This window comes from Pyrgilauda ruficollis, unplaced genomic scaffold, assembly GCF_017590135.1.
Source record: "Pyrgilauda ruficollis isolate IOZ18807 unplaced genomic scaffold, ASM1759013v1 scaffold41, whole genome shotgun sequence".
In the NCBI taxonomy this organism is placed as follows: domain Eukaryota; kingdom Metazoa; phylum Chordata; class Aves; order Passeriformes; family Passeridae; genus Pyrgilauda; species Pyrgilauda ruficollis.
This window is the reverse complement of record NW_024525601.1, coordinates 8,128,803-8,247,209: the sequence shown is the minus strand read 5'-3', so window position 1 is coordinate 8,247,209 and position 118,407 is coordinate 8,128,803. Positions and strand designations below refer to the sequence as shown.

General features: G+C 39.8%; 1 protein-coding gene across 1 annotated transcript; it reads right to left on the bottom strand.

The window, feature by feature from the left end:
* Nucleotides 1-10,704: 10,704 nt before the first annotated feature.
* Nucleotides 10,705-116,643, bottom strand: LAMA3 (laminin subunit alpha 3). Its single transcript, XM_041477781.1, has 77 exons — nucleotides 116,291-116,643; nucleotides 110,312-110,464; nucleotides 99,732-99,849; nucleotides 98,996-99,114; nucleotides 97,264-97,434; nucleotides 96,125-96,222; nucleotides 94,182-94,297; nucleotides 91,131-91,249; nucleotides 87,303-87,393; nucleotides 86,191-86,322; nucleotides 85,145-85,207; nucleotides 84,053-84,094; nucleotides 83,781-83,918; nucleotides 82,807-82,941; nucleotides 80,191-80,325; nucleotides 79,758-79,804; nucleotides 78,746-78,845; nucleotides 77,525-77,577; nucleotides 76,982-77,087; nucleotides 75,939-76,038; nucleotides 75,334-75,490; nucleotides 73,352-73,490; nucleotides 71,474-71,616; nucleotides 70,187-70,287; nucleotides 69,896-70,049; nucleotides 68,404-68,564; nucleotides 66,363-66,471; nucleotides 64,828-64,925; nucleotides 62,437-62,602; nucleotides 61,878-62,004; nucleotides 60,928-61,067; nucleotides 60,433-60,548; nucleotides 59,703-59,914; nucleotides 58,712-58,916; nucleotides 57,960-58,104; nucleotides 57,025-57,165; nucleotides 55,500-55,664; nucleotides 52,480-52,581; nucleotides 51,439-51,522; nucleotides 50,288-50,518; nucleotides 46,454-46,567; nucleotides 42,566-42,675; nucleotides 40,636-40,716; nucleotides 39,192-39,298; nucleotides 36,496-36,546; nucleotides 35,969-36,120; nucleotides 35,345-35,455; nucleotides 35,135-35,246; nucleotides 34,421-34,588; nucleotides 33,090-33,286; nucleotides 32,215-32,331; nucleotides 31,546-31,697; nucleotides 30,108-30,249; nucleotides 29,410-29,509; nucleotides 28,914-29,030; nucleotides 28,654-28,833; nucleotides 26,768-26,910; nucleotides 25,550-25,723; nucleotides 24,245-24,396; nucleotides 23,988-24,150; nucleotides 23,373-23,506; nucleotides 22,737-22,884; nucleotides 21,759-21,878; nucleotides 20,770-20,894; nucleotides 20,298-20,418; nucleotides 19,028-19,168; nucleotides 18,163-18,293; nucleotides 17,186-17,320; nucleotides 14,907-15,051; nucleotides 14,463-14,614; nucleotides 13,876-14,065; nucleotides 13,442-13,582; nucleotides 12,481-12,640; nucleotides 12,221-12,348; nucleotides 12,009-12,102; nucleotides 11,542-11,661; nucleotides 10,705-11,366 (listed from the first exon to the last, which is right to left on the bottom strand). Exons 1-77 carry the CDS (start codon nucleotides 116,543-116,545, stop codon nucleotides 11,221-11,223), a joined length of 10,161 nt encoding a protein of 3,386 aa, XP_041333715.1. The 5' UTR covers nucleotides 116,546-116,643; the 3' UTR covers nucleotides 10,705-11,220.
* Between the last annotated feature and the right edge of the window lie 1,764 nt (nucleotides 116,644-118,407).

The window sequence follows — 118,407 nt, the reverse complement described above, 5'->3', positions numbered from 1 at the left end:
TCACTGGAATAGACCAAGCAGGACATGTTCATTGGAGCAGCTCTGTTGGCAGTGTACATACAAACCATACCTACAAAGATGGTGAGCTCCTTCCCTCACATTTACACCTACTTAGCTACTGATGCCTTTGTCCCAAATTATTTCACTTCCTTATGTTTTGGGAGTTTAATCATGTCTTCTGGAGCACAGTGCTCTGTTCTTTACAAAACTCTTCTCTGAGGCTTGCACACATAGAGGTGGCAACTGGCTTTTAAAAGAAACAGTATGATCTGCAGCATATATCAAAAGTCAGAAAAAAACCTAGAAACCATATTGAGAGACAGACGCTACCTCAGATATCAAAGTTTTTATTTCTGGATACTAGCTTTGCATCTGTGAAATGTGTTTTGGTCTGACAACTTTTGCTGCTCACTCAATAACTAGCTGTACCATTTAATTTAGAGAATTTAATTTGCAAGAAAAGCCACTGTGTCTATTTGTATAAACCTGAAGTGAAGGGTTCATCTTCTTTTAATGGTGTACTTAGGCAGTATGTTTATTTAGATACACTCAGGTTCCAGCATTATCTGGAGACAACAGCTAAATAAAGCCACATGCTTAAATAATCTTCATTCTAGTCTTTGCCCTAATTTGTTGTTCTACATTCATGAACATTAATTTAAGTGAATGGGATGCCAGTTGATATGAATGGAAAATTCTTCACATTTTGATGTGTAAAACTGTACAGCAGATATAAAAAGTATACTCTTGTCATTTGGTGAGATTATTTTCTGAAGGCAACATTTAAAGAGAATTTAAGAGACTGGGAGCTGTTGCTTGACCATCTAGACTTTGTGCTGACAGTTCTGTAATGAAATTAGCAACCCAGGAATGTGTAACCTCCTGGTACTTAATGAAATAAGCAGCATGCAGCTGAGTTCCTATTCACTACAATAAGAAGTGATTTCTCTTTTTGCTTACCATTAGGTTTTCCATTCTTCCACTTCTGGAAACTTGGGCCATTTATTTGGTATACATATTCTTTACAAATTAATTTGTAATATGTTCCTATTTGGGCACTTGTTAATCAAGGTACGTGAGTTGGAAAACACTCTTGACAGTTACAGATTCCTTGAAGTAGTGACTACCAGAATCAGTTTCCACTACAGGAAGTGGAAGCTCTGCAAGGAAAACACTGCATTGCAGATAAAGGGAGACATCAAAGTCAAGATTCTGAGTGTGTGTAATGGTAACCACAGGAGTAACTTACAAATCCTAACTTGCAACAAGATTTTTATTAAAGTAACAGCTTAATATCAAATTTAATAACCCTCCTTTTAAAAAGTGTATTTGGATTCTGAAAGCACTCTTGCCTTTCTGAAAGCACAGTGCCTTTTAAAACCATACATTGGGTGACTTATCTTGTACTGACTCACAGTTAATTGTTCTACAAACATGTTTTGTGAGGTTGAGAGCTACCTACAAGGCAAGTACCTTAAACTGAGTTGCCTAATTTTAGCCATTATGAGTTATGCATGGCAATAACCAGGATAATACAGTGTGAAAAGCTGTGCTTTTACTGCAGGCCATTTCTTCAGAGCTCATCTACCAGGCACAGTACAAGGAGAAACAATCTTCTATTTTTTCAGTACACTTCCCCATTTTTCAGTTCATCAGCATTTTTTTCTCAAATGCTGTTTTCTACTGCAATTCATCCAGCAAGCATTCCTCTGTTTTCCTTTCCATTCCTTTCATTTTGATAGCTCTTGCACTCACCTATTTTTAGAAGGGTTGTAAGTATACAAGCACACATAAATACGCCTTCTATCTCACATCTCTTTACTTTATGTGCCTTTCATTTGGGTTCAACCTACGTTTTCTTCTAAGATTCTCAAGCTTCAAATCATACAAAGCACAGAAAAAAGTAGTTCATCATATGGAGATGCCAGAAGCTAACCATGCTATGTCTGGGTGACTCAGTATTGAAAAGGATGAGTGACAAAAGCATTTATAATGTTACATTTTCCCTGTAATTGGAAGCAGGAGATAATTTCCTGTGGCTTGAACTTTTCTTCTCTGTGGCCTGCTGACAATACCACACAATGCTATTTTTATAGTGGGGTCATAAGGTGGGCTGAGTATTCCTGAGGACTAAAGTATAATCAAGTGCTGTATCCATCTTCAGGGGTTTCTTACTTGGAGCCCAGAGCTAGGTTGACTGCTGCCATGTGCTCTTACAGCATATGTTTGAGATGGTGTCTGGGTGTGTTTTTGTTTGGGGATAACTAACCCTCCTCCACCGATTACAGAAAGATAGCCTTGAGTAGACAACCAATTTTTGTCCACCTGAAGTTGTGAGATGAGTAACCACACTGCTCCACAAATGCTATGGGTCTTGCTCAAGTTAAGTGGATGTTATTACCAGTGCTACTGGCTGATTTCATATGCACCCAAGTCTGTCCAACCATTCTATTTCCTTAAAATCAAATAGGTCCATGTATTTTGTAACTTTCTGTGGGTTCCCAAATGAAAAATAATGAGTTCACCTATCCTTATTGTAAAAGCCTTAACATTTTTGTCTGGATTTGGTGGTGGAATGTGCTCCTGTAAGCACAGCTATGCATGAAATGCAGATGCACGTGACAGTGTCACAGTGCTTGCTGGTGCTAACCACGGTTGTTCATTGCTGTTACAGGGCATTCACAAAAAACCTCGTTGGTGTTGTCCACTGAAACACAGGAGATTCATGTTACCTATATAGAAGCAAACTTTTGTTTGCTCTCTACCTAGATCTCTAGGCCTTAATAAGGTTCTGAAACTGCAGTTTTGTTTTCAAATGACTACTTGATGCAAACACTTTCTGCAATTTGTTTGAACTCGTTATAGCTAGGAATGTCTACGTTTTATTTACACAGAAGTAAATCCATTGGAAACATAGCACATTATACCCAAGAATTCAAACATGCACGGGAATTCCCCAGCAGAGAGCATGATGTAGACTCTTACCTCAACAAAAGCCTCGATCAGGCAGCTGGGTCATACAATGAGCCACATGGAATAATCACTGTTGTCCAGATTTTGAAGCCACTCCATTGAATCTAATCCCTGCTTAAGGCACAGGGGTCTCTTTGATCACGCTCCAGCCCTTTCTTCTCCAACTTGAGCCTGCCCCAGCTGAAGCCCACCCTATTACCACACTCCATTTTAGCATACAGATAAATTAAAAGATATGATGCCAGAGCCTGAAATTTAGGAATTTGCAATGCAGTCTTTGGTTTTCAAAAAACTAGAAAATTGCTGTGCTTTTTAAATTACTCTAAACTGTGTCTCTTAGTTGCAGCACTGAGCAGCTTCTATTTTACCTGTTTAGAAAATTTGACTCTATCACAGGAGAAATGAGGACACCTCTTTGAGGCAACAAAATGCTATCTATGGTTTCATTGCCAGGGGACTCTACAACTGAAAAGACGGGCATAGGATAAATGTATTTACTTGGCAGGATAAGATGTTATAAAATGCCCTTCATGGCCCTGGAGTGGGGGCTACAGGGCAAAGGTAAACTTCTTCCTAGCTGCAAGAAGCAGGGAAGGCAGTATTTGCTGTGAGCAACTGCAGAGAGGCAAGAGTCAGCCACACAAAACCTCAGCAGTCAGAAGTGACTCTCTAGAGCACGGTTTCCTCAGATCTAAGAGGAAGAACTAGGAATGAAATCTGCTTATAGTCTCAGCAACCCTGGGATGTAAGCACGGATGTTTTGATTTGGGTCACCGCATCATGTCTTATGCAGAAAGCCGTTTCTACTGGAAATTGATAGATCAGAGGAAGTTCATCCTATTCAAAGTTATATTGAAGGGTTTAAGCTCAGCTGCATGACTGTCTTCACAAATAAAAAGGAGGCCAGCACTCAGTGCCTCTCAGAGATGCACACGTGAGAGGGCCCTGTGAGGGGAACAGAAGAATAGGCAGGAAGGGGTGTGCAAAGCTATCTTAAGACTAATTGCTGTTTGCAGCTGCAGATAGACACGTGCTTAATTATCTGCTATATGCATGCAAATTTGCATCACTAGAGTTGCTGTCACTAGAGTCCAGATGTTCTCTTCCATTATACTGAGTACAACAAACAAAAGAAAAAGGGTCAGAGAGCAAAATAAAAAGGGTCAGGAGTGGCAGCTTCGTGATGTTTTCCTTCCTGTCATATACTCGGCCTGGCTGACCATTTTTCTGAACTCCCTATCGGGACAGAGATTTGTAAGCTCACAGACTGAGCATCTGGTCAGGAGAGAGGGGAAGCCTGAGAAAAGCCTTTCCCCTCAGCACGGGGGAAGGAGTGCAGGCAGCGGTGCAGGCAGCCACTCAGCCCCTGGGCTGAGAAGAGGTTGGGACACCCTGGATGCCACACAGAAGCAGCCCAGGAGGGCAGTACTGAGTCTAGTGTTCAAGGGGTCAGGGCCTGTGTTCCTTGTCATAACCACATAAAGTGTCCACACTAAACCACAATAAAATTGACCAGTCAAATTAACAACAATTTCTAACAGCTTCTCTGCTGTAGACACTTCCCTTGGCAGGGGTAAGTACTCTCTGAGCAGTACCAAGACTTGCTTTTTCCTGCATTACTTTGCTTCTTCAACTATAAGATCTTTTTATCCGTCCTCCCAGCTTGTATTTCATTTTTAAGCTTTTTTTTTTGCACTGATAAAAAAAACGCTTATATTTTTTCACAGAAAGTTAACTGCAACATTCCTAGTTTTAACTCTTTGCAGCAAAGTCCTTTTTATAATGTTTCTGCATTGCATCCCCAAAATTTAAAAGACACAAAGCTAGACAAACACAACTAGATCCTCTTCTCCTATCTGCCCAAATCCAGGAACAACAGAGTAATGTTGATTTATCCTGATCAGGCACCTGGCCTTTATTCTGTTTGATGGCATGCAGTGTCTCTTTGAAAAATTTAACCTTTTCATTCCATTTTAATTAAATAACGGTAATGACCAGTAGTGGTTTTGTGGTGTCTGTTTCGAATTAAATTTGTGCTGAGCATGTATGTCATGTTGATTCGTTTTCATCTTTTATGATAAATGTGATATACATAGATTCAGGGATCAAATGTCCTCTTAAGTGGCTCTGCTTTGGGAACATTACCTTCCTTTAACATGCCAATATCAAGTTACAAGGATCTGACTAAATACAAGGATTAGCCAGAAATTTGGTACTACTCTTCTGCATGCAGGAATAATGAAATTGCTGGAAGAGTTTTCTTTTCTTTTGGCCTGGTAAAGGCATAGTGGGATGACTGCAGTTACTTTTGATTTTGAGCAGCATAGGAAACAGCTGAGCCACAGTGGGATCTTAGGCATCCAGGTGGAATGGCTCACAGCAGGCATCCTGAGACCTCCTCCCAGTGTTGCCTTCACCACTGACACTCCTCAGAGAGCACGGTTTATCTGCCTGGTGTCCTTGCTTCCACTCTTCTTGCTGATGGAAATACCGTTTGTGTTTGTGTAAAGTTTCCATTTATGTATATTTGCATTAGGTGGATTATCTTAGGTTTTATGGAGACTGTGTCCTGCCCTTTATTACATAACAAACAGATTTAATCTGCAGTAACAATTCTCTATAAACCTTGGCAATATTTTAGAATACATTTTTTATAAACAGTAGGTAAGATTTACTGCATGTTTTAATAAGGTGTATGAACCAAAGTCCTGTGAACTGGTTCAATCTTTCCACTAAGCCACTGAACTTTGGATTATGCCTATGTGTTTCCCTGGAGAATTGCTCAGAGTGTTTTTAGCTTCTTTACTGCTTAGGTTAATCGCCCTGGGGACATGTCACTACCTTTGATTTAAATGAGTGCAGAAAAGGGAAAGTTAGAACTTTATTACTGCTCTGACACCTTGTTCTCAGGTAAATTTTATTAGCTGAAGCCCTTGACCTCGCCACAGTAGTTAGTCAGTGTCTGGGCATATTACTGGTTGTCTAGGTTTGCAGTATCAGGACAGTAATTCTGAACAGAAAGTATTCAGGATCTAGAATTAAGATTCTAGGTGCTGTTACCTGACTATACAGCTCCTCTATTAAGTAATATCTCATGCTGATAGATTTTGGCTTATTATACTAATAATTAACCTTGTTAATTAAAACTGTGTCAGCAAGAGCTGGTTGGACACAAAATCATTTATTTCTCTATCCTTTAAAATGCTTTTCTTTTTTATGTCTTCAGGCATCAAAAAAAGATCTGAATAATTCTTTCTGGATGGAAATTCTAACAGTTCCTTTCCATATTGCCTTAGTTTTGGCCAGGACAGAGTTAATTTTCTGCAGTAGCTGAAGGAGCATGGCTGAAGGGGCATGGCAGGAGGTTATTCCATACCACCTCATGTCAGTGCCAGGAGCAGGGGTAAGGGACTCTGGCTTCTGTGGGTGAGGACAAGGCTTCTGGTTAAAAAAAACCATGGCACCATTGTCTGCCACAGTTCATTGTCTTGGGGGTGCCTGGTGAGCATCTTTGCGCATGAATCACCCTCTCTCTGTATTATTTGAATAATACTGTCATTATTCATATTGTTGCTATTACTGTTCATTTTCTTATCTCATTGCTGTTTCCAGTAAATTGTTCTTTTCTCAACCTGTGATCTTCACCTTTTGTGCCCTAATTCTCAATTTCCTCTGCCAGACCAGGAAGGGGCAGGGGAAATGAGGAGTGGGCAAGTGTCAGTGTGGTTTGGAAGAGTCTCAGTGGGTGCACTGAACTGTGAAGCACCATTCCTAAACCGTGATACATATTATTTTATAAATTACTGACACAACTGTAAATGTAATTATTCATTCTTACCAGTACATAGTCCTCCTGTGACAAAAATGTTAGACACAGGCTCCCACACAATGGAGAAATTTGTTGTTGCTCCCAATTTAAATATAACTGAACAGAGACAAAAGGCCATGATGCCAACTATCTTTCTTTTTATTCTGAGTGACAGTGCAACAGTGTTCCATCTTTCTCAAGGAGCGAGTGACACCTCAGCAAAGAAACTGTTTCTCATGGAACATTTCACATGTGCTTCACATTTGGAACAACCTGTAGGAAACATAGTAACTGAGGTGTAAAGTAAAGATAGGTGAACACATGTGCTTCACACAGGAACAACCTGTAGGAAACATAGTAACTGAGGTGTAAAGTAAAGATAGAAGTGTGTTTAAAAAAGATCTTATGCTATGAGCTACAAAGCAGGAGACACAGTACAGTATGACCAACAGGTCACAGTTTGGTTTTATTGCTACAGAGGATCCCCTAAACTGACAGAACATAAAAGCTCATTGGTTATTTCACTTACAATTCTTTATACTCAGAGGGTGCTTCGTTGCAGCTCAGGCAATGACCACCCTCTTGCAATTTTAAAATGTCTGGGCCAGCTGCATAAAGGATGTTTATGTTTCTGCCTTGCAGCCTTAATGTCTCCAGCGAAGCTATAATATTGTATTATAGCACCACAGCCTTTAACATCCCTTTTGCAGGGATGTCCATTTAATGTATTTTTAGAAAATGTAGACAGATTTACAGAAGGCTATGTCCTAAATTTCCTTACATCATTAGAGAAAGATGCAAGAGGTTTATGGTTTTTTTTTTTTTTTTTTTTTAATGAGGAAACCACAAAGAGAATGGTAAGAGGCAAAAAGCATGGGAAGAGTCCATTGCAAAACCATGACACATTTATAGTGTTTTCACTATGACTGCATTTTCAAGGCTATTTTATGAAGGACAGAAAGGAAGGAGAAAGGAAAAAATACCCCCCCCCCCCAAAAAAAAAAAAAAAACCTCAACCAACATATAAGAAAATACCTGCGGAGGACTTATGAAGAGGCAAAGAGGATAGAAAGCTAAAATGAATTGGCTCACAGGTGACTCAAAGAAGTGGTTACCAAACCACAGAAAGTTAGCTTGCACAATTCATGTTGCTGGTGACTGTGTAAAAGGTCAATGACTCTATGTTTTAAATGAAAGCTCCACAGAAACAAAGGCACAGACCCTTAGCTCAAGTACAGAAAGAATGTTGGAAGTTTTAGTTGGAAGCTTTTATTATTAGAAGCTTAAGTCACAGTCATTTATAAGCAGTGAAAAGGAAGTATCTTTTCCTTTTTTGTATATTAGTGTATATATACTTTTTTTTCTACAATGAATGTGTATTTCCTTCTACAGTGCCCTGTGATCTATTTCATTTTATTGTTCTCAGTGTTAGGCTTTCTGTCTTTCAGCTGCCAATAACCTGACTGTGGTTTGTAGTTATAATAAATGGAAACTCACAGACCTTGGTGTCATCCACCTCAGATAACATGATCCTATTAAATCTAATCCAAATTAACTGGATGAGAACCTTTTGCCCTTGATACTTATATGGACAAGAGAGAGATTTGATGCTAACAATACCAATGTGGTTTAGTATAGAGTGGAAATCTGCTCTCCTTCTATAATTGATTTGGGATTCAGAAGAACTCCAACATGCTGTTAGAGAGTGTGGCATTTTTTAGCCATGAGCTCTCATTGTACAGAACACAGTATTTGATTAGTGAAATGACTATAGAATAAAATGTTCCAGGGAAAGCCTCTCGTGAGTATTTTATTTTAACATGGGAATTGCCAGTTTTGGGGGCACACCTGAAATGCTACAGCCAAAAGAGGCAAATAATTCATGCAAGTTATTGTCAAATGGCAACAACGATGATGAAAGTCTTGGAACTACTACTTCTAATAATTTAAAAACTCCCATAAAAGTGTCCATGTGGATTTCTTCAATAATAACAATTCTTCATTGACTGAAACAGGATAACTTCTTCCCTTGGGTTAAGATCATCCACTGACTTGATGATCCTTGAGGGTTCCTTCCAACTCAAAATATTCTGTGAAAAAACTTTTTATTAAGTGTTCCTCAGCCTGATATAGATTTACCTATGTGAAAGTACAGAACCTGAAACTCTAGTTGGCTTTTATTCATTGTCCCAACAATGTATGACAGCCTGACTCTGTGGAAGCAATATAACTGAAAAAATTGTGGGGAAAAAAAAACCCCAAACAACCACAAAGAACCTTAAAACCAAAGAGACTTTTCTATTTTTTTGTTGTGCAAAAGTAGTATTGTATTGGAACTAATACTTCCTGATCGATATATCTTATATTTACTCAAGTCTATTTACATTTTTCATTTCTTTTTGTCAGCATTAAAACTACTTCTGATAAAACAAAATCAAATGGAAGGGAATTGGAATCCAGGACTGGCTCCAGTTTGTGATGCAAAAATCTTTGCCATGGCTTTTGTCTTTGTTTCACTGAGTGGGTTAAGAGAAGAATGAAAAGGTGCTTTTCTTGTGATTTGGGAAAATCTGCCTCACAGAGCCATCTGATGAGAACGAGATAGGGAAGGTTACTAGCGATTTGCATCATAAAATTTAATTGTTCTTCCTTTCTCCTTCTGGAAAGTATTAGTGTCAATTCAGGCCAGTAAATGGAGTATTTTCACAGTTTCGGTCAACTGAGTATGTGAGCAGTATTTGAGCTTTTCTAAGTAGGAAGGATTCAGTTGTTGCTATCACAAGAGATGATTCCTGAACCCATCACCTCCAGTCTGATGGGTGTTGCTGTCCCATATGGCAGGTTGCTGTACAGGAAAGTGTGTGTAATATAAGGAGGGTGCTCTGCCATTACATTTCAATCCTTCTCCCCCTGAGCCCCGGCATGCATCCCATGCCCACCAAAACTGGCTTTACATGTCAGAAACCTCTGCATGGACACAGATTTGCGAGTGAAAGAGTTGCCATAAAAGAGAAAGCAACACAAGATTTGGTGTGAACAGCTTTCTGACACTTTTGCTACCCTGCAAAGCCGCAAAGGGATTAATGACCAAAGCCATAAGGGCTATTGATCTGGCATCTGCTTCTATTAGTCCAGCTTGCCCCTCATTTCAAACACACCGAGGACAGGCTGCTGTACATTGAGAAGAAGGCAGTGGAATGTAAGAGCATTAGGAGTGAAGGAGAATTTGTCTGCATGCCTTCCTACATCGAGGACCAGCCTAAGAAAATGTTTTGGTTTGTTTTTTTTTTTTTTCTTTTCATTTTTTCATTTTATAAAAGAGGGTTAGCATCAGGGATTGGGGATAAAAAAAACCCCAAAATTATTTATTAATTTATAATTATTTATTATTTATAATTATCAAAATGCTGATTCTAAATGACAGTGGAAAAAGAAGCCATGTCAAGTCTATACAGTCCAGCCCTCTTCTCAGAAGAATAAAACAAACTGGGTTCCCTGCTCTTCACTGTGGGTCACAGTCAGGTACAAAACAAAGATTTGAATGTTGAAGAAAACAGTTTTCAGTCCTGTAGTTTGTGCTACACAATTGTAGCAGATGCAGCTGCTGTTCTTGATAAAACTTTTCTTCATTTCATTAGGAAAAAAATTGCCTATGGAAGAGACACTCTGTCTCTGAAGATTGCAAAAAAAATGACCCTCTTTTTGAGATTTTTAGATAATCAAATTGTGATGAGCAGAGATGCAGAGATGATGGATACCTGCTTATTCAGGCAAATCAACATCTTAAACCTGCAGAAATATTTGCACAAAGCAAGCAGGATTTAGCAGCTTCTAAAAAGAACATTAAAAACGTACAAGGTTAAAACAACCAAACAAGAAAATGAAAGGTTTTAGGAACATACTGCATTTATTTGGTCCCACAATTCCTAACTTTGTAACAAACCCCCAGAGTTTCACTCCTTAAAGTGCTTCAAACTCCATTTATATTATTATTATTACTTTTAACATCAATGTACATTTCTGTATAAGCAACAATCCAAAGAGATTTATATTTTTTATAAAATTCTTTATATTAATGGATCAAATTTGCTCTCAAGATGGCCAACGATAAGGAAAATTACCAAAATTAAGACACTGGAGTTGCTCAAGTCTCTGCTGTTGTGGATGAGAGCAGAATTTGGCCCAGTAGGGTATATGCAATTACATTTCTGCATATATCTCCAAAGGCACAACGGATTACCTTGGAAATCAATAACATTTAAAAGGGAGTTTGTCAAAGCAAATACATTTTGCTTGCTTTGGCACAGTCCACATCCAGAGGATGCATTTGCTCACCGGCTGTTCAGAAGAAGCAGCCTGATGCTGATCAGCAAAGGGGAATCCACACAGCTCTTCAGCAGAGCCAGCCTGGTGTGTGTACGACGACTGTAACAGCAGAGTTACTTCTCTGGGCATCCGTGCAAGTTCACTGCACCATGAACCTCTGAAATTCTCCTGGTGGAGACATGTTTGTCATTGATGGTAATACTCCGAAGACAGCCAAAAAACGGGTCTTCAACTGGAAGCCATGGGGTGTCCAAATTTGCTACAAAACCAAGGCGAAAAGACCAAGTTAATAAGAATTATTTTAAAGAACATCAATTAAAAAAAGCCATGGCAGGGCTTTCAAAAGAGGGGAAATCATATAGGAGAACATGAATGCATGGGACCTTTGTTTTGGAAATGAAAAATCATGAAAAAATAAGAAGCAATAATATTACCTGGAATTTTGCCGAAGTAGAGTGGCTGATAGACACGTCTAGGAGGAGAGGGTTGAAGTACAGTGGTATAGTTACTCTGCGTGCCCACCTCTAGCTGCACTGTGTTCTCCTTCTGAGACACTGCAAAAGAAGCAGGTAAATAAGAACTCTTTTTCAACCATATTACAGAATCAGCTAGATATGGCACTATTTTTAAATAGCCTGTTTCTTGAAATTTAAAGCACAAAAAACCCCCAGATTTTATTTTAATTCAGAGTCAGACTGACAAACCTAGGTCATCTGGAGCTTAACAGAGCCTACCAAAAAATCTTACGTAAAGCCTTTAATTAACACAAGATGCATTGTTCTAAAGAGTATTCTCAGACTAAACAGAAGTGAAATGATCAATAAAAATTTGGAGCTGCAGTGCTGTGCACTGTGCTCACCATGCCTTCAAAGCTTCAGAAGAAATGGTATGTACAATGTACCTGAAATGGTATGCCAAAGCCCATCAGACAGAGGTTTCTTAGGTGTGACTGATGCCTGGAATTCTCCAGCATCACTATTTCCAGCAGCAATCACCTGTAAAGATGTTACCTGTTAATTTACTGTGACAAAGAACAGGATCAACAGGGGGAGGTCAGAATTCCCCCTGCTGAACGAGGGCCATACAGCTGGAATGGACACAGTCTGTACCCACCTTCCCTCCCTTCATGTAAACAGTCAAGTAGTTGTCTTGCTTGCTTCCAGCATGGAGGAGTACACCTATGGAACTCCTTGGTCGAATGGTAAACACAATCTTGAAATCCAAACCCATCAGCAAATTACCTGTGGAGAATTAAGCAGTGGGGAGAGGGATGATCATAGGTGGAGATAATTGGAAAACCACATAAAAACAAGTAACCCATACACCAACATGCTTCAGACAATTCCATATACCATAATCTCCACACAGCTTACCAATGGTGATATATCCTCCTTCATTAAAGAAGTAAATCCCTGTGTCCATGGGAACATCTAGACATGGAAGTATGCCATTTTTTTGTTGAGGTGCATTCATGGCTTTTCCATTAATCTTAAAATTCCTTAGGCAACCCTTGAAACTCTTCATTGGCATATTCTGAAAGCATATTTCAAAACATGAATATTGAAGCATTATGGTTTTTTTTTTAGCAATAATACTAAACATTGATTCTTTTGGACTGTTGGACTATAGAAAGCCAACTGGCACCAATGGCACCTAAAACATCTTTGATGCAGTGAAAAGGTATTCCAAAATTCTAAACAAAGTTCTTGAAACCCAGTAAGAGTTGATTTTGTATTAATGTGACTCCTGCTTGTAAAACAGATACTTCCCAATGCCGAATCAAAAAGACAATGCAAGAGGAATTGTCAAATCCCAAACAGCCCTTCCCCTCCTAAATATGTTTATTTAAATCTGATTTTATAAAATACCCTGGATCATTAACTGTCCCCTTTTTTAAATAGCAATCACACATATTTCAGATTAAAATTCAGTTCTACATCCATAATTCCTTAATGAGAATGATTCTTTTGCTTTTCTACTGATTATTGCTTAGTCCACTGAGGTAAATGTTCTGCAGAAAGATGGTATTTCTGGAATTAAAAATGTGACTTTGGTCTTTGCTATTTTTAAGGAATAAAAATGAAAAGAGTACATGGTTGTCATCAGTGTCTCAGCAACATATTGAAAATACGGGTCCAGGTGAAGGCTGTGTGAACAGGTGAGGAAAAAGATCTGTAATGAACCACTGCAAACACCAGTCACAGATGGTGCTCACATGGTCCTTGGAAATCCTCCCCAGAGCTTTTCAGCATGGAAATCCTGCATATTAAAGACTTTCCTATATAATTAGTGCAGCATGGGGAGTGTGTGTGGGTGGATTTGTCAATTATTTACCTGTCTCTTCAGTGGTGGCAGCCCTCCCACGTAGACTGGTGGCTTAATGCTGATGGCAGAACTTGTTGCCAATTTTCTGTGCTGGGCCCTTAGACCATCAACAACAAGGCGGGCGTTCTTCCCATCTGTGCTGAAGACCACCTTTCCAGGAGGTAAGGAAAACAGAATAAAAAACCCAAAAGCCAATGAAAGCCACTGCAGATTTTCTTTGTCTTTAAATTAAACATCATGTTGTTAAAATATTTAAACTGAAAATAACATCCTGGGGCCATCAGTCTCAATAAGGTCTCTCAGAGACCTGTCAACCACATGAACTTTCAGGCATAGGAATTAATTTCCAATGACCAAAACTGAGTTCCTCTTCTCTTAAAAAAGCAATAAGCTATGCCTGCTGAATGCTAGTTATGCTATCACTGTGGTTCCATACTACTTACAGTGTGCCATTGCCCATCATTGTATTTAATACTGGTTTTGACTTTGATTTGTTTTTCTCCAGAGCCAAGTGAAAAGACAAAACGTCCTTTTGAAATGTGGAGAGCCACGTAAGAGTCCTCAGAGCTTTCCTCCATGAAAACTATTAATCCTCTCGATGATCGAGTCCGTACATCTACAGAGAAATGTAACCTGTAATGGAAAGTAAGCATATTCCAGTATAGGTCTGTTTTGTTGGTTTTTGTATCTTTTCTATTCTCCACTGAAACTCCATTTGGAAAATGCAGAGTAGCATTTGGGTGGAATCAGGGCATTATACACTGCATTTCTGAATGTGAATGAAACTTGACACATTCAGGCTTAGGAACTGGCATTAACATACACTGTAATTGTTCACCACATCCCATTCAATCGACTCAGTTCAGGTAAATGTTTGCACAGGAAAAAAAAAAAGCCTGAACTTTTAGAACCACCTTTTGTTATGGCCCAAGATATAAACAAGAAGGAAATCCTTACAATCAGCACGCTAAGTGTCAAGCATCTTCGACAATTCAAGTACTAGGAGGAGAACAGAGAATGTTTTTATTACCTGTCTGTAGATAATAATGGAGAAAACATGTAGGATATGAAACTGTTGGGTGTGCTTCCAAGGAGATATGCCTCACTGCTGTCATGTAATTGAGCTGGTATAGTGTGGTTTTGCACGTTAGCAGCTTTCAAATAATCAAGGTATTTTTCATTCTGTGCACATAAGATAGAATTGAAACATTTATTATATGTACACATAAATAGAAACATTTTAATCAACACGTTTAAGAGCTCCCAGCCATGGCAGTCAACATCCTTCCCTAAAAGGCAGAAAAGCTGTTGTCATTCTAGATAGGTGTGTGTTTAGCATGAAACTCCAACAAGGTGAGAACTTGTTTCAGATGTGAGATGGAAGAAAAGAAAGAACATCTGAATCTCAGTTCCAGAAATGATGGAAAGCCTGGGCATCAATATGGAGCAAAGATTACAGTAACAATAAGCATACCTTGAGCATCTTAAGCCTAAGAGGATTTTTAAATTCCTGCAGCAGCATTGGTTCAAGGTTTTCATATTCCTGGCAAGCTCCGAGAGATACACCAGTCTTCCCAGTATTAGCAACAAGATTTTGAACCTCGGGGAGCTGACCAGCCCTGTCATGATGAAAGCAGCAAGTGTTGTGACTCAGCATTCCTTTTCTTTAGTGTAATCAACAACAAACATATTGTAAAAATGTGTTCTGCATAAAATATATTTCCCAGTGACATGATAGTAAAGTATCAATTTTTATTTTTCAACAAAAAATGTATATTCAATGCTGTAAATCATCTTTTTCCTGGCTCTGCTCATTTCTTTCGAGGTATAGAAAAACTCTGATGTTCTGTTCTCATCTTTTCTAAACAAAGTAATTTTTGCTAAAAGCTATTAAAAAAACAAACATATATGGCCCTTGAAAAAATAGAAAAAAATGACAGCAGCCTTGATTAAGATTTCTGAATCACACTACGAAATTTTGATTGGTAATTATACATAACCAGTTTCAAATCAAGAAAATATAACATGATCAGGTACTGCTTCACTCTCTCCTTAAATAAGATGTTCTAATGAGGTTTTCAAGGGACAAAGCCTGTCACAATTTCACATGTACCTCTAGTAGTATAACCAAATTATCAGAAAGACTGTCAAAGCCAATTTAAATTCCTGTGTATAAAGAATAATATTAAATAAGACTACAATTTTCTAAGTTGTATCAAGCATCTGTAATCAGTAAATTACAAAAAACTTTACAACTACAAAAAAGCTACAAAGCTCCTTGCTTGTGGTTTTCTATGAGAAGAGTGGTAGATTTGTGAGTAGAACCTGGACTTTAATGCTGGTCATTCTCCATTCACTCCATCAGACCAGCTACAGTATTTTTTCATCATCTAGTTTGGCACAAAAACTTTACAAATTTGTTTTCTGATGGGAAATTTAATATATAGGTTACTTCTGATGCCTTTTACTGGTCTTAAAAAAATTGAGAGCCAGACAAGATCAAGGGATAAGGGGTTTTTACCTTGGTATTTTAATAAGGATCCTTATGGTCCACCACTTCACCAAGGTGGGACACACCGCAATGCACACACATGAATAAATGACATATACAAATCACAGACCTTACAAACTGGGATATCTAACAAGGATACCCCAGTGGGAGGCTTGGATGAAGAGTATGATATTCCCCCATCTGAGGAATTCCCCCCTGGACAGGCAGAATCTTAGTTGACAGGATGTGTTCTAGAGGGGTCCTTGGTTTCTCAAAACAGCATTGGGCTTTCCAGCCTCCTACTATGAGGCATTTAGGATGTTTGGTCTCCTGGTTTAACAGACTACTAGGGCTAAGCTGAGTAATCAGACTTAAGGAATTACAAGTATGCATGCTAGGAATACTAAGGATACATAAAAGGTATATAAAAGAAATGGAGAAAAAAATCATCTTGGCATCACTTGAACACCTTGTAGTGCTTTAAATGAAGACATAATTTCAGCAGCCTGGTCTAGTGGAAGTTGTCCCTGCCCATTGCAGGGGGATAAAACTAGAGGATCTTTAAAGGTGCCTTCCAGCCCTTCCCATTCTGTGGTGGTATGACATATGGATCAAAATACATTATTTTTGAAAACTCTACACATATATAAATGCTCACCAAAACTTAGCTAACACCAAGTCCCACTGGGACATGACTTATGGCTCATGGAATGCTTGTTTTCTAGAAACATATTTATGCATATTTTTTCTCCTAAATTTTGCCTTTAAAGGCAAATCCTCTAATAATTCTCTAATAATTAGACAAACACGTGAAAAGAAGAGACAGCCTAAATGAGGCAGATGATTTCTACACATATGGTCTCACTTGTTTGTGTAACTGTTTTGATTCTGTCAGTAGCTTTGCTCCTTTCACCACCTGGCTCTCTGGGGAGCTATAACTAGACAATTTAGCAAATCTTTTTGGATGCCTTGTTGGTACATATCCAATTTACTCTGCAGAGTTCATTCTTTGGCTAACAGACTTCTAAACAGGTATGATTGAGACTAAAATTCCTTTACATCTGAACAGCAGATTCAATTATAACTGGATCCCATGTATAATATACCTGAATGAAAGAGTATTTGAAAGCAGCAAAGTTATGCACTCATAAAGGCTTCACACATGTATAAGAAAAGCATTTAAGCAAAATGTAATTTCAGTATGATTTAAGAAGGAGAACCGGCCAAAATGCATGAAACACAATTCTTTCTAGGCCAAATACCTTTCAATAAAGATGTTTGAGATGCAACCTTCAAAATTATCTCCACCAAACTTTATAGGTCTGTTTGATTGCTGTGAGTTTGATGACCTGGGAGAGTCAACTGCTTTTGACTCATCATCAACCATCAGATGTACTCTGAAAAAAGTAAATGAAATTAAGCATGATATATAAAGAAGCAGTCAGGAAACTAAACAATACATACATATGTAAAATAACCATTTGACAGATGCATTTCCTTGTTACATTGTGATTATGCTAGAGCTTCATTAGCTTAGTTCTGGGACTTTTTCAGTATGTGCTTATTGACTGCTGTGAAATTGCTCTGCTTTTCCATATTAGATAATGAGCAAGAATTGAAGTTCCTACCTCAGTCCTATAGTGAAATCCTGGTGCAATTGAAATTCATGAAAAAGCTCTCATTGTCAACTATGGGACAGGATTTAAGTCTTTGTGTAAAAATGAAACGGACAGTATTAACTTATAATAACTCAAAGTTATAGCCAACCATGCAAAACTTTCCACTTCAACTAACACTTATGTAATTTCATGCATTATACAGCAATCAGTATGATTTAGGAGCTTTTCAGTAAATTGTCTCTTCTAATATCTAATATCTGCATAACAGATCATTATTGAAAAAACAGACACCGCATCTGCTTCTTCCCTTGTCCTTTACAGGGGACACACATGAAGGTTATAGGAAGGGGAAGAGCTCCAAAGACTCCAAAGCTCCAGCTAGACAAGCAGTCAAAACTCACACAACCTATAGAAGAAATGCATAGTAGAGTACAGCTGAAACACCACAGGTACCCGCATGCACATTCATAGAACAAAAATCTCCTTTCCCTTAATTATTTAGGTATCCTCTGCTAGAAGAGACCATTTTAAGCTGTTTAGCCAAAGAATTAGTCCCACAAAATTTGAATTTCCTTTCTCCAACCACAACATATAAGAACTAGATGAAGAACTGGACTCACCTGTTGCCTGTTTTTATTACTGTCACATAATGCATTGACCCATCTTCATATTTCTTTTCCAGTTTAATTTCCTTATCTCGTATCTTTGCAGTTACAGAGCCAGGACTCAGAAAGATGGAAAGAACATCAGGCTACAAAAGAATCCCACAAAATGATCAACTAAATAAATGCAAAAGCCTTTAGTTCTTGCTACTGCCATTAATAGAGCTCTCAGTGGGTGCCAGTCGGCAACAAATTTTCTTACACTAGAGCTGCATTTCTCAGTCATCTAGCACCAGATGTGTACCAAATTCTGCATGATGAGCCTAGCTTCCATTTCAAAATACCGCTGCACTCTGAATAGCAAACATTTAATTAAAATACTTTCTTATTTTTACAAAAAGCAGAAGAGCCAGTTCTCCACTTATCAAATAGCTGGTGTGCACCCACTTCTTAGCTCCTCCAGCCAGCCAGAATGGGGCTCTACTTAAACTTCCCTGCTTTTTGAGGGATCATAGCTAGAACTAGTCCCTTTCCTCTGCCTATTCAGACATGGTAACATTTCTGTGTGGAAAATTTTCCTTGAGAAAATTTCCAGCCAATTAAGCAACAGGTTTTTTTTGCTGGGATGTTGTTGTCAGGTGCATGAGCTACTCTCCAGAAGGCTTGAATTCAAAGCTCAGTTACTCATCAAACTAGTTGTTGGCCATGTGAAGAAATTGCCAGAATGCATTTCTCAGACCTATGACATGAACAATGCCACACTCAAAAAAAGGCATTTCTTACCTTAAAATACAGGAATCTAGATGAGACTTATGACACAAACTGAAATGACTGATTCAGAGATAAAACCCATCACATATGCTAAGTTGAATGTGTTTCATACCCGTAGATTGTAATTTAAGAGTGTTCCAGTAGAAGCTGTTGTCTGAAAGCCAAAGCCAACTTGGAAATCCTTTGGAAATGGGAAATCTGCTGCACTCAGGCTCAGTGTCCCATCCTTGGAGAAAGCTGCAGATCTAACAAGCTGAAAGAGAGAAAATTATTTCAGTGATTTTCCTTTTAATCAGAAGAAATGCCAATATGAGACAACAGCTGCCCTACTCAACATAATTGTGATCAGCTCCAGTCAAAACCGAGCACAAGGCAAACCTCAAAAACCATTATTTCAGTACAGAACAGACTGTCAGAATTGGCTTTGCCAGCATTAACTATCGTCTGAGAAACTCTAAAAGGAGAGAGAAGGCTTGCTGAGAATAATGAGCTGCTCATCTCTAGCTATTGTGGCTTTGAAAGTTTTCACATTTGAGGACACAACTGAGTAGCTGGAGGAATAGATCGTAACTATGAAGCTGTGCAGATGTGCTACATAATTGAAACTGTGTGAGTCACAGGTCACTTTTTAATCATGAGAAGTTATACAGATACGGAGAATGAAGATTAGATCCTCTGCAAAGATAGTCTGTGAAGAAATTGGTCAGTGAAAGGTTTAGGTGCCACAAGTAAAAGTAAATAAACACAAACTTTCAGTGCAATACTGTAGTAAAAAGGACAAATGAGATCATGTACCATGTAAGCAGCAGTAAGTAGAAGCAGAAGGATAGTTTTCATCTCTCCATGTAGTAGCACTAGTTAAGTCAGCACTGAAATGCCATGTTGTCCCATTTTAAAAAGAACATGGTAAAACTCAAGGATGCACAGAAAATAATTACAAAACAATCAGATGAGTGGAGCCTTAGAATAAGAGACTTCGATGGAAGGAGTCTGTTAAGATCTTTTAAGAAAAAAGGCTGAGAGGTCATTTAATTAGGAAGCGTAAACACCTTGCCAAGAGGAAAGATACAGAGTAGTATTATGTATTCCAGCCTAATCAATAAAAGCAACTGGAAGCCAACAAGATTACATGGTAAATATGAATATTTAACTGTAAACAGTATTAAATAAGAGGGTGGACTATGTGCTGTAACAAGCTACCACAACAGGGCTGGTTTCTCTTTTATTTCCACATCTTCACACCCAATCCAGGTTCTTTTACTGCCAGTGCATGTTAACCAAATATCATTTTTGACCTAAGCAAAACATAATGGCCCAGGACTTATAGACAAACCAGAGTCTGTGAACTCCAGCAGAAGTTTTTGAGGAAACGTATTAGTTACCTTCCAGTCATCTGAACATTTCTTGCTGACACCAAAAGTCTTATCAAAAACAACAGATGCAGTGCTTGGGTTTTTCACATTCTTCATGCAGCCCCGGAATGCAGGTGTGGATATATTAAAACTGGTTTCAGGGAGGGGAAGGAAAAAGAGTTCAGTAGCCCAGCATTTCAAAGCACACTCCACTATAGTAACCTATAAATACTGACAATATATGAAACAGAAAAAGAGAACAAGAGCAATCTTTCTTGTGTACATATACTCATGCTAATCAAACCAAATCTTTAGGATGAGCTACAACAAAGATCTCACCATTAGCCAAAAGTCACGGATTATGATCATGTATTATACACTTGGTTTTTTTATGTCACACGAGACAGTCAGTACAGAGCATGAAAGAAATTATGTAAGGAAAGATTTTAGATGCAGTTTCCCTACAAAGCCTGTTTATTACAGTCCTTTTATAGCTGCTCACCGTTCCCGCAGCCAAGATGGAACTCCACCTAGGTAGTACTCAGTGAACTTGAAGACTTGTATGTTGGCTCTAATATCAGGACTGACATACACAACTTTGTTTCTTCGGTCAAACACCAAATTAATCTGAAATACATGAATAATGAGAACCATTTCACTTGGCAGAAACAAAAATCATTTACCCGATTAAAAGTACCCCACAGAGCAGGACACAGTGATGGTTTTTTTGCCCCTCCTCTTGTTTACTAGTAACTTAATCAAGGATAACTGCAGTAGTTCAAAGGTACGTTGCAAGCTTTGGGCATTTAGTCATAGCAAGGAAAATGTTCAACTCTCCAAATACATGGTGAGGTTTTATTTTCATCTGAAAGATTGCTCTAAAAACACACCTCACCTAAGATTCAGATGATGTCTTGTCGTTGCAGGTGAAGATTCAGAAGCTGCTGCCTGATACAAAAACTAAGCCAGTCAGCTCTCTGAAGGTAACTTAACCCAGTAGAGCATAAAGATTCCTTGCAGCAGACCCTGCAGCTTACACTATTTAGTTGGAAATATATTAAGGGAAAAAGGGAGAACTAAACAACCAGAAAAACAGTTTTTTAACAGTATCTTTATGCAGGAGACAAGCAACAACAAAGACTGCAAAAGAATAATCTCTAAAAAGATCAGCCCACTCTGAAGAAATAAAACCTTAGCTGGTGAAAACACTAAGTATGAAACTAATGCAAATAATTGCAAGTACACAGCTATCTTTATGTAAAGCATTGTTCTGACAAAATTTTTCCTTTGGTGGTTTCACTGTTAAAACTTAACTATTCACATTGAAGCAGGAAAACAGAAAGATTAATTTTCACATCTCCAGACTAGTCTCCAGTGACTTGATCTCCTCACAGAAAAGGAAAATTCCACAACTAAACTTTACAACAGGACAGTTTCAGTTAATGCGTATTTTTACAAATAATGATCGCTTGCTTCTTTAAAATTACATACTTGTTGATATGTTCCATCATTTACAGTGTTTTTGTCTTCTACTTCTTTTGGAGTTTCAGAGTGAAGTTTGTATCTAAGAACTGTATGACCATTTCTAATAAGCACACTGATGAATTGATCCTGCAATAAAAATAAAAAAACAAACCACCAACACAATTAAACTGCCACAATTTCAGATATATTTCACTGTCATATGAATAATTTTAACGAAGCTATCGAGATGCTTCTAGAAAGCTTTCTGGGGAAAACATAACACAAGGCCTAAAACTTATACTAATCAATCATAATTACTTTTTAAACTATTATAAACAGGTCTGGTGTCAGCTCCAAATCTCTAGAGGACTTGGCGTAATTTCAAATGTCCACTGACTTTTTACAGCATTGAAAAATTATCCAGAATATGCCCCAGTGATTGCAAATATGCCTACAAGATTGTTACATAAATAGCAGCACTGTTGTTCTGAGAATCTTTACAGGTATAAGTCATCATGTTACTTCCTATATTCCTTCTTACTCTGTTTCCACACATATCCAGATTTGGGAAGAGTGTACTTCCAATTTTGGAGGATTTCAATATTCCAGTCTTGGTTTGATCCCAACCACATTCCTCCCTTCCTGCTCCCATTTCTGAATTCTCTGCATGGCCCAAGGGAGGAGCTTCTTCGAACGATTTTTTACTCAGCCTTGACAAAGTGAGTATTTGGCAACCATGGTAGAATCATGGTGAATGTCTCAAGCTGGAAGGGACCCATAAGTCCAACTCCCTGTTTCTTGCACAGCTACTTAAGACTAAACCATATGACATTAAACATACAGCAATATCTACTAATTTCTCACACAGATGAAAATAACACTTCTATTAACACTTAACACTTTTATTTCCTTACAGTTGTTACTATATCTAACATGTTCTTTAATAAGCAAGATTTTTAAGATGTTCTTGCACTACAGAACAGACAGAAGCATTCCACACATTACCCCATTTGCTGCAAAGAACACCATGCCTTCGTCTGCAGTCGTCTCAATTGCCTGCTCGTACCGTACTTGTTGGGCACTTCTTTCTCCTGCTGTGACACTGGCATAACCAGTGCCCTCAAAATAGCTTTGGTCAGTCTCCTCTTTATACCTGTAATAATTCAAGGTCACAGATGTGAATATATGTCAGCAAAAACTTCTACCACGTGGACTTACTGCCATTATAATTTTAAAAAAGCTTAAGTTAAAGCATTTGGTATCGGGCCAAATTCTGATCTAACCCAGGCAGAGAGAAAACCTTCCACTGGCTTCTGTCAGATTCACAAATAGTCTTTAGAGAGGAAATCATTAATGACTGACTTTTTTGAACTTAATGTAATATTTATTTTATAAAGTAGATGAACACATTAGTCTAAAAATTGTGTCTGGATTTTATAACACTTAAATTTAAACAGACTGAGATTGCCATAGATGTGAATCATGTCATTTACTGATGATTCTCTAAGAAATGTAATAATGGCCAAGAGTTAGAAAAAATCACCAATTTAGCTACAGTGGTTATTCTTCTAGATGTAAAAGACAAGAAATCATAATGATAAAATCACAGAACTGTGAAACACTTCTGTGTTGATATCATACCTTCTGCAGGGTTGCACTTCAGTGGTGTTGAGATTAAAAGTCCTCTTGAAGTTGTAGAGGCTGATAATATGCTCATTTAGGCTGTTTAATTCAATGCAGCCTTCATAACGAGGATAGTTGAGATTATCTGGAGGCTGCAAAACAGTGTCATTAAAACCATTTCATCAACATCAGCTAACAAAATTTTACATCACTATCTAACTACTAAGAGTTACTGCAAATATTATTAAGACACAGAACATGATATTATAAATATGTAAAAAAAGATACTACATGCTTATATACAATATCCAAACCATCCGATCCAACCCTAGGTGTACTGCAGCACAATTTAAAGTAGAGTCACATGGATTGGGAACAGTATTTAGCAGGGCTGGACAGGTTTCATGCTTTCCTTGGCAAGTGAAATATCATCATGCTCCCTTATTTGAGCTGTAGAATGGTACAAGCCAGGCAGATTCTGTAGGAAGTAGCATCTCCTTGCATCTCATCTAATCCTACTGACAGAGGTAAACTTTTACACATACTTTTGAAAGACTGCTAGATCCAGTCTTTACTTGTAAGAACGATGGGATGATTAACACAACATCTCTTTAATAGTAAGAAACTCTGTACCCTAAAATCTGCTGGGTATCCGCCAACATAAAAGACAACACTGCTGGGATCAAGATTGAGGAGCATGTCACTATCTCCACTGCTTGCACTCCTAGGGCTTTCATAAACTGGAGAAATTGATGTTGCTGCTTTGATGTACTTCAGCTTTGCATACTGGTAAATCCTAAAACCAAAACAGGCAGAATATCACATCACACTGATAAAAGATGTTATGAGCAGGTTTTCAAGAAGATTGTTGTACACTGTGGGCCTTATACCTTTCAAATGTAACTTGATCCATAACAGCTTCCTCAGTGTTGCTTAGAGTCACCAGTGACTGCACTCTCACCTCTCCATCACCACCTCCCAGGTTATAGACACAAGTAAGGTAACCATCTTTCACAGCCATACCAATGTAGTCCTTGGAAGCCTAAAAATAGCAAGTAAATAATAATTAATAAATGATTAATTATAATTAAGGTAAAATACAGCAGCACTTCCTCAGAGACATCATCATGCTGTGCATGAGTCATAAGAAATCCACCCACCTAATGATGATAATTAAGTTTATCAGTTCTGGGAAGAAAAAATTGTAATCCTATATGTTGCACTGATTCAATGAATATAGTTACAAATTAACTGAAAAGTCATGTGTGACTTTTTATTTTTGTAACAACAGTATCTAAAATATTTTTCTCACTTGTAACATCTCCCAGCTAAAGCTATGAAAACATGACACCTTTACTAAGAATTAGACTCAACATCTGTGACGTAAAAAAGATGTTCAGAACAACACTCAGTGAAGGACAATGGTTCCTACTGAGGTGACTGGGAGCAGTCATTTTCCCCAAAAAATCACTTTTTATTTGTTCAAGAGTCTCTTGACTGTTGTCAATGTATTTCAGAAGTAACCAGTAAAATGCTTTCAATTGATATCCTGGCTAGTTATTCAGAGGATAAAAACATGAAATCCAGTGTAGAACAAATACCTCTAAACAGCTTTCTGTGTAAGCATAAGGCTTACTACAGATACAGCTCCTGTCAAATAACAAGATTAGAAACCACATGCAGGAAAATTTTTAAATATTTGATAGTGATTGAGCAAACCTGAATGCACAAGCAGGTCTGCATTATTCTGCATATTCAGAAGACAAAAAAATTAAGAGCTGAGGGGGATGAATTTTAAAAGTGGAATGATCACTTTTTTTTTAACCAACAGAGAAACTCAGAGTGACTTATATTGTGAAAAGAGTCAAAAGCTCTGAGGCAGGAGTTGGGCTGAGTTTGTGCTGGCTGCTGCAGAAATGGACAGGTCTGATAAGAATGTGTGATGGTATCCATGATGGACAAGTAACTTCCAAAAGAGCAAAAGAGCAAAGCATCAAAGAACAAGGCTCAGACACTTGTTAGTTACTTTGCCAGGGAAAGAATGAACATAACACTTCTACCATGACTTATACTCAATTTTAAAGAAATAGGCCAACAGTAGCTACAAATTTCAGTCAGAACAGGTCACTTCCCATCCTTTTCTCAAAACATGATGTCTGGTCTTAAAATCAGATTAAATATCAAAATGTACCTACATTTTTATTACCCAGGTACAGGACAAACCTATTTGCCCTCTGCTGGCTGTCTGATCTCTGCTGAGGTCTTTGGATAAACAAGGAAAGAGAAGTATAGCCCTTTAGATCTTCAAGGTTGCTTGGAGGTCGAACTTCTACACCAGAGCTGCCATTGAACCTCATGGGAATAGAAACCTGTTAAGAAAACCAGAGTTGAGTATGTTACAATTAACTATTGCTACCACTCCTGTTTCACTGGTGTGTTTAATTGCAAAGTAACCCATTACACATCCTAGTCATGTTTCAGCCATTAATTACCACAGATTTGGACTCTCATCCTACCAAACAAAATAATTAGGAAACAGAGTGGATAATGCACTAGTCTGTATTATCAATACTTAACACAAGCACTTTTTTGTTCCAGACATCAATTAATCAACCCTTACTGTGCCACTGTCAAGTAACTGTTACCTTCAATACATGGACAGGGAAGGATGTGCCCTGCAGCTCTAAAGAGCAAGTCTATGAATTATTCAGATGTCTACAAACACATCCTGGTGCTTCACTTAGCTGGACTTAACTGTCTGCTGGGAATTACAATGCACCTCTGGTATCATAAGGACACATCCTATTACAGCTAAATACGCCATGATCACTGATTCCTCTTATTCACTGTAACTCTAGGCTATTCATGATGATCTCAGGAATGCTTCTTGGTACCTGAGAGCACACTATCACTTCAGCAACTACAGCAGTTCCTTAAATGAGAAAGGACAGTCTAATAAGGTGCCAGTAGCCAATTTCTAACATTTTGGAGCAGCTGGAGTAACCGGGTTGCACAACTTCTTTGGCAGCATCAGCTTTCAGTTGACCACACATGGGTGGAGAGCCCTGTCCCTAAGCAGCAGAGCCAACTCTGTCCCTGCTGTCAAAGCCACCACAATGTACCTTGGAAGGCAAGAGTCTGCTGTACAAATAAGTACTACGGAAATGCCCTGGGGAAAACAACTAATGGGAGAAATATGTAGCAGGATGCTACTGCATCCTGTCATTTTTATGTATGAATTATTATGCTTCCCATCACCACAGTTACTTCAGTTTCTGGGTAGTGCTGTTGAATAAAACTTATGTCTGGTTTTTCACACACATTTAAATAAAATTATTTAGAAAGAGGAATGGAAGTACTGTTGTGTATCCAAACCACTGAGGCCACGCATGATTGCAATGCTCAGGACAGACCTTATTTGCAGCATCTCTTGCCTGCTGAATCAGCTCTCTTATGCGATTTATGTTCTCAGAGATGTTGCTGATTGGCATCAGCTGTTGGTTGATACTCTTGATCTTGCTGAACAGATCTGGAAGTTGGTTTGTCAAATTTTTTACTGCAATGAAAGAAAGAAAATAATTGATATTAAAAAGGAGGAGGAAAACAAGATGCAAAAATATGGTATCACTACACAAGTATCAGAAAAGCAGTGGACAGGGTAATGACAAAACAGTTTTGACTGGTCCTACAATATTAGGAAGCTCTCACTAAAAGTAGCAGTTTATAAGAGGTTATTGTACTCCTGAAATTTTTGGCCAAAGGTATTTGCAGAAGCAGTCAGAATCAGCACTTCCAAAAATGTTTTAGGTAAAGAAAAAAGTATTAAGTAGAACAGCTATGTGGTCTCTGATACTATTTCCGAGTGGCGGTGCATGCTAGGGGAGAATGAGGATAAAGGAGAGCAGACAGGACTCAGGTTTGCAGCATCTCCTACTGCCACTGTCAGAGAGTGAATAATGGGGTAGGCAGACTTCTGGCCTGACTGAATAGGGCATGAATTATATTCTTGTGTCAAGGTTGCTAATCATTACAGTTTAGCAGTGTCTTACAGTATCTGGCCAGGTCTATTTAAGAGAAAAGGAAATATGATGAGAATTTCAACTTTTGTTATAATAGGAAACAATTTCTCATCTCCAACCCAATGATGCAGAAAGCAAACAAAATGAAATCCTGAGCTTTTGTATTTCTAAATATGACTTAAAAACCAGTTTTGTAACTGCAGGGATGACTTACAACCCTGCAACATCATGCAGGACTAGCTCTTCTATTTATATTATTTAAAATGTTTTTCTCTTACTTGACTTTATCATATAAAGCTGCTGAAAAGACATAAAATGAAGTTGATTGGGAATGTGGTTGTCCCTTATTTTGTATTCAGCACTGGCTCTGTGCAATCCTTTTCACTTAATTTCAGCTAACAGACATGTAGCTTAAGGTAATTGTCTAGGGCCCTTCTCTAGGCAATGTAGTAGAAAATCACACAATAACAGAGCAGCTGAAGTAGGAAGGAACCTCTGGAGGTCACAGTGTCCAACCCCTGTGTTCAAGCAGGGCCACCTAGGTCCAGTAGCCTAGAATTGTGTCTAGGCAGGCTTCTGAATATTCCTGAGGATGAGACGACACAACCTCCCTGGGCAACCTGTGCCAGTACTCAGTCACCCTCACAGCAAAATAACTTTTGTCATGTTCAGATGGAATCTCCTGTGCTTAAACCTTTTACTCCAGGGGTACATTGCAGGTGCATCTTCAACTTTGTGCCCACCAAAGCTTTTTTCCAGCTTTGCCACCTGCTCAGCCTTTACTGGTACATGGGTTTATTTCTTCTCAGGTGCAGGACTTCTCCATGTTGGACTTCAAAAGGTTCCTGGCAGTTTATTTCCATAGCCTGTTGATGTTTGGATGGCAGCATGACCCTCTGGTGTATCAGCCACTCCTTCCAGTTTAGTGTCAGGAGCAAACGTGCTGAGGCACACTCTGCCTCATCATCCAGATCATTAATAAAGATGTTGAACAGGATCAGTATGGACCCCTGAGGTTCCCCATTAGTCACTGGCCCTCAAATCTTCAGAGACCAGTTATGGCACTAGCTTTTATATCATGGCACTAGCTTTTAACACATACCACAGAATGGCCTGAGCCACTTTCTGCTGTGCCTGTCCCTTTCTACTGGCCATAAAAGCAGCTCAGAATACTAGCTTAGGGTACATGCCTAACTCTTGAGTGATCAAAGCATCTGCTGCAAACTGGCCATGTTCACCCTTACAGTGATTTGGCAGGTCGCACACAGCACCTGCAATACCTGAGTTGTTTGCCTCCATCAGTGCTTTATTGAAGCTGGCACTCTGTGTGCTTCCATAGTTACTCTTAATTCTTTCCACTTCCACTTCAATTGGGGCCAGTTCCCCCAACACACTATTGGTGACAGAGTTGGCATTTTCTGCCATGTTCCTTGCACTGCTGATGATGCTGTCGATGTCACCTGAAACACACAGAAATGAACACGCAGATTCTTACAGTAATAGATGAAAGCAGGCCAGAAGCGATCCCTAAGTAACAAACCTCTGTTTATCCCATTGAGATTGTTTTGAGCAGTGACAAGATCAATTTTGAGTGAATTCGTCTTTCCATCAGCGACATCAAGTCTTTGCTTTAGGTCTTCAAGGTTAGGACCAAGAGCTGCAAAACAGTGAAAGCCCCATGAGAATTTTAAAGAAAAATATCAATTTTCCGTTGGGCAGGTGGTATTGCAGCACTTGTCTACACTCTTGCACGGCTCGTGCTGCCACTGAGCATTAAGTCCACTACAAAACAAATGCAAGGCAAAGAATTTGCTGGACAGGAGGACTGCAAAGGCGTATAGCATAGCAGAAACCAGAAATCTACTTTCTTGCCTTTTTACTATGGGAAATAACTATGACAAAAAGTCCCACTGTAATGGAACTCGCATTGTTTCATTGAACAAGTACTGAAGGGTTTTGCTGAGATGTGAAAATTTATGGTTCAAGGAAAGTTTCTCGTGCTGTGCCAACATTTCTAGTTACCACTTTCTTAGTACCTTGCAAAGTCCTTTTAGTCTCCTGTGCTTGATCCATGAGTGCACTGCTCTCAGTTTTTAACCTTGCAGCTTTTCCTGATAGGTCTTCTCTCTTCACAGTCTGACAATAGAAGCATGGTACTTGCAAGATCACTTGATAATTACATTTAAATTTTAAGAGTAAAAGAGAGAGGCCAATCCAATTTAAAGAACCCCCAACTCTACTGAGATCTCATATGACGAACATAACCTTTAACAACAATTACCCAGGTTAATTCAAGCATACTACAGCCTTGGTCTTTAGCAATCTTCAGAGGGATTTTAGGGCATTAGGAAGAAATTGCTAGCATACAGCTGTTGGATGATATATATCTGCTGACGAGCTTGTGGGTATTAGTAGTACAGAGCAAAAGAGAATACCTGAAATCACCTGCAGTGATTACCAGGCTTGCCTTGTCAGATCTCTTTATTTTGCACTGAAAGCAACAGTCAGTACTCATATGGGCAGTCCCATCAGAAAGGCACTAATTGGCCTGGTTAGCGCTGAGCCAAGACTAATTAATCAACATGCAGAACAGCAGCTCATATAAAAGGTCACAGAAAAATAAAGCATTCCAAGACACACAGCTGTTTTATTTTGGGGCCTCTGTGATAGTTAAAGAAAATAGAACTCCAGTTGTAACAAGTTTACCATGACTTGGCCACTTACTGACACTTACCGATAAAGCTGAGTCAGCTGCTTTCCCAGCTTGGTTGGCTGCCTCCTCTGCTGCCTTGATGGCACCAATAATATTGTCATAGGCAGTAGAAGCTTCCACAGCACAGCCCACCAACTCGTCCTTCCGGACACTGTTCTTTATTCTGTGGGAAAGAGGGTGAAAAATGCAGCCTTCTTCCAAGGCTGTGAGATGGATTCCAAACAGATCTGAACTTGGGATTTTCTAAGTAACGCCAATAGAGAAAAGGTTTTTCAATTAGATCTGTAACTTCATTCTACAAAAATATCAAATTTGGAGATAGACCAACATGGAAAGACTCTTCAGAAGACAGGATAAGTTCAGGCATATGGAAAAGCACAGCTGTGAGACTCCAAAGCAGCCTTCAAATGATTAAGACTGAGAGAATTCACCAAAGCATATGGTCAATAATAAGGCACCTCAATCCCAGCCCTCCAAATACAATTCAGTTAAGAGGAATTCTGAGAACTGTAGGCGTCAGATCATCGAGCAACTACAAGACCTTTTGTGTTTTCCCCAAGAACCAGCACAGCAGCTCTGGAATCAGAAACAACATGAAAAAGTCTCTTCTACCCACTCCCTGTGAATATACACCTGTCTAGTACTAGCTGCTTTGTATTTGTGAGAACAGTGCCTTCTTAAATGAAAAAAATCACATTGAAAACAAACAAATTAATTAAAATGTGTTTTTTTACCCAAGACTTTTCCAGCTATTTTGGAATTTAACCTTGAGACTTTTCAGTTGGTGCAACAACAAAATGTAAACAATTTGTACAGGGAAAAGTAAATCAGGATTTCACTTTTTTTTTCCATTTTGTTCTGATGTATCACAGAAGGCCTCCAAACCTCCTCTCGTAATTCCAATGCAAAGTACAAATAATGGAGAAAGAAACACTCTATTCTTATCAAATTTATAATATTTCTGCCTTTCCAGGAGATTCCTTGAAGGATGAGAAAACCAGTGGAGGATTTTTCCTCCATAGTGCTGAGCAGGCATGTCTGAAGATTTGCAAGACAGCCATTTACTCCAATTATTTGCCTCAATTCTTTGATACCATATAAGCATCCCTGAGTAGAAGTACCTGAAATAACTCTACAAAAAATATGCTAAACATCTTCCCACTCTGCACATGAGGATTTTCTCTTGCTAGTAAGATGTTAATGAAGTGTTAGTACAGTAGTATAAAACAGTATTATGTGAGTTCACACTTCTAAGGGGGGAGAAAACAGTAAAAATACAGGAAGATCTGGTTTTTGGAGAAAAAGAAAACTTCCATACATTGTCAAGATGCAGAAAGAGACCAACTTAATTTCCCTCTAGCTTTGCAAATGGTTATAAAAGCAAGCAAAATTACAGAGCATTACAACCACTTTTTTTGCTCTGTACAAAAATTATTCATTTACAGGAATGGCAACATACTCTTCCAGTTGTTTTGCCAAATCTTGCAAAGATTTGGCATGTTCCTCGGCCCTCACCACCAGTGGTTCTTTGCTTGCTGATGAGAGATTTGCCACTTTTTCATTCATGTCCTTCCTTGCTCCATCCAGCTGAGCAGCCAGACTTTCATATTCCTATGGTTTTAAAAAGATATAATTTTATTTGTATTTGTACATGTTTCATTTTGTCCATGTATCCTTCAGTGTTACACATACCTTGCACCTGAGGAGACCAAAGAGAAAAACATTCCCTTCCAACTTATTCTGCAGGCTACTGGAGTCATTACATTATGCTTCCAGACCCATTACATGAAAGCTGAGTCAGAGCAAAGACCCTTCTAGCCTAGTATCTTGCCCCTTGGACAGTGGCTAAAAGCAATTAACCAGAAAGAAATACAAGAATAGCACGATTGCTTATGGTAACTTTATGGTAACTTCTCAGAGATGTTCTCCCAAATTCTGATGTCTTCAGCTCAGTGTCTTTCTCAGACACATCACAACCCTCAACAAGCTTCTCTTACAGAAACCTGTGCAGGCAGGCAGACTCCTTATGCATCCAGGATGGGCTGCGGGATCCTTTCTTTCTTGACGGGCTCAGATAAGCCTCATCTCCAACAAGATATTGGGGTTTTTAACCTCCTCTTAAATTTACCTCTTTGCTCTCTTGCAATAATCCAAGAACACGCTTAGCTTGTATCAGGGAAGAGCGGGCTGAGCTCAGAATATTCAAGACACCATTCTGTTGCACAGTTGTCTCCTCAATCCGTTTCTGAGGAAAAAATGAGAAGTTGATCAACATGTGATTGAGTTAAGAAAAGGGGCATGAAAAGACGTATCTTGAAACAAAAAAAAAAAGCAGAAACAAAACAACAAACCCAAACCTAATCTAGCTGGCAGTAGGATTTACCAAGGGTACAGTCACTTTTTTTTTCTTAAATATGGACATGAGTGTGCTAAACCAGTGATACATTTCAACAAGACCACAATTAAGAGAATGTGTCCTGCAGCACACACTTACTCCTTGTACTATTTAACAGCTCTGAAACTCAAACACTGCTCAGTAATAACAGCTGATCCTCATCCTGATGAGACCTCAGAAGCTGCTCTGTAGAACACTAAGCCCAGATCATTTAAGTATTGCACCCATTTTTGCTCCCATCTTTCATGGCTGTTAAGGCTAAATACTTTAAAGAACTTACTATGTAAAGTACATCAGCAGCACAAATTTGGTCTAGAAAAGGAAACAAAAGCACTAGTGGCAGCTGGAAAGAAGTGCTGGGAAGTGACTGTCCTTCCCTGCCCTCATCAGAGCTATGTCTTGGTCACACTGTTCTGGTCACACAAAGAGGCCGTAAGCAGCTGTACACCACATTTACACCTGTCCACCCATCAGAAGATGGAAAGAGACCCTGAAGAAAGTCTAGAAAGAATTAGTGCTGCTTGACTTTGTGAGGTCAAAAGCAGCAACCAAAACCACTTTTTATCTTCTGAGGATATTTTTTTTTTTCTCCCGATGCCCAACACTACCTTAATGTCTTCTAACAGAACCGCGTTGTCTCTGTTTAAGCCTTCAGCCTGCTTGATCTGAGCTGTCGCATCATTCAGAGCTTCACGAAGGTCAGTGATTTTGGATTCATATTCATTCAGCGCATCCCTCACAACTTTAATAAGCCCACGATTCTCTTGGTGGTACTTCTGTAGTTCATTCTTAATGTGTGCCAGTACTGCAGTATCAGGACCAGAAAGAAAAGTTTTGTTCAGAGAAGGAAGGAGCCACAACAAACTTTGTTAAAAAGGCCTTGGCATTTAGGATTATAAAGCTGTACTTATGTGAACTGAGCGTCTTCTGAAATGCTAATTTCAGTGCTACTATAGCAAAGACACTATTCAGCATCTCTCTGGATCAAATCTGCTCACTAGTTTGCTGCTGCAGACACAGAACACAGATAAGTGTTCTCTTAATTAAGTAAGGATGACACTTATCTGAAAACACTAATTTTCTTTTTTATATGGAAATAACATAATTTCATCAACAATTTCATCTACAATGTAGACATCTACAACTGTGCTAGTTATCAAAGCCTCCTCTGTAATCAATAGAGAGACATGAGCACATTTAATTTCAAAGAATATAGGAACATAAAAGATGTCAAATTATCACACTCTTTAGCATGCCCATTTCACTGCTGACAAAATAGGATACAGAAGAGTCACTCAGAGGGAGGTATCAATGTTCAAGGTTTGTTGAAATTATCTGTCACTCATATGGATGACATTCACATTTCACATTCCTCCACTATGCCCCTGATTAGGAGATAAGCCTGCAACTTTTCTTGATGTCTCCACTGTCTGGAATCAAGTTTCTGAATGTCCCAGTCAAACACTTGCAGAGAATATGACAGGGAGTACAACTAGTGCAACTAGAACTCCTGAACTTCCTTGTCCTTGTATGACCTGGCCCTTGGACTACTCTAGCAGCTTCTGAAAATCTGTTGTTTAATTAAACATGCAATTCCTCTAAAATAACTCTATGTACCACTGCCTATCTCTCACAATACACAGAAGTATTGCATAGGTGTATTAGGATTAGCTACATCTTTATTTTATTGAGATTGATCTAGGTACAAAAGAAGGCTCTACTGGGTTTCTTCCCCAGCTCAACCCATTTTCTTCCATAACACACTAAAAATGCCTTTAAATCCCCTCCAGAGCCACCACTTTCCTGCTGACTAAGAACAGCTTCAAATCTCAGGACACACTGCAAAAGGTCGCTCCCCCTACTCCAACCCAATCAATAATTCTTCAGATTTAAGACTGATCTTTCTAGAAAGTCAGAAGCTGAGAGAACAAGCACTTACACCGCTGAGCTTCCGCCCGCTCCTTCTCTGCCTCAGCTTGAAGCTGGCCAAAGTTGCGGCTCCGCATCTCAGCCATCATGCGCTGAGCTTCGGCCAGCTCTTCAGAGGCATCTCCCAGGGGCAGGTTGTTGCCTTCTGCGTTTGTGCCAGCTACCTGTTCCAAGAGTGCTGGAAAAAAAGCACTGTCAAAGTTAAAAACAGGATGTGCTTAAGCCTATTCAAAATTCCCAAATGATGGAGCCAACATCTGAGATGGATCTGCTTCATTAATGAATTCAGGAATAGGCAGGCATGTCTTATCTTTCCCTTAATGAAACAATTCATGTTCCATTAATTCTATTAAGATGAAAAGTATCCTATAACACACAACCAGAGAGAGCAAGATGGCATTGGCCTTGAAATTTGTCCCAAATGACCAAGTTCACTGCAGTAATTTTAAGTTTCTAACTTCAAAGAGCCCATGATAACAACCCAGAACAAAATTAGACTTGAGTCAGGATAGCCAAATTTGTTGCTTGAAATGTCTCTGTAGTGAAGCTTCTCTGTCCCTTTTCACTTCATAGGAAGAGTGAATACTACAGCTGTGACTAAATTCTGGTTTACAAAGTTGTTTTCTAAGAAAACCTCTTATTTGTAATTAAGAAGATTGTAAATAAGCTATAAAAAAGCTTAAAGATGCTATAAAACAAAACATGAGTTAGAATTTTTTTTTACCTCGTATATTGTTTACCACTACTTGTATTTGTGAAACCAAATCCTTTCCTTTCTGATGAGTTTGGCCAAAATTGTTAAATAATCTCTCAGCTTCTTTGTAGTTCATTTCAGCCTAGCAAGGAAAAAGACTATTAGATTAAAAGTATCTGGATACAGCATGCTAATACATAGTGAGGAGACATGTACTTTTAAACTGATTTGGTAAATCACCTTTTCCTGGAGAGCATTTACATCACGATTTAGTTTAATGAATTCTGTCTCCAACTCATCTACCTTGGAACCTTGATTATGAACAACAGAATGGTAATTGTTCAATAATACCTGAAAAGAAAGGAAAAAATTAATCCAATAAATCACCCACTGCACAGCAGACAAAAAGCTAAAATTTCACTGGATTAAATCTTTACCCAAGATAAATAAAAGCAGAATTACTGATATGAAAACTGAACAATTCCTTCCCAAAACCTAAGTAAGTGTAAGTATAGCAACTGCTATTCCAATCAAAGAACTTTTTTTAGAATGAATTTTGGTAATGACAAGTGGAATGTTGGGGGTTTTCAGTAATGCAGAGACAGGAAGTGCTTGAAAAAGACACAGCTAGAGGGACACCTCAGAGGTATAACTTCCAAGGTGAGCAGGCCTCAGAAAAAGCAGAGATACCGATTCTGTTTCAGAGCATGACACAGTAACCACAGCTGCTTTCTAACAGGCAAAGCCCAGTGCTGACAGCATCTGGTATTTGGAATCCAGGATTGATGCATGTCTTCTTGTAAGTGACAAGACTATGGCAAAGGTTCCTGGGTTCATTGCCTATCCACTTTTCTGTGTGCCTACCTTTAAGTCCTTGATGCGTGTTTCCAGGTCTCTCATCTGCTCCAGGGTGTGGGTACTTGCATGGACGTTTTGCAGCTGAGACTTGATGAGCTGAAGCTCGTCACCCATTGTGCTCAAATCCTGCAGCAGTGTAATCACACAGCTGTCGCAGGCTGGAGGGAGCAGTGGAAATCAATACATATCATTGATATTTAACACAGAGAACATTTCACTGAACACATTAGTCATGGTGCAAAAGCTTTGAAGCTTGTCACCTGGTGTAGTCAGAAGAACAAAGGCAACAACAAAGCCTGCAGCATTAAGGAAAGTGACTTAAGTCAGAAGTAAGGAGGAGGTTCCATTTACACCTGACTAGATGAGTACCTCTTTAATCATTTTTCCAAGTATCTGGTTGAATGCTTGCTTTTAAAACATTCATTACAGGGTATCTCAGTCCTTTTTAAATTATGTCACCCCTAAAAGCATCAGCAGTATGTATTCAGAGCCAGCTGAAAGTAATCCAAGTGTGGTTCGATTTTATCACTTACAGTCACAATCTTCATTAGGATCCACATCTTTTGGTTCATTATTGAAACATTCTGAAATCACAAGATTAGTCATTAGTAACCAAAGTCTTCTTATGGAAATACTACTGCATTTTTTCCCCCACTTTTCATGTTTGGCAGCCATTAAAACATGATGCTGCCCTTTCATAAATCCACACCCACTGTGAATGAGCTGAAATGCTCAGAAGGCTTGAATAGGCCAGAACATTCAATTCCCACTAATGCCTTGATAAAAGCAACACCTTTTCCATCCCACAGAGAAACTACTGTAATCCCACAATATATGCTACTTGGATAGGAGCAGGAGACCCTCTCACACAAAGTGCAAAATGTATTGCTAGAATTTGTCTAGGATTGGAGACAAAATTATACTGTTACAGAACTTCACTCAGGACATAGGTTCAAACACCTTTATCTACTTCAGTATGCAGGTTCAAACCACAGGTTCTGATTCCCCAAAGAATGTCTTACCCACAAGGAACTAAGAAATATTTATGGCCTTCCTTCATGCCTGCCACAGCTTGCAAGATTATGGTATTAATCAATCTTGAGAGAAATCCACAGTGTGTGTGCATAGATGGAGGCACTGTATGTAAGACAAGGCAAGCAGCTTGGACCACAGATGCAGGTCATATATAACAAACACTGCCCTCAGACTTTCCAACAAGTCAGTACAGGTGACTTCCTGTCCAATGCACTCTTTTGTTTGGCCTGTTATAAGAAGCTTAACAGTCTCCAGGTGCACATGGAGTAACATCCCAGGATACTAACTTCTAGGATGCAGGAGAGGAACTGTCTCCTAAAAATGTCATCATAGGACAGGAATCTCTCCATCTTGATGCCCAAGTTCCTTTTACAGGTTTGGTCCCACTGCCAAGCTCTCATCTCCTCTTGAAAATGAAAAGGGCCATGCATCTTGGTCAAAGATTGAACCTGATGATCCTGAAAGTCTTTTCCAACCTTAATGACTCCATGTCATTTACTCTAAGGGAAAAGGATGCACTCAGTATACAGCCAAGTGTCATGAACAGTTTGCAACTTGTGAGAGGATACAGTGATAAGATGGGACCTGAACTTTACCAGCAGCATGGAACAGCCTGGAACAAACTGCCTAGCTGTGCCATTTCCTTTGGTACTTGCACATTAAGTGATCGGGAAGTTAAATGGGATTGGTGGTGATCACTTTGCCAAAAGTAAAAATATATTCTTTATGATTTGTCTAAGAGAATGAAGGAAATTCCCCTGAAATTCAAACATCCGTGCAGTTCTGCTGTTGTGTAGTTCAGCTAACAGCAGGCACATTTCTCAGCTGTCACCATGAAGCACCAACTAAATAAAACTATTATTACAGCTTGTGCACCAACAGCCAAGAAATGGTGACGTGCTGGCCAAGTGCCGAACATCACGCAAAAGGAACCTGCTAGAACATGCTGTGCCAATGATCACAGAGGGGCTTATTCCTAATACAGAGAAAGGGACTAACGCTGATCAGGAGGAAAACAAGCTGGCTTGTTGAATATTGCCCTACGGATTAGTTTGTCCTAGCAAACTGTTGCTTCAAAAAGAAAGGAATGATAAAACATCAAACACTGCTTGGATCTGTTCCATACAAGGTATCATAGAGATGTATTACTTCAATGATGAAATACGAAATGAGAGCAAGCTATTGGAAAATTGCACCAGCTGCCAACAGCAGTTCACATCACCTGCTGTTTTTCTGTTTCTGTGGCCAAGGAAAGACAATGGGTTTCTTGCAGTTACTAGACTGCAGGATGAACAGCAGTGCAGAGAAATGAAGAGGACAGAAATATTTGGAGTTATTAGCTGGAAACTTCACTAACATATGAAGAAGAACATCTGTCTACAGGGAAGAAAGAGCGAAATGTTATTGGTGAACGAAAATATGGGAGAATCAAGGACATTTCAGGAGCAGTGGCCTCTGTGTTTCTGAATATAAAGGAGTATCACAAGAGACTGAGGTGGATTGAGGTAAAGACACTCTGAGAAATGTAAGATCAGGCCCTTTACTTCAGAATTCTAATAGATAAAGCAAACATATGCCCATGGCACTATGTAAGAGCTTACTAGCAGTGAAGTACATGTGTGACTGATTCTGGGAAATCATTAATGTTTTAGCTGGAAGAGCAGCGTAGCAGGATTTATAAAAGAGTCTCCTGAGTCAGGTTCTAACTTCCACTGCAAATGCAGGCAGCTTGGATACCTTGGATACCTAAATGCAGTGCCTGAAGCAGACTCTGAAGATTTCACTAAACTGTGCCAAATACATTTTAAAAAGGCATTTTGAGGATGCTCAGTTTCCTAAATCCATAAGACAGACTGGCAGGATATTATTTAACCCTGTCAACAAAGGAACCATGATATATTTAAAAACACTGCCATGAAACAGAAACAAAATAAAGTTGGCAGTATTTTTGAAGGGAAATACAGGACAAAACCATTTAGAAGGGTAAACCTGAGGACTCAGGGACAGCCCTTCTATTACCGTTGTGTTGCGTTTTAGGAAATCTTAAATTTTATAAAAAATTATCTACATTTCTTGTAAGTCCAGATCTTTCCTGCAGTTCATCTTATCCAAGTAGCTTCCTTAATTGCTTCCCAAACAGAAACAATGCTCTCTTCCATTCAGAGCTATGCTACATTCACAGGCCTTCACATACCTCCAGTCAGGTGGTCACAGCTAGCCAGCTGTCCATTATTATTACAGTTACATTTCTGACAGAAGCCTCCATATTTCTGTGGATTTCCAAAATATCCAGGAGCACAGCTAGATAAAGAGATACAAGTAATTTTTATTAAGTAGTTGAAGCTAATTTTGTGAAATATACTTTCCCTTGAGATAAAAACCCAGTTTGCCTGAAGAAACTTTCAAGAACTTTTGATTTCATGTCTTGACTTAAACAGAAAAAATATATTTTTGATTTACAGTATTCTCTGCACTATGCTAAAAATATCTTTGTGAGTGCTGCAGGATTTTTTTCTAAAAATAAAAGAACTCCCACAGTGCTCTTGCAGGAATAATTCACTTAATCTGACAAGAATTTGACAAGGCTTAACCAAGCAAACCGTACCATTCTGGCCTGTGATCCCACCAGAAAACACATACTGAGGGGGATCACACTGCATGCACAGCTGATATTTCAAACAGCAACAGCACTGAATGACATCATCACCCTTCTGCTGTGTGATACCCCCTCTTGAAGGTAAAATATATTGCTCATATTGTTTATATATTGTTTACACTGGATAGCTAACATTCCTAGAAGTCACTCTGTGGTAAGACCTATAAGGGATAATGCAGGATCAAAGGGCCATGATGAGCAGCTGAGGTACAGCTACACCTGGAACAGAAAATACATATAACCCACAAATTAGACAGGGTCAAAGGCACCAGTCTTGGAGGACAAGAACATGTCCTACTGCAGGTCCTGTCTTCAGATGTGACATCATGACTTATTAGCTTCAAATTCACGACAACAACACTCCATCCCACTTCAGTTCTCTCTGGATTTGAAACTCAGTGAAATTGGCTTCTCTGCCTGCCTGAAACTGTCATGCTGTTTCCTCTCTTGCTTTGCCAGACTGCTGCAATGTTCCAGCAAAAGAGATGGCTTCAGCCTGGTGTGTGTAAGCTCCAACTGTGGAGCACACCAGAATGATTTGGGATGAAGGGTATGGTGCTAAATGGTACATGGTTGCTGCTGGATAAGACCGTTGAGGCACCATCATATACAATGGAGGAAAAGGGAAAATGTTTTTAACTTGAAAAAGGGTGGAATAAAGGGAGTCATTATTACCAGAGTGCAGGATGAGGCAAGGCATAGGGCACTTCAGCAAAGAGACAGACACCTCTTTTAGGTAAAAATGGTGCAGTCAGTAGTCTGTGGAGAATTGCTTACATTTCCCCAGGGAGAATTGGGATTGTGACTGGAGTTACACCACGGCACCACTCTTCAGCAGCTGTTCATATAAATAGCTGCTCCTTATGTACATGCATACTGTGCACAGGTGCAGGTCCATATGTCCACATGTGTCTGTCCCAATGCAGACATCCCTCCTTTTGTGTCTCTCAAAACTCTTGGTTTTGAGAAACAGGTAACTCACCGTTCACAACGAGCTCCAGTGTAGCCTTCTTTGCAGAGACATTGGATTTCTTCACCATTTGCCACACAGCCAGCTGCAAATCTTTGAGAAGAAGAAAAAATATTTTGAGCACATGATCAAATAGGTTTTACACTCTAGAGGTTCAGTTTAATGACTTTCAGATTAAGAAGTTTTTACACCACCAAATTACTTCTCAGCTAATTTAATTGCCTCTAGATAATTTATTGTGGCTAATTCTTTGAAGTTACATTTTTTTTTGTGCAAATCATTTCCTTAGAACTCAAATTGTGGATAATTCTTTGAAGTTATATTTTTTTGTGCAAATCATTTCCTTAGAACTCAAATTATAATTTCCTGGCCCTGTGGACTAAGTATAATGGTTCACTACCCAAAGGAATCCCTAAAATAAACCTTAATAGTGATGTCATAAAACAAGTCTGGGTAGCTATTTTATCTTAGTAGGCAAGAACCAATAGCCTGTGCTAGACAGACATTTCCTCATGTTTATGCATCTTTTTTTCTTTTCCTTTTCAATGGATGAGAAAATTAAAGGATATTTCTATGTAGCTAATGTTATTTAGTTTTTTTTTTTTTTTAACCAAGGCAAAGTAGAGTTGTGCATAGTTTTTGAAATCCCAAGGATCTGGTTAACACAATGAACTTTCTTCTCTGCTCTTTCAAGCAGATTTGTCTAGATTCAAAGTTCAATGTTTGTGAAGGAGAAGGCAGGAGGTGAAGCAGGGCCATGTGTGCTATTTTCATTTTTTAATCTATGAACAGTTGGATAAAGCAAGTCTGTGTATCAAAGACAGAGGTCTGCACTAAGAATTACTGGAATTGACTGGATGAAAAATTGTCAACTCCAGTAATGTCAGGTGGGGTGCATTTCCTATGTCAAGAATGATATTCACCACCCTAATCTACAGTTACGAAACTGCACAGGTTTATGGTCTCCCTAGGTATTTCAGAACTCTGAAAGCAAATGATGACTAAAAACATGTTCAGTCAGCCTCAGGCAAGCACCTGCAGAAGAGGCTGTCAAAACCAGATCTATCAGAGAGTTCTCTGATAAATTATAAACCTGTCTATTGTCTGATGGTGTAAATCTCCTACTTAAGGTTACGTGGTGTGTGCTAATGCACCTGGAAAATACCATGTGGTGCCTTTAGCAATTTATAGCTTAGGGTTTGTTTGGTTTTTTTAAAATTTGATTTTATTCACTATGGTTTAGAAGTGACCAATGATGACAGTCTGGCTAAGTATACCATGCATTTAAAATGCAATTAACTGCTCAGTTTTAAAAGCCTGGCAACCTTATTAGATACAAGTAAGTTTCATTTTTTCGCTTTTCATCTCAGTATGTTTGCACTTCAAACAGAACTTTGACAGGAAAAGCAATCACACTCTTTCAGAGCTCTAGATATGTGCTTAAGACCTTAAATTTTTTTATATTATTTTTGCATCTTAATGATTTTTCTGAATTCCCATAAAAAGGCTTGTCTCACTGTTTTCTCTTATTTTCTAGCCAGAGTAATGCTGCTTAACATCTTGCATTCCAGTAAAAAAAAAAAAAAGGATTCTGGATATGCCCAGTAAGGGAAAAGACCTCATTGTGTATTTCTCACTATGAAGGAAGTTCTGGTGGTTTTGAAAAAAAGCCCACTTCTACTCTCTGAGTCTCCCCAAGGCTATGAGCAGTGTGCCTCTGAAGATCAGGATCTGGAGGAGAATTGGAATACTCTGTTTATTAAAAAAGGCAATGCTGTGAGACAGACCACCAAGCTCTCAATATGAGAAGAGGAGAAGATCATTATATTCCTATAGTAGCAGAGTTTGGGCTTCGGGATTTTCTTTCTCTCGTCCTCTATTTTTTTTTTTCTTTTTCTTCTCCCCCCCACCGCTTGACTCTTCTTGCAAGCTTTTCCTGTACCTGTTTGTATATGGGCAAGGACATTCCCGGCAGGAACCTTGAGTGGCATCTCCAAAATAACCATCTTTACAGTGCTCACATTTCTCCCCAGCAGAATTGTACTGACAGTCCTTGGAAAGGAAATGAGCAAGACATTTAGCAGGGTTTTATCACTCAATATGGCTCTACTATTATTTAAAAAAATACAGTCTATTTACTCAGAGAATATGTTCTTTTTCTTCCATATAAGCAAGCATTTATTGCCAAACTGCCTTCACAACCAGGATAGAACAGTTTCAGTCAATTTTCTAACTGTACAAAGCCCAATTTCCTCCCTCTTGTGGAAAAGCAACAGATAAACAAGTTGAATTCAACACACTTTTAAAGAAACTCAACCAGATGCATAGTTAGTAAAGGAGCATTCCATTAATCCTCTCTGTCTTCATATTACAGTTAAAAATCACTATGTTTATATATATATACACATAGATATAAATAAAATTTTCAAATTTGCATCTTAACACTACTTAGAAGGCAGATACCATGTAAAAGCATGCAATCAATTGAGCCCAAGTGCATTACTTTAAAAATCTCTTGAAATAAATACAAAAATTGTTTCTCTTAGTAGATTCTGACCAGAATAGAGTTTCACGTAGTTTCTCCAGTGTGTGTGTTAATTGTATTTTTCTGTAGTAACTGGAATAAATAATAGAAAGCAAAAGCTAAGAATACAATTGAAACTGATGCAGCTGACCCCTTTTCCCATGATAAAACTGTAGGGAATTTTATCTTGGTTTAGAAACATTTTTAATTCTAGTGTTGCATAACTATCATACGTTCATATTTTATGGATGCAGAATAAGGAAGTTGCCTTTTCATTATCTAAAGTGTTTCTAATTTAAAATAGAAGTAATTCAAATACATAAGCAGCAGAAATATAATTCAAATATATTCAAATACATAAGCAGCCAAAAGAAAAATCTCAAATGACTAACAGTCGAGAGGCATTCACACTCCCAAGTTCTACAACTGTTTGTCTTCTGTTCAACAGACTGATCAAATGTCCCACAGAGCAGCAAAAGATGGAAAATAGAAAGCAGGTAATCAGCTGGAAGCAGTCACTGAGCAAACTGTGCTTCCATTTCAGTGACCTCAGTGGCTCAGGGCGATGTTTGAAGACCTACTACCATGACTGGCAGAAGAGGGGCGTTTTTCCCCACAAATGAGAAACAGCTCTGTCTCTCCCATCTCCTCTAAAACTCCATTCTCCTTCAAGTTTCTTCACACCAGATTGCCTCAACCACAAGCCCTTCCTTCAGGTGGTAACCCCTAATTTGCTTTCATTTTGGTTAAAGAACTGTATCTGTGGCTCATTAATAAAAGTTTCTGGTTCTGGGAGAGAACAGGAGAAGCTCCAGTTCCCATATGAGACATTTGACATGAAGTTAAACATCAAGTACCACAAAGGCACCATGTTTGCAAAAGAAACCATTTCAAAATGTGGCCTCTATAAAAACTGGTGCATATGTTTCTGCAAAAGCCTAATGGAAAATTCAGACTCTTTCTGAAAAATTACTGTCAATTTTCATAATCCTGAATAATAAATTCAACTGCAGAAAGAGTAAAAAAGATGTATTTAAAATATGTGTGCTGGTTTCATCTTAGAGCAACCTGTTTGTTTTGCTCACTCTGTCTATAGAAACTGAAGCAATGCTGTAATTGCAAAGAAGATTTCATCTATTTCACATATAAGCCGGCCTAAATATGCCATGCTGCTCCTCTAGCCACATGGCACATGAAAGTTGGAGCTCCCTAGGCACAGTGCAATGAAGCCAGAGCAGCAACTCCCTCATGGGTCAGAGAAACCCCTGGAGTCACAGCATCTCCCAACCATCAGATATCACAAACCCTAAAGGAGAACTACCATCTGACTCTGTATGCACCCATATGCCACCAGGCAGTCAGAGCAGTGTGTCAGGGCCACAGCAGAGCCACCGAGGTTACGTCAAACACGTGGAGCTCCATGACATGAAGCAACATGCTGTGGGATCAGCAAGTCTCGGCACCATGCTGCTGCTGAGGGAATGTGCCTTCCAGGAGGAAGGGCAGGGACCATGGGGACACAAAGCCTGATTAATGGCAGAGAAATGCTTTTTCCCTTCACATGAGAATCAAGGTCTTCATTCTTCTCCACCTCCCCTGCCCTCCATTGTCCCCCTTTTCTAGCAGCATGGCAGTGCACTCCTCTCCTTCCAGCAGCATGCAGCACCAGCAGAGTGACTGCCTGAGCCAGGGAGGGCTGTGCTGCTGCACAGGGGAAGGACCAGCCTGGGCTTAGCCTCCCTCACAAAGCTGCCTTTGGAGCTGTCAGTGGAGAGATGCTGACAAATGTAGGTACTCAGGTCTGGGGCTCCAGTGAGGTGCAGGAAGCCAAGTGAACAAGCTTTGCACTTTGGATGTGGAACTTCATGGCCCCATAATGGCAAGCCTCCTTGTCTTCTCTGCACCATGTCAGGTTTTTGACCCATGGCTCCTCTAGAGAGAGACTAATTTGCTCTTGGTTAGGCAGAAGTTCATGATGGAAATAAAGGCCCTCAGGGCTTTCATTTTTCACCACATTATTCTGGATGACTTTGCCTGCCCAGGACTAAGGGCTGATTTAGCTCTACCTATCTGAAAGTTAATCCAGCTGTGAGAAGGACGGGATAAAGAAAAACCTAGATCACATACTTCACGAGGTGAAAGTAAAATTTGCCTTCATAACTCTAATCTGAAGTGAAGCTTCTTGATCTTTCTTGCTGTGCCGCAGCACTTTCCTGTCACAGCCTGCCCTGCCCCTCCAAAGCAGCAGCCTGTAAGTCATCTCCCACAATGTGCTGAATTGGTTTATAGTTTCCATTAAAGCAACACGGTTGGTTGAAACAAAGTCGGGGAGAATGACATAACGCGCAGGAATGCGCCGCAGGCAGAATGGATGCACTGCGAATGAGAAGAAGTAACAGAAAAGACAGACCATGAAAGATATTGGCAAGGTTCTTGTTTGCACAGTAAATGAAAAATTAGTAAAAGTTTTTTTAAGGGGGAATTTTTCAGGACAAACTATTCAAAGAAGCATCATGGATATACACTGGAGAAGCACAGTCAGCCAAGTGTCACACTTCCATTGCTGAGGGCTCATCCATTCCCATGGGGCTGTGTGGGGTTTAATACAGTGTGCCAGGGAGCAAAATCTGCTCCACCACACCTTCTGTAACAGCTGAAATCTTCTAGCATTCCCATGGGGCTGCGTGGGGTTTAATACAGTGTGCAAGGGAGCAAAATTCTGCCCCACCACACCTTCTGTAACAGCTGAAATCTTCTAATTAATCTAATTTGTATTACTTTCATTTCATCTTATTCAATTCAATACTTTTTAACCCATCTGGCTACAGACTGTGATTACTGGAGATGCACTGAAGTCGATTAAACAAGATTCTGCAAAGCCCTATGCTATACACGAATGTGCTGTTTGTCATCATTATCCAAACATATCCTAGTACATCTGTATAAAGCTCAGGACTGCATATGCCAGGATAAGATCCATGTCTATTATAAACAACTACAAATGTTTCCTTATGTACAAGTTGGCTGACTTTTTTGTAACCACGAGCTAGCAAAAATTACAGGGGAAAGAAAATAAGGAAGACAAGGACACAAATTATTCCAATCAACCACAGTTACATTAAATGTACATTTAAGTGTAAACATCTTATGCTCATTAACAATATAAAATTAAGAGAATGGGACATACAAGGATTATTCTTAGTTTCTTGGAAATTAACAATACTGTATGGTCCATACTGCAGTAAGAGAAAGGTATTTTTCCTCCTTTTCTTCCCATTAATTTACTGAATGTTACTAATTACTTACAATACATTTTCCAGTACCATCTTGACATCTATTTGAATTTCCATTGCAGTTGCAGGGCACACAGCGTCCAGCAAATATTCCTTTATTCTCACGATAAAATCCAACGCCGCACTCCTGGATATCAAGGAGAAAGAACAAAAAAATGGTGAGCATTGGTAGGAAATTTTATGTGTTACAGGAAGTGTATTTTGAAAATGTTTTCCATTTCCAAGGAGTAGTGAAGGCATGAATTTCCTTTTAAGCTCTCCTAAGCTCATAATATTGCTTAAATTTTTTAATGCAGTAAATAGCAATTAATGGAGATAAAGTTTCATCTGAACCCTGTGCTTTAAACACTTTGGCAGTGATGATTTAATAATTCTGACTCTAACCTTGGAGAAAAACACATTTCCTGTGGCTATGTACAGCTATGTACAAAGCTGTAGAGAAGTATTTCTAAACACAGAAAAATATTTGAGTATGAGAACACTGTAGTGTGACTCTACAGAAGAGCACCTGGAAACCTCACATACTAATTAGTGGTTATATCTTGATAATAATTTCACTACAGTGTATTCCTTGGAAACAATTCTGGATACATTTTACATACATTCATCATGACTTCCACAGTTTAGTCTACCAGGAGCTAAAGCCACACCTAGACATAGCTAGGTGATGTAACAAAACATACAGTGGTCTAGTTTCTAAGTACAGGCTTGCCCTGGAGACTGGGGAAGCACGAGAAGAATGTTCCAACTGTTGAGGGCACAGGAGCAGGAGCACAGCCTGTCAGATCACAGTTGGATTTAAACAGGGAGCTGAACCTGGGGGATGCTCTGAATGAAGGAAGAGACATCAAGCTTGTTTGCCTACAGCAGGGAGGTAGTAACCAATATGTTAAAACCAGGCTCTTGCTTGGCATGAGCATAGAAATCACAAGGAATTCCTCATGGGAATGAAGTCCTTCTGCATACAGATCAAAAATTCACGCCCATCTTCTCCTGGAATACTCTGGGTACACCAACCACAATAAAAATTACAGGGCATCAGTCTGTCCATCCCATTCTGTAGCTCTTTTCCTCTAGGAAGTAAGCTGGTGTGGTGCAAGCAGGATCAAAGGCTTATGGAAGCAGGGAGAAAGCCGTGCTTCCCACGAAGCCAGCACCTCCCAGGTTCCTGCCTCCAGCAATGTTCTTGTGAGCTGCACCTACGAGTTGCCTCAGCCTCGCGGGCAGGGGCTGGCCCCAGCAACACGCAGAAAACAAGTGACAGCTGAACCCTAAAGCCATAAATCTTTCCTCATAGTAAGTGCACCACCAAGACTGATGGAACCAAACTGAAGAGCAAAGGGTCTGTGGGATTGTGTCACAAATCATATTCCAGTGGTTGGAGGCGTAAGTATTTATGCAGAAGCAGGATTAACCAGAGAATTTTTCAATGATAGAACCATCACAGGGAAAAAAAAAAATACTCATCTCTCACAAAGCAGATCCCAAAAGGAATATTGAATTACTGCCGTTGAAACAGCAATCACTACTGGCATCTCTGCCTTTTCTACATGTAGGATAATTGTGGGAAAAAAAAGAAGTATGCAGAATACTAACACCATCAACAGCTTTGAATACTGACTTCAGTGTGAGCAAGGACTAAATTTAGAATAGACAGTTGAAGTTTTTCAGACACATTTTTTAAAGGATGAATATTTTCCCTGAACAACAGGGATCTAATATACACAGCTTCAGAAGAAACCAGGGCCTGAAATACATTAAGCAGCATGACTAAGTAAAATACATGCTCTAATGCATATCTATTTTATTTACTTAAAGTCTCTTTTTGGAGAGAAAATAAATCAGACATTTAAAAAATACATCTAATTGCATTTGGGAAAAAAATCTGTACAGTATTTTGTTTTTCTATTTATGCTGTCTTTAAAATGACACATTTGGAGTACGTGGGCACTTTGTTTTTGAAGCAGCATTTGTGATTCCACACAAATGATAAACTGATTCCACATGAAGACAAAGCTCCAGGCACTTTCAAGTGCTTTTCAGGATCACTGTTTTCAACTAAACAGCAATTTAAAACAAACCTCTTGTACACAGTTTTGTTAGTAAAGTACTTTGAAACAAAAGGTTAATCTTCTCATTACTTCTATACTAAGTAATGTAGAAGTTGTTACCAAATCAGTTCATTTAAAAACAAAGTGAAAGAAGGAAGGAAGCGAGGAAGAAAAAATGAGCAAATTACCTCTCTTGGATAAAAATCCATTTGAACTTGTTGCCACTGACTCCTCTCCTGAAGGTGGGGATAGGAGAGCCTCTGCTGCATATCTTGTGCTAGACACTGCCCAAGGGACACTAAAGTGACAACCAGCCATCCTGCATTTCTTGGCCTCTGTGCTTGGGCCATCATTTCACCTTGCCTCCCCTGAGACCATTCGCTGCTCTCCCTTCAGTGCTCACTGTTCTTTCCCTTATTACGCCCGCTTCTCCTCCAGCTTCTGACTCAGATTAATGAGGTTCTGGGCTGGGATGGGCCCCACCTTTAAACTTTATCCGTGAGTCAAGTCGCTCAGCACACAGCACCGCTCCTGAGGTTAACAAGTAACTCCGCAGTTCCTGTAGCTCAATATATACCTAAGTCAGGGTGTGGCAGGCATCACCTCCTCCCCACCTAAGGCAGCCAGACAGAGCTTGGTGATTAGAGCAGTAAATCACTGCCTGAGTAATGCTGCATAAATATACAGGGCTTACGAACTTCCCCGTGAGTGTCTTGATCACTTCCTTTGGCTATGTATTTTCACCAGGTTACGTTAAAAAACCCCCAACAGCTAGTTTAACCAAGGCAGTGTGTTGAAAGCTACGGGATGGCAGTAGAATTCTCAGTCAAGGCTCATCAATTTGTGTGTGGCACAGAGCAACAGAAGAGTTTAAAAATCAAAAATATTTCCAAAATGGTTATTCTGCACATGATGAATTCGCTGTCCTGAGCAGTGGATACATACACAAAATGTAAGCCAGCCATACATGGTTTTGTTCAGTCTCTCTGCAGCTGCTCCAGCCTAGACATTATTCATTCATTCTCAATTCAAAAACCTTTTGCAAGGTTAGTACAGCAATTGCTACTTTATGGTAATGCTCAACCATTTTCTGAGAGTCATTCCTCACATTTTGTACACTGCTTATCTCTCTGGTGCTTTATTCTGCTACATTGGGTGCTTACACACAGCAACAGCCAAGCTCTAAGCTAAGCAAAGCGAGAAGCAAAAGAATTACAGCTACAGGAACCGCATCAGGGACAGGATATACAGCTATAGTGCCAGTCTTCAGCTAATAGTATTATTTTGCAAAGCCTACACTACCTTTCATAAACATATCTCCAAATACTTTTTGCAAAGACATTAATTTCAGATTTCACATGTTTTTCTACACAAATAGTATCCTGAATTGTCTGGATTCAAGCTACTTCCCTTGGACCTTGCTAAAATAAGTAACACCAGGAATCTTCTCTACTGTGTATGGTCTCACAGACTTTGATTAAGTAAATTCTGACCTTCTCTCCAGTAAAGTAAGAGATTATTCAGCCTCTCTGAGAGCATCATAGAAGAATCCCTCATTATAGTGCCATACATATGCAAAATTACGTTTGCAGCTCCATAAAAGCAATCACAAGTAGAATAACCCCACAGTGCTTCTCAGACGGCAAAAGCACTCAAGCCATTGAAAGTGCACAGGCTTACAGGAAGCACAGTTAATTACTTTAACAACCATCCTGCTCCTCTAACTAACCCAGTATGTATAGCTGCAGGCAAAAGACAGAAGGTAGCGGCACAGTACGGAGGCCAACGTTTCCCACCTGGCAGGAGTCACCGGCGTACTCCGGCGGGCAGGCGCACGTCTCCACGCTGTGCGCGATGCTGCCGCTGCCCTCGCTGGTGGCCTCCTCCAGCCCGACCTCGCCAAGCGTCAGGCGCTGAGTCTCCGTGAAGTACAGCGCCCGGATGTGCAAGCCATCCAGCCTGGACAGGATGGTCATCAGCTCTTCTCGGGATACCAGCTCAGCGCTGCTGGCGTGCCTGAAGCTGCCCTGCACATCAAGGGGTACAAAATGAGCACAGCGCTGCAGCTGCTTGAAAGAGTAGCTTCAAAGAAGACCAGAGGACAGAAAAAGGGACAAAACACCCATGGAGCAGACTTGTCTCGTGCCAGCTGGTGAGGGGTAATAGTGCCCAGGAGAGTAGACGCACAATGGGTGCAAAAAAGAATAATGAGCATAAAGAAAGGTATGTGGCTTTGACTGTGCAAGGTAAGTATGGCTTCAAGGCATTCAAAAGTGAAGAAGCCTGTAGCTTCTTTAGTCATCCAAATTTCTTTGAGATCTCACCCATCAAACCATAAAACATGGTTTTATTTTTATTTTTAAGAGTAAGCGAAGTCCTAGAAACTGAATCCTTTCTTTTCTGCTAATAAACACAGCATTGTTGAAAATGGAATTTGGCTTGAAGAAACATCTTCTTGGCCTGCATGTGAAATAAATTACCCAGTTCAACCTTCTGAGCACAGGTTTAAGGCAGGAATAATCCCTGGTGAATTCACCTACCTGAATGCTGGACAGCCCATTCTAAACTAGTACCTAGACACCAAGGAAAACAGATAACAATTCATTCCATCCCTATTAAGTACAGTCTGTGGCTGCAATGAATCACCTTCTATTGAGGACTGATTCAGCATTACTCCATTGCCCTGGAGGGAATGCTAAGGGCTACTTTGGACAAGATGCCCAACCCAGAGGTGCTAAAATTAGGTGTCATGAACCAGAACCCAGGTTCAATGTGGCAGTAAAGAGAGATAAAAAATATTCTTTATATTTAAGGTCTACAGGGTTTAAGTTTATATTCCTCACCATTACCAGGTATTTGGTATTTCTGCACATACTCTGCATCTGTGTGTGTATTTTTATGTAACTCTGGAAGGAAAAGAGAAGGCTATTCCTTTTTCAGTTCTTACCTCTACCAGCTGCACTCGGCCATAATACTGACGATCAGGCAGTGGGTTGTTAGGATCCATATAAACAATGTCCATTTGTTGGCCCTGTGTGAGAATGAGGATATAACACTGCTATTTCACTACTTGTTATGGGAAAGTGTTCAGATGCAATAAAATTTGGTGAAGCACATTAATCCTGTTGTTTGAGTAATACTAGGAAAACTGTCTTTTTCTCAGGAAAGTGGTTTAGTGAGCACTGTGTTCTGGTGCCAGCAAGGTTTTCACTGCTTTTGCCTACTAATAACCTTGCTTTCGAGTAAAACATCAAGAGAATAAAATTAATGCTGATCAACTGTCAGAGGAGCTAGTTATTACCTTAGAATGAAAATGGTTTTGTATTTTGAAATGCTTCTTTGCATCCTGATGCACCAGAACTATGGGTATTATGGTAGCAGTTTGAGGTACATTTCCCAATAGGAATCCTAGAGCATTCAACTGGTATTTCTGATGGTGTGAGGAAACAAAACACCCCCCTTGAGAATCTCAACAAACAGTTAAAGATTTCAATTTTGGCTCTAAAGTGGTTAAGTTAAAAAACTGTCAACCTAAACTGCATTTTTATTTCAGTCCCTTGAAGTCTTATAATTATGCTTAGTTTTATGCTGAAAAAAAATCACAGAAAATGAGATAAATTACTCATGAAATCCAGGGCATTTTTTGCAGAGATGAGGCCACACTTGTTGACAAATGTGCAATGCATTGATTACTTTTTTTCCACAGGCATATTCTACAGAGAAAATCCTGGTTTATCTTTTTACTTGCTCTACAAATCAGTCATGCTTAATAATATATTACTTTGGCAACAGAGACAGATACATTGATGGCTTTGAGCAAAATGAAGTAAAATCACTTTTATAAAAATAGTTAATGGTTTTAATAGGTAAGCTAATGGTTTTAATAGTTTAGTACACTATAAGAGCAAAATTTTCCATAGTTGTTAAGTATGATAAAAGTCATAGTATTTGTATTGCTTATAAGAAAAAATAGTATTTTAAAGCTTACTGTTAGTTGTATATCAGGTTTCTTATCCAGAAGAACCATGCCCTCACTGGGTAAGCCAAAAGATTTCACTTGGTAACTTAGGAAGCCACCATATGAAGAAAGCTGTAACAAAACGCACAAGACCAGATATACTTTACTGCACTATTGCTTGATATTAATGTAAATTTTAATTCCAGTTTATCTCATCTTCCAGCACTATAAACAACACATTTACTCTTTGTTCTTCAGAAAAAATATGAAAATATTGCCATTTGGAAGAAGTTACTTTCTATTTTGGTTACTGTGTGCATCTGACAGATGAGCAGATACTGTTTTCTGAAAGAGCTACCTGCATCATGTTCGGGGTTTTTTCATACTTGGGTTCACACCACCTTTGGTGAAGGTGAATTCTTTGAATTTCATGAAGAAATCCCACAGTTACATGAATATTGTTCTTCCCCTGACTGTACAGAGCAGATTTGGTGCATCAAGAACAGACATCAGACTGACAGTGAAAGTGGTGGTGAACCTCTTGAATAGCCATGGATGAAAAGGAGGCAGACGAGGCATGTTTAAAGCCAGCCTTTTCTAAACTTACTGCAAACATGAATCCAATCAGGATTTCTGCTGGTATCAGCTCTGTTGTAAGCAGACTGTGCCTGTAGGTTGACTGAAAGCAGCTACAGGTGACCAGAGGTGGCCTCAAACCCAACTGAACACGGGGCTGCTGCCCAGAACAGACACAGACAAGTGCGGATGAATCACCCAACAAACAGAGCATGCCCTTGGATGCTGGGTGAGGGACTCAGTGCAGAACACCCTGGGAGCAAAGGAAGCTCCAGGCACAGCCTAGATAGCTTTTGTTCCAAGAAGAGCCTCAAAGGAAGGTTTGTGGGCACCAGGTGAAATCAGGTATTTTGCCATGGAAGTCCTACTTTGGTTTGCACCTTTCTCATTTGCCCTTACATCTTATCCTTGATTATGCCATGGAAGAACTGTTTTGTCAGCTTCTGCTCTTCTAAAGGGAAGCACCAGCCTTTGATTTACCCCTCTGCATATCTCTGATTAATTAAAAACAAAATACTCAATACTAAAAAAGACATCTCAATACTAAATTTGTTCTGTGGACCACAGGTCCATAATTAATGCTATTCTCCTTACCCGACCGCATTTTCAAAAGTATCATTTGGAACATTGGCTATAGTTTGCCAACACAATCAAATCATCCTCTACAAATGAATTCTTTAAAAAATAAGAAAATTCAAATTAGAGTTGATTTCCTCTTCAACATGTTTCAGAACTGCACCATTTGAGAGGCTGTTAAATGACTTTTTCAATTGTTTTTTTACAGGACAATATTGATGTTATGAACTAACCTCTGTATTCTCTAGTACAGTATTTATTTTCTAATGTCAAAAGTGGTTTCTTAAATAGAATGTTAAAACATGAAAGAAAATGGGGACAACATGATCCAAATTTCTCAATTACTCTTAGTTTCTGCACTGATACACATCTTATATTTGATTCCCTTTTGACTTCATAAACAAAAGACAGAGAGGAAAGAAAATATACACTGCTAAATATAAATGTTCCAGTGGAACCAGTTTAAAGGTTTCATAAATGAAAAACAGTATTTATGCCCTCATCATAAAGAAAAATAGCTGAAGTGATCTTGTTCATATTTTCCAAAAGAGATGCTATCACTGGAAGCAGACCAAACCCTGACATTTTCGAAACACAATAACACGGATAACTGGTAAATTTATGAACTTGTAACCTCACCACTAGATAGCATTTTGGGGGACTTTCATTACTGCAGTATTGCCTGTGCTAAAATATACACTCACACACAGCGTAAAGCAAAAGCAGAACCCAAATTAGAAGTATTTTATTTGCAGTGCTGTCACTGTAAATAACAGCATGTATTGGCAGGCCAAGGACCTAGGTAGATACTACAACATGCAACATAAGTCAGCACTGATCTTAATAGCTGTGTTTAAAAAGGATTATTGCCTGCTTTATACCTTGTTATGGAACAAAAGTACTTTTGGTTTAACACTGCAGATAACATCTGCTTTAACATGAAATTTCTTTCAAAAATAATTTGTGGGCACTGAAATAAGAACTTTTATAACATCAAGAAAAAGCACCCAAACTAAATGTGCTATTTGCCTGAGATATATATATATATACACACATCTCTGACACAAGAAAGCAGGAGGAAAAATAATGCTCTAGTCTTGAAAATGAGGACGAGGAGAAACTTCAAAAATTGAATCATCTTTCATGTCTTGGTGTCTACACCATATCTTTTCTCTTGTGTGTCAGTAGGATCTGAAAAGCCTGTGCGTCCTGCAATGGGCCGGTAACTATTGGCACTGCCAGAGCTCCAAAGAGGGGGCTCTGGGCCTGGTTGTCACCATTAGCAAAGTCCCCTGGTCGGTGTGACCCTCAGGCTGAGAAGCTGATGGCACTAACCATCAGCAGAAGGCTGCTCCCATGCATGGGTCAACAGAACAGCAAGCAGCCCCACGAACACAAAGGGTAGAAAACCAGTTGATGCTCTTCCCAAGCAATATATCCAAAGCAAAAGGCTGGGGGCTTTTGTGTGCCACTGTGCACATAATCAGCTTTATTCTTTTGCAAATCTGCCCAGGACATACTCTAGAGAACCTAAAGAATTGACAAGCCCTATGCATTCTGGGTTTCAGAGCAGCCACACTGGCAAGTTCTACATGTTCTGGGCTTCAGAAAAGCAGCTGAAGGTACCAGCTGCTTGAGCCATTGGAGCCATTGAGCTCTTGATCATGCTGTTCACATTAAGACCTGTCTGGCACCAAGCAATATTATTAATTCTGGGTTATCACTTAATTTCAAAACCATACTCAGAAGTAAAATGTTGTAATTCCTGGCATGACAGGTAAGAGAGACAAGTGAAGAGAGAGAAACTTATCTAACAAAAACAATGAGACTCTTTATCAATGATGCTGGTAAAAAAATTATTACATGTTACTAAAATAGAAGAGTTAGGTGGCATTTACCTTCTCTCCCAGGTAGGATGGTGGTGCTTTCCAGTACAAATTATGCACAGAAGCTGGCAATTCTTGAACATCAGCCACCACACTGTTACTGACTGGATTGAAAGTGACTGGAATGTCCATATTTTCATCTACTGCCTCCAGGCGCCAGTTCCTCATATCCACAAACTAATGAAAAACAAAGGAAAACAAAAGTTTGCCTCATCCCTTATTAAAACTTTACCAGCACCAAGTAATGAGAAGAAATTGTTTAGCCTCTAAATTCCTCAGCATGAGATCCAACCCCTTCAGAGCCAGTCTAAAGTGTTTGAACAATGGATATTTCATGGACCTCAAAAGAGAATGAAAATGTGAAGATGTGCTAAAGCTCCTTGGGATGCAGGCGTTTGGTTTGTCACCTGGAAACAAAATTTTGTCTTCAGTCACAGAAAGACATAGCCTTCTGGGGCTGACTAGGAACTGTGAACACAAACCCAAGGATATAATTTGGAGATGCTTTTTTAAGTCCATTCGGAAATCAAATCTTTGTCTCTCAAAGACAGAGTTTGGAACAGGTTAACTGTAAGGAAGGGGACATGGCATGACATTTTAGAGAGGCAGGCCATGTAGCCTAATATTCTGCCTCTTTAATGCACATTTTATGTTTATGGCTGTTGTTTCATGAGAGACCATGCCTCTTTTTTATCATTATTCTGGAGGAAAGAGAGCATAATTTGTATGATGTACCAGAATAGTTTTGGGTTCTGGTGGACTGCCTTTGACTGGCCAGAGCAAAAAACAAAAAAAAATAGACATGTTTTCATAAACAGTTTTGGTGAGGACAAGTAATGACTAGAGGAAATTTTTTACTGTTTTCACTTAGGCCACATTTTCATCTTTTGCTTGTAAACAGTAAAGGGCACAATCTGCATTGTATCTAGTCTATGTCCAAACCTTAACTAAACTCCTCATCCACCATTCTAGCTCTCCTCTCTTTTCCTTTCTCTTGCCTTTTTTCAAGCAGCTGTTGCCTTTTTTTGTTTTTCAGTCTTCAACCATTTCACTGTTCATTTATGCTACTAAAATATTTGTTTCTCACACTTGAGGTCATGTCTCTTTTTCAGGGAGGGAAGAAAGACAATTTTCACAATCTCTGTAGAATCTGTTACACAATTCTTAAAAATGCATCTATAATATAGACATGTAAAATGATATGTGCTTATCAAAGCATCCTGAAGGAGATCATTGACTTCAGTGATGACAGAGTTTAAAGATAAATGCAAGCATGATAAAGGCCAGCTCAACTTCAGTCCAACTATTGGCTTGTAAACAAACAGGTGAAAAGGACCATTTCTGCTGAACAGCACTTACTGACTACTCCTAATCTTAAGAAGGTTGCACTAAATCCTCACTTGGAGAATTGTTTGGAGAATATTTCTCATCCTTAGAAGCTAATAAGATATATTTTCAACTTTGGAAGAAATCTGGAATTTCCTTAATGGAACAAGTGTAAGCTCATGATAGAAAAGAAAAAAGATTTTTGGTACACCTTGGTTCTACGACGATCCGTGCTGCGACAGCTGCTGGTTGCCCCAAAACAAAAGCAAGGTGTGCATCCCCTGGGGTTAGAAGGGTTCAGATAAAAGGATCCTGGTCTGCAAGTGTCACATGCTGCACCTTCAACATTCTCCTGTTAAGGCATAGTTCAAAGAAATTTCAGTGCTTTTTTTTTTTTTTTGCTTTTCTGAGGTCTCCAAAATTTCCTGCACATGAAACAAATCTTCTGAATGAACATATATTTAAATGTATAGAAACGAATGAAAATACGTGGTTGTCTGGATGGGCTATATTACAAATGCAAATAAAACGGTCTTGGAGGCTATCTCATAAGCTTTCTTTCCAGTTTATAATCTGAAATGTGAAGCACCACTGAGTAATAAATATTAGTCAGAGACAGCTGGTAACTTCCCTGCCAAAACCCTCCTGCTGGCTTTTGCAAACCCACAATATAAAAGGTCACTTGTGAAAGTTCACATTCATCACATTTAATTATGCAGATCAGAACAAAAGAAGATTTCCTAGCTATAATGATGTGGTAAAATGTCAACTGACATAATATGGCTAAAAAAAGCATGGGACTTGGTTAACATCCAAAAGGCAAGATGCAGATGGATAAAGTGGATCTGTGCAGGGTACAGGCTGCTCCAGTGATTCAATGGGCATTGACTCTGCAGCTCTCTAACATCCTGCAGAAACAATGACCACCTGTACAACTGACAGATATTGAAGCCATTATAAAATGGTATTTAATGTTACCATGATAATCTGTACACATACTGCAAAGTGTGACGGCTTCGTACAGCTTCATTTAATTTTTACTGAAAGTTTAATGATAAACTCACTTTATTCACCCCATTATATATGAAATAGTCATGGGCATGCAAATGATGCTTATGAGAGCAGAAGTAATTGGATGTATCTGACCTTGCAAAGACAAACTCCTGTCTGGGGATCGCAAACATCTGGCTCTGTTCCATCTCTGTTACAGCTACATGGCACACAGTTAGGGAAGCCATAAGTTCCAGGAGCACACTGATCACACTGACGTCCTTTTATTCCTGGTTTGCACCTTTATCAACAAACACAGAGAGAGTCAATAAGGGAGGTAGGAATGGAGCAGGGAAGGGAAAATAAAACAACAGGTAGGTGGATCTTCAAAGGGATTGCATGGCTATCACACGACTTTATGACTTCCACAAAGAAAAAGCAGGAGGTTAGTATTGTTCTCAAATTTTGAATTGTGTGATGTTTTAAATGGCCACAGAACTGAGTAGGAAAGGATTCGACTTTGAAGGATAAAAATGCTCACAATAGAATTAGACTTCTGCAGCTATTCAGGGCTCACAGTGCAGAACTGTACACCAAGGTGTAAAACATAGATGTTGAATATAGGTAAGCAGAGCGGGAAGAAGATTTATAGCTGCAAAATATGCCTGGGCATTACTCAAGGCATGCACCTCATAACAGAAAAATAGGGAATTGCAAGCATATGAGTAATTACAGTGACCTCAATCAAAACTTGGGTTAGTTTACAACTGTTCACAGTGGATAAAATCCATTTTGCTCACACTGAAGAGTGAATAATTTAAATTTTCCATAACCTCTCCAAACACCTGAAAAGAGCATTGAAGCAAACCATTCATGCATTGTTTTTAACACACATAACCCAAACTTACTTGCATTGCCCACTGGTTTTATCACATTCTGGGTTTGCCACATCAACAATTCCTTTTTCTGAGCAGTTGCAGCTCTTGCAGCCAGCAAGGGGATGATAGCTGAAGTAATATTTCTCACACACTTCACATTTTGGCTTCACTGTTCGTGGAGGGCAAATGCATTTACCAGTCACGTCATCACAAAGATGCTGCCCACAGTTGCACACTAGATCAAAGAAATTGTTCTACAAATCAATCACATCTCATCTCACAACAATCAACTCTTACTGAATACACAACAAATACACACAACTGTTATGTATAGAAAACATGACTTTTCTCTCACTAGTTTAAAGTTCAGGGTCACAGAAACCAACTATGTGACTGTTTCAAAGAGCAGGTTTAGTGCTTGGCTCTTTTCCACAGATTGGTTGCTTAACTTGACCACAGACATTGTTTATCACTTGCCAGAACTGCCAAGGATTAGTTTTGGTGTCAAGGGCCTCACTTTTATAAAGCAATGTTTATAAACATCAAGTATAGTATCTATGAAAGCAGCTGAGGACTGTTGGTGTAATCTATAGATCTGTTGTTATTATTAACATCAGAATATGAGGAATTAGGAATGCTGTGTCTCTGATTATCTATGGAAAAGCTTGAAGGTGTAAAATGGGATTAAACATTAACAGCTTGGAAATTAATCAGCAGTCAGAGCAGAAAAAATCCATTTCACTGTGCCAATATGGATTTTAACCAGTTCAGCTGTAAGCTTACTACACCTGATCAGACAACACGTGCAAAGGCTCACTTCAGCATGGTGTGCTTCAGGGGAATGGGATTTCTTCTGTCTTAAACTGGAAGCTACACTATGGTGAAGCTAAAACAGCCTGACTAGTCTCTCACAGCATCAGGCTCTACAAAGAAAAGCCAGGCTGCGGTACATCTGCAGTAAATTCAGAGGAGTAAGCATGTGGCCAGGTCAGGAGCTGCAGGAGTGCAAGCACATACTTACACTTGCAAAACGGGAATCCATAGTAGCTGGTTCGGCATCGGCTGCACCGGCGACCGATGACGTTGGGTCTGCAAGCACACTGCCCTCCCAGGGGGCTGCACGTGGGGCTAGTGGCACCCGCGCTGTGGCAATCACATGGCAGGGCTCCGTTGTTGTAGAAAGCCACCAGTGACCTCACAGAGTCCTTACAGAAGGCCGATGATCGCTCTGGGCTATTTAAATTGAAATATAAATCATGTAGGTGCTGGCATTCAGAATTGTTATGAGAGTGTTTTGCAGTGGTTCAGAAAAGTAAGGTTCTGTCTTTCAAACAGTTTGACATAAGGATGGCATCAGCACACATGCAAGGATATACTTGAATTAAATGGGGGTGAACAGCTTTGAACATGCAGGTAAGAGGTTTTATGATAGCAAGTGCGTATTAGTTGTATCAGTTCAGACATGCCAAGCAGAATACCAAATACCTAAGATGGAAATACCAAAGACAGGAAGCTGACATAGATTTTCCTCTTTTGTACTGTGAGCAATAAAGCTCTACCTTTCTATTGGATTTGCAATAGAAAGTCATGGAAAAATGACTCATGGAAATTCAATGGGCTAGCATAAGCCACGAAAAGCATTTTAATGTAGCACAATTACAGGGATTTAAGACAGCTCTTTAACACAGAGTAGAAGTAATATTATTCCCAGTTTGTTGTCAATGTTCAGTTTTTTAGAAAGTGATGCTTACTCAATATAAAAACTGTTTCCTCCACACTGGCTGATAAAATCAAATGACTTGTCCACTGTCTTTTGGTCAAGAATTGTGTAACTGTAGGTGTCTGCTGGAACAACTAAGATATTTTCCTTAAAACAATAAGAAAGCTAAATTGTACATTTCAGAGAAAAACAAAAAGATACAAGCTAAGGCATTTACATATTTAAATGTTGCTTCATTATACATTCTGTATTTTTTCAAAACCTTTAAGATTTTAACCAAAAATAAGAAAATAAACTTTGCATACTTGCCCTCAAAGTTGTGATGCTACAAGCAGTGTACAACAAAAACAGTGCAGAGTATCTTAAAAATTTAAAATAAAACCAAAAGCAGTACAATAGTGCACGAAAAATCTGAAACACAACATTAAGAAATTTATTCTTTTTGGCTTTTATCTTTGCATCTATCTCTAAATGAATGGTGAAACTGAGAATAACATTTTCAAGTACATTTACATAATACACATACCAGAACCAGTGTTTTTCCATTCGGTATCATCACTGTAACAGAGACCATGGCTTCAGAAATGTCAAGTTCAATTTGGTTTGCTGCAACCACCTGAACCCGACAGCCAGAAGTATGAGGGCAGAATGAAGCATTGAAAGTACCTAAAAGAAAAAGTACATTGGGTTTATGTGAGAAGGTTTTGGTTGCAGCAGGCTACTGGGGCAGGTTCTAGGAAGAATCTTTTTACAGATTTTCAATGTCCCACAGAGCCAATCCCAGTCGGCTCCAAGGCAGACCCAACACTTTCCAAGGCTGCATCTGACCATGGTAGTGCCTCTGGAATAACATATTTAAGAAAGGGGAAAAACCCCAGCTCAACAGCAGGTGCAGCCAGAGAGAAGAGTGAGAACATGCAAGAGAAACAACTCTGCAGTCACCAAGGCCAGTGAAGAAGGAGGGCTCCAGGTGCCAGACCAGAGATCTGCAGCCCGTGGAGGAGATCCCCTCAAGAGCAGGTGGATGCCCAAATAGGGTCCGTGAACACCACACTGGAGCAGTCTCCTAGCAGGCCTTGTGACCCCATGGAAGGCACCCACACTGGAGAAGTTAGTGAAGAATTGCAGCCCAGGAGAATGATTCGTGTTGGGGAAGTTGGTGGAGGATTGTCTCCCATGTGAGGGATCCCACACCAAAGCATGGGAAGAGTGTGAGCAGTCCCTTGCTGAGGTGAGGAGGAAGGAACAGAGACAACCTGTGATGAACTGAGTACAGCCCACATTCTCTGTACCCATATGCCACTCAGTGGGAGGAGTTGGAGAAATTTGGGAGTAAAGCTGAGCCCAGGAAAAAGGGAAAATTGGAAGGAAAGTGAAGCTTCGGGTACCTGGTGTCCATCCAGGGTCAACCCAACACAGATCCATATCCCAAAATGCTAAGAAAGGAAAGGGGTTAGGTCAAATTCAGATGCCTACCTGACCATACATGTCCTGCATTCACATGGACTTGCACAGAGAACACTGGGTGTGCCGGCTGATAAAAATGTACCACAAATACATATCTGCCCAAGTGGGGCACTCTGCCACTCAAGGTGATCTGGTTCTGGAGAAACAAGAACAGCTCTAGTATTAAAACACAGAATCACAAAATAGATTTGTTTTGTGAAACATTATTGCTTATCAGCTGTGCTCAGTGCCCCCTACCTGCAGTGAAAGAGAGGGGGCTTAGCATCTCTCAGCAAGTTCAATTTCTTCAAGGAAAATGGCATTACAACTGCAGGCTCTGTTTGCCTGCCAAGCACATTTAACATTCTTCTGCAGTCTGTAAGACTTTGTGTAGTTCAGAAAGAAGCTGGTGTTTGGAGCTTTCCCCCTCTCCCCATTCCTAATATTGTGTCTGTGGCTTACTCAGTTTGCAACATTTTCATCATATCACATCATCCAGTTTTGATTATCTTACAGAATTTCATCTATTTAACTTTACTAAGAACATACCCTGTGACTTGCAAAACAAAGTTTTCAAAATATGAGGTACCTGTAATGGTGTCAGGGTGACTCCATGAACTGAACCAGCAGGTAAAGTGGCACTCCATGGATCATGGAGTATATTCTCCTGTACTTCGGAAATTGTCCCATCTTGCAATGCATCCAAAACCAAAGCTCTTGGTGGAGTCTCAAAAACTGAGGGAATGCATGCTGCACTAAACACAGAACCACAGTAATCATCCTTGGGGCCAGGAGAAAGTTTTAATCATAACAGGAAAGGCTGTGTACTAGACTGTATTGTAATTGATAATGCAATAATAACTCCTGTACCTATTTGGATTCTTTGTGAATGATCAGAAAGTTAACGAAAACAAGATATGGATTTAACTTCCATAAGAAGGGGAAAGTGTGTACACTTTTAATGTATTAACAGATTTTATTCACACCAAATCTCCATAACTAAGTTTCCGTGGAAAGAATTTGCTAAGGAAGAGGAAACTTAAGGGAATCAGGAGCACTAAAAATTAAATACATTTTAGTTAATCCAGTTAGTTACATTCACCAGATTCTGTACTAATATTGAATTCTCAGTTCTACAAATATTTACGTAGGTGTATCCTTTAAACATGCAAGTTTTCCCACTGAAGTCAACTTCTAAATACTTAAGTAGTCCCATTAAGTATATACTCAAATATTTGTAAAACTGGAGCCAAAATAAATAACAGTACTCATTGAAAGCATCCTTATTCATTCACTGCTGTGTTTAACTATTTCTTCCTTGGCACATTTATTCTGTGATTGAGAGAAGAATTTTCCAAGACAGCAGGATAAAATATTTTTGGGGGTTTCCTGGTTGTATTTGTTCACTTCTAGTAAGTACTCAACAGACAATGATTAATCTTTGCTCAAGACAGGCCCACAACTGGAATGGCAAGTATGTTTCAGGGCCAGAACTGAGAAGTATTTGCCAGGCCTGTGTGAAAAATCATGCAGCATCCACTTACAATAATGTTAAGCTGAGCCAAGCCTCTGCATCTTTCAACTTGATGAACTTAAACACTTTCAGGAAAGCAAAAATGCTACCAGATAACAATAAAGGCAAAACAAAAACCTACAGTAAACAACACAAATGTAACAAGAGTTTTAAAAAATATCCAACACAAAACCAAATAAAATATGTATGTTTCCACATAGGTTTTATTTTGAATCATATTTTTCACCCATCCTCTTTCCCTTGTTCACTCAAAATATAAATGCCTGTATTTGCAAAATAACTTTGGTGCAAGGACAACTATTTTCAGTCTTAGAAAGCTGCTCTCAGTGGTAACACTGAGCAGGAGAATTAAAGCTGTGATTCAATGCTATGCATGCTTGGAAACCAAGCACAGTCACATGTTTTTATCCAATTTACTATCCAGATTTTTCTGCTTTCTGTTTTAATTCAACCATTATATTAGAAGCTACCATTTGGAAAACTATTAGAGCAAATCCCACTCTTTTTGCCTCCTAAGTCCTGCAAATGACATTCACTTTTATTTTGAGAACCTTCCCACTGCTAGATCAGTAGGAAGGAAGCTTTAGGAGTAGGCATCACGAGGCACATCCTGGGGAGTGCAGCAGGCACTGAAATGTGGAGGTCCCTAATTTGGAAGCTGCAGTGACAGTTCCTCTCTGTCCCAAAGAACAAAAGATGGGGAGGGGAAGAGCTTCAACAGGACAGAGGAGATGCTCTGCGGAACCCAAACCTGACCACTGGGGAAGGCAAGGTAAGGTTCAGGTTCAGATTGTCACAGCAAGAGAAGAGCTGCCAGCCTGGATCAACCAAGCGGTACATGAGTCCCCTAATTACTGGTCCTATAAAGTATGATGGAGGAGAAGGATCAGCTGGCTTTACTGTGTGAGCTGGCTTTACTGTGTGAGGCACACGTACCCTAAGGGCCCCACGATGACAGGGAAAAGGGAATGGCTTGTTTGGGAAGCAGGGTTGAGTAATTTGAGGCTGCCAAGTTGTGCCTCAAAGGGCAGTCACATCCCACACCTAGTGACAAACTAAAGCCATTTTGGGACAGCTGAAGCAGTAACATGAAGAAGAAAACTCCAGAGGGAACAGTAAGCATTTCAGGCCACTAAGGTAGGAGTGATTTTCCAGCTTGGACACATCATACTGGATGGCATGTGAAAGATGCATGTTTTCTCACACATCAGCACTGGGAAGTTCAGATGGGCCAGGAAAATGCTGTTTTCAACAAAATTCTGTGCAAAGACTGTCTAGATTAACACTAACATTTCAGCTTCTTTACCAAGACTACTTTACAGAAGTGGCCTACAAATTACCTGTGAGTCACTGAGTAAAGCTTCACTCAAAAGAATCAAAACACCATTTATTCTACCTTTCAAGGTTGTCCTCAGATAATAGGAAGGATAAAACCAAGCAAGTTACCTTCCATCACTGTTACTCCTGTAAGCAGCTATGCACTGCACTTTAGGATCCACATACTCTGGAGAAAATTCTTCAGCTGATATAATGCAGACCTTGTACTGAAAAACAAGCACAAGGCACAAATAATATCATAAATAACAGGGCCAGGCCTGAACAGGAAGGATGAAGCCTAATTTTAGCATAGGGAGATATGAGCCCAAAGCCATGTTCTGTCATGGACCTCCCACAAGACTTTGGATCCCTTTACCTCCCTGCATCTCAGTGCCTCAGGGTTAAATAGCATTTTTCTGTCCTTGTCAAGGGAATATTGGCTGCTCAGGAGGGAAATAACTAAAAGATAAGCATATATATGTGGTAAAAGGAAAGACAGAAGACCAGCTCAAAGGCTGAAAAGCAAGGCAAGGAATGTAGGGAGGTAGGAGGGAAAAGCCCTTGGAGACTTTTGGACCCTGGGGGAACTCCCAGACTTTCTCAAATAAAGGCACAAACACTTGCTCGTGCAAAGTCCATGGGAGTGAGTTTCAGTGACACCAGGACTTCTCTCCCAGGATCCAGAACTCATTTCAAAAGAAGCAAGACCTCATATGGCATTTTTTTTATTTTAACTAAAAGTAGACAGGGACAAATGAAACTGTGGTAGTCCTGCTGTACCCATGGTGGCAAGGACATAAGGGACAGCACTGGAGGTGGCTCCCATTTGCCTCTCTACTCTGCATGAAGGGAACACACAAGTGTCTTTAACCCCAAAACTGCTGCCATTGACTTCATGATCAGTGTCTACATACCAGAAGCACTTCTTTTCCCCTTTCCCATCTTTTGCTAAGTGCAGACTTCACAATTTAAGATTGTGAAGGTCGGATCTTGTTAGCACAGCAGTTGCTGCAGGAAGCTAACAGAAAATGTAAAAGGTATTAGTTTACACTGACTCATGAAGTGAAGAAAGCATGTATCAGCTGTTAGTCCTAGTAGTTGTTACTAGCTGGGTTGAAGCTCAAGATTTTAACAGCTCTTGTGTTTGTAAAACAAAGCAGACACAAAATTCAGTCTCCAGAAAAGTATATTCCTAATGTGGCCAAAAGAGGTCAGTGAAGGCTTTTTATTTAAAATACCTAAAAGCTATATGATTAATGAATGTATTTATTACCTGAATTTTTTAAGAGACACAGGTAACTCCTACATGGGTTTTGAGGATTTAGAAAAAATGAAAGATCAAAAAAGACAATAAAAGATTATGTATAAAAGCTACCAGAATATGTTTCCTCTGAAATTTACTTGTAGAAGAGAAAGGGGAACTGAAAAAAAAGAACAAGAAAGTTGGAAAAAACCTTGCCAATAAAGGCAAAGTTCTGTTTGTCTTTCAAAGTGACAAGTGTGCCTCAGCACTCTGGGGTGTATATAAAGCATGTCTAGTCAAGCATCTAACATACTTAATTTCACACGTTACCTTACAGAATGTGAACATAGGGAGACAAATATCTTTGTTTACCCCAACAAGGAACAAGCATTACCAAAGGGAAAAGGAAATGTCAACTTACCAGAAGAAAATTACTTGATGATGCCTTCAGACGTATCTTTGTGTCTGCTAGAAGGTCATAGGCTGCAACGCGATTCCTGTCATCAACTACAACGCTGCGACAGAGGAAACTGAGACAGAAAGCAGGATTAGGGACGAGCCTGCTGGCATTGCCACGTTGTTTAGGCTGTCACCTAGCTTCACTGCCTGGCTGTTGGCTAGCCACAGCACCTGGCCCTCCTGCTGGACCATAACTAACCTACCTGTGGCCACTGTGGAACATGCACTGTCCTCGCCAGTGAGACACAGGATCTACCAGGTATAAAACACTGCTTATCCCAGGTGGGTTAGAGCTGAAGCCTCCAGATCTCAGCTCAGACACTCATTTGATGCTCCTGGCTTAAGTAGGATGTGGACAGACAGCCACACACAGATGCTACCTGCAGACATTTTCACACTGTGTAACGTGTGTAAATAATATTCTCCTGCCTGGGCTGTGCTCCTTGGGGTGTCAGCACACACCAGCTGCTCCTGTCCACTACTGCCATGTGCCTCTGAGGATGTGAGTCAGCAACTCTTGCACACACACTGGGCAAGGCCTGAACTTAGGAAGCTATTCTGTACACTGAGATACTCCTTAATGCAAGTGAAAAAAAAGGTTTGCCTCCTCTACAAACCAAAAAATGTGGCAGTTTTGCTCTTGTTTAAAGCATAGATCAGAAAAAAAGGTCAGCTTAGGGCTAGGGACATGTAAAACTAGAGAAATATAGGTCCCTTACTCATGATTTGCTCAAAGCCTGTGATGTTTTATTGTCTTACCAGGTTTTATTCAGAATACTCAAGCTCACTGAGCTGTAAGAAAGTCCAGCACAGTATACTACAAATTCTACAAGTTACTGTTATCTACATGTACCTCACTATGTCATTGCTTGATTTATTTTTTATCACAAGAGACTTGCACCTTCCTGTTTGGGAAAGATGACACAGCACCTCACTCACAATGTGACCATTCAGTTCTTACAGAATATCTGCAGAAGGAATTTGCTGCATTGCTACATTAAAGCAGCAAGGGCTTCGTTTGTATTTCCATGAATACATTTCCAATGTATCATATAAACAAACAAGTATGTTCAAAATCAGCCCATAAAATGTGAGTGTTTGGGGAAAAAAAACACCAAAACCCCAATAAAATGGAAGATTTATAGCAAGAAGTCTGGGGCACAAAGTGTTATATAACAGGCTAAAACAAGAGCTTTCCCCAGCAATAACCTGACAAGGTCACTGCTCCACATGGCTGTGCTCTGTATGACAAGCATGCTGATGAAAAGGATTTTTTTTACTGAACAATTTCATCCTGAATATCCCTAAGCCTCCATTCTGCCAAACAGTTGGCTCATGGGAGTAAAGGCTGCATGTCTGTAGTCCCCTAGCACTGGGTAGCTCTCCCAAGGGCTCAAAATAAGCTGAGGTGCTCAAGTGTTAAAGACAATCTCACTCAGGACAGGTAAAATCTCTTGTGCAGAAACATCTGCAGTAACCTCATCAGTCAGCAAGGATAAAGAAGCATTTGGCTGAAGATCTTGCCTGCAGCCTAACAGCCAGAGGATGACTACAGGCAGAATTTCAGAGACCTTTATACTTCTGCCTCAGCAAACCCTGTTAGAAATGGTGGGAATATTCTTGTAAAAGTGGCTGCTGCATTTTTTTATAGCCAAAGCCCTTGGACACAATTTTAACTGAAGAAAATCAGTGCAGGCATCTGCAGCCAACACCGACGCTCCTCCACTCTACTTGGAGATTAGTAGTTTGTAAGGATTCAAAAACGTATATCAAAAAGTAACGCTTTGAATAGGAAAAAAATTCATTGAAGCAGTAGCAATATTTAATGAGCTTACTGCATGAAGAGAATTAAAAACCTCTATAAAATCCACAATCCTGCACTTGCTTTTAAATCACCCTAGAATTTTAACAATCTACATGGTAAAATGGATTCAAATACATAAAATATAATCACATTCCAAATGCTTATTTAACCATTTAGTGATTACTTCTGAAATTCTTACCTGTATTTACAACTGTATATTCTTACTCTGCCTTCAGTGACAGGTCCAGGGCTATGCACTGTTACCTCTGCAGTGTGTATCTGATCCTCCTCGTTGGCATATTCAAAAACCAGAACATAGCGACCCACTTGAGGAACATTTATGGTCATCTCTAAATTGACCTGGGTTAAAAGAATTGAAGAACAAAAAAGGAGTTAAATTTTTCACTCCCATTTCTTGCAGGAAGCTCCCATTTCCTGCTCTTTTGACTGGTCAGCATTAGCCCAGAGTCAGTCCTGCAGTGCCTCAACAGAGGACATCCATCAGAACGCAAGCAATGCTTATAAATATCACTTTGTCCTCGAACAAGAGTCAAACAAGTTCAAGAAGCAGCTGCCATTATAACAGCTCTAGGAAAGCAGTAAAATAACCCTGGGAAATTGCTATATTATTTCTCTTCTCCCTAGCAGAAAGGGAAAAAAATGTTATGATGCTAAGAAATTGTCACCATCATCTCTAAGCTATCCTTAACAACATACAAAAACTGAGTTTACTTCTCCACTGAAAAATATTTCCAGGAACACAAAATTCCTACTATAACAATGCTGCATTTTGATTCCCTACTCCCTGAAGAGTGAAAGCATCTTCTCCAGCAAACAATAACACTTGGAAGTACCAAATTTTTCTTTTAGATTTCTTACACAAAGTGGTTAACACAATATTTGATGCAAAATACTTCTAAGTAGTTAAGTGCTGTGGTTACAAAGGTTTTGTTTCAGTTGACTATATAATTATTTTCAAATTTCTCTCAGTATTTCCTTAGGCTACAAACGCTTAAACATGTAAATAATTCTGTCAACAGCCCTCTTGACTTCACTGCAATTATTCATACCAGTAAATTTTGCACATGCATCAGTGATGAAGCACCAGAGCCTGTGGCATGTGAGTATTCTTGCTGTACTTGATATTTTTAAAAGAACTACCGAAGCACAGCAATAGAGGCCATAACCATTTTACATTATTATTACATACTTGGTAAAATACCTTACTTTTTGCCAAACACACTTCTAGTAGATCTTCTCATTTCATAAAACATGTTTTGCTTTCAAAGGACCTACAGCAGTGGCATAATTGCTTCTGCTTGTTTTTCAGTAAAGTAAACATTCTACCTAACTGCAGCTATTTAAGAAAAAAAGATTAATTTAGAGTGATGTATGTACACCATTTCTGCTGACAAAACATTATGTCATTTCTTCTGAACAATCCCAGTATGCCTAAAGGAGAAGGATTTTTATTTAATGAAATGTTTTTACCAGAGTGGAATGTCCACTCCAGTCACAGTTATAAATCTGCCTACACGGATATTTTCACATAGTTTTGCGTAAAATGGAGAGCTTAGTGCCAAGTCAGTTTTAGGGATGTGTTAAGATCTGAAAACCTGCAACCATTTTAGTCTGGTAGGTTTATAGTCAACAGCACAGACGGGACTGCAATTAGCAGGCAGGAATCTGACCTCTCTTCCACTGATGTGGGCCATCACAGGCTGACTGGGAGCTGGCTGTCGCACAGGTATTCCTCTGGATTCTCCCCCATCTCTGAAATGCACTGCCTCTGAACCAGGGACACAGGAAAATCTGCCCAGGGGCAAATGCTGATAGAGCAAGCAGCTTACACCGAAAAAAAACAAACAAAAAAACCAAACAGAAAACCAAACAAAACACAGGATTATTATTGTTTTCAAGTGCAGCAGGAGAATAACAAAATAAACCAAGGCACTGGTTTAGGCTGTAGCATATCTACTGACTGTTCTGCTGAAGCAGGTCCGGGATGCGTGCAAGGCTCCGTAACGCGGATCTGCAACAGGGATGCCTCGTAGTAATCACTAGGTAACAGCACCAGATAATCCTAAGAACAAAGAATAGAACAAATGCCAAAGCATTCAAACAACAGTAAAAAGAACATCTCCAGGCTTTCACAATATAACAATGAATGAAACCAATCACGTAGACAATTTGTACAGCGGGTATCTGCACAACAGGGTGGGAGTTTTCTGTTACTGCTTGGGCCAATAACATCAGAATGTGTTTCTCTGTGGTTGCAGAAAGATGGCATGAAGGCAGCTGCCCTGTGATCAGGGAAACTCTGAATCCACTCTCCCCTCATGTGCTGTACACGACAGTGCACTGAAGCTCAGTAACACACAGCCAGATCCCTGCAATTTTCATCCATGAGTGCAACCCACAAGCACACAATTGAACTCTGGGTGAGGTTTTGTTCTGCCTTGCTTACTTAAATTAATATATTAGAGCTTAAGTACAACAACTGTTAGTGTGAGAACATAATGGGCTAAGATTATTAACCTATACCTTTTCAAAAGGTATTAGTGAAAAAACCCAGCACAATAACACTGTCATTTGCAGCAAGAAATATGTTTGCAAGCTCTTTACTAACATTTCATGTGGTATTCCATAAATTTAACCCAGCCCCAGGCTTAATGACTAGAGACACTGCTTTTTAATCCCTGCACAAAATACGTAATAATTTCAGTATGCTGCCTTGGTGATCATACATATTTAAGGTTTTTCATAAATGATCATCTCAAACAATTCCTCTTTCTTTAGCAATTTCTTAGAACTGCTGCTAGAAAATTTTTCAGTTTTTCAGTGAATGAAAGCAGAGAAAAGACAGGAGGATAAAAGCAGTCAGAAATTGACCTGCTCATAATGCAGCCCATCTTACAATACTCTTATGAACATTTTTTGTCAAGAAACTAAAGCCTTGGCTGAGCTAAGCTCTAGACACAAAATCTGATATTACTAATTTTTATGAGCAGTTATGCTTTGTGCTGTATATTAATAATACCTTATCATTTGAAGGTACAGATTCCAGACAGACTTAGTCTGTAAGGAGAAGAAATATTAGAGCAGGAGAAAGAAATAAGAGGCAGAAGTGTAAATTTTTGTAATTGTATTCTGTTCCTTTCACTAGTGTTGAATTTCACTTGCTTGCAGGGTTCTTCCCAGCACACAGCTCCAGAGCAGGAACTTCATGACAACCTTCAAGCAGTTGTTTTCCTCAATTGTTTTCTTACCAAGAGGACTTCCTCTGCAATTATATTGACAGTCCACGTGCCTGGAGCCAGTGAGAAAGGCTCTGTGGAGCTTTTTCCTGGGATTGTGATAAAAGTTGGCTCCTTGCTGGGTGGGAAGACAAACTCTTTGCTCTGAGCAGCCCCTGCCAGAAAAAAAAAAAAAAATCAAGCAAAAAAACATACATGACTGTGCAAAATGTCTCTACTTGCTTAGTGGGCTGGACTGATAATTTGATCCATTAAACTTTGTTTGACAGGATTGATCAATGATCCAGTCAACATGCATTAGCAATGCACTTGACCAAACACAGAGCTATGCAGTGGTCGTTGTTTTCATTCTTATTACTGTTGAGCAAACTGGTACAGAAAAGCAGAGTTCTGCCCCTGCAATGGCCAATTTTGCAATATCTGAAATGGTCAGTTTTTCAGTTTCCCCTTCCATAATTTTCCATTCAACCTCTCTCTGCACTGACTCCCAATATATTCAACTGACACATTTCATATTCTTGTGTGACTTTAAGTCAAATACTTCAGGTGTTGGAGGTTCTCAGCACCATCTAAAATGTTTACTTACAGACAGATAACTTCTAGGCAGAGATGATGGGCCAGCTGTGGATGCCCCATCCCTGGCAGTGTTCAAGGCCAAGATGGATGGGGCTCTGAGCAGTGTGGTCTAGTGGAAATGTCCCTGCCCATGGTAGGGGGCTGGAACTGGATGATTTTTAAGCCCCCTTCTACCCAGATAATTCTGTGATTCTATGTACTACAGAAATAAAGCTGTGGTATGCTTTGTCAAATAGAAGTCATGAGGATCAGCTGTTATGAATATTAAAGGTTTCCTCTTTGAAGACTCTGGACACAGAATCTGGTTCCCTGTGTCCCAGCCATTACAAGCCAGTGATGACCACAAATTCCTGCCACTCTGCTGAATGGTGTCTGTGAAATCTTCAGTTTTGTCTTGAATTTCTAAAAGGATCTATAACTTTACTCCTCTCAGTAAGGCAGGAAAAGTAAAACATAATTCTGCACATCAGTGTGGTATGCCCCTACCATTCAAAGGATATAGAGTAATTACCTTTTATCAGGGCCTGAAAGGCATCACGTGTCTTTGAGGCCTGGAATCAGAACTAACTTGGTAGACTGGGCTCAATTTTAAACAAACCCTAATCACTGAATGAAGGCAAAAGCCACATTTAAAACTTGAATATTAAAGGCAAGTAAAACAAACAATATTGTTGTTTGTAACAAAGGTGTTGTGACCTCTTCTTTAAAAGCTGCATAAAACCCACAGTTCAGAGCTTCCAAGTACAGGACTGAAAGCACTAAGTGTGGCACACATTTGAAGAAACAAATGCTGATTACTACTGCAAGCAGGAGTTTCATGCAAACACAGCCACATCAATTACACAGCCAAAATGTACGAAGAGAAGCCCAAAAGCACTGACTCTGTTAAAAGTGATGCCTTTTAAGCAACATTAAAGATTTGACTTGAGTGCACCTTGGAAAGCCTTCTCTGATCTAGCATTCACCTGAGCTGTTGCACTGCTGAGTTACACCTACCTGCTCCAGGCCGAGATTGACAAGCAGATATGCGAGCAGATAATGTTTCCCCTCCAGGGTTAATGTACCTCAGGATAATGCGATACAAGTTTGATTTTTCCACATTCAAAGTTATCCTCACTTCACTCTGAAAAACGGAAGTTAATAAACAAAAACAGCCATAAAGTGCTGAATTGAGGAACAGTCCGAAGCCATGCAAGCACCAGACTAAAGTCCTACAAGAAAGAGGCGCATGCAGAAAAGTATATACTGGAATGGCAATACTGGTGTATGACAGAGGAAGACAGGGAAGCCTAGTGAGAAAATTAATTCACTTACAAGTATAATTAGTGCCAATATGTTTTCCCTCAGCAACTGAGATCTTCCCTTTAGAGCTTTTTGAGCCCAGGCTGACATAGTGGAGGACTAGGTGGAAGAGCTTAGGGGAAGCCACAGTGATAGGCATAACCACCTCTGGCTGGGAAAAATAAAAAAGAAAGGGAAACAGGAGGAATGGAAAGTACATTACTTGTTACTATCACCCAGAGAAAGAAAAACCACTTGGCAAAGACAAAAAGGCATGGGCAGCTTACAAAAGAGCATAGAACAAAATCTCCTGTGAAATAAAACTCTTGTTGAATACCAGCTGATGCAGAAGGACACAGAATGGCTCAACTAACATGTGTGCTAGTGTGATATAGCAACAGTACTTTACTGTTATTCTCCCCACTCGTGCCATAAAGGAGGCATATGGCTGTTGATATTCCTGCCTTTCCAAGGAACAGGCCACAATCATTGATCCTAGTCTGAGATCCCACAGCATGCAGACACCTTAGACTGTCACTGTAACTGCTGATCCTCTACCAGATCCTACAGTTGCTTAGAGCTGCAATACCAGGAATGCTGTCCTTGACCTGGGGCCGAACTGACACCTCTCAAACCCACGGTCTGCATTCACACAGCCCCATTATTTAGTTTTCAGAAAAACTAAGAGACATATTAAGAGTCAGTGGTGGATTAGGAAAAAACAGGATTGGTGCAATCTCATGGGTTTGATTTCTTTATTTCCATCCAAAATCCTAAAGCTCCTCTCGCTATCCAGTTCCCACCCGTTCACCCATCTCAATCCACCTGCTGTCCCTTTCCGAGCTACTTGGGGTACAGTGACCTCCCCACCACTGTGGTCCACTCTGCTTTCTCAAATGCAAATGTTTTTTCTGTTTCCCACATCTGAGAACAGAACAAAAAGTTTGTACAAAATGCCCAAGGAAAAGAAATGCAAAAAGCAGGTGAATTAGAAAGCAGGCATTAAGAAATCACAGATACCAAGAGTTGCCTTCATTTACAAATGTGGAATAGTACTGAAAACTCAGAAATTTTCTGGGATTAAAAAAACCCAAGACCAAAACAACAAAAGAAGAAAGACTGAAAAATGAAAGACAAAGGAAATCATTGTGCAATGGTTATGTGCTTTTGTCCCATGCTATAGTGATTCATTAGTCCCTGGACAAACGAATGCTGGACTATACCAAAGACCTACTTTCAAGATGAGTGAACAAATCCCATTTATTGCTCAAATTTACTGTTTTAAAATTCTGCTTCATTTGATCAGCAGTTCAATTCAAAGTCAGAAGGGCCCTCCTCAGAGGAATTATGGTGACTTTCTACCTGTGGTTTTCTTATTCCCTCAGATGTCATTTACTTTATTCATAGTCTATCATGAAACTAAAATAAATGTTGCCAATATGCCCCTGCTCACAGCTTCTTTACTGAACCACACATTTTCCTGTTTGTTGTATTGTGAACGTATCATTCATAATAAAAGCTGGCATCTCTCTCTTCTCTACCCAATGTAGAGTTCAAGTGTAAGATGACTTCAGTGACAGCACTTAAGAATTTTCCTGAAAATCTTGTGGATACAGACTGTCATGGACCTGTGCAATTCAAATTACTTAGCCAAGCATTAATCTTCTGCTGTACCCACTGTTCTTGGCATGACATGAATTTCAGCACTTAGTATTATATATTTTAAAGCCATAAGTTCCCTCTTTACAGCTGCCTCACAAAAAAAACAACTTCAAAGAACATTTCTGAGAAGGTGTATTTGCACAAGCAACATGCAAATGACCTGACAAAAATACCAACACTCACTAATCCAAACAGCAATATAGTGCCAAACGGTTTGGATTAGTCAGATCCTGTCCTTTTTTCTGTCTTTTTTTCCATGACCTTCCACACACATAGGAGTATTACAAAACATATGTGCAATGCACTTTTGTTTTCATTTCCACCCCAAAGTCTTGAGTGAAATACCAGCTTACTTGTATAGAGGACATCTGCACATATCCTCTCCAACTGAAGCTAGGAAATTCCTGAGGATCATAGCCAAATTGAATTTTCTCTCCTTGGACAGTAGCACCATCTTCAATCTCAAACTTCATGTGGTGCAGATCAGGAAAAAAATAGTTTTCTTCAGGCCTTTCAAGAAGGGAAAAAATCCCGCAACAAATCAGCAAAGAGTTACCAGTCATTTATCATCTACATCTAAGGGCAAAAAGCAGTGGGAGGGAGGTGCTCTACTGGCAACTGAGGAATTCTGACACCAGCTCATAGATTCAAGACAGCTGGTTAGAGGGATGCAATGAGAATTTTCTTTCCAGAAGCTTTTACAGCTTTCATACGTTTTCCTATACAACTCTTGATAAATAACTGGTATAGATTAGATAACTGCAAAACTGGTATTGGTTATTTAAGGAAACAAGTCAGAAAATCTTAGCAAAACATAAGAAGGAAACTTCCCAGGAAAAAATTAATATCAATAACCAGTGCAATTTACCAAGTTAATTAATCAACAAACCCAGAATGTCACATGAAAGCCTAACAAGGGACTGTGCTGAAGCTGTGCCAGGAGCCCAGCTGGACTCACTCCCCACAGGAGGTGCCCACGACGTGCGCCCTGCACCGGCAGCTGCCCCAGGGCTGGGAGCAGGCTGGGCTGAGGGATCCTCCAACATCACACCTGCAGCCTGGCACGCCAAGAGCAGAAGCCAAGCAGAAAAAAGAGAGATGAAAGTTGTTAGCAAACACACCATGGCTTCACCTCATTAAACACCATTAGTGACTCGCTTCCCCCTCCCAGAGCCCTTTAGACTCTTTCAAAATCAACTTAATACACATGCATAAGCTGCAATTATTTTGAGCTTCCTGTGTTTGTGCCTGTTTCCTTTTTAATTTCTCCTTAGAATGTGAAAAAAGCCACTTTCAAAAAAAACCTCAAATAATACTACCTGGCACATTGCTAAATGCAGGGCTGCAGTTTTGCAGCCCTATTTGCTATTCAAATGTTTTCCTAGCAAGTCAGAATTTCTGCAGCAATATCACAAAGACTAATTATGTTAAAAAAAACCACTAACAACAAAATCTAAAACCTAACTTAAAAAATTGCAAGATGTTAATTTTTTGAAGCCTGGTACCCCAATATTTGATCTGACAAAACTGCAATGTATGTGTTCATATAATATACATATTTTCAACAGACACTGGACAACAATATTGAATTACTTTCTACAGGAGACAGGACTTGTGGCACAAACTAAAGGACACCTGTAGTAATGAGGTATAAAATGCTGCACTAAGGAACAAGTATGTCAAGGCTAAAACTTTCAAGCTGGATTGAAAGAATAAGTGTTCCTAAACAAGATTTATGCCATGCATAAATTTAAGCACCCTGTTTTCTAAGACATGCACAAAATGACTGGGAAGCACAGTGGTAACATAGGCCTTGCTCCTTCTCCTGCTGAAAGGCAAAAGAAGAGTCACAAGCAAGGTTACAGCACCAGCACATGTAACCTTGTGCTGTGCACATGAGTAATTCAAACATCCCCTTTCTAAAAGTACAGCCTAGGGAATTCTAAAGATTTCAGTGCTAAGTGCAAATGTTCCACTATAGATGTCCTTCATTCTTTTTACCTTGGCAGCCAAAATAATTCTTTTTTTCAAGAGCATAATAACCAGCTTCACAAGTGTCACAGGAATCTCCACAAACATTAGATTTGCAGTAGCATTGCCCATTTTCCTGTGAAGAAAATAAATTTCATCAAAAACGTGTCAGTACCTTTCCAGAACTTCAGTCTCTCAATAATTTGAATTCCCTCTACTTGTTACGAGAAAAAAATTTCTAATCTCAAAAAGCAAAACAAAAAACCATCAACCAAACAAAGCAAAAAAACCCCAAACACAAAACAAAAAAACCCCAAAACATTATCTGGACATTATCTGTCATTTATTATCTTCATAAATAGACTACAAAATATAAACTCTAGAAGAAAAAAAAAAATTTAAAACTTGATACATCCCTAGGATGCATAAAATTGATCCTTTGATGTCTAAAACTAGGTATTTTATCTTCAAAAGCAATAAACAGTGCTGGGATTTCTACTTTAGCAAATGTTACAATAACCTACCTTAACAATAATCAATTGAATTAATATCTTTCTTTTAATTTATCTTTACCTGCTGACATTCTGCAACTCCACTTAGTGTTCCACTCACATCACACTGACATGCTGCACAGATTTAAAAAAAAAAAAAAGACACTTGCATTTCATCTTTTCATGACATTTTACAGGGAAAACCCCCACCACCCAGAATCTGCAATTTTGAGTCAATGTGCCACAAGGTGAATTTTATTCTGGAAGGTTCAGAACTGGTATGAGGTGAGAAGAAAAAGAGAAGGAGAAAGAATGAGGACTTCTAAGTATGTGTGGTTTACTGGTATGTTTTAAAGTGATTTAACTTGTATTTGACAAAAAACAGTAATGAGTTTGAATTTACAATTGTTTTCTTTCTCAGAAACATTGAGAGAATTGATACAAAACAGTGTCTTCCAGCCTGACTGGCACCTTCTATTCTGCAATGCTACTCTGGGATCAAATCAACTCTTCACATGAAATAGAAATGGAGAAAATAGTGCAGGGAGGAACTATGATGAGCCAGAAGTTTGGACAAACCCAGGATCGACTTTGTGACTGAAAGCAGAAAATTACATGCAAAGTGCAGTACTTAATATTTGAGGAGTTGTTTAGTATTTAGAGATCTAAAGTAAAAAATGTAATGATGCTATTATCAGGTCTAAAGCTACTCATCCTAAGTGGCTGTTGTGGTGGAATCTGTTCCAGAGGAAACAGCTGGAGAAAACTTTAAAGATTTTATCTTTACCCTTTTTAATCTTCATTAATTATTATTATTCTGCCTTAAAAATACACACTCCCTGTTGGAAAACATTGACAATCACAGGTTATTATACAGATATAAACCATAACAGATCTGTCACACCCTGAAGCCACAAGAAGGCTTTACACTCCAAGCTAGGAAATAACATAAAGAGAAAAAGCACTTTTTTTTCTCAGAACAATGAGCCAAATTCTGATTTCAGGGTTTACAGGTAAAAATCCTGTCTTGCCCCAGTAGATCTGCCATAGGGCCACATGAATTGGACATCACTGAAACTTCAGAGCACACCCTGGTTCAGCACTAGGCAAACACCCATGGAATTATGGCTTGGTTTCTGAAGGTAACTGCTGGTATCATGGGTAGTTTGGTGTCACAATGAAGCTGCATGAGAAACATGCTGTTAAAAAAAGTTGTCAAAGTCACAAAGAGCACCACAGACAGTGTCAGAGAATAGAGATGCCTACATTTCAAAAGCCAAAGAAATACACCACGAAGCCACACCTGTGCATCCCTCGGGGTTTTCTTTGGCCAGGTTCCAGTACAAGGGTTTGCATTTACTGCAGGTAGGACCTTCAACATGCTGGAGACATTGACAATATCCCTAACAACAGAAAGGAGCTAATATGGGTTCACCTGCTTAATAAAAAACTTACCGATCTCTACTACTAAGAAAAACCTAGTATTGTTAAGAGCTCATGCAGTTTACTGACTTTTACAGACACATGGACCTCAGGCTGGTTCAGACATCTTAAGATTTTTCTGTCTCACACTACCAGCACAGGATTGTTCCACCCAGTGTATTTTTCATGTATCTAATTTATTTTAAGGGTCCCAAAGGACATACTTTCCAATTCTTTCATAGCTTTATTATAACTGCTCTAAAGTATTAACTGGTTTGTACAAAGAATAAACCCCCATATTTCCTTAAAAATACTAATTCATTTTCTATTTAATCTTTTCTATATTGGTGGAAGACACACAGAGCTCTATACAGAAGCCTACATAGGTACCCCTACACCCATCAGACTCACCCTCTAGGTGGTCTTTGCCACACATTTAACAATGCCTGTGGTTTCTGGTAATATGCAATTGCTAATGACCATCATTGTATCAATAACAATAATAGTGGAACGGCAACAAAGTTGTAATGGTTTTTCAAGAATAATTTGATGCTGAAAGGCCTGTTGCAACCCAGACCCAGAAGGTCTTTGAGACATGCAAACTTATATCTTCATGCATATGTTAGTGTTAAGAGTATATCAAAAAGACATAAACAGATTGCATATTCTATATATAAAAGATAAAACCCCCCCATCCTTGACAAGGTTTTGCACTGGTATGATCAAAGAGCAAAACACAAAGTTTATTTCTACTCCTACTCTTCAAACAAGCTCCTGCAATTCTTTTAGAGCCTAAGAGCAGGCTTCAGGGCTTGAGCAATGAGCTGGATGCGTTCAGCAAAGACACATGAATGATTAACATGCACTGTTAGCTGCAGTGGCAGAATACTTACAAAGTGAGAACCAACGCTACCTTCAGGGTCACACTCGCTGCTGACACCTTTATAAAACAAACACATTGAAAGATCTTTTGAAAACAGAGGCTGTGGAATGTAGTAGTGCAGAAGCACAATGTAGCCGGTGTGAGCTTGAAAGGGCTTTTTAATACAGTTACCTTGGAGAGACTCAAATGCTTTAAACTCCAAGACAGCAGAAGCCTTTAATAATGATTTTTTTAAATGTGTATCTAGCCTGATTTATAGTATTTGGGTTTGTATGCAAAGCAGTCACTTGGAAAAATAGAGCCCTAACCTATGGAACTGACAGATATTTTCTTAAAGTACCTGTGCCATCAAAATGGAAATGTATTTGAGAAGATTTATTTTCTTCCGTGTTGCAGAAATAGGAAGGAAAACCCCAGTAAAAGTAGGGAAGGCTTTTACTCACGCAAGCAGTTGGGGTAGCTGTAGTATCCTGGAGCACACTGGTCACATCTCAGCCCAGCATAGTTCCCACGGCACAGACACTGCCCTCCAGGACCACAGGTATTCCCCAATGAGCCAACACCATCACAATTGCATGCTGCACAGAGGAGAAAAAAAAAAAAATAACAGATGCACGTCTAAATCTAGAATTTGCCAAGAAACTTGTATTTGAATGTCAATCAATCATTTACGTTCAGGAAACCAGACAAACCATAATTTTATCAGCAAAAATAAATATCCCAAAACAGATGGTTATTCTGCAATTTGTCCTCAACCACTGATAATCTTGGTTCATACAGTTCTGTAACTCACAGCTGAGAGATTTGGTTTGATGCCTTGCAAAACACATGTAAGGGACATGAATCCATCTTACATTTGGCAAGAATGTCACATGAAAGAAATACATTAAAAAATCTTTTAAAAATATATTCAAAGCATGTTGTCAACTGTAACAGCAAACTTCTCATGGAGTTACCACCATTTTGGGCTAACAGCTAAAGACAAGACCTGCTATTTTCTTGAGTGGATGCTGGAATGTTCCACACAGTCACACTTCACAGGTACAGGAATGGGACCCCATTTGGGCATCCCAGTTGTCCCAGGTACAAGATGAAGTGCTACAGTTTACCACTTGGATGTTATGACTGCCAGAAATGGCTGGCTGACAGAAATACAAAGCAAACATTGTCTTCCTGTTACATGTTCATGTTTCTGGTTCCCCCTTTTGGTTCCTCTTTCTGCTGCAGTCAAAGACATCTGACTTTGCTGTATTTACTTTAAAGATGCTTGGAAAGACACAGGGCTTGCTAGGAAGTTAGTGTACGAGAAATACAAACACTGAAGCTTCCAAGAACAATACCTGCACTAGAGTCCTCCATCATTTGACTATCATATTGCATTCTCTCATAATTTTAGTGTTTTGCTTAAAGGCTTTGTTTTCATATCACTTTATTTGAATAAATCTTCTATTGAGTTCAACAAGTCACAACCAGAAAGATTAGTTCTAGTCACAGCAGCCCAAAGAATATAGATCTGTCTCTCTTTTGAAGATGGCAATTCCTTACAGGAATAGCAGGTTGGGCTGCTCACTTTCCCCCACAGCTTGCAGCATACTGTGTTAATTTACGTTTAAACCCATGGCAGCTCATTTTAACTGAACAAACTGTGAACTGCAGCAGTTCTGAGTAATCCCACTGATTGTGTTTTCAACTATTTTTATCTGTCTTTTACAATTTGTTTTTGCATGCTCTTTTAAGCTTTTATGTCTCTTTTCAGCTTTTGGTGTTCAAAGATCAAACACATTCAATATGGGTTTGATTTGCTTTAAGATCGCTACTTGATTTTGCTCTAGGAAAATAAAAAAGGTTATTTTAAAACCACTGAACAGCGTGTACCAATGCAGAATCCTGATTTTGTTTTTCATTAAAAATGTTCATCTACTCCAAACCATAAAACCCACAGTCACGTGGTGTTTCTTTATTCCACCCATTGTGTTTGGTAACACAACACAGTCCATCTTTCCAAGGTGCCACAGTTTAACTCCAGCTGGCAAATAGGTACACACAGCCACTCACACCCACCCATGGGATGGGAAGAAGAATTGGGAAAAAAGGTAAAACATAGCACTGTACACAGCGCTAGGAGTGAAATTAACTCTACCCTAGCTGAAACCAGGGCATGAAGGCATAAAGAATTCTGCTGTCCCTTTATAGGGGATAATCAACTCTGTAAGCCCAAAGGAAGAAGACTGTCATAGTCAACAGCCAAAAATAATGAGAGAAGAAAGCAAATCATAATTTTATACATAAATCTTGTTAATTAGCACAGGCAAACACATACCAGAACTCTGCAATATTCTAAATTCCTTTTCAATGGAAAAATCACTAAGGATTAAGGGCCCCCTCTCTCATTCACTTTAAAGACAGACAAAACTTAGGGCCAAGTAGGACCCAGTGATGGGAGTCTTCTTACACACACACAAGACCATTACAACACTCAAAAGTTATACTCCATTAATTTCCCTGTCTTGTAAAAAAGCAGGCTAGTGCTTGGTGGGAAAATCCATAGACATCTTTCATGTTTCATGCCTACATGGACACAGGTTGGGTTAGCTCCTGTCAGATGATCTTAAAACTAGTGAGAAACCACCATGACAGGCAAAATGAGACCTTCAGATTTACAGAACACACCTTTTACAAGGTACTAAACTCTGATGCCAAACAAGGTCCCAAAGACTCTCTGCAAAAGCAGATCAGTGCTTCACAATTCTGCTATTCTTGTTCCTCAGCAGTCAAGTCTGCCCTGTTGCTGTGGGCCTCCACGTGAGAACAACTCTCAAATGCTTTGGTTATTAGTAAGACAGCTATGCTGACTGAGGGTACATCAAACAGTCTGACTACAAGGGAAAAAAAAGGCCTGAAATTAGAAAATTAAAATATATGAGGATTTCACTGAAGAGTGCAAGAGGGAGTTGCCCATTTGCTGCTGTGAATGCTGCTGTGGCTGCTGTCCTGGAAAGCACTGCTATCTGCCTTTTCAGGGCCCTGCTTGATGCTGTACCTGCAATCAGCAGCCTTACCTTGACAGGCAGGGAACGAGTGGTGGCCAGGCTGGCAGCTGTCACACTGAAGTCCAGCGACCCCTGAGCGACAAAGACACCTCCCAAGAAAATCACAGACTTCAGGCTGGGTACCCATCAAGTTACATTCACACACTGCCAATGAGAAAAGATATTTCAGAAGCAGCCTCTGCACAGGCTGTCCTTTTATATTTCTTGAAATAAAAACACATTTGAAAAAAATAGCAGTAAAAGCAACTCTCTACTCCCTGATGCTCAACAGGATGACAATTTTCCCACCAGATTTATATGGATTCATAACAGCTTTTATTGACTGCTCACATCTGTAACAATTCAGGAACAAGGAAAACATTAATGAAAGAGCAAGGAAGGTGGCTCAAAGTTCAATTATCGGTGTCAAAGCACTACATTTGGACTGGCTCCACTGAGAGTCTGATTTATCAATTCCAAGAGGTTTGCCAACAATTGAGAGTAGTTCCATCACTTCTGGGACTGAAGCGAAACAATTAATGGTTTAGATTTACAATCTTGGGTGGGAGTGGTCAATAAATGGTCTAAAAAGACAGTACAGAGACAGCTATTAAAGTTCTGAACCCAGTCAGTTTTATAGTATTGATTAGATAGGGTAGCTTTGTGCATCAAAGCGAGGTTGCAAACTCATATTAAGCACATTTTTCTAAAAAAAACCTCCAAGGATAAGTAACAGAAATATTTCCAAATTCCTTCTAAGTTTAATTAATGTTACTAAATCCAAACACAAACTAGAGTCTGGCAGCTGCATCAAACAGCAGACAGCAACCAAGGAAACAGGAATTTTTAGATTAAAATCTCCCCTCATCACATTATTCTTCTTTGACTTTTGTGAGTTTTGGGAGAGCCTGTTATGAATACATCTCCAGGGCAAAATAACTTCATCCTTCAGTATAAAACTTGGTGGTTTGGATACGCTTGCCAGAAGGGAATGTTTGGCTTACCCTGGCAGAAGGGGTACTGAAAATAGCCAGCTGCACAGGTATCACAGGAAAAACCCCCAAATCCAGTTCGACATCTGCACTGCCCAGTACTTCCATCGCAGTCACTGCCCAGCACTCCTGCACCGTGGCACTGGCATGCTGAAGAACACATTTGTAAAGAAAACATTTGCAGTATTATGATCTTAAAATTCTTATTTCCCTTGGAAGCCAAATGTTGGCATTTATCCTGGAGTACTCCAGGCTCCAAGTGTCAAAGAAACTACGCCACTTACACAGACACTGGGGGCCAAAATACCCTGGTTTGCAGCCTCCTTCTAGTTGAAACAGGAAAGGAAAAGAAAAAACAACAAAGTGAGTGCATATAATCCCAGAATTCCTTGTCATTTTGCAGAGAAAAATAAATCAGTACTTAGTAAATATTACTCTTGAACAAAAATACTCTATTTGTATGAGTCTTACATGCAAAATCTCATTCAAAAAACTCACAATCTGTGATTGTGCTTAGTCTGAAAGCAAAAATTTACAACTTCTACTAAAACTTCCACTTAGAGGCAGCTGCCTTTCTTATGCCTTCAAATTCAGATGCTGCTCATTGAAAGGGTAAAGAGCTCAAGATCTGCTTTCTCCTGTTATATTTATTCACTTCCCTTTGGAGTTTTTTCCTTCCTTTTAAAAATTTGTGAGAGAAGGGGATGTACAACAGAGAATACCCAGAGGCCTACCAGGGCAATTATTTTGGATGCTGTACCAAGGCAAAGTGCATGTGTGCTAGTGATTAAGCGCTAGCTGTGATGATGTCTCTGTTGTGCAGAATGACAATATAGGCTAAAAAATATAAGCCCACCAAGAGAACCATTCTACAGATTTCAGGCAGCTTTGCAGGGCTAACAAGAAATACGAAGCTTTCCTAGAAATCAGTGTCCTTCATTGCCAAGGGCAACATACAATTTGCCAGGTGAGAGACAACAAGGCTAGCCAGCCTCAACAAAGAGATTTACACCACAAAGCAGTGGTTGTCATGTCAGAAAGTTGTACATGTCAGAAAGTCTTGATGGATGTATTCTTAAGTGCGTCAAACAAGATGGTCAGCTCCTCCTGCAGATGTTGGCCAGAGGCTTGCCAAAGTTATTTTGATCCATAACTCCTTCTGGAGCTAGCCCACCTAACTGTTTGGAATAAACATGACAGCATGATAAACTTTCGGCAAGAACAAAGGTTGTCTTGAAAGATAAATACCAAGAGGCAAAACTACTACCTAAAAATCAACTAAATAATTCTATTATTCTACAAAAGAGCAGGCACCACTGAAACAGTGAAAAATAGCAACACGGGGAACAACTGGGGAAAAACTACGAAGAACTTGCCCATTATGTCACCAGCCACAGCATCACTTGGAATTGAAGAAGTAGAAGGATACACAGGAGTATCTTTAAAACAAAAGAAACAACAAGGATCATTGGAAACAAACACATTAAATTAATTAAAAATCTCGACAAACAATAAAGTTATCTACCATTGATACAGAGAGCATGATATTCATATAACTCTAGTAACCAACTTCAGCTTAGTTTTCTTAGGAAAGAGGTAAAAGACAATGCAATTTGATTCCCAATCCAGATAAAAGGTTCCCTTCTCAAAAAAGCAGTATGAAAGGCCAGACTCCATTTGGAAATGCCATTGAGTTGCTTTCCTGCTCCTTATCCTTTTGTGCAGTCTTTGTTACACTAGACATCATTGTGAGAATTATCTAAAGATGTTCGTACTTATTTCACATTTCCTGCTTCTAGCTGAAGGTCCATCTCCTTCCAGGTGGCATTACCACCTGCTACACGAACTGCCATAATTTATGATGTGTACTTCTTAGGAGCTTTTATTTGCGAGTCCTCCAGACTGTCTTTCCCATTCTTAAATTTTCTTGCATTGAGATGGGATCCAAAGTCAATGAGCTACACACATCAGTGGGACTCAGATCAATATCTACCTGAGCTGAACTAATTTTAAAATGTCAGATTTCAATCAAGATGTATGAGATGTGATAATCTAGAATGCAGTGTACAGAGAGGGTTCTATCACAGCCATTCAATTCAAACAACATTCAATTTTCATAGGGCTTTTTTTCCCTGTGTTTTGTATTGTCTTCCCTCTTCTTGTACTTCTATTGTGGTACCTCTCTTCTACTCAGACCTCAGAATTATGAGAATACTGCACAATCTCTGTTTTTCAAGTCACTATCTTTTTTGTTAAATAACCCAACTCTCTTCATTATTGTAACAACTGATTTATCAGAACACAAATACATGAAGCTGCAATACCAGATGCTTTTTAACCAAGTTAAGAGCAATGAAAACCATTAATTCTTTAATGCACATTTAAAATACAGAAAAAGCGGCAATTTTACTTGTCTACTTACAGACACAAAATGGGTAACCATAGAATCCATCAGCACAGAGTTCACAGTGGTCTCCCTGGAAATTCTGCTTACAGAAGCAGCGGCCAGACCCTTCCTCGCAGCCATCTGCATGCTCCAAGTTACAACTGCAGGCTAAGTAAAAGTACCAGCAATTAGGCATTCTTTGGAAAACAATCAATTTGCCTTTTACAGCAGTGCATAATGGCATTGGAACAACAAACCTGCAGATGTGAATGACTCATTATTTAAAGAGTTAACATTTCCCATGTACTTGCATATCACCAATGTATCCCTTAAAAGCAAAACCCCTGTTATTTTCTTAGAGCGTTCAGGAGTTTTTAATTCCAAAAGCTGCATGTTGTTCCTCCACAGCAATTTTTCTGTGGCAACCACTCATCTCTCTCCATGGTCTAGGCTGAGCACCACACTATTCACTTTCATTTACACACTACATGCAACACCATTACCACAGCTCTGCTGACTTTGCACTCCTTTCAATCCTCAAACAGAACTTAACTGTAGTTTCCTCCTGCCTGTCACATGTCTCCTTCAGCTTCTTTGTAATCCAGCACTTTCCTCTTACCTATACTCAGCTCTTTTTCAAATGTTCTATTAGTAATTACCCTATTGCACCACTAATTAGTCGATAAGCACTGCGTGAGATCAGAGTAGTGATCCTTGTGACCTTTTGAGCTATAGAATAAAATTTTCAAGTGACCAAGGGTCAAAGGCTAGCTCACGGGTACATCAGAGAGCTAAGCGAAACCCGATCACAAGAACGGCAGATGAGAATGGCTTCCCAGGGGTCCTGAGAGCCTCCTCACTCTGGGGTGTGTAGCAGCATCCCAGGTTTCCATGATCTTGTCTCCTCTGTACCCTTTTATGGCTTATTTCCTATCTTTCTGCTGTTCTCAATATGCTCATATGACACATAAGTTGAGAAAAATATAATTTAAAAGGTTGAAAGCAACACAAACTCATTTGCAGCTCTTCTCCCACATCTTTTGCCCACCCTTTCATTTTCTCTTCCCTAAAAGACGCATCCTGTGCCTTGATTACAGCCGAAACCCCTCAAGCCACCAGGAGAAGATACTCCACAGAGAAGGACTCACGTATGCAACCATCGGGAGCTCTCACTGGAACACCGTAAGGACGATAGTAACCTTTTGCACACTTCTCACAGTTAATCCCAGCTGTGTTATGCTGTGCCAAACAAAACAAAAGGATAGTATAAGATAAAGAGAGGAACCTGGAAGAATTAAGAAACAACAACATCCTTTATACTGTTTCTACATACAGCTAAGAAGGGGAAGAAATTGAGTATGACTGTAATAAAGAATCAATCATCATGTAGTGTTCTTTAACCACCTGTTCTCTACAGGATTCTGGATCATGGTATTCTCACATACAGCAGCTGAATTTTTTTATTTAAAGCATTATAAACCCCTCCTCCACCTAAAAAAAAACCTTTGAAAAAACATCTCTTTATCTCATAAAATATCTCTTTTTAGGCTACTTTCTTTTCACCATGTATATATTGTGACTGCAACATTAATTTTTTTATACTACGTATTAATTTTCTGAATATCTTGTGTCAAAGATCAGCAAGACCAGAAGAAACCAAAAACTGAACAGTCCAGCCAGCACAAAATAGATTTTCCAGTAGAAAAGTGTATGTCTCTATAAATATGTGGTTTAGGCACACCAGAAAACAAAACAAAACAAAACAAACCCCAACAAACAAACAAACAAAAAAAATCCCTAAAAAACCTAAGTAATTTGAACTAGAGCAGTGATGGCAAGTCCAAGTTGAGTAAATCATGGTCATGAGGCACACTGATGAGCTCACAGACATAAGAGCCAGGGAACCAGAGCAGGAAGCTCTGCCCTGGAGCAACCAAAACATTTCCCCCAGCTCCCACTCCCTGTTTAGTTCCTCCTTACGGGGTGTTGCAATTCAGGGCTGAGCAGGGACACAGCATTTCCTGAATGGACTGGTGAGCAGCCCATGAGCAGGGCACTCAGGACTCTGCATGTTCTTCAGTGGCTACTGGAACTCACTCCAGTGGCACATCAGTGGCCCCAGCCCAGACAGAGCTTTGGGAAGATGCCAGAAGGACAATGCAGCAGGATGCAAGTAATCCAAAAGTTATTTTGAATGTATGAAAGACAAGCAAACAAGACAAACAGCAGAATTACAGTTCTGGGCTCCTGAAAAGCAGATTTGTCCTTGCTCAGAGAGCTGCTTGACAAGATCCTGTGTCAAAGTGTCCTTGGTGGGAAAGGGGACCAAGAGAATTGATTCTCATGGACAGCCTCCTTAGAACTAGAACAGTTCTTTCCAACATGCAAGCATGGAAGAAGGTCAGCACAGATAAACACATATCACAAACTAAAAAAGAAAGTGCATGGAAGGTAGAAGCAGGGCAGGCTACTTGGTGGCAATAGAAAGACATTGCCCAAATATGCAATAATGGAGTTAAGAAAGACAAAGCTTAGCAGAGTTAAAACTAGCAAGGAAGGTGAAGTGCAAAAAGAAAGACTCCAAGAGTAGAGGAGCAGCAAAAGAAAAGCCAATGAGCGTACAGGCCCATTGCTCAGTGGGGGAAGGACAGCCAGTGAAAAAATTTAGAACACACAAAGGACAGGAAGGTGATGTGACACAACCAGCATAATTTACACAGGGCAAAATATTCCCAAATCAACCTCATGGACCTCTGTGATACAAGAGGTGCTGTGGGCAGACCCACACACATGGTGAGGGACTGAAGCACATGACGTCCAAGAAGATGGTTGGGCTTCTTCAGCAGAGAAGGGTGAATTTATTGCTACCTACTACTACTGGATCAGAGGATACAGATGGGGTGGACCCAGACTCCTATCAGAGGTGCACAGAAAAAGGATGAGAGGCAACAGGCACAGATTGGAACATGGAAAATGTCAATTAGATTTTAGGGACAAAATATTTCACGCAGGCAGTCAAACACTGAAACAGGTTGCCATGATTAGCTGTGGCATTCCAATCTTTAGAGGTGTTCAAAGCTTGGAGGAACAAGTTCCTGAGCAACCTAATCTAGTTAGACCTACTCTGAGTAGGACTGTGGGGTTTCCAGAGCTCCTTTGTCATCATACTCTAAAGAAACTGACTCTCTCTCTGTATGCAACACTTCATTTATATCACTTCTTCATGCAGGCATCCATTCCTAAGTTTTTGCTTTTCCCTGACACAAACAGAAAAAGCAAACAAGAATTCATGCCCTTTGTCAATGAAAACAAAAGAAAAAGAGAGAAAGCTATAATTGGATTTAAACTCATTTAATCCAACTTAACTTCCACAAAATTAATTACAAACAATTCATATCAGTCATATAACATAAATTTGTAGACTTAGACTAATTTTGCTATTTTCTATTTTTGAAGCAGTATTAAAAGAAATGTTCATTCATGAACAAAGAGCTAATAGAAAGGACCAACACGGCAAATCTTACTAGACTGTATGAGCAAAGTTCTGCACAGAAATGTCAACAGGAAGACAAAGAGCATTTCTTCTACTCATGTTAGTAAAAATAACGCTAATCTTCTGTCTGCCTTTTGGACAATATCTGATTGTTTTCCATATTCTTGCCACAATACAATCTACTCTGGATATTTTCCTTTATTGTTACTTGAATACAGCTATATTTTAAAATGCACAACATGGTAATACATAAATCATGATGCATGCATTTCACAGGAACATAGAACTGATGATAATTTTCCTGCAATGCAAAATTCTGGTCAGCTGCTTGTCATACATCAGATGACTTGACAACAAAAGGAAGACAGACTCCTGCATAAGTCTGGATTTATTTAACCATGAGATCACTGAACCAATGAATGACTCAGGTTGTAAGGGACCTCATGAGGTCAAGTAGCTCAGTCCTGCAGAGACAAGGCCAAGATTAGATCTTTACCAGAGTCTTATTTGATCTTTCCTCATAGATGTTGCCAGAGTAGAACAAAATCAGAACGAAAGAAATTCTTGTTCTTTCCAAGAATGTGTTATCTATTTGTGACAGACACAGTGTAAAGTCTCTCATTCCAAATTTACAACTTTTGATTCAATCCAATGGAGCCTCTAAGATAGTTATGGAACTCATCCCCTCAGTATTCAGGGGAAACTGAGGGAATGACTTTGGTTGGCACAGAGGGGGAAGGTGCCTAATGGAGTTTTCCTCTACACAAAAGACAGAACCAACTCTTCTCACATCAGCACAGCACAAGCCCAAAAGCCAACTATCACAAGCTGCAATTGGGAAAATTCCTGCTGAACAGGAGCGTGATTAAGTGCTGTTAAAGATTACCCAGAGTGTGTGTAAAGTGCATTCTCAGAAACTAGCAGAATTCAACTGTGTGTTTCTCAGTGCAACTGGATATAATTTTGCATCCAGCCTTGGTTTGAGCGGAGCACTAGTCCAAAAGGATTCCAGAGGGCTCTTCTATGATTCTGTGATTTCCCAATATCTATAATTTTCCACCTTGGTATAGTCTAGATCCTCCTTTATTTCTGCTGATTAGAGAGAGTCCTCTGTTTTGCTGCAGTAAGGAACCAGCTGGATTGAGCTGGCATTTTATTTGGTTAATTTTACTTCCTTCTGTTAAGGAGGGAAATGGCAGACTTTGTAACAACAGGAAAAGGGAATTTTTATAGCTCATCAAATTGTTTGCTTTGATTGTGTGGTTTTATTTTGATCACACAGGACTGAGCATAAATATAATTTTTATGTGTCTTTTACACATTACCAAGCAATGTTGAACAAGGTAGATTATTTTCATGCACCTTTTTCCACACTTTGAGTGCAAGTAGTAACATCATCAGAGAAATGGGCCTATCTGGACTGGTCAGACCCAAAACTACTGGTGTGAACATTTTTTTAAACTGATCAAAATGACCTTTTTACCTGGCAGTTAATGCAGACTCCTCCACCTTCATAACGCCCATGGATGTTTAAGCTTGCTTGACGCCGATCAACATCAGCATCATAGTAGCAATCAGTGGCATGTCCATGGCAATTGCAGGCTGAAAAAGTAATGTTCCAAGTAAGCTTTCTTTATAATGCTGGAATTTAGCAATCTCCAGCATTTACCTCCAGCAGAGGTGTAAAAGTGGATTAGATTTTTTTTTTTTTTAATGTGTACATACACTCAGGCATGCTGGAGTACACTCAAATGTGCATATTTTCCTATAAACAACTGGATTTTCATGCCAGAAACATAGTACAATGATATGGACATGAAGAAACTGTGCAGCTAGTGTTACCAGAGAAGGCAACAGTTGTACCACCTCAAAACTATATAGTAATGCATAAATGCAGAACTAGGAAGCTCTAGAAGAATGGCCACAGCAGTTTTTTTTAATTACCAAAAACATACTCAAATGTTTATTTTGCCATGTCTCAAAAATACATCTGGACTGATGCTATGTGCACTAAACCTTTACTTAAAATTAACAATTATAGATAAGATACACACATTTCAATAAAAAAGACACACCAAAGAACTCTCATATTCAGCTGTAGCCAAAGATAGACCAGCAAACTTGGCTCCAATATAATTCTGAGTAGAAACCAACCATAGCAACAAACAAATAGAATAAACCAAAGGGCCATAAAAAAATTCATTCAGTGTCCTCTTTTTTTCTGATTTGATCTTCCTTCTTTGCTGAAGAGGCAAATGGGAATAATTTTGAAAGAATGCAGGTAGCAAAAACAGGCTTCCCCAAGCATCTGGGTGCTAGGTGATCTTTTAATTACAGGAAATTCCTGAAGATATGACTTGATAAAGCTATTACTTCATGTTTAGAGAAACCCTCCCTTCATCTGGACCAGGGGACACTATACTCTGGAAGACAATGAGTTACAGAAGCTAAGGGCTCTGCCCCTTCTTCAGGATGAGGGAAGCATATGGGAGGCAATCCTTCCAAACTCTATTCCAAGTTCCTGGCACAACTGGGAGCATAACTCAGGGATTTTCCGTGTCTTGCTACATAATCATACAGACAAGAAAAGAGAAACTGGATCATTCTCTGCATTCTCCGTGCCTTTTTATCAGAAGAGTTGTGGAGAAGGAAGACTTTTCCCAGAAATTACCCACCACACAGTTGAGGAGGTGCCCTGCCATCAGACTCCCTTATGGTCTGTTGACAAGACCTGGACAGGTTTCAAGACTGGGTTCCCTAGCCAGGATGTAACAGCCTATGAAGATCTTTGGGTTTTCTTAACCATAAAATTCCTCAAGAAAATAAAACATTACACAAATTAGATGCTGGCTCAAGATATTAAGTCAGAAAAGGAAAAAAAGGATAATATTATATATATATGTATAATTGCAATGTAAATAAAACCTCCCTTGCCTCTAGGGTCAAACCACCTGTGAGCTACAGCTCAGCTATGTCTTCTAACAGCAATGGGAAATTATTTGCTCTGATTACAGTAGCAGCACTTTCACTTACATGGGAATAGAAACCTCTTCTACCTCATCAAACACCTTTTCACCTCTTTGAGCCATTTGCTGATCCATACGTACCAGGAAGCTCACAGCAAAATGCTGGGCTGATCCCTACAAGCTCCCACCAACCTCTTTCTATCAGTTTCTCTCATGGAATCCCAGGCCTCTGGCAAGTTGAATAAGGTTGTTTTAATTCCTTCACTTCTGGCTGCCAGCTGAAGAGGCCTGCACCTGGCAAATGCTCTCAGCAAATCATCTCAAACCGCTAGGAGCAATCCATACTAAAAAGGATTTTTTTTCAGAGATAGTTAGAAATGAAGTGGTTTTGGCTCAGAATCTTGTAGGTGATCTTCTACACACTCATTCTTCAAAAACCATGACATTATTTATGCTCTTTGTCTCTTTTCTGGCAAAAAAAAAGTTTTCCTTTTAAAAAAGGGGGCTTGAATGAGGTTTTAAATAATGTTCAAAAACTGTGTCCCAACATGCCTACCTCCTATCAAGCATTTTAATCACACAAAACCTCCTTCCCCCCTCCCAAGTTGTAGTACTGCAGTTTTAATTAAACAAGTCATCTCTTTATCCCTCAGAGTAATTATATAGGTACATCTCTGGCTTTCAAATAGGGTCCTCCTGTTAAAGAGTTTGTACCCACTGGCTATACTGCTCTCAGGAAAGGCAGATGAGAAAAATAGATCAGGCCAGACACAAAGGAAATGGTTGTGCACAGAGATTGCAATGCTCTGCACCACCACACCTGGCTTCTACCCAGGGGATGCAAAATGCCCACATGTGACAGTACAAACCCGTCACCAAAACAGGGTCCCTGTTGTCACTTCCTTCAAGAATGAAACACAGGGAGAAAAATGAAACACAGGGAAAGTGGGAAAAAGGCAAATGAATGGGCTTCTCCAGCTTGACTACTCAGTCTGTAGGGCTAACGTCCTCCAAACGCCCAAACACAAGGATGGGAAGACATACAATTGTGGAATCACCAGGATCCCCCACCACAAACACCTTTGTGCCACTGGCACAGTGAGGGGCAGCTCTCACCCTGAGAAGGGAGGGCAGCTCAATCACCCATGAGCAGTGGCAGCCTCAAGCAACCTCTCTGCAATCCAAACACCAAGAGACCAGGTGATGCAAAGGAACATTTTGGAGCTTTACAAGGTGCCTACAGCCTCTGCTCTGCTTGGAGACCTGGAGTCTGTCAGCAGACAGGTATGACTGGGGAGAAATGTTGACTCAGTGCTCCACAAAAAGTCTTCTACTCTTCTCAGGTGATATTCTCACACAAATTATTACTTTCACTGTTTAATAAGAAAGAAGAACATAAATAATATTCACTGCATTTTTGATTCTTTATTCCTGTGTGGAAAGCATTTTCTCTATATAAATAAAAAAGTTAAAGCATGCTGGTTATGTTCCATAAACATGTGTGCTACAGCTAATTCCCACGCTCTTGTCAGTATCTCTTTTAAGACACCATCTTTTTGGCTACTCACGTTCACATATGTTTGTGCTCCCAGCTGTTGCAGGTTGCCACTGTTTCTGATTATATCCAGGGCAGCAGCGATCACAGGTTTCCCCACAAGTATTATGCTGACATTCACATTGAAACCTACAGAAATAAAAGCCTCTTAATGAAGCTGGGCTTAAAATTTATCTCTTAAGTTTCTAAATAAAAAATAACTTTTTTTCTTCATTTTACTGCAGTCCAAGACTTACATATAGTAGGAAAAAGATAGGACATAAACCTCACATGTAGAGAAGTCAATCATTAAGACTAGAATGCTTTGGAACTTTCCTAAAATTCTTCAAGATTGATTACTTTAATCATGTGATTACGACTTTATTAGAACACATTACTTATAGAAAAAGTTTATAATTGGATTCCATAGACTTGGTTATGAAACTATTGTGGAATATTAAATCAAGTTGATATACAATAGTTTAGGATGTATCTTGTTTTAACTTCATTCCAAGACTCAAGCTTGTTGGCCTAAAGTAATCGAAATATTTATCACCTTTAAATGCATACCTTCATAATTTTTCCATTATGCTTCATTTACAATAATATTATCAGTGTTTTTTGTAAACCAAGATTATAACTTGATCGATCTTGTTATTTTTAAGACAGTGCACACTATTCACCAACAAAACGTACGAAGGTTTTTGATTTATTTAGCTGAATAGCCTACTGAAACAGCAGGGTCTAATTATGAGCTAGGTCTTACCATCCTGCATAGTAACTGAATACCAGGAGGAACAAAGGCCTTGGGACTCAGGAGGCCTTTTACAACATTCTTGTTTTATGTATGTATGTAATAACACAAGGGCAATAAAACTTTCCAGCATAATCATCCTATTTGCATAGATTTCTCACTTTCTTTACTTATTTTTCTGGAGCACAGACACGTGGAATGGAAGCACCCATCTCCCCCACTTAATCTTCATTAAAACATAACTGAAAATATGGCATCGTCCTGATAAAGTTTTGTTTTAATGCCATCACAGATAAGAGCAACAGCTGGTTTAAAGCAGGTTTTTAAAATATGTTTGAGACAGGCTGATTATTCATAGCTACTTCCCTGCAGCAGGCAAGCCAAGAAGCCTGATCTAACTCCTTGTGAAATCAACACAAAGGTCACAAACTTGACAGGGAAAGGGAATACCCCATTCAGTTTGCTTTTATGTTTTTACAGTAGTGATCTAAAGCCATTGGATCTTGCATGAGCTCAGTTATAGTGCTCAATATCTCCATGAAGTCAACTGATTTTGTGTTGTTGTCTTATCATTAACTTCCATACCTTCTCAGTGATTTCTCATGGGCAGCTCCTTGCAGCACTGACGCCTTCTTCCTCACAACACAGCCAACACATTCCAGCTCTCCTCTCACCCAGCTAACCCACTATTTTTATAGCACTCATCCTTATTGGACACAGCTGTGGCCTGTTAAGGGCAGGCCTGTTTCTAATCTTTGGTAATTGGCCCAGCTGCAACTCCTCAGGGGTGAGATTGCCTTCTGCACTATCTCTATTCTCTTACATTCTATCCCCCCACAATTTTGTTCCTGAGTTGAATTTCTAATTCCTGATGTAAGAAGGTGCCATCAACTCATGTCTGATGATATCATCATCAGAAGGTGATGTTCAACTCAAAGAACTAGGGGTTCCTAAGAAATTATTCAATCTGCCGAATTTGTATTTCAATTAAAATGAAAAACCTAACCTAAAAAAAAAAACTAAAAATTTTCTATTATTATCTTTCACATACAATCACTCTTGACATGTTCTCTTGCCAATCATTAGCAGGTTCTATTTTTTTTTTTTTTTAATATAAAGAAAAAAATCCCTGTAAAACTACGTAATTCTATAATAAGAAAAGGTCATTTGAAAGCACTCATGTATTGTTTTTCTCAGATAAATGTCAGGCTCCATTTACTTACTGGTATTGGTTTTCAGCACTCTTTGCATTACATACTTCAGCATGGCCATGACAAACACATCGACCACCAATACTGATGTCCTTTATACTGTAGTAATACTGTGGAACAAACACAAGAAATATCTAGAGATCTTTCCTTGCTTATATTTTGTCAGAAATATCAACATCAGGTTTGCTAGATTTGGAAGGTCTCAAAAATTTGCACTCTCCTTTAGGAATTTAATAAAACACTTGAGATTTCATTCATCTATCCTACAGCCCATGGCCAGGATAACACCAGAAGTTCCTCACACTAAAGCTGTGCTGCTTGCCAAGTAAACTGCCTTCTGCATTCATCTCTGCCTGTGAGCAACGTCTTAAAATTTACTTAAGGCAGCAAGGGTGTTTGATGGGAGTGCTGTCAAATAACTGGAATAGCTTTATGTTTTTCAGTGCAGGCATTTGTGTGGTGCCTCACCCCAGGGTTTCCTCCAATTGTTACTGAATCTTCATTTTAAATGAAAATGTTAAAAATAGCAATACAATATGAAGTCTGAAATCTCTGTGAGTATATGAATTTCTGTGTGGTGTTCCCTGTATTTCCTTATATTTACCCACTGAATGGGAGTGGAACTCTGGCCTTCAAGCTCTTGGATAGCCCAAAATGCATGGAAAACTCCTAGGCATCTCAAATGATTTGTGGAAAGAGAGCAACTTTCAAGCATAGCCTTTGATTTCCATTCCTTCATAAACTCAGGTACTATTTTTTGAAAACCTTTTATGAATAAATATCAGAAAGTAGTGCCAAATAAAGTTGAAGAGATTTAGTTCCTCAGTTCTGCATAAGATAGTTTACAATAATTTCGCTTTGGCTCTTTATAGCTCCCATGATGCACTCAGCTTCCTTCCACACTGGAAAGTAGGGAATGAAAATGGTCTGTTACAAAATCATTAATCATTACTGCCCCTCCATAAATCCATGCTGGCCCAGTTACCTTTTGTCTCAAATAAACCTGAAGAAAAATACGGGGATTTCAAGGTGGGTCAATGCAAATCTCATTGTCTGGATGATGCAAACTTAAACATTCAGACCATTTTTTGGTCCCTATGACGCTGGGTATGATTGTTGGGTATTTACACCTCAGTGGCAACAGCACTTACTCTGCGAGTTACAGTGGGGTCCCGCTGAGCTTTGGATATCAAGTGTCCAAGAAGAGTATTAGTTCTGAGAAAACGCAGGCGGATGTTTGTTGCCTTTGTGAATTCTTGAAGGCCAGGGGAATAAGTGAAGTTTTTTGCTCCTGGGCGGCCATTTACCAAAGATACTACAATCTAAAAAAGAAGTAAGCACATTCTTGTTAAAATATATCAACTCCAAGTGCCAATAGCAGCATAAAGAAGAATTAATAGAAGAATCCAAAAACTTACTATTGTTTCTGAACATATTTGCAATAACAATTAGGCATTTCATACTGAAGTCAGGATATTGGGATAAATACTGTTGTTAGCATTAGAGACTCCTGTATTCTTACTATATATATAACAAATCAGAAAAAACAAGTGCCTCTATCTGTTTTGAAAACAGCAGGTATAGCATGCAAAAAGTACATTTTAATAGGAAAAAACAATAGGAATAGTTGCAAGTAGTTGTTTCAACATTTGACAGTGTCAATGGAAGTTTACCCTGATTAAAAACATCAGATTTTGGCTCTTTCCCAAAGCACATTTATTTTTGGGTCAAGGCATAAACATTCCTGGAAAATATTATTGTTAACAGGTCCAGTGCCTGCAAGGATATTAATGGTCTTCTGGAAGAAAGTACACAGTGCTGCTTTAGAAAATCCCCTCACATGAAAGCAGGTTTCTCTGACTTCCAAAACAAGGGATCCAATACTTTTTTTATTTTTTAAAGAAACAGCTGCCAGCAGCTCAGCAGTTATGAATCTCTACTGAATGAAAAACCTAGTTTGTATGTACAGGGCTCAGTAAAAGACTTGAATTCATTTATAACCATCCAGATAACAGATTTCTATTTTCAAATGGCTCCTATATTCTGAAGCACATAACAAGGGTATGATGATTGTTCCAATTGCAGCACAATTCCTTTAGGAAAAATCATAGAGCATGTAATAGGGAATGGCACCAGCAGTGTTATTCTGTGGAAATTATTCTTTACAACATCTGATTAGGAAAATTTTACAGATACTTTAACAAATAAGTTCTATTTTAATAGGAAACTCTAAATCCATCTGCTCAAAACTCTGAATAACTCTTGAGGAGTTCAGATCTGGATTCTAACAACATTAGGCATTAGAGTAGAATGCAGGAGGAGCCATCAGCATATTCAGGAGTTTAACATTCATTCAAGTAACACAAGAATACAAGTCACAGTTCAGCCTAGCAAGGAACAATGGCTAAAATCAAAGCAATGTTTTCCAAATACTTTTATTATATTATAAATATGTAGATTTCATATATATATATATATACACTTTTTTTTTAACAGCTACTATTTCTTGAATGGTAAATATCTGTTTCTACAGCCTTTACTCACATGAGCAATTCTGCTGTACCAAGTTTGGCCATGCACATTGGAAGAACCCAGAAAATGCAGTCAACACCTTCAAATGCACATGGCCATAGTGAGGTACACAAATTATGATAAATATCAATACAGGTTTCCCTGAGCAGCCCCTAACCCCACAGGGAATGGTGTGAAAATTAGGGAGTCAGGTCACGCTCCCAAAATCTCACTGAGGTTTAGGTTATGGACTTACTGATGGAGATTCAAGCAGCCATAGCTAAAAATTTGCTTCCAACAGAAGCACTACAAACTTCTGAAACCAGTGATGTTTGCTTCCAGCATCACACATGCTTTCCTGAAAGCACCTACCTCTCCATTTTCAAGAGGCAGAATGCGAGAGTACTCGGTGGTGCACAGGACATCGCTGTCCCTCCTCACGGGAAGATTTGCTTCCTTTCCAAAGCGCTCCAAGCAATCTGCTCTCGAGTCTAGTCAAGCAAGAACAAAATTAATTTTATATAAAATAGACACTATTGCTCTAATATAAATTAGCAGAGAAGTGTCCCCTATGCTTTCAGGTAAATTCTCCCAATAATAGAGTAATAACAGTGATTGTGTCACTCAGCACAGAGTAACAGACATTTCTCAAAACAATAATCTGTCTTCCTAAGCAATTCAGTGGTGCCTGACAAGATATGGCACAGTATTTCTCATATAATCACCAGAAAAAAAAAGGCTATATAGCTACTCCAAGATTTTGCATTTGTATTTCACTTTGATTTTTGCAAGAAATCCCAGGGTCCCAAGGGACGAAGGACACTGAAGTTCTGACATTCCCAAAAATCAAGAGAAACAAATCAAATCAGAAACTTATAAGAAAGTGAAAGATATCCATGCACTGAGATACACTTTCAAAATACCATACTCATACACTCCTACCACTAATTTATTGTGGCTAAATAAGAAAAGATAAAGGATTTAACATTCACTGTCTTCTCTGCAGGTGAAATCTTCAGCAAACCCCAAGGTTTGATTTGCTGCTACTGAGGAAATGATTAAAGAAACCTGTCCCCAAAAGACCAGCGACACAAGGATTGATACTTACAAGCAAAATATTGCCAGGGAGTGTAAGTTTTTCCAAAGTCCACCGATCTTTCCAAGACCCAGAGATCTGGACGAGGAGAATTTGCAAACTTGATAAGGATATAGGCAACATGGAAGAGCTGGTAACAGAATATACATAGATCTTGTCAGGAGCTTTTTTTGTGAACTCTATAAAAGCACAGCAATAAAAAAACTAATACAAATAAACAATTTTTCTGTAGTGAACAGGAAAAAGGTTATTCTCTGCAGTTTCATTCCCACTAAAATCAGAGGCCAGATTCTCAGCTGGCTACTTCACCTGGCAATGTGCTCCAGAACATTAAGACATCTGCAAGAGGACTCTGTTAAATGCCATCTCCCACATTTCAGAACAGGTCTGTTGTGCAGCTGATTGACTTCCTGGTTGTGTTAAGGGTACAGTACTCAACATGGAAAAGTTGTATCACTCAACTAAGCTGCTTTTGCAGCACCCTGGTATATTGGTGATGCATTCCAAGCATGTGGCTAAGGTATATAAAAATCATGGAAAAGAAAATGCAAATACCTTTACACTGGGACTCCTATGGCTGATAATAATCCCAGCCACCCACTCCCTCATTTAGGATTATTTCCAGATGAATTTACTACTTGACAGACCTTCCAAGTAATGGAAGCCACCCCAGAGTTTGTGGGGATCAAATAGCACAGGAGAGATTGTAACTGGTAGCTCATTCAGTGTCTGAAACAGCTCAAAGAGCTTCATCAGCTCAAGGTTCCCAAGGCCAAGAGTTTCATCTGGCTTCTTTAGGTGCTCATTGTGTATCACACAGAGGGCTCCCAAACACTGGAGAAGAAATGGGTCTTAAAAGACAGGAAGTCTTACTGTATGCATCTTGGGATAGTTCACAGTCTGTCTGAAAACCAGAACATCAATAAAAATTACCTTTACACAAACAGCTAAACACAGATTGATTCTAAAGGCCATTTAAAAATTAAACCATGGATGGAGATGTCAATAAAAGTGAACCAATACTGAGGTACACTCAGTATTAAAGTGAAGCTGCACTGGAATTTCCCCCTCAACAACCTCAACTGAGAATCATCTGCTGGCAGGAGATTCTCACTTTGATGGGGGAGACTGCAGTCAGCAGTTTGTCAAGGAACTGCTGCCAGAGCCCCCACATCAAATACACCCAAGCAGTTTATCTTTGCTCATACCTCATAAATGTCATAACCCTGAAGCTAATACTTTGCAAGGTTTATTAGACTCCAAACCACAAGTGCATACAAGCTCTCAACCATGAACAGGGAACAGCATCTTTTGGCATGCCTGGCCCATTCAGCTGCCAGCCAGGAGCAATTCAATGGCTGTCACACCAACTGGGACCACCAAGAGGCAGATGCAAATGGCGAATAACGCAGTGAAACAGATACCTGGAAATACTTGTCCCTAACCAGCTCTGCACATGACAATCCCACGGCTACACGCAGCCTCCATGCTCACACATCTATTTCAGACATCAGCTTCTGAATACCTGTGTACTGTATTCACAGTAGAAAGTAAAACCTCAAGGAGAAATGGGAGGAATTCAGGCACTTCATGGAGCATGTTCTCATGATAATAACTCACATCTCAGAAGAAAGAAAATGAAAAATTTTTGTTGTGCATTCATTTATGTAGTATGTACAACTACTTTCCAGGGCAAGCCCCTGTTCTACACACACCAAGGCATCACTGCAGCAGGTATTGCACCTTGCAACCTATTTCAGAAACTTTTGCTTTGCTGAATGATGCTGACTTAGATCAGTGCAGAGAGAACCAGCAGGAAAATAACTCAACTTTTCTGTTAGTGCTGAAATTTCACCCGCTATTTAACACAGCCTGAAAAGCACCAGCTTTACCTCTGGAGATATTAAATTAGCGAACAGACATTATCTCCATAGGAAAAATTACTTATTAGACAACAACACTGAGCACAGTCAGCATTCTGTTGACAGAGCCATGGAAAAACCCAGACCTATGCTCTATGACTGCACAGGGGGAGTAACGCCCTCAAAATGCTGATGGAAAGCCTGATTTTAGCCATTGTCAGAAATAGGTGAATACTTTGGGGACAGTGGCAAGATTTGCTCTTGCTGAGTTTCTGATACTCTTTGTCTGAGTAACTCCTGCTACTTCACTGTCAAGTTCTAGAGTAGAGATATTGGCCATACAGACATTACATGTATTACATCTGGTATGGCCACTCAGTGCAAAGATTAGTATCCTTCTAGAAAAGCGTAATAGTTCTGAAACTCCTAAAAAAAAAAAAAAGTGCTTCATGTTCCCACTTTTGTTCAGCTGAATCTCTCAAGGGTCATTTACCTGTTCAAACCAGGTTTGCACTGGCAGACAACATTAATACATTGTCTTTCTTCCCCTATGTCTTAAGATCCTTGGAAGTTCCATCTTGACATGTGTGTTAGCAAGTGCTGATAACACTCCGTGTGTTGACTGATACAGATTCAGTCAAGACAAGTGGTTTAGAAAGCTCAAGAGGAAATAAAGGAAGCATATAGACAATGTCCTGCCTTTTCCAGAGCTCCACTGCTTGTAGTCACATTGTGGAGCAATTACAACAATGACCTTATACCTATTTTTCTAAATGTGTATTATATCAGGAACTCTGCAAGTCAGCCAATGCTTAAAGAACTGCTACCCAGCACTACTCCTTCCATATTTCCATGCAAATAAAAAAATGGAAGGAAAAAAAAGAAGTATGGCAACTTCACAGTACATGCTGTATATGAAAACCTTCTATTTGCATGATGCTCTCCTTACATCCCTCAGTTTGAAACACTGCTCAGGTCTGTACAGGCACATTCAGAAAGGGAAAAGGGACAGGTCTGATAAAAATTAAATTAGTGTCAGTGAATGACAACATAGCAGCAAAACATAGTCACCACACCTATCATCTGTCCTGCTTCTGACTTCACATGAGTGTCTGTGATCTGTTTTTGGCCTGGATCAAGGATGTAGAATGGCACTTGAACATCTAAACTTCCACTAAGATTAAATACTGACCCAGCTGATGAATGGTCTCTCTCCAGATCTGATGAGAGAACAACAGAAGAAAAATAATCCTTGGCTTGGCAAATAAATCCCATCTGAAGATAAAAGAGTAACCTTGCTGACATAAGACCTAGAAAAGCAACCATTAAAGCCAATTTTAATCACATATTCTAAGCTAGCATTTCAATACTTTAAATCTTGATCCTGACCTAAGACCTACCCTGAAAAAAAGGCAGACTAAACTCAAAGTAATGTTGTCCTTTAGCCATTTAGTTCTGAGAAAAAAAATAAAGTGACTTAATTTTTGAAAAAAATGTTTATTTGGTTGCTTTTAAGCCAAATTTGCTTCAAAAACAACAACAATCTCTCAAAAGCAATGTTAAAACTGTAAGTCAACATTTTGGCATAATTATATAATAGTAAAAAATTTTCACAAAACGTCCCAGAAATATGACAATCAAAATTCTGACCATTTTCTTATATGAATAAAGAACTAAATTTAAAAGTGGAAACAGCATTTTATTTCCAGTAATGGAAACAATGCACTCTGGAAAGGCATGCTCAAAAGAGGATGTAATACTGTAAGAGTCCAACATCACATCCTGCTGTAGTCCAGCACCATAGGTCAAACCTGATGGATTATCAACAGCTGGAATTTAATCAATTCCACATTGTTGTGACCTTTTTTCTGTTCACTCAGGTTTGTTCAGATTTAAAATCTTCTAGCAGCCAATGGTCTTAAAGAATCACAAAAACCCAGAAAAATTTTTTAAAACTCATCAAGTAGAATGAACAAAATGCCCTCCTCATCTGAGAACGAAAATTAAAATTCTGTATTATGCATTAACAATATTATATTATAAAGAGAGAGATTTCTAGAAAAGATCTTTCAGGTGACCTTAAGATGATATTAAAACAGGTCATTTAAATTGATTGAAAGCTACATTGTACCATTATTGTTAATGATACAATATTCATGATCTCTAACAGCATGCACACTGCTTATTTTAAACCAACAGAAAGAAAACTTCCTGTTACCCACGGCATTCTCATGAGAACGCTAAAATTCTCAATAATATTAGTTTAAAATGTTTTCTCTATTTTCTTCTTAAAAGTTTAAACAACTCTTTACATAGCAAAATTTCCAAGATATTTTGAATTCAAGAAAGCATTAAAAATGGATAAAAGCTAGATATGAATATATAAAGGTATAGCACATTTTCCTCCATTCCTGACACCATAAACTCAAACCAGAATACTAAAACACTGAGATGACTTGTTAGATGTGTGCTGGACATAAACTAGCACAAAAGAAGAAAATACACTATGTTCCAAACAATCATGATGTTGTGTGTGTTGCTTCTACAGGAAAAGATTGTTCTTCCTTTTTGGCTCATAAAGAATAAAACGTCCTGGAATGTGGCAGTAGCAAGAATCCAACTAAACCTAGGTAGACCTAGATTTAGGTCTATCTGAGGCATTGTGTAGATCTTTAGATGCATTCAAGAAGATACCACAGCAATCTTTCTTCATGTAATTTGAATCTATTTCCAGCAGGGTGAAATTTCCTCAGACTATTATTGGCAGATACAGCTGCACCACCAAAACTTCCCTCAGCTTGGTATGGTTGTCGTTGTAGGTTTCTCTCATTGTCTTGAATAATGTGGTCGGTGTTGCAGATTGCTCAGCAGAGACAGAAATCCAATATGACTCAGTACAAAAATTAAACTTTCCAAAGGGAGGCTGATGCAGGAGAGGGATTCAAGGGGTGTGAACTGTGCTCAGCACCTGCTCCAGAACACACCTTAGTGCCACTGACTGCATAGGGTTGGCGTGTGCATGCCCATGGTTTTCTGGTGTAACGAAGCCATAAGGTCTTGAGCATTGTTTCCTTTCAGAGACCAAGCCACAAAAGCATCAATCTGTTCAAATGAAATAAAAATCCTGCAAACTCTGGCTAAAATTAAAGGCTTTGATTTCTTGATGCTGCAAAGAGGGAAGCAGTCCTTTCATTCAAACATCTCAGTAGGACTTGAGGCACCGTGGCAAATTCAGGTACTGTAAAAAACACTCCTGACAGTCAGTATTCATCCATGCCCAACCCTGTATTTTGTAACATAGATGGTAATACAAAAACATGCCAATTAGAGAGAGATGAGCCAGCATTTCTGGAGTTGCCAGCTACTCTTCAGGGTATGTGGAAAAATAGCTGTGGCAGAGGGGCAGAGAAAATCATGTGTGGCTAGTACCTGAGAGGCGTCAGACCTCCTGAGTGTGTTCCATGCAGCTCAACTGTGAGTGCACATAGACACAGCAATGACTACACTGCACAAACAGTGACAGTGGCTGCAGAGGCTCCCCCTGAACAGCATGCTGAAGTCATTCCCTGTGTTCCAGCTTCCTAGTCTGGGGTGCAGAAGCCAGGAATAAGCACAGGATTTCCAATGTTGTTCAGTTATCCCTGGCCATGCTGCATTCACATCATGCTTTCCTTTAACTAGCCACTGATGCTGAAAAATGTCTTTAGTTAGGTGAGTCAGTGCCTCTGAAAAGGCCTCATAGACACATCTGGAGTTCTTTGTTCTGACCCAGTTGATGGCAGGACCAGAAGGGAAAAGCTCTCCCTAAATAGCATGGGCTTTAGAAGGAAGAACTGCATCCAGAGACAAAACGATAGCCCTTTCTCCACATCCAACCAGTCTTTGGTCTTTTTGCCAAGGCTGCAGGCTCCTACATCAATGAGTCTCGGTTATTTTCCTGACATTTTTCATGCAGCCACTTTTCCATTAGGATTTGGACAAAGACCAACTCAATGCTTATAATTATTTCTTACATATGGCCTATTTCTTCACAGAACACTGAAACTATTGATACGGGAAAGGATTTGTACGATTCAGCCCTCAGTTGTCCAGAAGAAAAATGTCTCCTTATGAGGGCTGCAGTCCAAAGTAGAAGGAACACAGTAGGACTGTCAACACTGGGAAGAAACCCAGGGAAGTGCAAAGGATTAGAGGCAACCAGCAGGGGTTCTGCTTTTACTAAGCTGGGTTAAAAGTGAAGTATTTGGAACAACATATCACAAAATTCAAGTTACATGTAGGAATGAGCATGGAAAGGAAGATGGGTGAAGCAGAAGTACAGACATGAAGGGAGGGAAGTGAGATCAGAGAGTGGAAACCAAGACCTTCCTAAAGGGATGCTGAAGAAGAGCCAAAGGAAGACAGAGTCAGAAAAGGACAGGAGAACAAGACTTGTGAGGTTTTCTCCTGTATATTTTCAGAATAATATCAAATTAGTATCAGACATGCATTTTAAAACCAGTTATGTGCAACTAATGCAAACATAAGAAAAAAATGCTGAGCCATTGAAGAGGTCCTTAATTAAAACTTTAAAAAAGCACAACACCTTGACTACAACTTAAAGGAAAACATATGAGCAAGAAAGAATGTATTTTAAGGTATTTCCCTTATTATGGCTGGTAGTTCAACTCTGGATGAGTTGCTTGTAGTGTGACCTAGGAATAAATGAAACATGTATTGTGTGATCCAACTTTAAGATGATTCTATCAGACAGATGAAACTTCATCAGATGAAGTTGTGTTACTGTAGAGTTCACAACTAGATGCACCTTCCTGTGGTATGAGCCAAAAATCACAACCAACTTCAAAGCATACTGTTCTGCAGCACGATCCCAAATCAGCTTCCTGCACAAACTGAAATACTCAGAAACAGAGTTCTCTAATACAAAGGAACACTTCTGTGCTGCTAGCATCCCCATCTTTGCGGACAGTATCGCACCTTCCCCAGGCTTAAGAGCCCCTTTTCTCCCCGATGTGAGCCCGAATAACAGAGGAGAGCTTGGTGCTGCTGTGGATTCAGAGCTGTGGAGGGGTTCCAGAGGAAGGGCTTTGTCTCGCTGCAGGCACAGCTCTGTAGCACTGCAGAAGCCTCGTGCAGTGGTTGTCATGCCCTAATCTGTAGGACTTCCCAGTGTTATTATAGAGGTTATGCAACTTCAGGCTAGAGCTGGGTCTGATTTCAGGGTCAGTGATAATACAAAGTATTCAAAAGCCAAGCACAATGAGTGCAATGACTATTTTTGGGAGCTCAGTTCAATGCAGTTTGTGATAAATCTCCCTACAGAAGTAGTGAGTACAGGACACTATTTTACAGAACGACACTTAAATTAACTGTAACTTCAGAAACATTTTAAGTTAGCATGTCAGTCTTTTATAAGTTAAGAACAATTGGTTTTAGTTCTCAACAATTTATCCAAAGCTGAATAATATTCCAAGCAACAAATATTGTTTGTAAATCAAAGGACTGCTACCAAATATAAAAGTTAGACCTCTACCATATAAAAGCAACTCAGAAGATTTGCCATACTGTGAGGCTATTTACAAAATGTTTCTATGCTTTAACTAGTAGAAAATATAAAAGCATAAAGTCCTCCACAACTTAGCTTAAATTTATGGTTGAGTTGTCCTCCCTCCCTTGTAAAAGTACTAATTTGAACACTGCATTCCACTGTGTACTTTTAATTTACAACAGTGACTAACAGTATCACTACATAAAAACTATTCAACATATTAGTGCACACGACTGAATCTGAGTCTTTCAGCACTATATTTTTGCCAAAATGTACAACAACAACAACAAAAAAATATACGTAACTAAAAGCAACAATAAAATATATGGGCTATACTTCTTTGAACTACTTTTTGTAGTTGGACATTTCTTTTTCATCACACGCTATCATGCTATCCTGAACTTTCATTTCTTCTTAAGAGAGAGTTCAGAAAAATACCTGGGGCAGTGTTACAGTAGTATCTGCAGAGCATTAAGCAAGCCAAAGATGAAGACACACCTGCTGAAATTAGGCAATCCAAAGAGTCAAGGGAAGGGCAATGAAATTCAGACCTACTGGATTCAGAAGTTTAAAAGTTGTTGAAAACTACATTGGGAAAAACATAACGAATTAGAGGAATAACTGAGACTTCATTTGATCCAAATATTTCAAACAAGTCAGGAATAGCCACAGTGTAAGCAGGTATGTTAACAGAATGGAGAGACTGCCTCAGGAGTCAACATTTTAATTATTATTTGGAAGTATTGTGATTGATTAGAAATGCAACTATAGTACAAAAAGGAAAGTAGAGAAGGGGTTTTGCTTTCAGGTTTTTGCTTTTTCTCATATTATGAAGTACAGCAAAATGATCATTCTTCTTGCAAACAGGTTTAACAGCCTGAAGGCATTTTGGCTTTCAAAATCACCCAAGCCCTTGTGAAACAGAAGCAGCACCAGGTGGGTGTTCTGTTCCAACTTCACTGTAGTGAGCACTAAAACTTCCACCATGGTGCAACTATTCAATTAAATAATGTCGTGAGACCATGGTAGGAGGCTCCGTTGGGACTCTGCTCTCAATCATAAAGACATAATGGCAGGAATGCAGAAAATAAAAGCTTTTGACTTCACACTATGTCCTGCTTCCTCTAATTGTGGATACTTGATGAGCAGCTCACACTCAGTCATTGCTTCCCTGCACGCATTTGTACCTTACACTTTGTCACGTTCTGAGTACCAAAAAACTTTGCCATTTTTTCTTTGCAGAAAAAAGTAATTTGTATTAAAAAGAAACAAAACAACAAAACAAACAAACAAACAAAAAGGACAAATAATTATGAGGAAAACTACACCCATGTTATCTTTTTAATATTACAGTATGTGGTTCTGTATTTAGATACACATCTAACTTTAAGGTTTATTTTCCTTAAAACCCAAAACCTTCATCTCAGCTCAGCTGAGGGGGAATTGCGCTCTGAAAAATTGTCTCTGTCAATTACTAAGAAAGCCTGCATCATTAAGACACACCAAGCTCTTAATATTTAGGACCAGGAAATAAGGTAAGGTGAATTGGGGTCTCAGTGCTTACCTGTTCACTTGAGCAGACTTACTCTGTGACAGTACTTAATGCTCTTCATTATTAGTACTGTGTGCTACTGTATAAATTTGGGAGTAAAAATACTAAACAAAATGTCAAAAGTGAATCTCAAGTTTAAAGAAATCCTGAGGTTAAGGTTTAACGGGATGAAAACAGTTAAATGATGAAAGTCTGTGAAGTGGGGAAAAAAAAATCATATGAATCTTACCAAACCCTCATCCATCCACCAGCTAAAATGATTCATTCCTGATCACAGGACATGGAGTAATTTTCACTTTTGCCTTTTACCTTCATTTCCAAGAAAGGGGATTCAGAGTCATCTTTCCAAGTAGTACCAGAGTAATCAGAAACACGCAACCTCACTAAGAAATCCTTTAACAACTACAGAAATCTTAGCACGTAGCTACTGGTGTCTAAGGAGTCCCATGAAAAGAGGACACTTAGCTCATATCTCTCCTCTCAAGGAAAGAGGTTTCTCAGAACTTTATTCAGCACATAAAAAGTAAGGTGTCTGTCAGTAGGTCCTCCAAGGAAGGTAAAAAGCACACAGCAAGAAAATAAGCTTAGTATGGCCTTTCCGCATGGCAGCTCTGCTGGATACAGAAACACTGACTGAGGATAGCCTCAAAATGAGAACCATTCCACCCATGGGAGGAACAAGAGTATTAGAACACCATGTAAGACAAGATGTAAAATAAGTTGCACCTGAATCCCCAGCAAAATGGCAGCTAAGAGTCACAGAGAAATACTTTCTCAGTTATCCCCCACCTCGCTGTCAACTAAACTGAAAGTCTACTAAAAAAATCCTGTCCTATATAATCAGTCAATAAACAATTACTGCAGACCAAAATACGTATGCATGTGGATACATATATTTTGCAGGCCCACACATATATTTATAAACATGTGTTTTCACATTGTGTGAACTTGCAAAGTGTAACTAATTTAACTGGATCAGCACCAAATCATGGCAGCTGAGAATCCATCCCTGTGACTTAAAAAACAAATACAGAGGCTTCACTCTTAGCTACTTGCCTATCGCTTGCAGGGGAAATAAGGGTGTTCTTGTTACTGTCTCATTACTAATTCATATTACACTGGTTTTGCTGTCCCTTCCCTTTTAGACCACCTTATGAGTATTTTTCTGTCTATCTTGAAGATCTTGCTGGATGACAGAGAAACCAGAAGGACCCCTGAGGCAAAAGCAGACTCCCAACATTATCAAAATATGTGCACAGAGATCATGAAGCCTCTCTCTCTGAGCTCATGGAAAAGGGGAATATTAAACAGAAGGCAGAGCTTGAGTTTCAACTGAGAGGTCCCCCCATGCCACTTCAAATGAATCAGTTACAGTGTCTGTGAAAAAAAGTACACCATCACTACATCTGTATGATCCCAGTGGCAAGAACCTCCATCATCAAAATTCCTAAAGCAAAACAATCACTTCATACAGTATACAGTCAAATAATGCAAGAACATAAACCAGACAAAAAAGCTGGAAGTGACATCAGGAAGTAAAAATCAACAGCTCAAACATCTCTCCCAGCTGCAAAGCATATGCACAAATGTAAGAAATGACCACACCTCACCCCATAGCTCAGGCACTCACCTGCCCCAGATCTAAGGTGACATTGACTTCGTTGTACTTCAAGCCCATGGAAAGAGGGGGACTTTGCCACCAGCTCTCAGTGCCATCAATGGCATTGGTTATGGGATGAGCTTTGCTGGGATCAGCAGCATTGCAGTAATCACAAAACTGGCCCTGAAACACAATCAATCGAAAACATGGTCTCAGACAACACCTTACACACTGATAACATGTGGTTGTTAATGGAGATTCTGAACTAGGGCGTTGACTAAAAATGTGGGTAAATTTTGTTCCTTTATAGGCCATAACTTTTAATGTATAAATTATTCTTTGGTAATTAAATTACCAACTGAAACACACTAACTTTTATGTTACAAATTAAACTTCAGAAATCTCAATGAGGGAGCTACAGTAAATCTTTATTAACTTATTGACATTTTGATGAAATTACCTATATTACTTTTACAGTGGTGTCTGCAGAAATCTGCAGAAAATTGGTGAAATAAAGAGTCTTAGAACTGGATTAGGAACGACAAACAAAATATCCTCAATTCTTCTAAAACACCATTAAATATCCACATATGCACATAACCTGGTATAAATAAAACCATAACAAAAAAAGCTCTGTTACTTGGCTCTAAGTTTGGTATTAGAATTTTATAACACTGTTTTCATTTTTTTCGTGCCATTAAAATACATTCTGAACCCGAGTTTTCTAAACAATATGTACTGGTGGAAAATGAATCAGACTGTTCCCTTGAAGCTTCCCTTTAAAGAATGGCATTGTACCTTCATTTCAAGAAGTTACTGCCCAATTTCCAGTCCACAACTAAAGCCACAATCCAGAGATGCCCTTTGAGAGTCTCTTAAGATCTTTGTACAATAATGATGAATCAACTTCAGGAAAATTGTCTTTTGATTTCATATCTTGGCTTGCCCCACAAGCTATTTTTATCTCCAAGAAAACACATTTTACAGTCGACTAAGATTAGTGCTGAACTGCTGAAGTTAGTTATTAAGGGATCTTTTCAGCGTCCCATTCACTTCTTATTCCAACACTAGGTGGAGAGAATCAGTGAAATGCTAAACTGTGCCAGTTACATGTCTCTGTAGAAAAATAACATTTTCATTGAATGGCAGTACACCCCCCATGGCTACTTCAGTAGGACAGTTGCTTAATCCATCAGTCTGTGAGTTGCTGACACTGTGTTGGACTCCTGCTTAAAATAAAGGGAACGGGGCAAACGTTACCTTGTCAACTAAGCGCATGTTACCATCAAAAGCATGTGACAAACCTTTTGTTGTTTCCACAATCTGCACTGCTGGGCATGAAGCACATTCCTACCTTTTAAGAATTAACAGACTCCCACATAAGCGGAACTGTTTTGTTTGTCACTCCTGTCAGACTAACCAGTGCAAAGTAACTGGAGCAATCACACTTGTCCACTTTTTACAGAGAAGTAACAGAAGAGCTCTCTCACTCTTGCTGGGTGCAGTCTTGCAAGCTTGGTGAGTTTAAGATGTTTAGCAGAATGTATTTAACATCTACCACAGTAACTAACAGATTGGAAAATACTTCATCAATCTCATGTGATATGAATAGACCATCCTGTGTCACTGAATAGAAAATTGATATTTGAAACTGAAATAGATGTTCACTGAATTGAATATTTCTGCATCAATAGCAGTGATTCCAGCATCTGCATCTAGCAGTAGTTCCATCCTCATCCTGCCCTTCCAGAAAGCCCAGAATATGATGCATTTTCCAAAAGACATGGCTACCATTAGCTGTTCTGATTTAGCACAGCCAGGGCCAGTCTGGCTGGGGGTTAACTCAATTCAAAGATAGACTAAATACTCACACACAGGTTGGTTAACTACAGCTGGGGTCATGCTATAACACGATTCTCCTCCAGCTCTGTTAGAGAAGATGGTTTGGCTGACTTTAATACAAACTACAACAGGCCAGGACTCTGATTCAGGTGGTTTGCTCCAGCAGATACACATCAGCCCATGTTAGCTACAGGCAACACTGCCAGTTTCTGCAGCGATGACAAAGAACATCATGTCACTGTCTGCAAAAATCCATACCCTGAGAAATCAATATATGCACTGGCAACTGCAATTACTACCACATCAGAGCATCCTCCCTGACAAATGCATACCTGAGTTCTGACATATATGTTACAACAGGGCAAGCTTCCCTAAATAGCTTTATAATGGGCTTGAAACATAGTCTTTAGATCTAAATTACATTCACAATGATCAGGCTGGAAGTACACAGGAAACAGTTGCTGTTACAGCAGTTTCAGCTCTGATCTGGAAACAACCTCAAAGAAAGGTTGAATGAGAAGAAAACAATGGAGAGTATTAAACACAAGAGTTTAATTTACATGCACTTATGTGATTTCAGTATACCAGATCACTTGATCTGAACTCAAGATACCATCTTTCTCTTTTTGGGCACATAATTCAAAGAATTTCATTGCAACAGCTGGAGTTTCAGTTATTTAAATTACATTCCAGCAACCCTGCCAACTAGGCAGCAAAACAAAAATGAAAGAAAAAAAATTATTGGACAGAGCAGCCTTCCTTCCTTCTCTCTGGCAGTATCTCAGGCACATTGCGCTCAGCCTGGTTGTTACAGGACACGTCTCCATTCTAGAAGACTGGGCCTTGAAACTTGGTTTGATTTTGGCTGCAATTCATCAGACAGGCAGGTGTGCATTTGCTGGTGACCTCGTTACCCTCCTTTCCCCTGCTTCTCCTGAGCAAAAGAGAGACCTGGAACTGCATGAAAGAGTTTGCTGAAATATGCTAGTGTGGACCAGGGACACACGGGGATGAAAATGTCTTGCCTGTAAGTTATAGAAAGTGACAACAATGAAGGATTTGTTCACTTTTTCATACCCAGCAGCTCTGTGCCACTGGCAGGGCAGGACAGGTATGCAGTTAGACTTTAACTCACGCCCGCACACCACTGTGGACAGACTGGCAGGCAAAACCAGGCATGCCACTTATCTATCAGCTGCTGAAATATTTTATACTGTTGTGCATTTCTTCACTCAACACTGTTCTCATTAAGTCATTTCCTACATGCCAGTGTGGTACATAAGGGAAACCCACCTCTTTCCACAGTGTACGTCCAGCACTGCCTTAAGAGCCTTGGCTGAGCTGCCCACAAAGGGACTGGCCACACCACTGACCACCTTTAAACAACATCCAAATGGTCTTTCTGGATTTGCTGGATATTACAGGCTTCATTAAAAGACACATCACTAAATGACAAGCTGAATGAGAACAAGTAAAGGCAGACCAATGGAAATGATGCTGGGGCTGCTCTTCCTCTTTGCCTTATTTTCAGATAGCACTGGCAACAGAGCTGTCTGCTCCCTTCGCCAGAATGAGGATCACATTCTGCTCCTCCTTTCCAATTTCCCTCTTCATAGACCAACTCCTGCAATCCAGCATGGTAGAGAGTCCAAAAGAGCGTGACTCAAGTGCGTGGTATCACTTGAACTTGAACCAGCACAACACAGTGGCTATTACACCTATCACTGTAAAAGCCACATGACCTTCCCTCACGACTCTCAAGAAACACCACTTGATTTTAAATTGCTGATTTCAAATCCTCCTATGTAAACTCATGTTCTGTAAAAGTTTAATGCAATTCTCTCCAATTTTCCATGAAAGAAGAAATTCTCTTATTTACAGTGTCTTTTAATTTGAGAGGTGAAGTGGCTTGAGAATACACACATTGTGCGTTTTCCATGTCTGGATTTGTCTGGATTTCCCTGGCCTTTTGAAAGACTTTCCAGCACTTCTTGAACCACAACAACTACTGGTAAACCACAGAAGCACTCATGTTATGTATCTCAATGGGGCTTTGTTAAAAGTGGAAAGAGCTGCTGCAGTATCTGTCTTTACACAAATGCTCTGAGAGGCACAACACGATTCCTCGTGCCAGGGCGGAGCTATCAGTAGTCCTGGGAATTTTAGTCAGGCATGAACCATAACAGCCCTCTAACCTAGGACCTGGAATTCAAACATTTAAGAAGAAGAAACCCCCCCTTTCTAGACTCCCTCTTCCTTTACACAGCAAACCCTCATTTCCAGTTGAGTGTTAGTATATAAAGGAAACAACTACAAAAACCATCAGAGGCAGCACGCAGGCTTCGTTCCGCTTGCTTGACAAGTTTATCTGATGTTTGCTTTGGCTGATTTTTATTACCCTGTGATTTCTGATATTTCAAGGCATGTTGGTTTGAGATTTCATTGCAGCAGTGGGCTGTAGCGAGTTGCTGAGAGATTGCTGGGTTTACAACTTTACCTGGTGGCACAATTGTCCCAGGCAACTTTAAACATGGGTGTTGCATTCAGTATGGAAGAATGGGAGCCTAAACTTTAGAGGTGTGTTAGAAACAGCAAACCAACCAGTTTCCTGATCATCACAACCTTTTTTTGTAACCTCAGTTTAAGCATGTAATACCTGTGTCCCAGTTTCCCTTCTACTAGAATTGTATACTACTCAGCCATCTCCAAAGTACTTTGAGCTTTTTTTATGACTGAAAGCACTACAGAGATTATAAGGTAATATAAAGAGAGAGAGAGAGATATAAGAAGATTTCATTGTGAAGCAGGGAGTTATGGCAGAGGGAAGTCCAGAGCAAAGCACACTGCTGTCTGTGGCTGCCCAATGAACTGTGAGGACAGGTTGCATGACGGTGCACGCTCCCTTCTGGCACACGGCAATACACATGCTGCACCTTCTTCGTCCTCTCCCCCTCTCTTGAGTGCCTATGCTTATTAAAAAATGAGAGAAACGACTCTGTTATCCATTGCAACCCCTTCTGAAACCATATCTTAAGGATTATTTCACTATAAAACTTACATCAGACTTTGAAACACTAGCTCTTCTTCCAAGATGCTAAAAATTTACTTGTATGCTTTCTGTATTGCCTAAAGTCAGACAGTGGACCTTTAAACTTTCAAAATCCCTTTCAAATTGCAATTTCTTTCTGGTTCTCCTCCCACCAAGAAAGAACACAATTAAAATAACTTTGGAAGGTCTGAGGCTTCAGGAAAGTCCCTTCTTTTAACAAAGCTCTGATCAAACAGATATCAAGCATCTATCGCAGTACAACAGTTTGGTGCATTTGTTACTCCTCCCTTATCCTCTAACGAATGTGGAAATACATGTTTCTTCTAAACGAAAGATATACTTCCATTAATACTTTTTCAGAAGTTTTGCAGTTTATCTTTCTTGTGACTGGCACAAAACGTGTGTAGTAATCTTGAGCTATGCTAGGAAAGAACAGCATGATCCTTGCTGCCCTCTGCACTTATACTCCCTGTTGGAGTCCCAAGAAGTCTCTGGCTTCCTCCCACAAGCAATGCAAGGCACAAACGATAAGCCTCACATTTAGTACTTCTAAAACACCACAAAATACTTGACTAAAGCCAGGACTCTTTTCCCACCGCCTGCAGAGAGATGCCCGCTGCCCAGTCAGCAGCTGCCAGTGAAGCCCGGTCCCATGCACTCCCCCAAGCTCGCTGGTTTACCCCCAGCAGTATCTCGCTGCCCACCGCAGACCCGGGCCAGGCGCTGAGGCCACGAAACACCGCCCCGAGGCACTCCAGGTGCCCGAGCAGCTCACGCACGCCCGGCAGCAGCCGCAGCCCCGCGGCCGAGGGCCGGCTGCGCTCCCCGCGGCGGGGGCGGTGTGCCGCTGTGCGGCTCCAGGAGGCGCCGGGACACCTGAAGGAGGGCAGGTGCGCGGGCGGAGGCGCCGCTGCCATCCATCCTTCCCGGCGCTTCCCTGCCTGGGCTCCCGCCGCTCCACACTCCCCTTCCTATGCCCGTGGCACACGCTCAGCGAGGAGGAAACGAGACAGCGCACAGCAGGGTCACACCAGACCCCCCAAAAAAGCCACACACTCCCACGCACACCCCGGGGATGGGGAAGTGCTGGCGGGGAAGGGGTCCCGCCGCCCGGTTACCTGGATGGCGCGTCCCAGCGGGGCGGCGGCCGGGCCCCCCACCAGCTTGCAGAAGAGCTGCGGCCGCCCGCCGCCGCCCGCCGTCTCCCCGCAGGTGGCCGTGGCCCAGATGCGGGCGGCCGCCGCCAGGTTGAAGTAGGGCGGGTGGAGGCTGAGCCCCGGCTGAGCCCCGGCGGGGCCCGGCTGCGCGGCGCAGAGGGCGAGGAGCGGCGGCAGCAGCGCCCAGAGCGCCGCGGGGCCCGGCGGCGCGGCCATCCCGCCAGGGCGCTGCCCCCGGGGCACTGCCGCGGCGCTGGGCGGGCGGCAGCGGGCAGGAGAAGGAACGGCGACTGAGGAGGAGAAGGAGCAGGCTGGGGGCTGCTGCACCTCTCTCGCGTCCCGCCTGCGCTGCGCGCTGCGGGCTGGGGCGGGACGAGGAGCAGCCCCGTCCCCCGGGGCGTGAGGGTGCGCTGGACGGGGCGGGACGGGACGGGACGGGGGAAGGGTCTCGGGGCTGGCGGGGTTGCTCCAGGTGTGTGTCCGGGCGCCCAGCTCCCCGGACATGCCCAGAGGTGCCTCCCCCCGGCTGAGCTGGGGCTCTCTGAGCCTGCTCTTGCCCGGTAAGTGCGCGGGTCGCTGTTCGTGACAGACCGTGAAGAAGTTTCAGAACATGCCGCCCTCATAATCTGCCCATAACGCGTCAAGTTGTGGATGCCCCGTTCCTGGTGGTGTTCAAGGCCAGGCTGGATGGGGCTCTCAGCGTCCTGGTCTAATGGGAGGTGACCCTGCCCAGGGCAGGGGGGCTTGGAAATCTAGATGATCATTAAGGTTCCTTCCAACCCAAACCATTCTGATTCGCTGATAACCCCTGACCTGACATGTCACACACAGGGAGTAAAGTTAAGGTGTCCAAGCTTCCTCCACGGGCAGGGACATCCCCACATAAGGAGATGCATCTCCACACAAGGTGTACCCTGCTGTTGTCTGCAGGTCCTCAGGAAGACCTTGTGTGACTGTCACAAAAATCGCAGCTCCTCTTGCCGTTTTCAGTGCTCTGAGGCTGCTGGGAACCGTGCAGTCTGGGCCACCCTCTTGCAGTGCACAGTCAGTGCTCGCCGCTCCTTGTGAAATGGGTGTTCCTGCTCATCCGGGGCAGACAATGAGTCTCCTGTCTTTTTGAAGCTATTTGGCACAGACTTCGGATAACACAGGAGCTGGGGGATTGAGGGGGAAGGTTGGCAAGGGAGAAGTAGGGCTAAGAACCATGTCATCTGCTTCAGGATTTGCACTGATTAATGGCACTGCTATCCTAAGTTTCATACCTATTCGTGTTTCCAAACCTACACATGCTCACACATCCAGTGTTCATTCGTCTTAAAATAATTTGAGGGATTCAGACAAAAGATATGGGTAGAATACAAGTGCTTACAATAGTTTACGAGTGATTCATGTGAGTTGCAAAGCATTTCATAACTTTCTGAAAGCTTTGCTACATACCACTCAGCAGTGGCAAGAGGGATCCCTGGTGTACTGTTTCAGGAAGCACCAGCCCCAAGCTATTGATTTTGCCTACAAGAAAATCTCACCAACCTTGTTTGTTTCGCCATGGCTTCAGCACACCATAGAGACATATCTGTGGGAGACAATTTTTGTGTCCTCCAAAATAAAAGTTGACTTGCATAAATATAGCACGCTGTCAATTCACATATACTGGATTTCAAAAATGCTTTTCTCTTCTAGAGCACCTTAAAAATATTTCTCTTTTCCAACTGTGACATCTTATTGCATATGTACATCATATCACTCCATCAAATAGATTTCTCTTCATAAGAAATGTGAGAGGTTTGAATACAAACAAATGTTCCATTAACCAAAATGCCATCAGATAGGACAGCCACTGGTCATTTTAAACTATTTATTGAAAAACAGTTAAATTCCAAATATATCCTGGAGTATATCACTTTTTACAAATGGAGATCTGGAAGTATCTAATGGAAGTCCAGAGCAAGCCAGCTCTTAGAAAGGCCTGCCCACTTTTTTGGGTGGTTCAGGTAAGGAACCTAGCTTCAGGTGATCCTTTGCAATCTCACTTTGAAGAGAAGATTCTTGTGAGCTGTTTGGTGGGTTGCTCACAAGAG

Coding starts and splice junctions, on each gene's coding strand:
- LAMA3 (XM_041477781.1), bottom strand. CDS start 116,545: ATGGCCGCGCCGCCGGGCCCCGCGGCGCTCTGGGCGCTGCTGCCGCCG. Junction 20,895..21,758: donor ATGATGGAACATATCAACAA/GTATGTAATTTT, acceptor CATGTATTTCAG/ATTAATTTGGTGTTTGACCG. Junction 18,294..19,027: donor TCTTAAATTACAATCTACGG/GTATGAAACACA, acceptor ATTCTTTTGTAG/CCTGATGTTCTTTCCATCTT.